The following is a 144,179-nucleotide window of genomic DNA, read 5'->3' as shown; positions in this document are numbered from 1 at the left end:
AGCTGCGGTGCTGAAGAGACAGGATGCATGCTCCACATATATATGTACATAATACAGAATTACTGAGCACACAATCAAGAGGCTGTGCATGAATTCTCCACAGAAGATGACGTATTTCGATATTCTTAATCTATTGGAAATGAATCACGCCTGCAAAATGGTTCCCTCATGGACAATAAGCTGTAACCTGTTGTAATGAAATTTCAAATTGTAAATGTTTTTAATGCCACCATAACCATTTAGTTGGCCTGTTGAGACATATTTCTGAAGTATGAAAACCATCAATTACTGTAGTGCACAAAAACCTCCACCGAATGTAGATCAGCATTTTTGTACCATTCAATGCACTTCAATTAAAGTCCCTGGCAAGTGCACTCAAAACATGTCGGACCTTTGACTGACTGTGCCTTAGTCACCCCCTCTGTGAAAATCCAGCCCGAAACCAATCAGTTGAGGGATTCAGTGACAAACCATCATCAGTTTGTAATGGTCACTGTAAGAATGGGGAAACTAATGGCAGAGATAATTCTTTAAATTGCAGATTAGGCGATTGTACAACGCTTTGCTACTGAGAGTGCTAATGCAGAGATCAGTGCAATTTTAAAAGCAAATTTGGTAAAGATTTGGAACAGAATAACATGCAAGGCTACAGGGAGAGAATTATTCAGTGAATTAATTTTTGATTAGAGTTAGTGGCAGCATGACGAATTGCATGACCTCCTTCTAAGGTGCAAACATCTACAGTTCTACATGAGAAAGAAATCATGAAACTCCTGGAAAGTCCACAGGTGTAGATGTGGCAGAGAGGGAAGTAGATGTGGAGGTGTAAACTGAAGATCAGTTATAATATTCATCTTCGCTTTCCTTTTATGTTCCTGTAATGTATGCAAACATTCTTCAAATTATAATGCATAATTAAAAAGTTTAATGGATCTTTGTATCTCAGCCATCCATATTTACTTTCCCTATTTACAACTGGATGTGCCATAGAAGCAAGAAAATGTTGGGGATGAAGTTGCAAGAGAAACCAGTTCTGATGAAGAGCCAAAGGACTCAAAACATTAACTCTGTTTTCTCACCTTACAGATACCAGACCTGCTGAGTTCCTGCATTATCTGTTCTTGTCCCTCTATTTCAGGCCCTGTCAGCATTTCTTCACATGCAATCTGTCAACTACTCCCTGAAGAACTGGAGAGCATTGGTTAGTCAGTCAGAGGGCACTGTATAGGGTTGTGCAGAGAGCTGAAGTGTGCAGAGGGGGCAGATGCCACTGGCTGAAAGATCAGGTGATTCAGGTCATGCGTGAAGAGTCAGTAAATTCATCAGGTTCACATTTCATGCAGACTAGGTGGTCGCCTAAAATAGATGTTAGGCACCTTTCTTTTTTAAAATTCATTTATCATAGATTATCATAGAATTTACAGTGCAGAAGGAGGCCATTCGGCCCATTGAGTCTGCACCGGCTCTTGGAAAGAGCACCCTACCAAAGGTCAACACCCCCACCCTATCCCCATAACCCCGTAACCCCACCCAACACTAAGGGCAATTTTGGATACTAAGGGCAATTTATCATGGCCAACCCACCTAACCTGCACATCTTTGGTCTGTGGGAGGAAACCGGAGCACCCGGAGGAAACCCACGCACACACGGGGAGGATGTGCAGACTCCACACAGACAGTGACCCAAGCCGGAATCGAACCTGGGACCCTGGAGCTGTGAAGCAATTGTGCTATCCACAATGCTACCGTGCTGCCCAAAATTTCTGGGATGTGGACATCGTTGGCTAGGCCAACATTTATTGTCCATTCATCCTCACATTTGAGAGGGCTGCCTTCCTGAACCACTGCAGTCCTTCTGTCGGAGCACACACTGTGCTATTAGGGAGCATGCTCCAGGATTTATTTTTATAAATTTAGAGTACCCAATTCATTTTTTCCAATTAAGGGGCAATTTAGCGTAGCCAATCCACCTAGCCTGCACATCTTTGGGTTGTGGGGGCGAAACCCACGCAAACACGGGGAGAATGTGCAAACTCCACACGGACAATGACCCAGAGCCAGGATCGAACCTGGGACCTCGGTGCCATGAGGCTGCAGGGCTAATCCATTGCGCCACCGTGCTGCCCCTGCTCCAGGATTTTGATCCAATGACAGTGAAGGAACAGCAATATATTTCTAAGTCAGAATGTTGAGTAACTTGGAAGAGAACCTCCAGGTGTTGGTGTTCCCATGTGTCTGCTGCCCTTGGCCTTCTAAATGGTAAGGTGCTGCCAATGGAGCCTTGGTGAGTTCCTATAGTGAATTTTATAGATCATGCACACTGCTACCATTGTTCGTCGGTGGTGGAGGGAGTAAATATTTGTGGATGGGGTGCCAATAAAGCGGGCTGCTTTGTTCTGGATGGTGTCAAAACTGCATTCATCCAGGCACACTCCTGACTTGTGCCTTGAGGATAGTGGACTGGCTTTGGGGAGTCAGGAGTTGAATTCCCCACCACAGGATTCCTAGCCTCTGATCCGCTCTTGTAGCCATAGTATTTATATGGCTTATCAAATTCAGTTTCTGATCAGGGCAGCACGGTGACGCAGTGGTTAGTGCTGCTGCCTCATGGCACCGAGGTCCCAGGTTCGATCCCGGCTCTGGGAGACTGTCCATGTGGAGTTTGCACGTTCTCCCCGTGTTTGCGTGGGTTTCGCCCCCACAATCCAAAGATGTGCAGGGCAGGTGGATTGGCCACGCTAAATTGCCCCTTAATTGGAAAAAATTAATTGGGTACTCCAAATTTTTTTTTTTTAAAGTTCAGTTTCTGATCAATGATAACCCCCATGATGTTGATAGTGTGATGAATGCAGGAATTTCAGATATATATTGTATTATATGTAGCTAGTGCAGTAATGGTTACAAATCTAGGTTAGGATGTGTATCTGACTGCTGCAGTCATGTTTATTTTTAAATCCTGGTTTGAAAGGCAGCTGGACTTTGGGCTACTGAGGTGCAATGAAAATATCATAAAAGTAAGATCATAACTAATTACAACCATATATATTGTTTACATTAATATAGCTACTGGAATTTTGTTTATAGAAAGAAGGCTACCTGGGAATAGATCATGGGCGGGATTCTCCGACCCTGTGTCGAATCACGCAACGCCGCTCCGACGCCGGTCCGCCGATTCTCCAGTGGCCATTGGCGCCGGTGGGGTTGGTGCGGCACCGGTCGGGGGCCGCTCAACACGGCCCCCCTGGCCCTTCTCCCCGCGCGATGGGCCGAGTGCCCTTCGAGTTAGGCCGAGTCCCACCGGTGCCGTCCTCGTATGGTCCTACCCGGCGTGACCTCGGAGTTCATGTTGCGGGGAGTGGCCTGGTGGGGGGAGGGGGTGTCCGACCCCAGGGGGACCTCCACGGTGGCCTGGCCCACAATCGAGGCCTACCGATCGGCGAGCGGGCTTAACCTGGTGGGGGCCTATGTTCCTCTGCACTGGGCCCCTGTAGGTCTCCGCCATGTTGCGTCGGGGCCGGCGCGGAGAACGCAATCCACGCGCATGCGCGAAGTCACGCCGGCTGTGGGGCGCATACGCGGACCCATGGCGCCCATCCTGACGCCCGTATCAGCAGCTGGAGCAGCGTGAGGCTTTCCAGTGGCATGCTGGCCCCCCCCATGCAGCGCAGGATTGCTGATCCTAGGGGCCTGTTGACGCTGTCGTAAAACACTCCGGCATTCACAACAGTGTCAACACTTAGCCCACGATCGGAGAATCCCGCCCCATGTGTTTAGTCTCAGTCAGATGGTCATAACTCAATTAGTGGAATAAAGATTATGTGGCTAATGAAAGGAGCCTGGGGCTGAAGTAGTCAAGTGTTGAGTTTAGTTTTAGATCTGTCTGTGAATAGACTAGCAGCTTATGAAAATGCTATGTTAAAGATTTGACAGTGAACAGAACTGTTCACAATCAAATCTTTAACTCATCATTTTCATTAGCCGCCAATCTATTTTGCCAAATGTTGGAAGTTAAACAAGAATCTACAAGCCGGTTCCTGAAGGATCTCTCTCTCCCGTAACAGCCTCCCCGAACAGGCGCCGGAATGTGGCAACTAAGGGCTTTTCACAGTAACTTCATTTGAAGCCTACTTGTGATAATAAGCGATTTTCATTTCATTTCATTTCTCTCTCTCTCTCAAAGCAATTTGTCCAGGACATATCTATATCGCAAATATTTCTGGGTTTGCTAACTATATTTGAAAGTGGGTTTTGACCTGAGACAGGTTTGTTTGATTGGAGATTATTTAAAAAGACAGCAGTTAAGTGTTTCATTTTACTGTTCAGCATTGTTTAACTCGTAAATGTAAGCTATTTTCTTGTATGATGTTAAAGTGAGTTTAATACTGTATTAGAATTAAAATTTGTTTTAATATACCATATCCCTATTTGTGCATGGTGTCAATCCTGGAGTGAAGTATCCTTTCCTCACAGTCTTACAAATTAAATTAAATATTCTATCCGGCATCCCAGCAACTGTTGGGGTCTGGTGAAATGAAATGAAAATGAAAATCGCTCATTGTCACAAGTAGGCTTCAAATTAAGTTACTGTGAAAAGCCCCTAGTCGCCACATTCCGGCGCCTGTTCGGGGAGGCTGGTACTGTAATTATCAGACCAGTGAATGCCATTGAATGTCAAGGGGTGCTAGTTAGATTCTCCCTTGTTGGAGACAGTAATTGCCTAGCACTTGTGTGGTGAAAATGTTCCTTGATATCACGCCTGGATATTGTCAAGGTCTTGCTGCATTTCTGCATGGACTATTTAGTATGTGAGGAGTCACGAATGATGCTGAACATTTTTGCAGTCGTCAACGAACATCTCCACTTCTGATATTATGATGGAAGCAAGGTAGCACAGTGGTTGGCACAGATGCTTCACAGCGCCAGGGACCTGGGTTTGATTCCCGGCTTGGGTCACTGTCTGTGCGGAGTCTGCACGTTCTCCCTGTGTCTGTAGAAGCTGTAGAAGATGGTTGGGCATTGGACACTACCCTGAGGAACTCCTGGAGTGATGTCTCAGAACTGAGATGATTGACCTCCAACCACCACAACCATCTTCCTTTGTGCCAGGTATTACTCCAACCAGCAAGCGTTTGCTCCTTGATTCCCATTGTCTCCAGTTTTGCTAGGGCTCCTTGATGCCATACTCAACCAAAAGCTGCCATGCTGTCAAATGCAGTCACTCTCACCTCACTGATCAGGTTTTTGCTCAGTGAGTGCTGCTTGACAGCATTATTGATTACCCTTTCCATCACTTTATTGATGATCGAGAGTTGACTGATGGGGTGGGAATTGGCCAAATTGGATATTTCCTGTTTCTTGTGCACAGGACACACCCGGGAAACTTTCCGCCTTGCCAGGTAAATGCCAGTGTTGTAGCTGCACTGGAACAATTTGATTAGAGACGCGACAAGTTCTGGAGTATTATTGGCGGGTTATTGTCAGGGCCCATAGCCTTTGCATTCGCTATGAGGAGAGATTGAATAAACTGGGATCGTTCTCCCTAGAAAGACAGAGGCTGAGGGGCGAACTGAAATAAATTTATAAAATTACGAGGGGTATAGATAGGGTGAACAGTTGGAGGCTTTTTCCCAGGGCAGAAATGACAACTACAAGTGGGCACAAGTTCAAGGTGAGGGGGGATAGGTTCAGTGGAGATATACGGGGCAAGTTTTTTACACAGTGAGTGGTGGTGGCCTCGAATGCACTGCCAAGTGAGGTGGTTGAGGCAGGTTAGGGGCTGGTTTAGCACAGGGCTAAATAGCTGGCTTTTAAAGCAGACCAAGGCAGGCCAGCAATGTGGGTTCAATTCCCATACCAGCCTCCCCGAACAGGCGCCGGACTGTGGCGACTAGGGGCTTTTCACGGTAACTTTATTTGAAGCCTACTTGTGACAATAAGCGATTTTCATTTCATTCATTTTCAGGTACGTTAGCGACCTTTAAGACTTACCTAGATAGACACATAAACAGATAAAACATAGAAGGATACAGGCGGTTGTTCGAGATAGGACACGTGGTCGGTGCAGGCTTGGGGGGCTGAAGAGCCTGTTCCTGGGCTGTACTATTCTGTGTTCTTTGTTCTGTCCAGTGCCTTCAGCTTCTGGCTCAAGATTGTTGTGAATGCTTCAGTCTTAACTTCTGCACTGCTGTGCTGGGCACCCCCATTATTGAAGATTGGGATATTTGTGGAGCCTCCTCATCCAGCAGTGAGTTATTTAATTGTCCATTGCCATTCATGACTGGATTTGAAAGGACTGCAGAGCTTAGATGTGATCGTTGGTTGTGGAATAGCTTTTTATGCAGGTTCCAATGACATGGTTAAAGACCCCTCTGGGTTTTTCGATAGATGGAATAGATGTGAGCTTGCCCCACTAAGAATTCTTTGGTGACCGCTGCAACTGTCAAGGAAAGGTGAGCTTTTTAAAAATAAAATTTTAACTTTGTGCCTCTAATCATGTTGACGTCCTGGGGTTTGTTTTGAGCCAATTCTCGGGCTTTCAGCTGGGATGTGTGCTTCCCTTGTGAGGCCAAGTACAGAATTTTGGCCCAGGGATAGTTCCAGCTAAATATGTGTTCCGGGGATAGGAAGATGTGGTTACAATCTCAACAGTGGGTGGGGAGACATTGGAGGGGAGGAGTGTTGTCCTTGGAGGTGAGGGGGCATGATAAGAGAGGGGCATGGGGTTAATCAGGATAGGGGCAGAGGGTTCCATCGGGACGGGACTGAGAGATTGATCGGGTGAGCTGCTGATTCAAGGATCTGGGATTGGATGGGAGGTTGAAGTCTTTGGTGGGGGCAGCGGGGAGTTAGAATCAGAGGCCTGGGGAGCTGGAGGTGGGAGACGAGGTTGGGATCGGAAGCCTGGGGAGTTGAATGCCTTGAGTTAGGGGCCTAAAATGGAGGTCTGTTGGGGGGGTGCAGAGGCCTGACGGGCAGCTGGTAGGCTGGGGGTTGGGGGCCTGTTCATGGGTAAACACACCTGATCACAAAGTTAGATTTAAAAGTTGGCCAAACCCTCACTCGGATGTCGCTGCTTAAGTTTAGGAACCCCAACCAACTAGAGTTAGGATTGGAAAGCTGCATGACAATGATGTCCACATTCTTCTTTTCACAGACCAACCTGCCCCCTTGGAGCGGGGGCTGCCCACCCACCTTCTGGATCCAAGCAAAAGTTGGATAGCAAGTGGCTTTGGGTCAGCAATCTGATTTTTAAGACTAACCTCACACCCAACCTAATCCTGCCTGATTTTTCAGATTAAATATCCCCCTGTCAACTCTGCTTCCCTGTCCACAGATTGTCCCTGACCTGCTGAGCATTTGCAGCACTTTCTTTATTTGCTGTTTGCAGATTAGCGGCTGAGTCCACAGTACAGCAGTGAGTATAATTCCAAAGTATTCCATTGTCAGTGAAGCACTTTGAGACATCCTGAGGTTGTGAAATGTCCAGTATAAATACAAGTCCTTTATTCCATTCATAATTTCATTTAAACTCACTGGGGTACATTGCAGTCAACTCTTTTCAATAGGCAGAAAGTAGTTGAAGCATGGCCAATTGTGCTGGCTGGCTTTTAGAAATATTTAGCTGAGAAAGCTGTCCTTGCCCTGGTCGCTGTTCCACTGTGACTAGTCTGAAAGAGAACCAACCTACAGTGGTGCTTCATTTCACCCTGTTGGTTTTTTGGATGTCAGTGAGGAGCAGGGCCAGTATAAATCTAGTAAGCTTTGCAAAATGCTGGTACTAAATATCCCTTTGTCATACATGGTTTATATTAACAGTAGAGTTGGAATCCCTATTAAAGTCCACCATCAATCCAACTAGGCCAGAGCCTCAGAAGGATAAGCATTTTGCTGAAGCTTGACATTTCCATTCTCTGCCTTGGCCTATTCAAACTAAATTAGGTGTCAAATGCAAGGCAATTATCCTACATAAAACTCATATGTACTGTGAACAGACAATGATAGACAGAACTCAGCTCAGCTTTGACCTTTAATGATGGGAAAACGGCTCCGTTTGCTTCTCCTGGGCCTTATCCGAGCTGAGTGCTGCTCAGTGAACATCTGCACCTGGCGCTCGTGCATCATTCAGCTTTTGACACACGCCCTCCAGTTACTTTTTAAAGATGTGATTCATACATTTTATTTTCAACAGAAATTCATTTCTGATCCTTTTCATTATTTAAATACCCACATTGTTCTCAGCAACAACTGATAGATGGAAGAATGCCTGCCAGACAGCTCCAGCCTTCAATTGCAGGGGCTGATGACAAAATAATTCACTGGCAACAACTCATCCTGGTGATTTCTGCAGCAGGGATTTAATGCCCACTGATCTTGGCTTAGAATTGGCGGAGAGAGGGATCTTTGAATACAGTTCCCAGCCAATAAAATAATTTCAGCTTAAAGTTGCTCCTGTCGCTTCAACGTAAGCTACAGTAACTTCAATATTTATGAGTTCAGCAAGATAAAGGAATAAGATTAGAATATTCCTGGATAGAAATGATAAAATTAAATGTATAATTGAAAACGGAAAATGGATGAAATTGTTTTTCAATAAAAATGGCCCATTGATAAAGTCAAATATGAGCCATTTCAATAAAATGAGCACGAGAGTCAATTTCATTCTTCAGAAGCAATTATTAAAATACTATTTTTTGGGATATGAGCTTAATTTATAAAAATGCTTCAAAGTGCTTTACTTTTGCTTCACAATCGATTTCTTCAAAGTGATTTCTATTCATTATAACCAGGAAGATCGCACAATAGAGAACGGAATGAATAATTAGCCATTCTAATTTGGTGGCACCAAGGTTGAGGTGTGTTGGGAAGTAGGCTGGAGGAATTCCCTCCTCTCTCTTTAAACAGTGTAACATATGGGTTGGAGAATTATTTTATTGGCGTCGTGCTCTGGCTCAGAGCTTTGTTCTGATGAGAGTGTGGATTGGGAATTGAGAAGTTGTGCCCATAGGGTGTAAATCATGGTTTGTATGACTCTCGTCCCAGTAAAATGATGAGCGGAAAATTGTGTGCACTCTGAATCAGGGATGCACACCTCCATGCCATATTACCCAAAATGTTCTTCGATCGGAAGAAAGATGCATCAGATTTTTAAAAATATATTCATTCACTGTCTCCATGGACATTTATTGTCCATCCTTAATTGTCCTTAAGGAGGTGGTGGTGAAACCATTCTTGAACTGCTGCTGTCCATGAGTTATAGGTACACCCACATTGCTGTTAGGGATGGGGTTCCAGGTTTTGGGCCAAGGAACAGTGAAGGAATGGCGATACATTTCCAAGTCAGGGTGCTGTGTGGCATGGTGGGGAACATGCAGGTGGTGGTGTTCCCATGTACCTGCTACCCTTGCATTCTAGGTGGTAGTGGTCATGGGTTTAGAAAGAGTTACTGCAATATACCTTGTAGATGATACACATTGCTGCCATTGTGCATCAATGGTGGAGGGAGTGAATGTTGAAAGTAACAGATGGGGTATCAATCGAGTAGACTGCTATGTCCTGTTTGGGCTGAGCTTCTTGAGTGTTATTGGAGCTATACTCATCCAGGAAAGTGGGGAGCATTTCATCACCCTCCTGACTTGTGCCTTGGAGATGCTGGACCCCTCATATGCATACTTCGTAATCAAGTGAGTACTATGGTGCTGCAGATACATTGGGTCACTGGGCAAGCTGATCCCCTTAGAAAGACGACCATGGAACACTTATGGAGTGGTGCGCTCCTAATCCCTTGCTTTATGTTAAAGTGGACATTTACAAGTCACTCTCATTGCCCAACCAAACCGCAAAGCCTTGAGTTGTGTATGGTGCTGAACATTGCACATTCACCAGTGAACGTATCAACCTCTGACATTATGATGTAAGGAAGGTCATTGATGAAGCAGCTGAAGGTGGTTGGGCCAAGACACTCGGCTGAGGAACTTCTACAGTGATGCCCTCAGAGTGACAACAACAAAAACCATCTTCCTTTGTGCTCGGTATGACTCCAACCAATGGAGAATTTCTTCAGGATTGCGGTTGACTTCAGTTTTGCTCGTTGATGCCATATTTAATCAACTGCTATCTTGACGTCAAGGGCAATCACTCTCACCTCAGCTGAAAGGTCCTGGCAGAATCCAAACTAAGCGTCAGTGAGTGGGTTATTGCTGACTAATTGCCACTTGATTTAACTGTCGGCGACATCTTCCATCATTTTGCTGTTCATTGAAAGTTGACTGATGGGACATTAATTAGTTGGACTGGATTTGTCCTGCTTTTTGTGGACATGAAATACCTGGGCAATTTTCCACTTTTACACCAGTTGTACTGGAACAGCTTGGCTAGGCACATAGCCAGTTCTGCAGCATCAGTCTTCAGTACTATGATAATAATGATGTCAGGACTCATAACCTGTTTCAGTATCCAGTGCCTTCAGCCATTTCTTTATATAGAATAGTTTGAATTGTGGGAAGTCTGGAAACTGTGATACTGGGAACTCAGGAGGACGCAGGATGAATCATCCTCTTGGCACTTCTAGCTCAAGTTGGTTGAAAATGTTTCAGCCTTCTTCTTAAGATTGATGCGCTGGGATCCTCCATCATTGGGGATGGGGATATTTGTGGAGCCTTCTCCTCCAGTGAGTTGTTTAATTGTCCACCACTATTCATTACTGGACGGGACAGTAGCTTAGATCTGATCCATTAGTGCTCAGCTCAATCCATAGGATGCTGCTTCCGCTGTTTGGCAAGCAAGTGGTCTTGTGTTGGAGTTTCACCAGGTTGATGCCTCATTTTTAGGTGTGCCTTATATGCCCTTCTGCACTCTTAATTGAACTAGGTTGATCCCCGGCTTGATGGTAATGGTAAAATGGGTGACACGCCGAACCATGAGATTATAGATTGTGGTTGAGTATAATTCTGCTGCTGATGATGGCCCACAGCACCTCATGTTGAATCTGTTCAAAATCTACCCCATTTACCATGATGGAGGGTTTCCTCAATGACTAGCAAATGTGAACAAGGACAGTGCGGTGCTCATTCTTACCAATTCTATCAGGGACATATGCACCTGCAATAGGTATGTTAGTGAAGGCGAGGTCAAGAAGCTTTCTCCTCTTGTTGGATCTCTCACCACAGACCTAGTCTAGCAATTATATCCTTTAGGACTCAGCCAGCCTGGTCAGTAGTGGTGCTACTGAACCACTTTTTGTGAGGAACATGCACCCCCGCCCTCACCCACCCAGAGTATATTATGTGCACTGGCCCTCAGTGCTTCTTCCAATTGGTGTTCAACGTGGATGAGTATTAATTCATCAGCTGATGGGAACAGTCATCAGCAGAAGTTTCCTTGCCCATGTTTGAACTGATTCCATGAGACTTCATGAGTTCGAAGTGAATGTTGAGTACTCCCAGGACAACTCCCTCCCAACCACTGTGCTGCCACCTCTAGTAGGTCTGTTCTGCCAGTGGGGCAGGACAAACATAGGGATGATGATGGTGGTACCTGGGGCATTCTCTGTAAGGTATGATTCCATAATTTAGTCTATGTCAGGCTGTTGTTTGAGTAGTCTGTAGGAGAGCTCTCCCATGTTTTGAACTAGCCCCCAGATGTTAGTCAGGAGGACATTGCAGAGTCGACAGGGCTGGGTATTCCATTGTTTTTTCCATTCCCTAGGTCAACGTTGGGTGCTCTGGCAGGTTTCATTTCTTTTAGACTTTAATACAACATTTCAGAGGGCTTCTAATAACAATACTAATAATAATTTTATTATTGGCACAAGTAGGCTTACATTAACACTGCAATGTTACGGGGCTGAGGTGGAGATGGTTAGCAGTTTCAAATTCCTATGGGTGCACATCTCCAAAACTCTGTCCTGGTCCGCCCACGTCGACGCTACCACCAAGAAAGCACAATTATTCTTCCTCAGGAAACTAAGGAAATTTGGCATGTCCACATTAACCCTCACCAACTTTTACAGATGCACCACAGAAAGCATCCTATCTGGCTGCATCAGAGCCTGGTATGGCAACTGCTCGGCCCAGGACCGCAAGAAACTTCAGAGAGCTTCAGAGAGTCGTGAACACCGCCCAGTCCATCACACGAACCTGCCTCCCAATCATTGACTCCCTCTACACCTCCCGCTGCCTTGGGAACGCGGGCAGCATAATCAAAGATCCCTCCCACCTGGCTTACTCACTCTTCCAACTTCTTCCATCGGGCAGGAGATACAGAAGTCTGAGAACACGCGCGAACAGACTCAAAAACAGCATTTCCCCCGCTGTTACCAGACTCCTAAATGACCCTCTTATGGACTGACCTCATTAACACTAGACTCTGTATGCTTCATCCGATGCTGGTGCTTATGTAGTTATATTGTATACCTTGTGTTGCCCTATTATGTCTTTTCTTTTCTTCCCATGTACTTAATGATCTGTTGAGCTGCTCGCAGAAAAACACTTTTCACTGTACCTTGGTACACGTGACAAATAAATCCAATCCAATGAAGTTACTGTGAAAATCCCTTAGTTGCCACACTCCAGTGCCTGTTCGGGTACACTGAGGGAGAATTCAGAATGTCCAATTCACCTAACAGCACTTCTTTCGGGACTAGTGAGAGGAAATTGGAGCACCGGGAGGAAACCCACGCAGACACGGGGAGAATGTGCAGACCCTGCAAACAGTGACCCAAGCTGGGAATTGAACCTGGGACCCTGGCACTGTGAAGCAACAGTGCTAACCACTGTGCTACCATGCCGCATTTTATGTAGGCCAGACAAGGGAAGGGTGGTAGATTTTCCTTCTTCCTTTCAGTAACATTTTTCATTTGTTGGCAGCTTTAGGATCCAGTAGATGGCAATAGCCGCACAAACCAAATCCCAAATGGGAAACTTGACAAACATATCACAACTTATTTTCTTTCTATTCTGACCACAAAAGGATAGGTTTACTGAATTCAGGAGTGACAAATCCAACAATACTTTTGGGACTATAAGCATTAAATCAAAGGATTTATTTACAAAATAAAAGAAAACTTAAACACAGAAAATGTAATTTACACTGTGTGATGTCACAAGGGGCCAGGGACTGGAGAAATAGTATTTCTGATACTTGATCCTTCACTTTCTCGATCACATCCATTCCTCACTCAACATGGCCACCAAGTACAGAGAGGCCTTACACAAAATGGTGACTGGCAATCCCAGAAGGAACTGGAAACCTTCAACCAGAGGTTTGTCCATACCAATCCTGGAGATGAGATTCAGCTTAGATAGACCAAATAAGTAGATTACTGCACAATAATAAAGCCTTTAGGTGGAAGTGAGGAGGATGTTGGATTCCTGTGTGAATTACTTGCTGTGTGCTTTGTGGAGTACAACCAGTGCTGGATAGCATACCCACTTTGGAACCTGACTACAGACTGTAGGAGAAACAGTCATGCCTCAGTAACTTGAGCCCTTTCTTCATTTATGCAACTATTAACGTGACTACATTCCTTCACATGTGTTATTAAATAAATTGCTTCTGGTTGTTTATATTGTACTTCTAAACCCCACCGACATTGTCGGCCGACCTCTTGCGACATCACAACAGTTAAAATTAATCTTACAAAACTCCCCAAAAAGGCTCCATACTTGGTAAACACACCTTTGAGCAACAATCCATTGCAGATTTTTATCTATAAAATTCCAGTAATATTACCCGCCAAGGCAAAGTGAGTGTCACATTAGTGAAGTATGGCACACAATTTCTTTCTCCTCTCTTCCACTCTGCTTTGGAAATTCAAAACTGCAGATACTAGAATGCTTTTTCCATCTTCAGAACTTTTCTGGCTTAACTGGATGACTGATTTAAACTGCTTTCTGAAAAATGGACACCCATCTTGCTGGGCTGGAAGGATGTTTCAGCTATTTCCCCAGCACAGACTGGCACCCTAGGAGGTCTTGCATGACTACTCCTAATTCAGCCCTCAATATCTCTCCTTAAGTATATTTTTGTCTTTCATGTCTGATTCAATTGTCCTGAACACCACTTTGAAACTTAACTTTTCCAGAATATAAAAATCTTTCATGTTTTCCCTATTGCCTCCAATAATTCAATAATCCAATAATTGTGGGTCAAATAAAATGTAATAACCTTACCTTGTTTGTTTATAAAACCTTTGTTTTAGCTTCCTTTGAAATTATGCAACTGAAAATAACATCTATTCCTTATCCCCTAGTACAAATCTCTACTCACTGATTGCTTACATGTAGAAAGTTCAACTTGGCCATTTTTACGTCAAATGCATGCTCCAGTTAAATTAAATCGTGTTCACACACAGACACACACACAGATGCACAAGACTGCTTAATAGAATAGTACCATCTCTCACAACAGTAGGATGCGGGTGTTGTCATGGGAATATCACTTTTAGAAATGTTTGTCTTCTCAAGTGGCTGCAGTGATGTCAGTGTGTAGGTGGAGCTGGGCTCTAGCTCTGCTTTTTACTTTTGTTTTGAGCCGGAAGCTGTTTTGTAGCTGAACTTTCATTTCATTTTCAGTTGGAGAGCTGCATTCAAACCAAGCAGGTGTATTTTGGGTGTCTCTCTCTCTCTCTCTCTCTATAAAGAATGTCTCCAGTTCACTTGATGATTTCAAAGTAATACCTGTTTCTGTAAGGAATGCAACCTATTGTCTTTGTTAAAAAGGGTTTTGACTTATGGATGTTGTCAGGAAAGTTTCTAAGAGTTACCTATAGAGTATTGTACCTTTGAGGGGAGTATCAGTGTTGGTAGTTAATAAGATGTTTACTGTGTGTTTAAAAAATATTAACTGGATTCATAGAATAAACATTGATTTTGTTTAAAAATACTTTAGATCTCTGTTGCATCACACCTGTAAAGTGGGCCCTTCTGCTCCCCATAACCAAAATCTATTCAAAGTTGTGGGTCAGGTGAACTCCATGATATACTTTGGTGTTCCCTAACCCTGGCCCATAATAGTATAATTGACAATATAAACATTTTATTACCTATACCTAATTGTCCTTTAATTGCGTGACTTGCTTGGCCATTCAGGAGGGCAGTTAAGAGTCAACCATATTGCTGTGGGTGTGTTGCTACATGTAGACCAAGCTGGGTAAGGCTGAACCATTTTCTTACCTAAATGACGTTAGTGAACCAGATGTTTATTATGACAATCAATGCTAGTTTTATTGTCACCATTAATGTGACTAGCTTTAAATTTCAAACTTTTTTTTATTCAATGAATTTACATTACAGCAGCTCATGGTGGGATTTAAACCCATATCCCGTTAGCTTTGGCCTTTACATTACTAGTCCAGTGACAGGACCACAGCAGCCCCCGTCCTCCCAGTCTTGTAAAGTTGACCCTGATGTCCAATTGAACTAAGGCAGTAAAAAGCAATGAAGTGTACAAATACAGAGAAAGTGATGGGCCTCAACAATCTACAAGCTGTAGTGTTAGAGATTCACAGTTCAGAGATAGCCACCAATCCAGACGCAATGGGTGGAATCTTACCAGAATTTGGCAAATTGTCAGGCTCGCACAGAAAACTGGTGTGGAACTCTCCAGTTCCACAGACCAGGGGCTGGATTCTCCACCGGCGGGAGAATCCATTTTGCCGGCAGCCTGGGGACTTCCAAAAGGCGTGGAGCTGCCCCACAATGGGAAACCCCGTTGACCAGCTGGCGAAACGGAGCATTCCACCGGCGTGCTGAACCCGAATTCTGGCGCGGTGGGACAGAGAATTCAGCCCCATTTCTTCATGGAATTTTGAACCTCTTTGCTGAAAGAATGTGAGTGGGCATGGTTTACGCCATCACTCTGGTGGGGAAGGGCCTCTTAGAGCCAGGAGCCGGCTTCAAACAGATTGGGGCGCCATCTTTAAAGGGCGCCCAATCAGCACTGCAGTCTAATGTCCCACAGCCCACATCGCGGAGGTCTTAGGGGCTCTCTTCCCCACCCCCCCACATTTATTACCAGCTAACAGCTACCCCCCCACCCCTAACCTTCATCGCTGGCAAACATACACTCTCACCCAACATTCATTGCCGCCACCACCACCCTCCCCCGACATTCATCACTGGCAAAACCACCCCCCTCCTCCTCGACAATCAACATCAGTACCACTCCCCTCTCTGCTATATTCATAGCAAGCAAAACATCTCCCCAACATTCATTGCTGGCATCCCCTCTCCTTTCTCAGTGTCCACTCTCTTCCTGCATGCCAACCACACATATCCGCACACCCTTCCCACTAGGGTCCACCCTGGCACTGCCCCTGACACAGGTTGGCACTGCCAGCCTGTGCAGATGTATTGTGGGGGATGTCCCTCTAATCACAAGAGGGCAATACATACCTTTGCACCATCGGAGGGATCCCCTCAACTGCCTCACGCCTGGCCCAACCCGTTCTAAATCTTATTGATGTGTCGTCACAATGTGAATATTTAGTGAGTGGGTATCATTTGGCAGGCGGTCCGCTTCGTACATGAAAATGTATTAAAATGAGGTTCGCACCCTTTTGCGTGCTTGAATCTCATGTCGTTGTTGGTGAGGGGGCGAGGAAAATCGGAAAACGCAATCGCTCCAGCGAGAATTTGGTTTCCCGACTCACATGAGATTTTCCGTCCTTGCTGCCGATCCTGCGGGCTTCCACCGAGTATTCCAATCCAGCTGTTACATCCGCTTGATAATACGGAATATCGACTTCCGGTGGCGGCTCTGAGGGAGTAAGTCGCGCATTTGGTGGCTCTCGCTCCGGTCGGACTTTTAGACCTTTCCCCCCGACTTTTTCGAACTTCTGAGCGCTGGAGGGGAAAACAACAGCACTGTAGATCTGGATCCGTACAGAGTTGTATGGACTTAAGGAGTAAAAGGGAGCGAAAACAGGTGACGAAGAGGCTGAACAAAGGTGGTGTGGAAGTTCAAGTGGGAGGAAAGATGGCCGACGAACGGACCACGGGAAAGGACGGTCCAGGCAGCGCTGGACAACATGCTGAAGGTCATGAAGGAGAGCTTTGCAGCACTGAAGCGGGACAATTTGGAACTGCTTCAGAAAGCGGTGGAGCGACTGGACCAAAGGCTGGACGCCCAGGATAAGAAGGTCCAGGCATTGGAGAAGACAGTGGAAGAGCAGGCGGATTTCCAAACGGTAGCGGACGTGGAAATTAGAAAGTCGAAGAAGCAACAGTCAAGGCTGATGGACAGGCTGGAGGACCTGGAAAATAGGTCTCGCCGGCAGAATCAGAGAATCATTGGGCTCCCGGAGGGGGTCGAGGGAGTGGATGCTACGGCGTATGTGGCAGACATGCTGCAGAAGCTGGTGGGGGATGATTTCTTCCCGCGTCCGTTGGAGCTGGACAGGGCACACAGAGTGCAGGCGAGGCAGCCGTGGGGGGGGGGGGGGGGGGCAATGGTGGTCAGGTTCCATAGGTTTGTGGACAAGGAGCGGGTCCTACAGTGGGCCAAGAACACGAAGAGCTGCTTATGGAACAACAGTGTCCTGCGCATCTATCAGGATCTGAGCCAGGAGGTGACCAGAAGGAGGGCAGCCTACAGACAAATTGAAGAGGTCCTGTTTAAAAGAAGGTCAAGTTCAGGCTACTTTTTCCGGAGCGGCTTTGGGTCACATACCGGGAACAGCAACATTATTTTGACGACCCGGAGGAAGCGATGGACTTCACTAAGGGGCATGGACTGGTGCCGAACTGAGGACCCATGGACTCAAGTTAGAGTGTTTCAGGGAATGTTTGCATTTGTTTGTGGATTGCCCTTCATGTTAGCGATGTCGTTCGGCATGTTCTTTTACTTAAAATTTGGGGTGTTCTTGTGTATGTTTTTGCCTGTTTGAAAGTTTTAAAGTTAAAGCCAAAGTCATAGTTAAAGGATAAATTATTGGGTGCTGGGGGGCTGTACGGGTTCTTTTTGCTATTTTTCTGGTAATGTTGGGAGGGGGGGTGGGTGGTAGCGCCCACCTCATTGCACAGTTTGAATTGTTCTATTGCGGGGGCGAGTGTGGTAGTATGTATTGGGGGTCATGTGGGACTGGAAGCCCTAATGTCATTGGCTGACAGATCCCGGGTCCTGGTTGGCCGTTGACCTCTAGCTCCGCCCTTAAGGTGGAGTATAAGAAGCCGGAGTCCTCCCCCGCAGGCCATTCTACTATCGAGCTGCGGGGGAACAGATACGCTTCATAAAGCCTCATCGACTTCACTCTATTCGTCTCACGGAGTCTTTGTGCGCTACAATTTATTAAGCGTTCCTAAAAAGGACTATGGAGCTCAGGATGATTCCGGAATGCCTGAGGATCAGCCCCCACGCAGTGAACGCGGCAGCAGCCTTCAAGCACTGGCAGACTTGCTTCGAGGCCTACCTCAGAACGGCCACCGGCCGGGTCACAGAAGACCAAAAACTACAGGTCCTGCACTCGAGGGTGAGCACGGAGATCTTCTCCCTCATCGAAGACTCGGAGGATTTCCAGACGGCGTTCACAGCACTGAAAAGTCTCTATGTCCGCCCAGTTAACCAAATCTACGCTCGCTACCAGCTCACGACGAGACGGCAAGGTCCCGGAGAATCGATGGGCGAATTCTACGCCGCGCTGCTGATTTTGGGACGAGCCTGCAGCTGCCCTTCGGTGAACGCAAATGAACACACGGACATGTTAATGCGCGATGCTTTTGTGGCAGGTATGAATTCCTCCCAAATCCGCCAAAGACTTCTAGAAAGAGAGTCGCTAGGACTCTCAGAGGCCCGGGCCCTAGCAGCCTCCCTAGACGTGGCCGCGCGTAATACCCGCGCCTACGGCCCCGACCGCGCGGCAGCCCATTGGGCTCCGTACGTACCCGTCGCGACAAACCCACCCCCCCCCGGACACCCCACAGGCTTGCGCGGTTCAGACGCCAAGTCGCACCAGGGGCGCCCGCTGCTATTTCTGCGGCCAGGTGAAACACCCCCGGCAGCGCTGCCCGGCCCGCGCAGCAATCTGCAAGAGCTGCGGGAAAAAGGGCCATTTCGCGGTTGTGTGCCGGTCCCGCGAGGTCGCCGCTGTCCTGGGAGAACAGGGAGCCCTGCAAGCCATTTACACTCCCCACCCGCTGGCGCAGCCGCTCTGGGTCCCGACCACCGCGGTCCCGGGAGAACAGGGAGCCCTGCACGCCGCGTACGCTCCCCAACCCCCCCCCCCCCCCCGCACCCCATGTATGACCCGCCGGCGCTACCACTTTGGGTCCCGACCACCACTCCCCACAGAGAAGAGGGAGTTCTGGCCGTCTCTAACGCCCCCCTAACCCCCCCCCCCGCGCTCCACGTCTGACCCGCCGGCGCTACCAACTTGGGTCCCGACCACCGCTGTCCCCGGAGAGGAAGGAGCCCCGCGCGGTCCTAACGCTCCCCAACCCCCCCAGCGCCCCATGTGCGATCTGCAGACGCCGCCATTTTGGGTCCCGGCCACTACGAGGGGAGGAAGGGCGCCGCCATCTTGGACCACCCCAAACCTCTACGACGCGTGGGGGCGGCCATTTTGTCCACCCCCGCCGCCATCTTGTGACCCCCCAGCCACGTGCGATGTATGGGGGCGGCCATTTTGTTCATCCCTGACGGCAACAACGGACCCCACTCCACTACTACAAGCACGTCTCGCTTCAATTACGCTCGATCAAGCTCGGCCCCGGACACTGCAGACGACGACCACAACGGTGCTAATAAACGGCCACGAGACATCATGCCTAGTCGACTCCGGGAGCACGGAGAGCTTTATCCACCCCGACACGGTAAGACGCTGTTCCTTGACCACCTACCCCAGCGCACAAAAGATTTCCCTAGCTGCAGGATCCCACTCCGTACAGATCCAAGGATTCTGCATAGTTACCCTAACGGTGCAGGGGAGGGAGTTCAAAAACTACAAACTAAACGTCCTTCCCCAACTCTGCGCCCCCACCTTACTGGGATTAGATTTCCAATGCAATCTACAGAGCCTTACGTTCAAATTCGGCGGCCCAATACCCCCACTCACTATCTGCGGCCTCGCAACCCTCAAGGTGCAACCCCCGTCCTTGTTTGCGAACCTCACCCCGGATTGCAAACCCGTCGCCACTAGGAGCAGACAGTACAGCGCCCAGGACCGGACCTTCATTCGGTCCGAAGTCCAGCGGCTACTAAAGGAGGGCATAATCCAGGCCAGCAATAGTCCCTGGAGAGCGCAGGTGGTAGTAGTGAAGACAGGGGAGAAACAAAGGATGGTCATAGACTATAGCCAGACCATCAATAGGTACACACAACTAGACGCGTACCCTCTCCCCCGCATATCCGACATGGTCAATCGGATTGCCCAATATAAAGTCTTCTCCACCGTGGACCTCAAGTCCGCCTACCATCAGCTCCCCATCCGCCCAAGTGACCGCAAGTGCACAGCCTTCGAGGCAGACGGGCGATTATACCATTTCCTAAGGGTCCCATTTGGCGTCACAAACGGGGTCTCGGTCTTCCAACGGGAGATGGACCGAATGGTTGATCAACATGGGTTGCGGGCCACGTTCCCGTATCTCGACAATGTAACCATCTGCGGCCACGGCCAGCAGGACCACGACGCCAACCTCCAAAAATTCCTCCAGACCGGCAAAGCCTTGAACCTCACGTACAACGAGGACAAATGCGTTTTTAGCACCAATCGGCTAGCCATTCTGGGCTACGTAGTGCGCAATGGGATAATAGGCCCCGACCCCGAACGTATGCGCCCCCTCATGGAATTTCCTCTCCCGCACTGCCCTGAAACGCTGCCTGGGGTTCTTTTCATACTACGCCCAGTGGGTCCCCCAGTACGCAGACAAGGCCCGCCCCCTAATACAGACCACGACCTTCCCTCTGTCGACAGAGGCTTGCCAGGCCTTCAGCCGCATCAAAGCGGATATCGTAAAGGCCACGATGCGCGCCATCGACGAGTCCCTCCCCTTCCAGGTCGAGAGCGACGCCTCCGACGTAGCTCTAGCGGCCACCCTTAACCAAGCGGGCAGACCCGTGGCCATTTTCTCCCGGACCCTCCACGCCTCAGAAATCCGCCACTCCTCATTGGAAAAGGAAGCCCAAGCCATAGTGGAAGCTGTGCGACATTGGAGGCATTACCTGGCCGGCAGGAGATTCACTCTCCTCACTGACCAACGGTCGGTAGCCTTCATGTTCGATAATGCACTGCGGGGCAAAATCAAAAACGACAAGATCTTAAGGTGGAGGATCGAGCTCTCCACCTTCAACCACGAGATTTTGTATCGTCCCGGAAAGCTGAACGAGCCATCCGATGCCCTATCCCGCGGCACATGTGCCAACGCACAAATTAACCGCCTCCAAACCCTCCACGAGGACCTCTGCCACCCGGGGGTCACTCGGTTTTCCCACTTCATCAAGTCCCGCAACCTACCATACTCTTTAGAGGAGGTCCGTACAGTCACAAGGGACTGCCACATCTGCGCGGAATGCAAACCGCATTTTTTCAGGCCGGATGGTGCGCACCTAATTAAGGCTTCCCGCCCCTTTGAACGCCTTAGTCTGGATTTCAAAGGGCCCCTCCCCTCCACCGACCGCAACACATATTTTCTTAATGTGGTGGACGAATACTCCCGCTTCCCATTCGCCATTCCCTGCTCTGACATGACCGCGGCCACAGTCATTAAAGCCCTGAACACCATCTTCACACTGTTCGGTTGCCCCGCATACGTCCACGGCGACAGGGGGTTCTCTTTCATGAGTGACGAGCTGCGCCAGTTCCTGCTCAGTAAGGGCATAGCCTCAAGCAGGACGACCAGCTACAACCCCCGGGGGAACTGGCAAGTAGAGAGGGAGAACGGCACGGTCTGGAAGACCGTCCTACTGGCCATACGGTCCAGGGACCTCCCAGTTTCACGGTGGCAGGAGGTCCTCCCGGACGCTCTCCACTCCATCCGGTCGTTATTATGTACGAGCACTAATCAAACGCCTCATGAGCGTCTCCTTGTCTTCCCTAGGAGGTCCTCCTCTGGAACGTCGCTGCCGACCTGGCTGGCGGCCCCAGGACCCATCTTGCTCCGAAAGCATGTGCGGGCACATAAGGCGGACCCGTTGGTCGAAAGGGTTCACCTCCTCCACGCGAACCCGCAGTACGCTTACGTGGAGTACCCCGACGGCCGACAGGACACGGTCTCCCTGCGGGATCTGGCGCCCGCCGGCAACACACACCCCCCCCGACACCATTCACCCAACCCCCCCCTTCCTGCCACCGCTGCACCCCGCTACCGCCCCCTTCCCAGGAGGACCGGTTCCCCTCCCCTCAGGCCCGACCAAGAATAAAGCCCAAGCTGAAACCGTAAGGCTCCCGGAGACGACAACACCGGTACAAGCACCACCACCACCACCGGGGCCGAGGCGATCAACACGGACGACCAGACCGCCCGACCGACTCGTGGCGTCGATCTAAATCAAAATATGGACTTTTCACAAGAACATTTTGCTTTTCTCCCTATACCCTCTGTAAATAGTTGAAACAGGACAAAATTGTACAATACTGTATTACCATGTGAATGTTTTTTTTCCTCCCAGGATCAGCCCTGTAAACCCTTACCACCATACGAAGCATCACCCCGCCGGGTTCATTTTTGACAAGGGGTGAATGTGGTAGTATATATTGGGGGTCATGTGGGACTGGAAGCCCTAATGTCATTGGCTGACAGATCCCGGGTCCTGGTTGGCCGTTGACCTCTAGCTCCGCCCTTAAGGCGGAGTATAAGAAGCCTGAGTCCTCCCCTGCAGGCCATTCTACTATCGAGCTGCGGGGGAACAGACACGCTTAATAAAGCCTCATCGACTTCACTCTATTCGTCTCACGGAGTCTTTGTGCGCTACAGCGAGCTTTGTTCTTTGTTTGTTTTCTCCCTGTTTCGGTCCCAGAGCGATTGCTCGAATAGGGCTGTTCTGGGGAAGTGGTATTGATGGGCGGGGGGAGGGAGCGGGGGAACAATAGGTGGGAGACATGGTGACACCGCAGTTGAGAGTCACCAGGCTAACTGCTTTGAGCTAGTCAACGGGAGCGCGGTGGGGGGGGTGTATACAGCCAGTATATGGCAGGGGCTAGGTTACAAGGGGTTGTTGCTGGGGGGGGGGGGGGGGTGAAGATGATCTGCTGACAAGAGAGGGAACTGAACCAGGTAACAGGGGAGAGGTCGGGGGTGGTAGCTGCCAAGAGACGGACCAGAGGAGGCGCGGCACATGGGCAGGGGGTAGGCCCAAGAAGGGGGATGGCTGATCAACGCAGTTGGAGGGGGGGGGACAGGGTGTCCTCCAACCAGGCTGATCACCTGGAATGTTCGAGGGTTAAACGGGCCGGTCAAGAGGGCACGTGTGTTTGCGCACTTACGGGCTCTGAAGGCGGATGTAATGTTGATGCAGGAGACACATTTGAGAGTGGCGGACCAGATTAGATTACGGAAGGGCTGGGTTAGCCAGGTCTTCCATTCGGGGCTTGACGCTAAGACCAGAGAGGTCGCGATCATGATTAACAAATGGATTCAATTTGAGGCGGACAGCACAGTTGCGGATGGGGGTGGTAGATTTCTCATGGTCTGGGGTAAGCTTGAGGGGGTGAGGGTGGTCCTAGTGAATGTTTACGCTCCAAACTGGGATGATGTAGATTTCATCAAAAGGCTGCTGGGGAAAATCCCCGGTTTGGATTCGCCCAAGCTGATTCTGGTTGGGGACTTTAATACAGTTCTTGATCCCGACCTGGATCGGTCGTGCTCCAGAACGGGCAGGGTCCCGGCAATGGCAAGGGAACTGAGGGGGTTCATGGAACAAATTGGGGGGGGTGGGTAGACCCCTGGAAATCATTCAGCCGACGGGGGAGGAGTTCTCGTTCGATTCACATGTTCACAAGGTTTATTCTCGTATTGACTTCTTTATTATGAGTAGGGACTTTTTGGAAGGGGTGAGGGATACAGAATACTCGGCGATCACTATTTCGGACCATGCTCCACATTGTGTCGACCTGCAAGTCTGCAAAGAAAGTTACCAGCGCCTACAATGTAGGTTAGGGGTGGGGTTGTTGGCAGATGAGGGTGTGTGTGAGAGAGTGGGGAAATGCATGCAGAACTACCTGCAGGTCAACGGTACAGGGGAAGTCTCAGCAGCGGTGCTCTGGGAGGCGCTGAAGGCGGTGGTGAGAGGGGAACTGACCTCAATCCGAGCCCATAGAGACAGAACGGACAGGGCGGAGATGGACAGACTGGTTCAGGAGATGATACGGATGGACAGGGAATATGCGGAGTCCCCGAGGGCAGAGCTACTTAGGGAATGACGGAGACTGCAGGCGGAGCTGGGGGCGCTATCCACTGGGAAGGCCGTAGAGCAGGTCAGAAAGGCAAGGGGCACGGTGTATGAGTATGGGGAGAAAGCCAGCAGAATGCTCCCTCAACTTAAGAAGAGGGAGGCGGCCAGGGAAATAGGGACGGTAGTGGACTGGGCAGGGAACCGGGTTGGAGATCCAGCTGGATTGAAGAGGGTATTGAGGGACTTTTACAGCAAGATGTATGCCTCAGAACCCCCCATGGGGCCAGAGGGGATGCAGCGCTTCTTAGATGGGCTGACCTTCCCAAAGGTGGGCAGGGGGTTGGTAGAGGGGCTGGGGGCCTCGATTAGGGCTGAAGAAGTAATGGGGGGCCTGAAGGCCATGCAGTCGGGTAAAGCCCTGGGGCCGGACGGGTATCCACTGGAGTTCTACAACAAGTTCTCGGGGATAGTGGGACCGGTGCTGGTTAGGGTGTTTAACGAGGCGAGGGACAATGGGGTGGTACCCCCGACAATGTCGCAAGCCACCATCTCGCTGATATTAAAACGGGATAAAGATCCGGAAGCCTGTGGGTCCTATAGGCCAATTTCCTTGATTAATGTTGACGCTAAACTACTGGCCAAGATCCTGGTGCCCAGAATCGAAGACTGTGTACCGGACGTGATTGTGGAGAACCAAACGGGGTTTGTAAAGAGCAGGCAGCTGGTAGCCAACCTAAGTAGGCTACTCAATGTAATTATGATGCCCCCGGAGGGCAGAGAGGTGGAGGTAATGGTGGCAATGGATAACGAAAAGGCTTTTGACCGGGTGGAGTGGGACTATTTATGGGAGTTGCTGGGACGGTTTGGGTTTGGGGAAGGCTTTGTGACTGGGTTAGACTGCTATATCAGGCCCCAGAGGCTAGTGTAAGGACGAACAGGACGACATCTGAGTATTTTCGACTATACCGTGGGACAAGACATGGGTGCCCCCTCTCTCCATTGCTGTTTGCGTTGGCCATAGAACCGCTGGCAATTGCTCTGAGAGCGGCAAGGGGATGGAAGGGAATGGTCAGGAGGGGGGTAGAATACAAGGTCTCGCTCTACGCGGATGACCTGCTTTTGTACGTGTCGGATCCAGTGGCAGGGATGGACGGGATTATGGAAATCCTAGGGGAATTTGGCCGGTTTTCGGGGTACAAGTTGAACATGGCAAAGAGCGAGATGTTTGTGGTGCAGGCGAGGGGTCAGGAGAATAGGCTGAGGGAGCTACCGTTTAGGCTGGTTGGGGAAAGTTTTAGGTATTTAGGGATACAAGTGGCGCGGGACTGGGGCAGGATGCATAAGTTGAACTTTTCTAGGCTGGTGGAACAAATGAGGAGCAAGTTCCGGAGATGGGATGCGCTCCCGCTGTCACGAGCGGGAAGAGTACAGACGGTGAATATGATGACCCTCCCGAGATTCCTGTTTATTTTTCTGTGTCTCCCTATTTTCATTCCGCGGTCCTTTATTAAAAGGATCAATAAAATCATCCTGGGATTTGTTTGGGCAGGGAAGTCCCCGTGGGTAAAGAGGGGGATGCTGGAGCGGAACCGTAGAGAGGGGGACTGGCGTTGCCGAACCTCAGCAACTACTACTGGGTGGTTAACATAGCCATGATAAGGAAATGGATGGTGGGTACGGGGTCGGTTTGGGAGTGGGTGGAGGCTGCTTCGTGCAGGGGCACCAGCTTGGCAGCCCTGGTCACGGCTCCTCTGCTGCTCCCGCCGACCAGGTACTCCACCAGGCCTATAGTGGTGGCGGCTCTGCGGATTTGGGGCCAATGGAGGAAGCATGCGGGGGAAGTGGGAGCGTCGGTCTGGTCCCCAATATGTGACAACCACCGATTTGGCCCGGGGAAGGTGGACGGCGGGTTTCGAGCGTGGCGGAGGGCGGGGGGTGGGAAGGATGGGCGACTTGTTCCTGGAAGGGAGCTTCACGAGCTTGAGGGCGCTGGCAAGGGGAAATTACTTTCGGTACTTGCAGGTGCGGGATTTCGTACGTAGACAGATCCCGTCCTTTCCACACCTTCCACCAAGGGGGATCCAAGACAGAGTAGTTTCCAGGGGAGAGGTAGGAGAGGGGAGAGTCGCGGATATTTATAAGGAGCTTATGGGAGCGGAGTACACAGGGACCGAAGAACTGAAACTCAAGTGGGAGGAGGAGCTTGGTGGGGAGCTGGCGGGAGGCGTATGGGCAGACGCTCTGAGGAGGGTAAATGCAACATGTGCCAGGCTCGGCCTGATTCAGTTCAAGGTAGTTCACCGGGCACACATGATGGTGGCCCGGATGAGTAAATTCTTTGGGCTGGAGGACAAGTGTGCTAGATGTGCAGGAGGACCAGCGAACCATGCCCACATGTTCTGGGCGTGCCCAAAACTCAGGGGGTACTGGCAGGGATTTGCGGACGTCATGTCCCGGGTACTGAAAACAAGGGTGGCGATGAGTCCAGTGGTTGCGATTTTTGGGGTGTCGGAGGATCCGGGAGTCCAGGAGGGGATAGAGGCCGACGTTGTGGACTTTGTTTCCCTGATATCCCGGCGACGCATACTGTTGGCCTGGAGGGACTCAAAGCCCCCAATGACCGAAGTATGGCTGTCGGACATGGCAAGTTTTCTCGGCTTGGAAAAAAATCAAGTTCGCCTTACGAAGATCACTATCGCGGTTCGCCCAGAGATGGCAACCATTCATCGACTTCTTCGCGGGGAACTAATCGTCAGCGAGGGAGGGTGGGTAGAATAGTGTAGAGTAGGGGGGAAGAATAGGCGGGTCTATTTGCGAGAGAGGAACTGTTATTGCACTATGTTTTTGTAATTGATATTTGCACATTAATATATATTGTTACTGTTTGCAATGCCAAAAATACCTCAATAAAATTGTTTGTTAAAAAAAAGATAATACGGAATATCACCTGGTAGATGCTGTTCTCAAAAAGCAAGTTTGCCCTGACCAATGACTACCAAATCCAATTTAAGTAATATTGACTGATAACAGGGTAACTCTCCTGCACTTCTTCAAAGTGTGCAGGAGAGTTACCCTGGTATCTGTCAATATTACTGCAATAACACATTATCTGGTCATTATCGCATTGCTGTTTGTGGAAGCTTGCTGTGCACAATTTGGCTGATATGATTTCTACATCACAACAGTGACTGCACTTCAAAGGTAAATCTTTTTTGCATTCTAAGTGATAAGATTTTATCGTTGCCCAACATTTTTCAATACTGCCCCTGACGCTATTTATTGTGAATTATGTGCCTAAACAGAAATTACTGGAAAACACCACTGAATTTTCTTGTCAGTTCAAAGAATTTCAGATGGACAGTTTTACAGATGTCCAATTTTGAGCATTGCGCTTCCGGAAGAACGCCAAAGCCTTGGAGAACTTGGAAAGAATATTTATGTTGAATGATATCAGGAATGAAGGGCTGCATTTATGTAGAGAGACGAGAGAGGCTGGGATTGTTCTATTTCGAACAAAGAATTTTGAACAGAATTTAATGGGAGCAAAAGGCTTAAGGGGGTGTTCAAAGTTAGGGATGTGATAGAATAAAAAAGAATAAATGATTTCCACTGGTCTATTCAGATTCAGATTTAAGGCAATCTGCAAAAAACCAGAGAGGAGGTAAGAAGGTTTATTTTACACTGAAAATTATTAAGATCGAGGGTGCAATCCCTGTTGAGACCTGTAACTTATAAATATCATTTGAATTCCCAGATCAATTTTAAGGAATTATACAATGAGATTTCAAGTTTTAAAACATTCACTGTAGTAAACAAACTCAAATCAACATTGACTAAACAATACAAAACCCATTGTTTATGTTTGGCTGAGAGCCTAGAGAAGCTATTAGAATACTGGGACAGTTGCTCGCATGGGAAACATTTTTTGATTTGCAGCTCTCTCTGTCTGATCTATGTGGTCAATTTCATAATGTTTGTTGACACAAATTAAGTATTTTAAAGGGTTTGTTGTTTTTGAAACTTCAGAGGGCCTGGATGATTAACGCTTTTATTAGCTTGGTCCAGGCCTTTTTTGTCAAGCAGAGGAGAAAGTTATCATGGGATTACATTTTGTTTACAAAGCAAGCATACACACAAAATGGTATTCATTGGTTCTGTCTCATTTAGGGCAGCACGGTAGCATAGTAGTTAGCACAATGGCTTCACAGCGCCAGGGTCCCAGGTTCGATTCCCAGCTTGGGTCACTGTCTGTGCGGAGTCTGCACATTCTCCCCATGTCTGCATGGGTTTTCTCCAGGTGCTCCGGTTTCCTCCCACAATCCAAAGATATGCAGGGGTAAGTGGATTGGCAATGCTAAATTGCCCTTAGTGTCCAACAATGGTAAGGTAAGGTCGGGTTACGGAGATAGGCTGGAAGTGTGGGGATAGGGTGGAGGTGTGGGCTTGGGTGGGGTGCTTTTTCCAAGGGCCGGTGCAGACTCGATGGGCCGAATGGCCTCCTTCTGCACTGTAAATTCTGTGTAAAAGGTGCACAATGGTCAATGGGCATGTGTTCCAGAGAGCCCTTTCACAAAGACATTTCACACACACATACACATTCGCAAGCATAAAGTATAAACATCATGTTTAGTTGCAGAAACGTTCTAACATACATTATTGGGCACTGATTGTGTCAAAGGTGACCTGTGCCATTGTATCCATCTCGTTTGCTTATTTTGTTTTCTTTCAATTCCTTCAGTTAAAGGGCAAAAGAGGAACTGAGATTTGTGCACCACGGAGTGTTGCTGTTGATGAGCAATGTGAGGGGTGAGGGCGGGATCGTCTCTGTGCGTTGTTTTCACTGGATTAGATCACCTGGCAGCCCCTGTGGCTGCCTCTGTACTTCTTCCCAGGTCGGCTGGCCCTACTCCAACTTGCATCGGCCCCCAGCAAAGCACAATCCCACCTTTGTGGGCCATTTCTCCTGAGGTGGGAGACCCGAGGCTGGAATTTTCCCAACTCCCCCATCCACCTTGAGAATGCAACTCCAGGCCTCTATATATGTTCAATGTACCTGAGACAGTAACTCTGCAATAGGAAAAAATATCTGCCTCAATATTCCTACATTCCTATTGTTACGACCCCCTGGGCTGATGCGCTGTCAATTTCAGCCCCACCTAACCAGAGTCGCAACACAATTGAATGAATAATTCTTGGAAAAATACCCCAAATCTTTGGCCCTTGGCTGCCCAATATCTAACTCAATAAACTACATTTTTCAAGTGATTAAAACAGCAAGACTAAGGATGTAAGGATGGAAATTCTGAACAGTTCAACATTTTCCAATTGATTTTGTTCTAGTTGGATCTTAACAGTGTACCCTCTGGAGAAGGGTAGAATCGCTGACAGAAACTTCTGGATATTTGTATTTAACTGCACAAGCGTAGATTCATGAATTTTCTATCCATTTCATAAGAGTCATGACATCGACCGCGACAATAACTATGCAAAAGTTGAGCCCATGGTTCCACACGATGTGTGAACCTTACATTCGTCTATCGAGCAGCAGCAGTCAGAAATGAATTCTTAGAGAGTGCACCAGGGCAGCAAACAGTGCTAGCCTCCGATTGCAACATCAGTCTTGAAGGTTACATTTGCATAATACCTACTGTTGAGCATTTAACTGATAGGGAACGACTGCAGTTCAGATAGATGTATATGTACCAATGCCTTCAGTGCTGGGGGAAAACTTATGAATAAAATGCATTGCACAGCCTGACAGATTTATGCCTTTTTTTTAAAATGTCTCGGTTATTTATTGTGTGCATTGTAATTCATCAGATTTTACAGTAGATTTTAGGCCAGTCTATAATGTAATGGCAGGCATTAGAGGTGCATTTACTGCAGGTTGTAAAGTATCAAAGCAAATGATCTAAATCTGATTTCAAATTGTAAAAGTGAATTGTACTAGAGCATGATACGAAAGCACTGGAAGATTACTTTGGAAAGAATGTGCTGAGAAAATAAAATTCTGGAAGTAAAATCCAGTTGAAGCAGTATCTGAGAGACAAAATAAAAATAATTTCCCCTTCATCATGTAACTCTTTCCTGTTGAAACTGTAACTGGTCTCTCTTTTTCAGATCCAGACTGCCTGTCTCTGCATTGAATTGCTTTTTGTTCGCATTCCCTATTTGCTGATCTGCACTGTTGTCAATCATAGACTAAATGTTTAGGGATGGGAGGGAATATACTTAACTGTACTTTCATGGATTTCAAATTCTGCATTTGAGGAGGTAGTCTAAATCGGCATATCCCTAGCGAAATTAGAAGTTAATCAGTACATGTATCCCCTTGGTTCCTGCCCATGGAGAGAATCCAGTTTATCAAGATCGAGAAATCAGCACAACGTTTGTTGTCAAACTATACAAGGTGCTTATGTTTTAAAATGTCTCTTTTAATTCAAGGTAAATAGAATTTTCTGAATAGGGGGAATTTCATCATGCTAACTCTTCCCAAATACAGCCCCATGTGATCTTATTGTCATTGAGGAAAGAAACCCAAACAGAAACCAATTAAAAATCAAGTGACAGGTTTTTACACCTCAACAAAAGTGAGAGCTGCTTTTTGGAGATTGAGACACAGAGGGCGGAGAAGAAGCAGTCGTTGCTGTGAAGAGCAGGTCAAACTTTTTAAAGTTCTGGGGCGAAATTCTCCGAAAACGGCGCGATGTCCGCCGACTGGCGCCCAAAACGGCGCCAATCAGACGGGCATCGCGCCGTCCCAAAGGTGTGGAATGCTCCGCATCTTTGGGGGCTGAGCCCCAACATTGAGGGTCTAGGCCGACGCCGGAGGAATTTCCGCCCTGCCAGCTGGCGGAAACGGCCTTTGTTGCCCCACCAGCTGGCGCAGAAATGACATCTCCGGGCGGCGCATGCGCGGGAGCATCAGCGGCCGCTGACAGTTTCCCACGCATGCGCAGTGGAGGGAGTCTCTTCCACCTCCGCCATGGTGGAGACCGTGGCGGAGGCGGAAGGGAAAGAGTGCCCCCACGGCACAGGCCCGCCCGCGGATCGGTGGGCCCCGATCGCGGGCCAGGCCCCCATGGGGGCACCCCCCGGGGCCAGATCGCCCCGCGCCCCCCCCAGGACCCCAGAGCCCGCACGCGCCGCCTTGTCCCGCCGGTAAGGTAGGTGATTTAATTTACGCCGGCGGGACAGGCAATTTATCGGCGGGACTTCGGCCCATCCTGGGCCGGAGATTTGAGCGGGGGGGCAACCGGCGGGGCGGGATTCACGGCAGCCCCCGGCGATTCTCCGACCCGGCGGGGGGTCGGAGAATGTCGCCCCAGAAGTGAGTAGAATGCGTGTAAAAGTGGTTTCCTGGTGGGATGTTATGTTTTAGGGAACAATGAGTCGCCGAGATTGGCCTTGCCAGTTTTGGAATACACAGACTGAGTGGAACGATTTCCAAAGGTCATCAGAAAATTCTATCTGGCAGAGAGAAGTGAATCTGTTGGAAGCTGAGGAGTATATCTTGTAATACTGCACATTCTTCCAGAGTGTGGTGCTCAGGAAAAAGTGTTTAAAAAGCATCTAGACTGAGTTAGTTATTTAACGGAAAGTACTTTGGGCTTGATTCTCCGTTCCTGAAGCTAAGTGCCGATGCCGAGGATCCGTGGAGTTTCATGGCAGAAAAATCAGCGCCACACTTGCACCGATTCTGTACCGATGAGGGGCTAGCACCGGCGCTACGTGGAACACCATCAAAACCCATGGAAAATGGTACAGGAATCGTCTGGTCCGTGATGGACACTCGCAGGGCTGACAAGCTGCAGCCGCGCTTAAACAATAAACCCCTCACACATACACTGATCGCAGCCGAAAAGATGGGACAGATTGTGCTGGAGTGCCCATACAGCTGATGGGTCGGCTGGGGCCAGAGGGCACCCGGGGTGCACGGGGGGGGGGAGGTCACCTATACGACCCAGGGCACCAGGTTTATAGCGAGCTGTCAGCAGCATGCGCAGCCGCATGGCTGCCTTGCCAGCTGCGGTAATGGTGTTGCATACCCATCCACCCCGATCCCACAGCCCACTCCTGGCCAGCCCCCACTTCTCCCCCCCCACCCTGGCAGAAGCCCCGCGGCACAAGTGTCCAAGACACGACTATCGGCGAAATATGGCGGTGTTGGACACTGTCCGTACGCCCTTTCTGTCAGCAGCCACCATGCCAGGTTCATGATTTGTGAGAGCACAAGTGGAACTCGGTCCATCAGAGGTGGAGCATCACGGGTGGGCCCACTAATAAGCTGCGAATGGTGTTTCAACTACGCGCAGCGTACGTCGCATTGATGCCGTTTTCGAGCAGGCGGAGCGTCGTGATTCAGCGACAACCCGGTGCATGCCACGATTTCAGCATCGGGGGCTATTCTCTGCCCAATCGCACGCCCCGATTCCGGCGTCGGCCAACGAAAAATCCCACCCCTTGTCTTTAGTTTTGTGTATCCTTCTTTTCTTAGTCTCATTATTATTCTCATTAATGCGTTAATAGGCTGGAATTCTCCCAACCTTCTCATGGTTGGTTTGGTGGTGGCGGAGATCGAAAATATAGCAAGAGACAAAAGGTGAGAAATGCGACAGTGTACATTTACATTGGAGTTCCCACAATGGCAGGTTAATGGCGGGTTGGTCTTCCCTTTGGTTGGTGGTGAAATGCCATTTGCATTCATTTGCATCTCATGGTGCTCATTAAAACAACTGCACCCCAGTATCCCATGAGGACTTCCAACCTTGCATCATGCCAGAGCTAAATCTCGGTGTCAAATCCGATTGCTAAACAATGGCATGCACAAGACAATCCTCAGTTCGCAATGAACTTCAAGGTGGATCTAACAAAGCCTTCTACCATAGTGCTGCACTGTTACTGATGTGCTCTCCAACACCCTGCTTCTTGCAAGCTGGTCTTCATTGTCTCAGTATCTCCTTTCCCCAGTGTCTATCTGGACAGCACTGTGCTGTGGAACTCAAGAAGCCACACAAAACAAGGGTCCTAGGTTCAATGGGAGCGTAATACGATGTGAGACTGGGGTGGGGCGGGGAGTGAAGCGGTGGTAGGCCGATGAATACAAGGCTGGCAATGTGGAAGGTGGGCTGTGCAAGGAGTGGTTGGGGAGGACGAAGGCTCACAGTGTTAGGCAGAGGGGCAAGGGGTGGATGAAAAACCTATAACCCGACAAGGCTGCATGAAAAGTTCACAAACCAGGGGCGAGATTCTCCGACCTCCCGCCGGGTCGGAGAATCGCCGGGGGCTGGCGTGAATCCCGCCCCCGCCGGTTGCCGAATTCTCCACCACCGGAGATTCGGCGGGGGCGGGAATCGCGCCGGTTGGCGGGCCCCCCCCGCGATTCTCCGGCCCGGATGGGCCGAAGTCCCGCCGCTAAAATGCCTGTCCCGCCGGCGTAGATTAAACCACCTATCTTACCGGCGGGACAAGGCGGCGCGGGCGGGCTCCGGGGTCCTGGGGGGGCGCGGGGCGATCTGGCCCCGGGGGGTGCCCCCACGGTGGCCTGGCCCGCGATCGGGGTCCACCGATCCGCGGGCAGGCCTGTGCCGTGGGGGCACTCTTTCCCTTCCACCTTCGCCACGGTCTCCACCATGGCGGAGGCGGAAGAGACTCCCTCCACTGCGCATGCGTGGGAATGCCGTCAGCGGCCGCTGACGCTCCCGCGCATGCGCTGCCCGGAGATGTCATTTCTGCGCCAGCTGGCGGGGCACCAAAGGCTTTTTCCGCCAGCTGGCGGGGCGGATATCCATCCGGCGCGGGCCTAGCCCCTTAAGGTTGGGGCTCAGCCCCCAAAGATGCGGAGCATTCCGCACCTTTGGGGCGGCGCGATGCCCGACTGATTTGCGCCATTTTGGGCGCCAGTCGGCGGACATCGCGCCGTTTCCGGAGAATTTTGCCCAAGGTGTCCAAAGGATGCCTCATCATTTACTGGCCGGCAATGGATAAAGACTCCAGCGGCGATGGGTAGAGGTCAAAGTGGGATATGGGTGCCTCGCAAGTGATGGGTTAATGGGGAAGGTGGTTGAATCGAGGAATAGACTTCGTCTTGAGGCTGCCAGCCTTCTACCTGTCATCCTGCACAGTTTGGGGAAGTCAGGTGGGCTGGAGAGAGTGATATGAGTCTGCTGAAATGGTGTTAATATGGCGCTGGGACCTTCAAAACCATCAGCTGCGGGCAGGGGGACAAATTAGGTGCCAGCCTGCCAGGAGAGTCAGAGCGGAACTAGCCTGTACAAAATTAATGAGGTTCCAAGTGCAGAATCTGGCACAGGGTCACGCCATTCTGGTTGATCGGAGAGGTGCTGCCTGAACTTCCTGCCACCGCACTTAGTCTCAAAATGGGAGAATTCTGGCCATAGAATGTATATACACAGCACAAGGGGCAAAATTCTCCGTAATAGGCGCGATGTCCGCCGACCGGCGCCAGAAACGGCGCAAATCAGTCCGGCATCGTGCCGCCCAAAAGATGCGGACCGCATCTTGAGGGGCCGAGCCCTAACCTTGAGGGACTAGGCCCGCACCGGACTGATTTCCGCCCCGCCAGATAGCGGGAAAGGCCTTTGGTGCCCCGCCAGCTGGCGCAGAAATGACATTGCTGGGCGGCGTATTCGCGGGAGCGGCGGCGGCCGCTCACGGTATCCCCGCGCATGTGCAGTGGAGGGGGTCTCTTCCGCCTCCGCCATGGTGGAGACCGTGGCGAAGGCAGAAGGAAAAGAGTGCCCCCACGGCACAGGCCTGGCCCGCGGATCGGTGGGCCCCGATCGCGGGCCAGGCCACCGTGTGGGCACCCCCCGGGGCCAGATCGCCCCTCCAGGACCCCGGAGCCCGCCCGCACCGCCTTGTCCCGCCGGTAAGAGAGGTGGTTTGATCCACGCCGGCGGGACAGGCATTCCAGCAGCGGGACTTCGGCCCACCCGGCCCGGAGAATCGCCGGGGGGGGGCCGCCAACCGGCGCGGCGCGATTCCCGCCCCCACCAAATCTCCGGTGCTGGAGAATTCGGCAACCGACGGGGGCGGGATTCACGCCAGCCCCCGGCGATTCTCCGACCCGGCGGGGGGTCGGAGAATCCCGCCCTAGATACTACTCCAAAGAACTACAAGACCTCTCCTGATATTAAGTCTCGGATGATGATAGGCTGAAGAGAACCAAGATTTTCCTCCTGGATATGTAATCTTATACGATAGTCAAAAAGAATGGAAAATGCAAGTCCAGAAAATTACTTTAAATTAATTTACAGGAATGGTGGGGGAAGCAGAAATTCAAATTAGTTGAACATCATTTGTACCCAAGCCAGGTAATTCCTTTTGACACAGACTGACCAACATGTGGATTGAGTTATGGAGGCAACATTCCTAGATAATTTAAGAACAATTAGATGTTGAAATGGCGGAGTTTAAGATCATTTTACATGAATGGATTAAAGTGAGCTGAATGGCCTTCCTCATCAATAATGGTTTTCGTTATTTTTTTATAAATTTAGAGTACCCAATTCACTTTTTTTTCCCAATTAAGGAGCAATTTAGTGTGGCCAATCTGCCTACCCTGGCCCAGAATCACTGACCTTGTGAAGTTTGCACATTTTCCCTGTGTCTGCGTGGGTCTCACCCCACAGCTCAAAAAGATGTGCAGGGTAGGTGAATTGGCAATGCTAAATTGCCCTTTAATTGGAAAAAAATAATAGAGTACTCTAAATTTAAAAACAAATCACATCATTCCTTTTATATTGCAAATTATGTATATTCTTTGAAAATCTCCCAAAATAAATGCTTGCAAACAAGATTTGTCGACAGTCAATAAAAAAATTAGTTTCTTCTTGTGGGAGAATCTGGAACTGTTTCCAAATAAGGGACCATCCATTTAAGACAGAGGAGGAGAATATTTTCCTCTCAGAGAGCTGTGAGTCTTTGGAATTCTCTACCTCAAAAGGCATGGGATGCAGAGTCTTTAAGTACGTTTGAGGTAGAGGTAGGTAGATTCCTTCCTGATTAACAAGGGGTGAAAGGTTTTCAGGGGTAGGTGGGAATGTGGAGTTGACTTTATAATCAGATTAGTCACGATCTTAGTGAATAACGTAGCAGGCTCGAGGGGCCGAGTGGCCTACTCCTGCTCTTAATTTGTATGTTTGTGTGGTCATATTATCCATATCTCTCGCTGACCTCTGATTGTTCTCTTTGTGCTTTAGAACTGATGGTTAAAGTAAGAAAACCAAAATTCTTTAGAATCCTACTTCTTGCAGCATCTTGCAGTCTTGCGTTTGCAATGTCTTAAACAAGAGCAATTTTTCCTCTGACAGTGAAAGGTATTCAGGAAGCATTGAGAATATGATGAGTAGGCAGGTAATGTAGCATATGTAGGAATGTACTTCAAGACAAAAATGTACTTCAGTGACTCAGATATGTTTAAACTGCTCATACGTTTTTTAAAAATGTTGCTTTTTCTTCTTGCAGCCTGTAAAACATTTAACTACCTGGTTTGCAGCACCCTACCAAGCATCTAACTATTTAATTTGAATATAGTTTAGTTTCTTATCGTTTCCCGCAGACACACTCCCAGTTAGCTGTTATGCTGCAAGCCCTTATACTCGTTTGTATTTTATGCACTCCTGTTTCCTATTATCCTGTATATAAAACACTACTATCAATTTACCATCTTACAGGCAATACACCACTGAGTATCTATTATTCTGTAACACACCTCCATCAGTCTGCTATCTTGCATGTAGACACTCCCTACTCTAGATGCAGTGTATCCCCAACTATCGGTTGATCTATCGGTAACATATTGCTCACTTTCTGCCCTTCTGTGTGTAGCACCATCTTGCCTATCCATTTTGCAGCACATGCTTCTAGCTATACTGTAGGTATACTGTCCGCATGTAACGTACACCCAGCTATCTCTTATCCTGTGTGTAACACGCATCACACTATCAGTTATTGTGTATTAACACATCCCCTAGCTATCAGTTATTCTGTATGTAACACATTCCCTAGCTGTCTGTTATTGTGTACTTAATCCATTCCTTTGACAGTACTTACTCTTGGAATTATATTGTCCTTTAGCTTGTTCTTTAAACACCATTCAGTGCTGAGTCCAGGAAAGAAATATATTGTAAGGAACAATTTATGAGATTTTCAAGAGCCTGAAGCTGAGTGAAGTAAATGGAAAATGTCACATGATATAGGTCGAAGCTTGTTTGCAACAGATGGAGGCCACGGAAAAAAATCCAAAATAAATATTCTTTGTTCAGATTTGGAACCAAGTTCACTTTTTATTTAACAGGGGGATGAAAAAGATTTTCAGCACAATTTTGAGACCAAATCAGGTGGGTTTTGGTTAGGTCGAATGCTCAAATTTTTCAAATTTCCAACACAATATCAAGCCACCCATTATTAAAATTTTAACCTCAGGTGGAGCAGGTGGAAAGGTAACCGACCCACTCTCAGGAGGAGGGTTGCTCTGCTGAATATTTTAACCAGGTTGTGTATCTCGCATGTTACATCTCTTCTGGGTTTAACCCTGAGTGGACTGCCCTGGAAACCCAGCAGCTAAAAGGAGGTAAGGAGCACCGTGTGGGGGTGCCTTTCTGGCCAGATGGGGCAGGAGTGTTTCCTTCCCTGTGATCAGAAGCTTTGCCCCTGTGGCTACAGACCGCACCCCTCTTAAACATCGGGCACTTCCCTGTGATTACCGCCCTCACCATTGTGGTATTCTTTGTGTTGCTTATTTAGGATGGTTGGCTTAGTGTTCCACAAAGACCACAGTATAGCTTTTACTTAAACAAAGCTAAGATTTTATTTCCACTACTAAACTGGGTTTCGATGCTTAGTCCTTTAGTATACAGAATTGATCAATAACTACACTCATCTACTGCTAATCACACTCCTGGTATAAACTATAATCTAACCTTCTCACACTAACTGCTCTTATGACCTTCGCTAGCCGTCTCCTGCATACACTCCTCCCCAAAAGTCGAGCATCAATGCTTTAGATAGTTGTATCTGCAGCTCCCTCTAGTGGCTACTCTTTGCACTACATTAACCCTTGCAATGCTGATAGTTATGATAATACCACAGCCCCCCACTCCATGACTGCCTGAATGCACCTTGAGCAGCATCTCACCATCCTGCATTTCTATTTAAAATGATCTTATTTTCTCCAACATGCATGGGTTCTAATAATCTCTCATGGAGCTGACAACAGAAGCAGTTTCGATGAGGAACTATAATAAGATGGAGCTCGCTGTATATTTGAATAGAGAGGCACCTGAAGATTGAAAAATTCCAAATCATTCATTAAATATGTATTAAAACACTGGAAAGTAACACACAAGCACAAAGTAATTTATTTTCTTTCTCAATTTTCTCTCCTTTTCTTTTGAAAAAAACTACTAGGAGTCGCTTCCATAGGAGCGAGTCGCTCTCTATTATCTCATCCATGGAGCCACTCTTAATGAGCAAGGTCAGTTACTTTGCGGCAGCAAACTACACAGCTGTGCAAAGGATGAGGGCATCACAAGCTGGCCTTAATTACCTCCTGAGGGGAAGAATTTCTCTGTCTACTATATATGGGCATGACTGAAAAATGTAATGAAAATCGCTTATTGTCGGGTTCAAATGAAGTTACTGTGAAAAGCCCCTAGTCACCACATTCCGGCGCCTGTTCGGGGAGGCTGGTATGGGAATTGAACCATGCTGCTGGCCTGCTTTGGTCTGCTTTAAAAGCCAGTGATTTAGCCCAGTGTGTTAAACCAGCCCTGTTACTGTGCTCGATTACTGTGCTCGTAATCTGGGGTAGCAGCATTGGCTTAGCGGTAAGGCTGTGAATGGTAGGGTCCTGGATTAATACTGTCTGAAAGCAAAAGGTACCTCAACTAAGACACGTCTCTTGCCCCATCGTCACTCCCTTGGCATTGCACCAAGTCGATTTTGTCATGTAAATCTCTCCAGTCTTGTGGTCTTCCACTCGATCACAAAACCTTCCCTGTTTTCTTTTACCCATGCTTCTCTTCAATTACTTGCTTGAAACCTACTACATTTGTAACTTTTCTCCATTCTGAGGAAAGGGCACAGACCTAAAACCTGGGGCGACATGGTGGCACAGTGATTAGAACTGCTGTCTCTCAGCTCCAGGGTCTCAGGTTCAATTCCGGCCTCAGGTGGCTGTCTGCGTGCAGTTTGCACCTTCTCCCCATGTCTGCGTGGGTTTCCTTTGGGGGCTGTGGTTTCCTCCCACAGTCCAAAAATGTGCAGGTTGGGTGGATTGGCCATGCACAATTTCCCCTTAGTGTCCAAAAGGTTATGTTGGGTTGTGGGGAGAGGGTGGAGGCGTGGGCTTAAGTAGCGTGCTCTTTCCAAGAGCCAGTGCAGAATCGATGGGCCGAATGGCCTCATTCTGCACTGTAAATTCTATGATATACTCCTTACACACACACGACTGTATGGCAAAATTCAGCTCCAACTCCATCTACAAGTTTGCTGATGACATGACCGTAGTGAGTTGGATCTCAAACAATGATGAATCAAAGAACAAGAGGGAGAATGAAAACTTAGTGGCACGGTGCAACAACAACAATCTCTCCCTCAATGTCAGCAAAACTAAGGAGCTGGTCATTGACTTCAGGAAGCAAAGCATTGTACACACCCCGTCTGTGTCAATGGTGCCGAGGTGGAGATGGTTGATAACTTCAAAATCCGAGGTGTAAATTACACCAAGAATCTGACCTGGTCCACCCACGTTGACACTACTGCCAAGAAAGCACAACAACGCATATATTTCCTCAGGAAATTAAGGAAATTCAGCATTTCCACAATGACTCTTACCAATTCTTATAGATGCACCATAGAAAGTTTCCTATCTGACTGCATCATAGCCTGGTATGGCAACTGCTTGGCCCAAGAATGTAAGAAACTACAGAGTGTTGTGAACCCAGCCCAGTCCATCATACAAACCTGCCTCCCATCCATTGACTCTGTCTACACCTCCCGCTGCTTTGGGAAAGCGGGCAGAATAATCAAAGATCCCTACCACCTGGCTTACTCACTCTTCCAACTTCTTCCATCAGGTAGAAGATACAAAAGTTTGAGATCACTCACTAACAAATTCAGAAACAGCTTCTTGCCCATTGTTACCAGACTCCTGAATGGCCCTCTTATGGACTGAACTGATCTCTCCACACATCGTCTCTACAGCTGTAGGACGATGACTCCGGATGCCTCACCTGGGGCGAAATTCTCCGTTATCGGCGCAAAGTCCGCCGATCGGCGCAAAAAAAACGGCGCAAATCCGACTTGCGTCACGTCGGAAAAATGGGTCAAAAGTCTCCGGCTCGAAATGGGCTAGCAGCCGACGTGATGGGATCCGCGCTTGCGCACGTGGTTCACGCCGTGCAGCGTAATACACGCCGCACGGCGTGACGGCTCATAAGGCCGCGCTGCTCCCCCCACCCGACCGGAACACCCGACCGGAACACCCGACTGGATGGCTTGCCACCGCTCAGCCCCGAGGTGCCAGTCACGGGATGTGGAGGCGCTCCTGGACGCAGAGGAGGGACGCCCTGTATCCCGGGCACGGCCGCAGAGTTGCCCCACGCCACAGCCGGCGTCTGTGGAGGGAGGTGGCAGAGGCCATCACCGCTGCGACCCTGACACCACGGACAGGCACCCAGTGCCACAAGAAGGTGAACGACCTCGTCAGAGCAGGCAGGGTGAGCCTCCCCCATATCCCCCCTCCCCCCTATCCCCCCTCCCCCTAACCCCCTCCCCCATATCCCCCCTCCCCCATATCCCCCCTCCCCCATATCCCCCCTCCCCATATCCCCCCTCCCCCATATCCCCCCTCCCCCATTTCCCCCCTCTCCCATATCCCCCTCCCCATATAACCCATATCCCCCCTCCCCCATATCCCCCCTCCCCCATAACACCCCCTCTCCATATCCCCCCTCCCCATATCCCCCCTCCCCATATCCCCCCTCCCCCATATACACCCCTCCCCCATATCCCCCATATCCCCCCCTCCCCATATCCACCCCTCCCCCATATCCCCATATCCCCCTCCCCATATCCCCCCTCCCCCATATCCCCCCTCCCCCATATCCCCCCTCCCCATATCCCCCCTCCCCCAAATTCCCCCTCCCCATATCCCCCATATCCCCCTCCCCCATATCCCCCCTCCCCCATATCCCCCCTCCCCATATCCCCCCTCCCCCATATCCCCCCTCCCCCATATCCCCCTCCCCCATATCCCCAAGTGAATCCAGCCCTAACCTTAACCTCTGCAATGCACGCGCAACCGATGGCGTGCATTCATATACCTGCCTAACACTGCTGCCTTTTACCCCTGCCACCACCCCCACCCACCCCCCCCACCACAGGAGAAGCGCGCACACAACAATAGGAAGCATGTGAGGACTGGAGGAGGCCCCGCTGATGAGAGGCCACTGACCGAACACGAGGAAAGGGCCCTGGAACTGGCTGGCGGACCTGACGACCGGGAAGTTGCTGATGCAGAGGTCGGGGGCGTACTAGCAAGTGAGCCACCGACAGCCCGTCCCATAACCCCCCTCCCCATATCCCCCCTCCCCCATATCACCTGATCACTGCCTGCGTGTCTAACCATGCATGCTTCATTGTGTATCGCAGGAGCAAACGTCGAGGCACCCATCCCCGCAGATGCAGACCGCCCGCATGATGCCCCTCGGAGGCCACGGGAGACGGAGAGACCCGGACCCTCCGGCATGCGACGCCCGCAGGATGCCCCTCTGAGGCCACGGGAGATGGAGAGACCCGGACCCTCCGGCATGCGACGCCCGCAGGATGCCCCTCGCACACCACGGGAGACGGAGAGACCCGGACCCTCCGGCATGCGACGCCCGCAGGATGCCCCTCGCACACCACGTGAGACGGAGAGACCCGGACCCTCCGGCATGCGACGCCCGCAGGATGCCCCTCGCACACCACGGGAGACGGAGAGACACGGACCCTCCGGCATGCGATGCCCACAGGATGCCCCTCGCACACCACGGGAGACTGAGAGACCTGGAGCAACAGGGAGACGACACCCCCGTCACGTGCTGGAGCAACGAGGCAGGCGTGTGCCACCCAGCGACGAGGGGGGCAGCCACAGGCCCCCGTCACATCCGAGCCAGGACACCACTACCCGGGACACCACTACCCAAGACACCACTACCCAGGTCACCACTACCCGGGACAGCACTACCCAGGACACCCCTACCCGGGACAGCACTACCCAGGAAGACGAAATACCGGACAGTGACTCAGAGTGGATGGGTGGAGACGAACGCCCACCCCAAAGTGCCATGGACTCAGAGTGGGACGAAGAGCACGACACAACGCCACTGCTGTCACCAACACCCTCCACCATCGCAGAAACACTCACCTCGGTTGGGCACTTTAGTGATGAGGCGTCTGGTACACTCACTGGTGCGCACAACACAGCCGTCCCAGTACAGCAGGTGGAGGTAGGAGCAGCAGAGGGGCCGGGCGGTCGGAGGGCAGCCCAGCCCAAGCGAACATCTGCCGCCCAGATGGATCCCGGGTTCCTGGAGTTTCCACACCCACACATAGATCCGATACAACCACCGACCCGGAGACGAGCGAAGAGGGTAACGGCCGGCTTGCGGCGGCTGCAGTTGCAGGTGGAGGAGTCCACCCGCGTCCAGGAGCTGGGAGTGGTGCCGGTCATGCGTGCCACCCAGGCTGACACCGCACGGGTGGCGTCCGCGGTGGAGGCAATGGGTGCGACGGTGTCAGACATGGGGAACGGTTTGCGAGGCCTGGGGCCTTCCGTGCAGGCGGGGTCTGTGGCCAGGACATGGCTGCCCTCTCACAGGAGACCATGAGCCAGTGCCTGCGCCAGATGGCAGAGGCGCTCAACATCATAGCCCAGTCTCAGCAGGCCATGGCCCAGTCTCAGCAGGCCATGGCCCAGTCTCAGCAGGCCATGGCCCAGTCTCTGCAGGCCATGGCCCAGTCTCTGCAGGCCATCGCTGAGGGCATCGGCGCCAGTGGCCATGTGCGAGCCGGCATCGCACTGTCACAGACAGGGTTTGCCAACCCCCTGGGCTCCATGGCTGCAAACCTGCAGACCCCTGTCGATACCAGCACGGGCCTCCAGGACTGGCAGCGCCAGATGTCGGGGGGCATCGGATGGCCAGTCCGTTCGCATCCCCCACCCATGTAGAGGCCTGGGGGCCATCGGGCACCCCGAGGGAGGAGGAGGTGGTGTGGTCCATCCCGGCTCCCCCTGTAGGGGAGGTCCCGGAACACCGTGACACCTCGGACTCCCCCCCTTCCGTCCCAGGTGCATCGGGTGGGCAACGGGTAGGACAGGCTGGCAGCTCGCCATCCCAGTCGCCCGGGCCGCAGCCTTGCCCATCGAGGCCAGGACGCCCCAGGAAACGGCCGCCAAAGGGATCCAGTGTCAGAGGGCAGGAATCACAGGAGTCCACCTCCAGTTCTGCTGTACCATCTGGGGAACCACGTAGACATAGTCAAAGGGCCCGTAAGGCCAAACAATTAGACACTGAGTAAGTTGGCACGGGTGCAGGGCACAGATGGGTTTTAGAGGCTAGGGCACGTGCATGAACTCGTTAGGTTATTAAAGTCAATGTTACACCTACAGAAGCTGCCTTTGTGCTCTGTCCAAAGCATGCGGGGGTGTCATGTACGTTGGGCGCAAGTGTGTGTGTGAGGGGTGGTCTTACCTCAGCCCCAGGTGAGTCTGCCCCCTTCCCCCTGGGCCGCCATCAACATCCCCCCGGGCAGAGGACGAGACAGTGCGCTGCAGTGTCACAGCCGCATGCAGGGATGGTCCGGGTGGATGGTGGTACTGTGGCCATGGGTCAGACATAGTCCAACAATGTGGAGCCAGGAGCTCACCGCAGGGCGGGTTGTCATCATCCTCCATGGCCTGCAATAGACACGCGTCCACCCGCAACTGTGTGAGCCCGGCCCGTTGTGCCGCAGGTGGATCGGCAATGGGGGGGGGGTGGTGTGCATGCGGGTGGGGTGGGTGGGGTTGGGGACGGGAGTGAGGGTGCTGGGTGGGTGGATGGGTGGGGGGTGTGGGTGGTCGGCTGTTGCCATGGTGTGCGGTCTGTGGCCATACTACCCGATTCCCACGCTCATCTAGTCAGTGAAGCGGGCGTCTATCAGTCTGTCCCGTGCCCGCTGGGCCAGCCGGTAACGGTGGACAGCCACCCCCCTGTGTCTAGCCCGTCTGCCCTGACCATTGCCCCCATCCCCCTCATCTGCGGAGGACTGCGCCTCTTCCTGCTGCTCCTCCACTCCGCCCTCCTCTGCCTGCGGCACATCGCCCCTCTGCTGGGCTATGTTGTGCAGGATGCAGCACACCACAATGATGCGGCCGACCCTATCTGACCGATACTGGAGGGCGCCCCCAGAGAGGTCCAGGCACCTGAAACGCATCTTCAGCACGCCAAAGCACCTCTCTATCACTCCCCTTGTCGCTACATGGGCATCATTGTAGCGGTTCTCCGCCTCATTGCGTGGCCTCCGTACAGGCGTCATCAGCCACGATCGCAATGGGTAGCCCCTGTCGCCCAGCAACCAGCCCTCAGCCGGGGATGGCGTCCCCGTACATGCCGGGGATGGATGACCGCGACAACACGTATGAGTCGTGTACACTGCCTGGGTAATGGGCGCAGACTTGCAGGATCATCATGCGGTGGTCGCAGACCACCTGTATGTTCATCGAATAGGTCCCCTTCCGATTGGTGAACACGGCCCTGTTATCTGCAGGTGGCCGCACGGCAACGTGCATCCCATCGATCGCGCCCTGGACCATGGGGAACCTGGCCAAGGCAGAGAAGCCCACGGCCCGGGCATCTTGGCTGGCCCGGTTCACAGGGAAGCGGATGTAGCGGTGCGCCATGGCATATAGGGCATCTGTCACTTCCTGGATGCACCGATGCACCGATGTCTGCGATATGCCGGACAGGTCCCCACTCGGTGCCTGGAATGACCCCGTTGCATAAAAGTTCAGGGCAACCGTAACCTTGACGGACACGGGGAGAGGGTGTCCCCCGCCAGTGCCACGCGGTGACAGGTGTGCCAGCAGGTGGCAGATGTGTGCCACGGTTTCCCGCCTCATCCGGAGTCTCCTCCTGCATTCCCGGTCCGTGAGGTCCTGGTATGACTGCCGGGGACGGTACACACGGGGCGCCCTCGGGTGCCTCTGTTGTCGTGGGGCCGCGATGTCCTCCTCCCCCTCCTCATCCTGACGGTCAGGTGTCCCTCCAGCCTGGGCGGCCGCCGCCTGCCCCTCTGCGGCAGGCTGCGCCGCCTCTCTGGCATGCTCCTCCTCCTCATCCAGGGCAACATGGACATTAGCGACTGCCGCCACGGCGGCCAACATCGCTGGATGATCGGAAAACATGACGGCCTCGTGGGGGGGGGGGGGGGGGGAACGACGACATGTCATCATTGCCCATATCCCCTCCTTCCCCCCAGCCAGGTGGCATGGACCGCATGGGTCCAACTGCCAACTGTTGGAGGCTGGCACCTGGCCAGGTGGACCAACTCACTTGCCCCCCCATCCCCCTCCCCGGCACAGACCCCGCCAACCTCCTCCCCGGCACGGACCCCCCATCCCCCTCCCCGGCACGGACCCCCCCCATCCCTCTCCCCGGCACGGATCCCCCCAACCTCGTCCCCGGCACAGACCCCCCCATCCCCCTCCCCGGCACAGACCCCCCCCCCATCCCCCTCCCCGGCACGGACCCCCCCCAACCTCCTCCCCGGCACGGACCCCCCCCAACCTCCTCCCCGGCACAGACCCCCCATCCCCCTCCCCGGCACGGACCCCCCCCCATCCCCCTCCCCGGCACGGACCCCCCCAACCTCCTCCCCGGTACGGACACCCCCAACCTCCTTCCCGCCACGGATCCCCCATCCCCCTCCCCGGCACAGACCCCCCCCTTACCCCTCCCCGGCACGGGCCCCCCCATCCCCCTCCCCAGCACGGACCCCGCATCCCCATCCCCGGCACGACCCCCCCCCATCCCCCTCCCCGGCACGGACCCCCCCCAACCTCCTCCCCGGCACGGACCCCCCATGCCCCTCCCCAGTACGGAGATGCCCCCCCATCCCCCTCCCCGGCACGGACCCCCCCCAACATCCTCCCCGGCACGGACCCCAACCTCCTCCTCGGCACGGACCCCCCATCCTCCTCCCCGGCACGGACCCCCCTTCCGGCACTCCCCCGGAGCCCAGCCCACTCTAACCACCCCCCCCCCCCCGCCGCACACACACACACACAACCTGAGACACACCTCTCCCCACACATTCAGACTGCGGCCACGCCATCGCCTGCCCAGCGGCCAACCCCCCAGGCCGTCACTCACCTCCACGCTGGTCGACGTGAACGGTCATCACGTCGACGGGACTTCGGCCCATCCGGAAGGGAGAATATCGGCAGGCCGAAAATCGGCTGCCTTGCGCAGACCCGTGACATTCTCCGCGGCAGCGGCGACATTAACGCCCCGCCGACTTTTCTCCCTTCGGAGACTTCGGCAACCGGCGGGGGCGGGATTCACGGCGGGATTCTTCGACCCGCTGGGGGGTCGGAGAATGACGCCCCTGATGTCTATGTCTATATATTTACATTGTGCATTTATCGTATGTTTTTCGTGTATGGAGCGATCTGCCTGGACTGTACACAGAATAATACTTTTCATTGTACCTCAGTACACGTGACAATAAATCTAAATCTTAATCTACGTAAATCGATCGAGGAAGCGCTGGGCAGGTGAAACTTGATACGGTCATCGAGGATGTAAAGAAGCATGGCGAGGTGCTAGAGGGTGTGGAGAAGGCACTGACGAGGCAGGGTGAGCAACTTGCGTCATTGGAGGTCGGGATTGAGGTGTTGGCCGATGAGAATAAGAGATTGAAGGTCAAGGTCGATGATCTTGAAAGTCATTTGAGAAGGCAGAACCACCGAGTCGTGGGTTGCCGGAGTGAGTGGAGGGCCCAAATCCCACTGAATATCTGACGCAGATGTTTGGGAAGATTATGGGCGATGGTGACTTCGCTCCTCCTCCCCACCCCGAGCTTGACAGTGCCCATCGGCAGAAGCCTCAGCCAAATGAGCCACCACGAGCGATCATCATTAGGTTCCACAGCTTCCGGGAGAAGGGACCTAACGTGGGCCAAAGATCACCACGACTTGAAGTAGGGAGGGAACATTATGAGGATTTATCAGGATGTAGGGGATGAGCTGGTGAGGAAGTGGGTGGCCTTTAATAAGGCTAAGGCTGTTCTGTACAAGAAGTGTGTTCCGTACGGGTTGGTCTACCCGATCAGTTTGTGGGTCACATTTACTGTGAGGCACTGGATGAAACGGAAAATTTTGTTAATAAGCATGGACATGGCTCTAGTTGAATGTGTCATTTGAGATCTTTGATTCCTGTGGGTTGGGTGTAGGAATATCTTGTACATAGTTGTTGATATTTGTTAATAAAATTTGTTTTTCTATTGGTGGATTTGATGGAGGATTTTTTCTGATGTATTGGGCATGCGTGTTGCAGGGGGGAGCTGATGACTGGGAGATGTGCTGGGACGAGGTAGGGATCCCATTGGAAATTTCATTTGGTTGGGGAATATGAGGTGAGGCATAGTCTACCCTCGGGATGGGCAATGTCGTTGTATTTTTCTTTCTCCTGGAGGAGGACGGGGGAATGCCCCGCTAGGAATAAACCAGTCTAGCGAACAGGAGTGAGATGAGGGGAGTTGCTACAGCTGTTGAACCAGTTTGGGCAGGTTTGACGAGGTTGGGGATGTGGGATTGGGGGCATGGATTTTGGGTTTGATTTCAGTTTGTGTCTTTGGTTGGGATAGTGGGTGGGAGAATGTGGTTGGGGGGGGGGGGGGGAGTTAGTTTGCTGATGGTGGCTATAATTGTTTCTTTGTTTTGCTTTGAGGGTAGGGTTGGTGGCCATCTTGGGAGGACCTTTAGCCTGTTCCTCTCGAATATTTATTTAGTAGTCCCTTACGGTGGCGATGGCTGATTCCATGATGGGCAGGGAAGGGTGGAGACGGAAGACCCCAATTCGGTTGGTCACCTGAAATGTAAGGGGGTTGGGTGGCCCAGTGAAGAGGTCGAGAGTTTGTGCTCACCTAAGGAATCTGAGTGATGTGGTGTTTTTGCAGAAGACTTACTTACGAGTAAGGGGTCAGACCAGGCTGCGGAGGGGGTGGGTGGGATATGTGTTTCACTCGGGCTTTGATGGATGGGCCTAAGTTGTGGCAATTGTGGTTAATGAGCAGGTCCCCTTGTCGGTCACCACGATTGTGGCGGATCCTAATGGTAGATATGTGGTGGTCAGTGGGTCTCTGGCAGGCACACAAGAGATTTTCGTGAATGTCAATGCCCTCCAACTGGGATGATGAGGTTTCCATTAAGAATCTGCTGCCCTCCATCCTTGAGCAAGACACACACCAGCTGGTTCTGGGAGGGAACTTCAATTGTGTGCTGGAGCCTAAAATGGACCGGTCTAAGCCTCGATCTCTGGCTCTCTCAAGGGTGGCATAAGCACTTCGGGTTTTTGTGGAGCAGACGATGGAGGGGCGGACCATGGAAATTTCTACACCTAAGTGTTTTTGTTCTTTTCCCATTTGCGTGAGGTCTACTCCAGGATTGACTTTTTCATACTGCGTGGATCCCTGCTTCCGTGGGTTAAAAGGGCAGATGTGCAGGTTAGATAGATTGTCCGTACTAAATTGCCCCTCAGTGTATCCAAACGTGAGGCGGAGTTATGGAGATAGGTCGGGAGAGTGGACTTAGGGTACTGTTTCGGATGTTCGGTGCAGACTAAATGGGCTGAATGGCCTCCTTGTAGGTCAGAGCCCCCGGTGAGGGGGTCAGACATGACGGAATTCTTGAATGGGTTGCCCTTCCCAGTGGTGGAGAGACGGCGAGAGAAGGGAGGAATTGGATGTTCTGTTCATTTCTGAAGATTTGATGAGGGGCATTGGTCTGATGAAAACAGGCGAGGCTTCTGGCCCTGATGGGTTTCTCATTGAGTTTTATAAGACGTTTGCGAACAAGTTGGTGCCATTGATCGTAGATGTGTTCAATGGCTCTCGAGCTCAGGGATCGTTGCCTGATACACTTACACAGGGTTCCATCTCTCATTTTGAAAAAGGATAAGGATTTCACGGAATATGGTTCATATAGGCCCATCCCTCTATTGAACGTGGATGCCAAGCTATTGCTAAAGGCGTTGATGCTGTGATTGTAATGCTGTGTCCCGGAGGTAATTACAGAGGAATAGACAGGCTTTATGAAGGAACGGTCACTATTAGCTAATATATGGCGTACTCTGAACGTTGTCCTCTCCCCTTCTCAAGCCTTCGAACCAGAGGTGATCATATCTATGTATGCTGAGAAAGCATTCGACAGGGTGGAGTGGGTATACCTTTGTGAGGTACTTGGGAGATTTAGACTTGGGAGAAGTTTGTCTCATGGGTTCAGCTGTTGGATAAAGCCCCTACGGCCAGTGTATGCACTAATGCATCGAGTTCGAGATATTTTCCACTGGGTAGGGGTGCAAGCCAGGGGTATCCATTATCGCCGCTCCTGTTCATGCTAGCGATAGAACCTTTAGCTATATTACTGAGGTCTTTGGGTGAGTGGAGAGGGGTAGGGTCCAGATGACTATTCTGTCAAGGTTCTTGGGCGGGATTCTCCGACCACCCCGCTGGGTCGGAGAATCGCCGGGGACTGGCGTGAATCCCGCATCCGCCGGTTGCCGAATTCTCCGGCACTGGATATTCGGCGGGGGTGGGGATCGCGCCGCGCCGGTTGGCGCCCCCCCCCCCCCCCCCGGCGATTCTCCGGCCCGCGATGGGCCGAAGTCCCGCTGCTGGAATGCCTGTCCCGCCGGTGAGAATCAAACCACCTCTCTTACCGGCGTGTCAAGGCGGCACGGGCGGGCTCCGGGGTCCTGGGGGGGGAGGCACGGGGCAATCTGGCCCCGGGGGGTGCCCCCACGGTGGCCTGGCCCGCAATCGGGGCCCACCGATCCGCAGGCCGGCCTGTGCCGTGGGGACACTCTTTTCCTTCCGCCTTCGCCATGGTCTCCACTATGGCGGAGGCGGAAGAGACCCCCTCCACTGCGCATGCGCGGGGATGCCGTGAGCAGCCGCTGACGCTCCCGCGCATGCGCCGCATGGCAAAGTCATTTCCGCGCCAGCTGGCGGGGCACCAAAGGCCTTTCCCGCCAGCTGGCGGGGCGGAAATCAGTCCGGCGCGGGCCTAGCCCCTCAAGGTGAAGGCTCGGCCCCTCAAGATGCGGAGAATTCTGCACCTTTGGGGCGGCGCGATGCCGGACTGATTCGCGCCATTTTTGGCGCCGGTCGGCGGACATCACGCCAATTGTGGAGAATCCCGCCCCTTATTTCTGTTCCAATCCAATGCCTCCCTGTTTTCTTCACTGAGCCTTTTTTTGCCAAGATAAACAAGTTGGTGACCACTTTTATTTGGCAGGTAAGGCACCAAGAATTCGTAAGGTGGACCTTCAGAGGGGCCAGCAATCTGGGGGCTTCGCGCTACCCAATTTTCTTCTTTATTATTGGACAGCCAATGCTGAGAAAGTGTTGGGGTGGCTGGGGTGGTCAGATGGGGGGGCGCTGGAGGAGAGTTTGTGTAAGGGTTTGCCGCTTTACATATACATAGATACATAGAACATACAGTGCAGAAGGAGGCCATTCGGCCCATCGAGTTTGCACCAATCCACTTAAGCCCTCACTTCCACCCTATCCCCCATAACCCAATAACCCCTCCAACCCTTTTGGACACTAAGGGCAATTTATCATGGCCAATCCACCTAACCTGCACGTCTTTTGACTGTGGGAGGAAACAGGGGCACCCAGAGGAAACCCATGCAGACACGGGGAGAACGTGCAGACTCCGCACAGACAGTGACCCCGCGGGGAATCGAACCTGGGACCCTGGAGCTGTGAGGCAACTGTGCTAGCCACATGTGCTACCGTGCTGCCCAAAGCTGTTGGTTGCAGCATTGCTCCCGTTCTCCCCAGCGAGGTATTCCTCGAACCCGATGGTGATCTCTACTTTAAAGATATGGAGGCAGTTTAGGCAGCATTACAAGCTGAGCACCATGTCATTGCTGGCCCCACATGCAGCAACTATTTGTTTGTGCTGTCGGATTTGAATGCGACGTTTAAATCGTGGGAAGGAAAGGGCTTGGAGTGCTTTCGGAATCTGTTCATGGACGGACAGTTTGCCAGTTGGGAGGAGTTCTCAGCGACATTATAACTGTCAAGGGCACACTTATTCTGATATTATCAATTAAGTGAATTTATCTGTAAGGCTTGTCCTACATTCCCCGTACGCCGCAACCCTACCTGCTGGGGAGAATCCTATTCTTGCCGGGGTCTGTGGGGGAGCATTTCAACTAGTTATGGGCAGATCTTGTCAATGGGAGCTGCTCTGTTGGAGTGGGTGAGGGTGAAGTGGGTGGAGGAGCTGGGACCCATTCTGGATGAGGATGTGTGGAATGAAGCCCTTTGTAGGGTGAATACCATCTCCTCCTGCACACGGCTCTGACAATATACCGGCAACAGAACCGAAGACTTGTGTTCTGGAACTTGCTGCACCCCGAGCCAAGCTGTTCCAGTACAGGTACACCACTGGCTTCTACCAGCAATGTGGAAAACTAGCCAGGTGTGTCCTCTCCACAAGAAACAGAACAAATCCAACCCAGCCATTTACATCCCTATTAGTCTACTGCCCATCATCAGCAAAGTGATGGAAGGAGTCATCAACAGTGCTATCGAACGGCACTTACTCAGCAATAACCTGATCACGGATGTTCAGTTTGAGTTCCGCCAGGGTCACTCAGCTTCTGACCTCATTACAGCCTCTGTTCAAACATGGACAAAAAAACTGAATTCCAGAGGTAAGGTGAGAGTGACTGCCCTTGACATCAAGGCAGCATTTGACTGAGTATGGCATCAAGGAACTCTAGCTAAACTGGAGTCAATGGGAATCAGGGGGGGAACTCTCCTTTGGTTGGAGTCATACTTGGCACAAAGGAAGGTGGTTGTGGTGGTTGGCGCTCAATCATCTCAGCTCCAGGACATAATTCCAGGTGTTCCTTAAGGCAATGTCCAAAGCTCAACCATCTTCAGCTGTTTCATCAGTGACCTCCCATCAGAAAGTCAGAAGTGGGGATGTTTGCGGATGACTGCACAATGTTCAACACTGTTCACGACCCCTCAGACAATGAAGCAGTCCATGTCCAAATGCAGCAGGATCTGGACAATATCCAAGCTTGGGCTGACAAGTGGCAAGTTACATTTGCACCACACAAGTGCCAAGAAATGATCATCTCCGACAAGAGAGGATCTAACCACCACCTTTTGACATTCAACGGCATTACCATCGCTGAATTCCCCACAATCAACATCCTGGGGTTACCATTGATCAGAAACTGAAGTGGACGAGCCATATTAATACTGTGGCTACCAGAGCGGGTCAAAGGCTAGGAATCCATCGGCGAGTAACTCGCTTCCTGACACCCCAAAGCCTGTCCACCATCTGCAAGGCACAGGTCAGGAGTGTAACAGAATACTTTCAACTTGCCTGGATGAGTACAGCTCCAACAACACTCAAGAAGCTCGACACCATACAGGACAAAGCAACCCGCTTGATTGCTCCCCCTTCCACAAACATTCAAACCCTCCACCACTGACGAACAGTGGCAGCTGTGTGTACCATCTACAAGATGCACTGCAGTAACTCACCAAGGTTCTTCAGACAACACCTTCCAAACCCACAACCATCTAGAAGGACAACAGCAGCAGATAACTGTGAATCCCACCACCTGGAGGTCCCCCTCCAAGTCACTCACTCACCAGCATTCATTCACTTTCGCTGGGACAACATTCTGGAACTCCCTCCCTAACACCCTCCACAGTGGGCGTACATACACCTCAAGGACTGCAGCGGTTCAAGAAGGTAAACCACCACCACCTTCTGAAGGGCAACTCGGGATGGGCAGTAAATTCTGGCTGAACCAGCGACGCCCTCTTCTCGTAAATTAATTTGAAAAAAAGCTTAAGATGGTACATAAAGCTCACCTACCGAAGGGTCGGCCGAGTGGGTTATTTGAGGAAGTGGAGGGCGGGTGTGAGTGGTGCTCCCTTGAACCCACTAGCCACGGCCATATGTTCTGGTCGTGCCCAAGGATGTAAACTTCTTGGTCTCCTTCTTTGGCACCACACCAGGTGCCATTACGACTGGTCCATGTTTGTGTGGACCTATACTAAACAGCTCCAGGGCGAGGGCTCCCATGTGAGGCTGGCGAATTTCGGGCCCCAGGAGAAACCGGCAGATACATATTTAAATTGGACTAATGACTCCGTTAAACCTTGCAAGACATTTCAAGCATCGCGAATCTCACGAGATGCCTCTTGCGAGATTCAACGGCCCCGCCCCAACACCAAGTTGGGCGAGACAGGGCCATTGAATCGCACCCTGTAGATGGTGGTCATGCAAGGTTAGATGGTAGTGTTGTGTGGCATGTGTGGGAGATGACTGGCAGCAAGGATGTGAGGAGCTAAATGGGTAATGGGGTGGTCGGCATGGCTAATGTGGGCGAGTGAAATCTCCATGGAGGTGTGAGGGATTTTGGATTTGGATTCAGATTTGTTTATTGTCACATGTACTGGGGTACAGTGAAAAGTATTTTTCTGCATGCAGCTCAGAAATCTCATTCCATACGTGAAAAGAAAATACATAATAGGGCAAACATCAAATGCACAACGTAAATACATAGACACAGGCATCGGGTGAAGAAGACAAGAGTGCATTACTACTCGGTAGAAAAGATTTGTGAAGAGATCAGATCAGTCCATAAGAGACTCGTTTAGGAGTCTGGTAATAGCGGGGAAGAAGCTGTTTTTGAGCCTGTTTGTGCGTGTTTTCAGACTTTTGTATCTCCTGCCCGATGGAGGGAGTTGGAAGAGTGAGTAAGCCAGGTGGGAGGGGTCTTTGATTATGCTGTCCACTTTCCCCAGGCAGCAGAAGATGTAGACAGAGTCAATGGATGGGAGGCAGGTTCCTGTGATGGACTGGGAGGTGTTCACGACTCTCTGTAGTTTCTTCTGGTCTTGGGCCAGTGAGGATTCTTTGTGTGGTGCATTTGTAAAAGTTGGTAAGAGTCAATGTGGACATGCTTAATTTCTTTAGTTACCTGAGGAAGTATAGGTGTTGTTGTGCTTTCTTGGTCATAGCGTTGACGTGGGTGGACCAGGACAGATTGTTGATGATGTGCACACCTAGGAATTTGAAGCAGTCAACCATCTCCACCTTGGCCTTGTTGATGCAGACAGAGGTGTGTACAGTGCTTTGATTCCTGAAGTCAATGACCAGCTGTTTAGCTTTGCTGACATTGAGGGAGAGATTGTTGTCATTGCACCACTCCACTAGGTTCTCTATCTCCCTCCTGTATTCTGACTCAGCGTTGTTTGAGATCCGACCCACTACGGTCGTGTCGCCAGCAAACTTGTAGATGGAGTTGGAGCCAAATTTTGCCACGTAGTCGTGTGTATATAATGAGTATAGTGGGGTGAGGAGCTAAGTCCAAGGTTTTGGAGCTTTGATATGAGCTTGGCTGGGAGTATGTTTCTGAAGGTGGAGCTGTAGTCAATAAATAGGAGTCTGATGTAGGAGTCTTTGTTGTCGAGATGCTCCAGGGATGAGTGTAGGGCCAGGGAGATGGCGTCTGCTGTGGTCTGGTTGCAGCTGTATGCGAATTGCAGTGAATCTAGGCATTCAGGGAGTATGGAGTTGATGTGCCTCATGACTAACTTCTCGAAACATTTCATTACGATCGATGTCAAGGCCACCGGAGGTTAGTCATTGAGGCGCGTTGCCTGGTTCCTCTTTGACACCGCCATGATGGTGGTCTTCTTAATGCAGCTGGGTACCTCGGAACGGAGTAGGGAGAAGTTGAAGATGTCCGTGAATACATCTGCCAGCTGGTCCTCACAGGATCTGAGTGCACGACCAGGGACCCAGTCCGGACCCATCGCCTGCTGAGGGTTCATTTTCAAGAAGGCCAATCTGACTTTGGAAGCTGTGACGAGGGGTGTGGGTGTGTCCAGGGCTGCTGGGGCAGTCGACAGCGGTTTGATGGTTTCCTACTCAAACCGAGCATAGAATGCATTGTGTTCATCGCGGAGGAGTCAACTGCCTCCGGAAATTCTGCTTGGCTTCGCTTCGTAGCCCGTTATGTGGTTTAAGCCTTGCCACAACTGCCGAGAGTCTGTAACGCGAGTCTGTGACTCAAGCTTGGTCTGATAATGTCTCTTGGAATACCTGATGACTTTGTGGAGGTCATACCTGGATTTCTTGTATAGATCAGGTTCGCCTGACTTGAACGCCTCAGACTTGGCCTTCAGGAGGGAGTCAGTCTCCTGATTAAGCCATGATTTCCGGTTGGGGAGCGTACGTACTACGTTCTTTGGTCTGCAGTCGTCTATACATTTGCTGATAAAGTCTGTGACAGTGGCGGCATACTCGTTTAAGTTGGTCGCTGAGTTCTTCAATATGGACCAGTCCACTGACTCCAAGCAGTCACGTAGGAGCTTTTCTGTTGCCTCAGACCAGCACTGCACGACCGTCTTAATTGGATTCTCCTGCTTAAGTTTCTGCTTGTACACCGGAAGAATGCCGTCTTATGGTTCAATTTTCCGAAGTGCGGTCGAGGAATGGATTGGTAGGCGCCGTTGAGTTTTGTATAGCACTGGTCGAGAGTGTTGTCAACCCTTGCGGGAAAGATGTGTTGGGAGAATTTTGGCAGTACACTCTTGAGGTTGGCCTTGTTGACGTCCCCGGCCACGATGAACAAAGCCTCCGGCTGTTCTGTTTCTAAGTTGTGCTGCCGGACATGAGAGAAGGTAGGCTTACCCTGGCTTCATGACACTGCATTGTCCTCTTATGCAGTGAGCTGTCACTCACAAGCGTGACCATAGCCTCCCAGGCAGGGTTGATGACTTTGCTGACGGGGTGTCTGCCTGATCAAGGGTACAGTGTCCCCTTCCTCTCCTGGATCCCATCTCCCTCAGTGAAGCGTGGTGCAGTTTTTCTGGCAGCCATTACCTAATTGGATTGAAACAAGTGCTGGGGAGGGGGGCATTTAAATAGTGCGCCCCACTGATTGCAGCCATTAAATTGTGTCAGGATGAGTGAATCAGAGGCAGGCCACTAAGTGCGTGCCATGAAACTCATGAAAAAAAAATGTTGTTGACGAGGCTGAATGTACGGAGTCTTTTGCCAGCACAATTCTTGTGGTTTCCTCACCAGGACTGACACATTGAAAAAATATTAGAAAATTCCACCCATTATATAAACGTAGATTCTCTTTCTTTTTCTGAACTCCAATTAAGAAGTCATTGCAGTCGAGAAACATGCTGTGGAAGTGCTAATCAAAGGAATATTTACCTCCAATGAGGTAAATTTCTGTTTGCTCAATAGGTTACTGGAGAGTGCTGTTTTTTCTGAATTTGGTTGAATTTGTGGCAACTTGTTTAGATTTATTGTCACGTGTACCGAGGTACAGTGAAAAGTATTGTTCTGCGCACAATCCAGTCAGACCATACACTGCATGAAAATCATAGGACATACGATAAATACACAACCTTAAAGTCCAACAGGTTTGTTTGGCGTCACTAGCTTTCGGAGCGCAGTTCCTTCATCAGTGACTCCAAACAAACTCACCTGAGGAAGGAGCTGCGCTCCAAAAGCTAGTGACTCCAAACAAACCTGTTGGACTTTAACCTGGTGTTGTGAAAATTCTTGCTGTGTCCACCCCAGTCCAATGCCGGCATCTCCACATCATGTAAATACATAGACACCGGGTGAAGCCGATGGAGAAGATGTGTGGAGCGATCAGTTCAGTCCATTTGAGGGCCATTCAAGAGTCTGGTAACAGCAGATAAGAAGATGTTTTTGAATCTGTTAGTGCGGGTTATCGGACTTTTGTATCTTCTGCCTGATGGAAGAGGTTGGAAGAGAGAATAACCTGGGTGGGAGGGGTCTTTGATTATGCTGTCCACTTTCCCAAGGCTGCGGGAGGTGTAGACAGAGTCAATGGATGGGAGGCGGGCTCGCGTGGTGACTGGGCTGTGTTCGCGAAGGTATTTGCAAAGCTAATCTTGGAAAGTAACTTGTAAGAGGTATTGCAACCTGTACAAGAGTTTCCTTGCCAACAGGGTTGGAACATTTGTGTCCTATTCCGCAAACCATGGGACTGCAATATTAAGGACAAGGACAGTGGAAACAGCAGCAAAGAGGCCGGAATCAGGCTCCATAATCTATTGTAAAAGGGCAAATGGGGGAACAGAGGCCTTACACCACCATCATGAACCTTACCTTACCAGTGATCATTCTGGTTTTTAGTTCAGCGATCACTGAGCTCTGCCACCTGCTGAAAAGAAGGTTTGCAGCCCAAAACCAGGGTATCAAAACCAAAGACTGTTCGCAACCTTGGTATCAAATTTGACTAGAAGATGAACTTCAAATGACATAACCATCCATCAATAGACAACATAGTATTCCTGCCATCAGCTGCACCACATACTGCCAGCACCCAGGAGTAGAGCAGTGCAAATGACAAGAGCAGCGTCTGATGGCAGGGAATTGAAAGCAATGTCCCGTGCCGGCTGCACACCACGTTTGCAGATTGAGAACTAGAAGTCTGATTTCCCACTGGCGGAGTGAAACATTTCACAGGACTGCAAGGTTCCGGCCTGCAACCTGGTTAATGCACATCCGTGACATGCAGATTACAATCACAACATTCACCAGCAGGAAAGACGACCTGATGCCATGAAAATGCTGAGGAGAAGATTGCAACTCGTTTTCCTGCTGGCGGATTTTCGATTTTGGCCCTCACTCCGAATTTTCGGGTCCCACTCACCATGATTCCTATAGCCGGTGGCCTTGGAAAATTCCACACTCTGGGCGGGATTCTCTAATAATGGGGCTATGTCCCCACGCCGGCGTGAAAACTGGCGGCAATGACTCCGGCGTCAATGGCCCCCTAAAGTGAAGAATTCTCACTTTTCTAGGGGGCTAGGTTGCCGCCGGAGTCGTCGCCGCAGCTCCAGCTGACGGGGAATGGCCCGCGCGGGTCCACGCAAAGGCCGGCCTTTTTCCACGCATACGCGCTATGGCTGGCGTATTTCTGCGCATGCGCGGGGGTTCCCTTCTCCACGCCAGCCCACGGGCAATATAGCAGAGCCCTACAGGGGCCCGGCGCGGAGTAAAGTAGGCCCCCACGGAACCCGCCCGCCGATCGGTAGGTCCCGATCGCGGGCCAGGCCACCGTGCCCCCCCCACCCTGGGGTCGGATCCCCCCGCCCCCCCCCCCCCCCCCCACCCCGTACAGGACGGCCGCCGCACACTCACCTTCCAGGTCCCGCCGTGTGGGACCTGAGTAACCCACGCCGGCGGGACTTGGCCAAACTCGTCGCTCACTCGGCCCATCGGGGCCCGGAGAATCACCGGGGGGACCGCTGTCGTCGGCCCCCGACCGGCATGGCGGCGATCCCTCCGGCGCCCGAAGTACAGCACCGGAGAATGGGGAAGCCGGCGTCGGGGCTATGGGGTGCGATTCTCGTGCCCGCCAGAGATTCTCAGACCCAGCGTGGGGTCGGAGAATCCCGGTCTCTATCTTTCCCATTTCCTTTAAAATGCTCCTGAAATCCTTCCTCTCAGAATAAGCTTTTGGCCATTTTCCCAAATATTACCTTATATGGCTTTGGCTAATTTTACTTTAAAATGCTGCGGTGAAACAGCTTGGAGTGTTTTATTACAATAAAGACACTCTATAAAGAACAGTTCTTGCTATTGTCACTGCATATTAATCAGATACCAAACATCTCCGGGAGGTTTAATTGGCTTCAGTGTCCAAGAGCTTTTCTGTTTTTCTGGCTGCAATCTAACTGGGCCTGGAGGGAAACTATGTTGCTTTGCTTTTTACCCCCAAGAGATACATTTACCCCGTTATTGTGATATAAATGGTACAATCTAATGAGGTTTGACTTGGCATTTGGTGACATAATTGAACACAAATGTGGACAGCAGCTTCTGAGTACAGATCCACAATCACTAAAGTGGTCTGTTTCTACCTCCATAACATTGCCCAACCTCCATCCTCACCCATGCCTTTGTTATCCCTGGACTTGAAAAATTCCAACCCTCCATAACCTTGAGGTAATCCAAGATGCTGCTACCTGTGTCCTACCTGCGACCAAATTCATCAGCCCTGTGCAAGCTCATTAGCTTTGAGTTAAGTAAGGTCTCAATTTTAAAATCAAAGAACAACAAACAAAGAAATGTACAGCACAGGAACAGGCCCTTCGGCCCTCCAAGCCCGTGCCGACCATACTGCCCGACTAAACTACAATCTTCTACACTTCCTGGGTCCGTATCCTTCTATTCCCATCCTATTCATATATTTGTCAAGATGCCCCTTGAATGTCCCTATCGTCCCTGCTTCCACTATCTCCTCCGGTAGTGAGTTCCAGGCACCCACTACCCTGACAGCCATGTCTTCAGCTACCAAGATCATAAACTCTTAATTCCTGACCTAAACCTCCCTGCCTCTTTTCCTCCTTTAAGATGCTCTTTAAACCCTACTTCACTGACCAAGATTTTGGTCACCTCATTATGTGAGTCAGTGTAACAGGGGCTGTTTAGCACAGGGTTAAATCGCTGGCTTTGAAAGCAGGCCAAGGCAGGCCAGCAGCGCGGTTCGATTCCCGTAACAGCCTCCCCGAACAGGTGCCGGAATGTGGCGACTAGGGGCATTTCAAAGTAACTTCATTGAAGCCTACTTGTGACAATAAGCGATTTTCATTTCAAATGTTCTTTGATAACAGTCCAGTTTTGCTACGTAACAAGTTCTATATAAATCCATGCTGTTCTTGTTGGTTAGCATTATTAAAGGATTATGTTTTCTGCATTTGATTAATTATTCTTCGCCTTTCAGAGATGTGGTTAAATATTTCAGCAAAATTATAAATCCCCCCCTCCCAAAAAAAGGAATTTGTAATGTCGCCTGTAACTCATTTGTTTACGGATTTCAGACTGGCCATGTATTGTCAACTTCAATCTTGTCATTAGTTGTCTTTGATGTACCTGCCTCCAGACTGACTCAAAACATTGCTATCATGATATGCAGACATGCAGTTAATGATATACAGACAGACACAGACAGGCAGCTAATGAACACAGAGAACAGGACATGACCAATGAGCAGGCAGGACATTCAGGGGTGGTATCTCAATGTAAAAGGCATGAAGCACTCACACTCCGCCTCTTTCCACTGATGAACATCTACAGAGTGAGTCAGGGTGTATGTACAGTATCACACCTCCAGCATGTGGCTAAGAGCTAGTCTGGTTCAGTCAGACAGAGTAACCACACTTAGGTTAGCAGAGAGTTGAACTCACAGAGAACTGTGCTACTGGTTCAATAAATCAGATTGAACTAACTTCAAGGTCTGGAGTATCTTTTGGTTAAAGCTGCATCCAGTTGCAGCCTGTGTTATCCCAGAGTACATAAAAAAACAATTGCGACCTCCAATTAAAGTTTAGGTAGATGCAACTCTGTTCCTGGCCCTAAGGGACAAAACTATCTCCAGTTTATCATGAGAGTAATAGCATCTTAAGGCACAGAAAGAGGACACTTGACCCATCAAACCTGTGCAGACTGTGAATGATCTATTCAATTAGCCCCATTCTCCTGCTCCTTCACTTTCACCCTGCAAATATTTCCTTGGCAAGTATCTATTCTTGTCTGATATGACACACTAAAATGTTCAAAACACCTACAGATCTGATTGAAGATTGTGATGACCAATGGATTGCTGTTCGATTTATTTTTGTCCAAATCCATATCAGAGTTTGAATCAACCCTTTCCTTGCTTCAAAAGAGCAACTTTTTTGTGGACGATATGACCTCCTTCTGCACTGTAGGGATTCTATGATTCTACGGTATAGAATCCCTACAGTGCAGAAGGAAGCCATTCGGCCCACCAAGTCTGCACCAACCCTTTGAAAAAGCACTCTACCTCTGTCCACTCACCCATCCACCCGCCTTATCTGCATAACCATGGACAGTAAGGGGCAATTTATCATGGCCTTCCACCTAACCCACACATCTTTGGACCTTCTTAACAATAACATTCTGTGTCCTCAGAACGCTGGCCCTCCCGCCAAGAGTAATGGTTTTGTCGAATCAATTACATTCAGATTTGTGAAGACAACTGCTTTGGAACAAAGAAAATACCTCTTTCATGTAATCAGGAATTTTTTTTGAGACTCTTGTTGATGCAGGTTATTATGGTGGAATGGAAAGACTTTACTCTATATTTCACCAAACAATACATACCATAAAAGCGTTTGGTACTGACACAAGGAAATAACTGTCTATTGTGGAGCTTCCTGCTCGAAACCAAAATGGGACCTTACTTGCACCATTGTAACTTTACCGTTTTCATTTTGCACATCACAATCCTAAAGCATGACTGGGCACAACGCAGGGCAGAGTGGACGATCAGGAAAACCGCTCGAAAAGGCAAAATGTCAGGAAAGTGGGCCTACCAGAGGGAATCGAGGGTAGAAACCCCACGGCATGCGTGGCCGAGATGCTGGGCAACTTAGTGGGGAGGAAAACTTTCCCCAACTCACCAGAAATGGACAGAGCACACCGGTCGCTCTGCCCGAAGCCCAAGGCAGGGGATCACCCGAGGGCAACTAAACTCACCGGTACCAAGACAGGGAAACAATCCTGCGCTGGGCCAGGCAAAACAGAACCTGCAAATGGGAAGGACACTTCATTGGAGTTTACGAGGACATTGGGGCAGACCTAGCCAGGAGACGGGCCGAATTCAATAGAGTGAAAGCAGCTCTTCACAAGAACAAAGTGCGTTTTGGTATTCTGTACCCAGCGAAACTCTGGGTCACATACCAAGAAAGAGAATACTTCTTCACAGCCCCCGCCGAAGCAAACAGGTTTGTCGAGGAATACGAGCTGGAAAACCAACAGCTAGGATAGAATTACGGGGCCACTGGCAAGGAGCAATGTCACACAGACAGGGGGCGGGGGACGGGTGAGGCAATGCCAGGCCCCCCCGCCACAGCGAGCGCACCCTGAACAAAAAGCAAACCACTACCCGAGGGACCGCTTCAGGTGGGAGACCAGGCCCCAGCATGAGGGAACGAGAGTAGCGGGGAAGGGAGAGCAAGCGAGAGGAGTGCAGGGTAGCATGGGGGAAGAGCGGGCAGAAAACCGTAGAGGCCGGGCAGTGGAAAAGCGAGACAGTAACTCCCGAGAGGGGGGCCACCGTACTAGCAGGAAAGCTAGCGCCGGGGACATGCAACAAAGCAGGGACGCAGTGCGCCCCCAACAGGGGGAAGCGCCAGGCAGGGAGAGGGGTGACCACTCAACAGAGGAGGAAGAGCAAACAAGGATAGGAACAGGGGAAAGAGGGACAAAGGAGGGGAACACGGGAGAGGGGGGGCAAGGGAGGGACTGGGGGAGGGCGGGGCACAGGGAGGGAGGGACAAACAAGGCTAGAAAAGGAATAGCAATAGGGCTACAAAGTGCTACAACCAAGGGCTCAGAACAAGGAATCGCTGCAAGCATCCACCCAGTACGGTCTCTGGGCAAAGGGAGACGCCAGAGTGCAGGGGACTACCTGCGTGGTGGACACACAGTGGACGGCCATGTCGGGTGCCTCCTGGACAAAGAGAAACCCTGGAGCGCAGGGACCCGACCGCATGGAGAGAGCAGTGACAGCGGCCATCCTGGACGGCCCCCTAACAAAGGGAAACCCCGGAGGGCTGGGGCGCATCCACCAGCTAAGTATAGTTAATCCCACAGGAGCGAGGGGACAGAAGCCCTTTACCAGGATGGTCATCTGGAACATAAGGGGACTCAACGGCCCAGTGAAAAGATCCAGAGTCCTCACCCACCTAAGAAACGTGAAGACCGTTTCTTAGGTCCAAGAGACACTCCTGAGAGAGGAGGTAAGAAAGGGCTGGGTGGGACAAACCCATTCCTGCTATGGGACGAGGGCCAGGGAAGTGGCAATACTGATCAGCAAGAGGACGATGTTTAGGGCGGCAAAGACGGTTACGGACCCGGGGGAACGGTACATCATGGTCAGCGGGGCCCTGGATGGGGCACCGGTCATACTAGTTAACGTGTATGCGCCCAACTGGGACAACACGAGCTTCATCAAGAAGACCATGGCAGAAATCCCTGACACAGCGATGCACCGACTAATCATGGGGGGGGGGGGGGGGGGGGGGGGGGGGGGGGACTTTAACTGTGTACAGGATCCAACGACTGACAGATCAAATGCCAAAACAGGGTAAACCTCAAACATGATAAGGGAACTCGGTCACTTTATGGGACAGATGGGAGCGGTGGACCCCTGGAGGTTCACCCACCCAGGGGAGAAGGAGTTCTCCTTCTTCTCCCCAGTACACAACGTATACACCAGAATTGACTTCTTTGTGGTGGGGAAAACGGTGCTTCTGGGGATAGACAAAATAAAATACTCTGCAATTGTGATATCAGACCATGCTCCACACTACATGGAAGTGAGGCTGGAGATGGGCAGGGCCCAACGCCCCACATGGAGGTTGGACATTGCCCTACTAGCTGACAAGGCCTTCAACACTTTATTCAGTAGGTTTGTTCTGTTTCCAGAGCTTAACTAGATGTAATACAGTCAAGAGGTATGACCAGTGAAGCTAAGGTAAGCTTCACTACAGGGTGAAGGGTCACTAGCCAGTCTTTGGGACCCTTCATGGCTGTGAGACTTTCAGTTTAAAGGGGTCTGGTGGCTGGTTTGCAGGCATCACTTCCTGTGTCCTCCTTGCTGGGCTTGAGACAATAACACCGCTGAGGGATTGCCCTTCCAGAGTGGCAACTGCAAAATGGGTGGGAGCAGGTGAATCCACAGGGTCAGCGCAGCTGACTGATGGCAGGCTACATGGGTAGAGTAGGGGCTCTGACAAGGAGAGGTTCCCAACCTCATGAGGCCTGAAGACCTGAAGACCCTTACACAGCGGGGGAGGACGAGTGCAGTCAGAATGAACCCCCACACTCAGACTGCACTTTAAAGTCTGAGGGCATGGGCTGTCAAGAAGTTCAAAGCCAGGCTTTCAGGGATTAGTGTTTGGGTGGCTGGCGTTTCATGGTGGAAGACTCTTTGAATCTGCAGCCCATGACAGCTGAGGAAATGAGGGTGCTTTCTAGGATGAAATTGACTGCAAATTGTAGTCTTCACATGCACCAGCTGTGCCTTGACTGCCACAAGGGGAAACTAGTTGCCTAATCAGTTCCCTGAACCTTCACTGATGAGTCATTTGTGCCAATATAGTCAACATTGCATTGTATGAGTGTGTCACTGATGGGCAATTGTTAATTGTTTGGAAGCCTTTTAATTACATTTTTGTTTCATGTTTTCAGTCTCAATTGTTATTTTCACCCATAGAATCTCTATAGTGCAGAAAGAGGTCATTTGACTCATTGAGTCCATACTGACATTCCAAAAGAGAACCCAACCTCGGCCCACTCTCCCACCCTATCCCTGTCATCCCACCTAACCTGCACACATCTTTGGACACTGCATAGCCAATCCACCTAACCTGTGCATTTTTGGAATGTGGGAGGAAACTGGAAAACTGGGAGGAAACCCACACAGCCGTGGCGAGAACTTTCAAACTCCACACAGACAGTTACCCAAGGCCGGAATCAAACCCATGGCGTTGTGAGGCAGCAATGCTAACCACTGGATCTTCTATTCCTGGAACTATTCTTGTAAACCACTTCTGCACTCTCTCCAATGTTTTCACATCTTTCCGACAATGTGGTCCATCAGAATTGTACACAATACTCCAACTGAGGTCTATCCAGAGTCTTGTTTAAGTTCAGCATAACACCTTTGCTCTTGTATTCCATGCCCCTATTAATGAAGCCCAGAATACAACATGATTTATTAACTGCTCTCCACCTGTCCTCCACCTTCGATGATCTATGCACATATAACCCAGGTCCCTCTCCTCCTGCACCCTCTTAAGAACTTTGTGCCTGGAGTAGTGTGTGCAGTTTTGGTCTACCTATTTGAAAAAGGATATCATTGTGTGGGTAGCATTTCAGAGAAGGTTCACTCAGCTGATTCCAGGGATGAAGAGCTTATCTTATAAAGAAACGTTGAACAGGTTGGGCGTATTGGAGTTCAGAAGAATATGAGGTGAACTTATTGAAATACATAAGAAACGGAGTGGATTTAGCAGGATGGATTCTGGGTATATGTTTCTTCTTCTGAGGGAGACTAGAACTAGAGACAAAGTTGAAGAATAAGAGGTGCCCCTTTTAAGATGGAGATGAGGAGAACTTGTTTCTCTCAGAGGGAGTTATTATGTGGAATTATCTTCCCAATAACATAGTGAAAGATGGATCATTGAATTTATTCCAGGCAGATTTAAATATATTATTGAGGGTTATATTATCAAGGATTATGGGGGAGACAGGAAAGTGCAGTTGAGACCACAACCAGATCATTGAATGGTCGAGCAGGCTGGAAGGGCCGAATGGTGTACTCCTAAGCGATTATTATTATTATTCCTCCCAAAAGAAAAACATTTCTCTGGGCTATTTAATACCTCATTTCCATGAATAGGCAAATTGATCATTCTGGTTTCCACGCTGAACCACCTGGGTAAACTTGTATGGCTTCTTTATCTTCAAAATTGTCATGTCTTCATGTCAATATTTAGCAAGTACTTCAGTGTTTGTTTGTTATATTTTGCACACTAAACAAAATACAGCTAATGCTTTCCCGCTTTGGAAAGCCTGGAATTTCTGAGTTCATCCTCATTCGGTGTGTAAATATTCCAGTTGTCTTCACTTCCGTGCCCTGGTCAAGCTACCATAACGAACAGCACCTCTACTGCAACCTCAACTCAGGTCAGCTAATTCAATACAGGCTGGGAAATAAGACTATGGCTTTCCTAGTCAGTACAACTGCAGGCAAGCATTCAGGGGAACTGTGGGACAATCACATGTTGTCTATTTTAAACTTTTTCAACTTCATATTTACATTCAATTCCAGTGACCTCACACAGATCAAAGCTGGCAACTACCCGAGAAAGAGAGAAAAATATTAAATAAGGAAAATTTGCATACTTGAGGGATGATCCATTGGTGTAGTTACTGGAACAAACTGAACCTGTTTTATCATGAGCAAGATCAAGTGCAATAAGTTTCTATTTAATAAGACACGCAACACCAGGATAAGCATGGCAGCATAAACTTCAATACGGATTATCATCAGGTAGCAACATGGAACTCATTAAAGCTACATCAGTTTTTTTAAGTTTGTTTTGGAATCCATTTCAATTTCTTTATATAATATTCCCTTATCTAAGCTGTATCGATCATTGCATTTATCTGGATGAGCACCTTGGGACATTTCTGATCTGATGCTAAATATTGGCATGGGTTTAGCAGAGGCTTGGTTGAATGTATTTCTGCTGCATTGAGATTCGGTCTGCTATAATGCTAAACCTTAGTTCCAGTTATAAACATGACACGCATTCCCGAGAACAATTTTGATCCAATTGAACACTATTCATAGCTTTCTGAACAGCACTTCACATTAAAAACACATTTGCCCTGTTTATTTTACAGGAAGCACCCAGTACCAACCACAGCACAGTACACAACCAACCTCACCCCCAACACGCCCAAACACTCAGTGTTGGTGCCCACTCCTGAAGCACTGGAATCCAACTGAATGGCAGTTTAGAGGCACCGTCCTCACACAATTTATGCTAAATGGTGCAACCACCTGCAGAGAAGGATTAAAAAAAATGTTCCACATGTTTTCACAGGAAGATACAAATTGCAAGAGCAAACAAAGCCATCCATCTAACTCACCTTTCACCATCCTGGTACTCACATGATACAATTGTAAATACGTTATAAACTAATCAGAGAATCAAGCTCTATCAAAAGACAGACCGTGATGAAAACCCCAGAAAGAAATCAAGGGAACGAGAACAACCCATTTATCCTAATCTCTCCAAAAATAAAAAATGACGGGATATACTCAATCTGTTGTAAAATCAGAAGAAGTAGATGATATGATATTTTATCCCAATTCATCCAACTAATCTGCAAAGAACCACCATTCTGCCCATTACATCATCTGAGGAAATGTCCAACTTCGCTGCCTGCACGATGGCCTGGCAAAGGGGATAATCATTTACTGCATCACCTGCTCGATTGTGACCTCCACAAGGAAAGGTGATTTACTCTGGGTGATTACTATGCAGGCATTGAATTTGAAAATTACCCTCTTTCTTGCCTCCTCCACCCTCTCTTCTTCTCAACCTTTCGGCACCCTCGCCGTGCATAGATCAGGCTTCCATCTCTTTCTGTAGCTAATTATTTCCTGGAACAGACCACCAGTCTGTGGCCAGGGCTTTATAGCTTGAGGGGCATTACACCACATCAAGCTTACCTCCATTACTCTACGTTACCTTTAAAAATTGATTTTACAACACCCACAATGGTGTTAGGGTGGGGGTTCCAGGGTTCTGACCCAGCCACAGTGAAGAAATGGCGATGTATTTCCAAGTCAGGATGGTGAATGATTTGGAGGGGACCCTCCAGGTGATGGTGTTTCCAAATATCTGTTGCTCTTGTCCTTCCAGATGGTAGTGGTCATGGGTTTGGAAGGTGCTGCCTAAGGAATCTTGATGAGAACTATTAATCATCTTTTAGGCAATAATATTACATCTTTGTGTTCCTGTTTAGAGGAGGAGACTCCCTCACCAGGAGCACATATGAGAATTCCCAACCAGTTAAACTAATGGTCAGAAAATTGAGTACAGCACCATCCTAAACTGCTGTTGCATGTTTTGAACAACTGAGGTTGCCTGTTGATAGTACAAAGCCAACAATATGTATATTTATTTTGTCCTGCTCTAATTACTTTTGGTTACCCTATCTTATCCTTTGGCCAAGTATCAGCATGAGCTATTTGCAGCACTCAAGAGTCAGAAGTATGGGGTTCTGGCTTCATTTCTGGAACTTGACATTTCAGTTCTGTACTGATGGAGTGCTGCATCATGTGAGGAGCTGCCTTTTGGATGAGAAACTTTAAAAAAATCAGAACATTTATTTGGATGGAAGGTGTATTGGTGAACGAAAAGCAAGGGAGTTTTCCTAATATCCTGGCCAAAACCTAGACCTCAATAAGGACAACCATAAATGGGTCATTGCATTTTAGTGGGATATTGCTTTATATCTATTGTCTGCTAGACTTGCCTACAAAACATCAGTAATTACACTACAAAATTAAAGGATTGCCTGCCAAGCACTTTGGCACATCCTAAGGATGCGAAAGGGGTACATAAAATCAGCGTTATTTGTTGCCACTTCCTTATGATCGAAATTACAGAATAGAAAGAGGGCACTCAGTATATAGTGCCCATGGTTAAGCTTACTTTTCAGCTAAAGCTATCATGTCCTACACTCACCATCAAACTTGATATCATGTTGCGCATTTAGCTCTTCTGCGCTGTTCAAAATCCTCTGTTGTATTTGTGTTATTCTGAACAGAGTTCCTCTCTCAGGGGTTCAAATGTATACCCCCTCAAGCGGTTTCTGAATCGTATTTAACACCATGCTGAAGTTACACACCGTACAGCTTCAAACCAGAACTGTTTGAGAGACTGCCGCCTCCAGGATTTCACACATTTGTTTCTTTCAGGAGCCAGGTTGTGCCTTGACTCCAGATTTACACTTAAGCCTTAAAGTCATTGCAAAAAAAGAAAACACTTCACAGCAAAGTGAAAGTTGTAGCTTAAATCCAGGCTTTGCTCTCATGACTGAAATTGTCAGCTTTCTTCAGTCTTCTCTCATAACTCAGCCCTCCGACTCGAGAGGCCAGTGCAGTAACTTTTCTTAGATAGCGGGCAGCATTCTCCGGTCCCCCAGCCACGTGTTTCTCAGTGGAGCGCCGTTGATTGGCAGCGGGGTTCTATCTTCCTGCCACTTCCCAATGGGATTTCCCATTGAAGTCACCCCACGCCGCCGGGAAACCCACGGACGGAGTTGCGCTGCCAGAGAGAAAAGAGAATCCCAATGGCCGGAGAATTTCAGCCACCATATATGACACAATGGCACTAACCAATGGTGCCACAGAGATGGCTGTTGTTTTCATCGCCAGTTGTAAAATAAAATTTTGACTAAATTCATAAGCCACCCACCATTATCTTTAAACAACTGACTGCAGTACAACATCAAAAAAAAAGGAGAGAGAGAGAGAGAAGCCGGGATTTTCCACTCCTGTCCAAGGTGAGCAGGAATGGAAAGTATTATGAGAGCGTGGAAATTGAAACTACTTTTGTGATAGTGTTGTCAAGCCACCAGCAATGGGGCGCTTTTCCCACTACACATCGGACTGTCTTTTGCAGACATTTTAAGCTCATGTATACTCATTAAAAGGGGTCCTCCCACCCTGGATCAAAGGGCATATAGGCAAGCAATTAAGCCGATGTGTTTCACCTTCATTTCATCGAAATGTCAGGGTCAGGAAATCTGCATGAATTCCTGCCAATAAATTAGTAGCATAAAAGCATTGGAGGTTGCTGGGATCGGACCAAATCTATCAAATATCCTCATTGGCGAAGGAAACCAATGGGAATGGGACCACTATTGTGATTAATCCCTTTGCCTCCCAACTCACTGCCCTATGTGTCTCAGATACTCCCCGATCATGATTCATTGATTCCTACAGCTACCCTAAGCACTTACTCCTTCAACCAGGGATCTATTTAGAAGACTTGTCAGTTTAAGGATTACGAGTCACACACAATACATCAGTGCTAAGCAGAAGCATGTGGAAAAGGCACGGACATGAGACAAAATTAGCTAATAAACTGATTGCATTACCTTTTGAATTTTGTCCACTAAAAATGCATATGAAGGGAATCGTGTATGAAAGGAAGAAAATTATGCTAAACCTTTATTTTATGTCTCAGTTGGAATGGCCAATTCTGGGTACTACACTTTAGAGAGGATGTCACCCTTTCGAAAGGATGCAGAGGAAACATACTAGCGACTTCAGTTATATAGAGAGGCTAGTGGAGAATGGAAGCTTTTTTCCTTGAGCAGAGAAGATTAAGGGCAGATTCGTTCGAAGTATTAAAAGTCTTAGGCAGGTCTTTCTGCTATTTGGGCCAGTTATTAGTCCAAATTCAGTCAGCTCGGCACCAAAGATTGATGAATATCTTGTGAAAATTGTGTCCAGTGCAAATTGGCGTGGGAACATGTTGCCCCCAGTTTGAATGAATCACCCATCGCAACTTTCCATTAATTGATCTCACTTGTGGGCCTTCGAGGGAAGCTCTTAAAATTATTTTTTGTATTTTGTCTAAATTTTACTGAAGAACTGACGACTGTACACCAATGTAACGAGAGAATTGGTTCTATGTAGCTTTTTATTGAAAGGAGATGTTCCATTGCTCAAAATCACGTTCCTCACAAATGGTCAAATAAACACTCAGATTAAAAATGCTGATTTTTTTCAACTGTATTAATAAAACTCCGCAAGGTTCCCACTCTTAAACGTATCAAAGAATGATGCTAAAAAAAAAAATCAAAAAATTACCTTCCAAAATGCTACTTGATTGCGCTGGTTCATGGCATATTTTAAGTTTGGTGGCATGCAAATACATATCCCCTGAGGGGGTAAATAATGACACTTTTCAAATTAGTGCAATTTGTGTCGGGATCAGAAGCAGAAACTCCAGGTCTAAGAACAGTGTGGAATTGAGTAAATAAGGAGAAATTGTTTCCAGTAGATGGAGACTCAGTAATCAGAGGACAGAGATTTAAAAGTCATTGACAACAGAAACAGAGGATATATAAAGAGAAAATATGCAGCAAGGTTGTTATAATCTGAAAAACACTGCCTGAAAACAGATTCAATAATTCCTTTCAAAGAGTGAAATCGCTAACACTAGGGGCATTCAAATGGTCATTAGATAGACTGGACGATAAGGGAGTAGTGTAGATGGGCTTTAGAGTGGTTTCACCGGTCGGTGCAACATCGAGGGCCGAAGGGCCTGTACTGTGCTGTAATGTTCTATGTTCTATGTTAAAGTTGGTGGCATTTAGTATTGTCACTCAGCTGGTAACACAGAGATCCAGGGCAAGATTAGGGGACCTGGGTTCAAATCCCACCAGGGTAGATGGTGAAATTTAAATTCAATTAAAACAATCTGGGATTAAAAAGTCGATTGATGACCATAAAACTATTGTCCATTGTTGTAAAGACCCACCTTGGTTACCAATGTCCCAGGGTGGGATGATTGCACAATGGTTAGCATTGCTGCCTCACAGCACCAGGCACCCAAATTCAATTCCAGCCTCGGGTGATTGTCTGTATCTGTGTGGAGTTTGCACTTTCCTCCTCTGTCTGTGTGGGTTGCCTCCTGGTGCTCCAGTTTCCTCCCACAGTCTGAGATATACAGTCCAAGATATACAGGTTAGGTGGATTGGCCATGCTAAATAACCCTAGTGTCCAAAAATGTTAGGTGGAGTTACTGGGTTATGGGGATAAGCCGGGGCCCTGACGCTAGGTAGGGTGCACTTCCAGAGGGTCTGTGCAGACTTGATGGGCTGAATTGCCTCCTTCTGCCTGTAGGGATTCTATAATTACATTATATGATGAAGAATGGGATGAATATCTTAGGTGGAACAATGTGGAGGGCGAAACGGATTGAACACAGCAGTGGGAAAAACCTGATTGCTCTGTCCAGAGTTGGCACAAACACAAGTGGCTGTAAGCTTCCCTCTTGTGCTGTATCTTTCTAAAATTCCTGGTCCAAATTCCCTAATCTACTTTCAGATAGGACAAGGTGGCAACATAACAAAAGATGGGCATGCACCATTAGTTGCCAGTGATTGTGAGGGAAAGAAGCTTGAGATCACTTTCTCTGGTCCTTAATACACCCAGGCTCCCTGCCCAGGCACCATGCTAAATGCATCTTTCTGGCTGAACATGTGTTTTAAAAGTAAAATCCTCTTGCATCTATAACCTGCTCAGCGTCTGATTCTAGACTGGCATCCTCCTCCATGCTTTGCTCTGTTTGTTTTGCAAAGTTAGTAAGTTAAATTGCATTAAAAGTTATTATTTGATATATTTCAGAGCAGTAGGTAGCTGTGGAAATAATGATTATCTTGAAAACCCTGGGGAGACTGCATTATTCGGTGCCCCTGATCTGTGAAAGCCTGTGAAGCTTCAGTGCCCCTGTGCTGGGAAGGAGACAAATCAAGCGTAGTTCCTTGCATTAATTGATGGTTGTCTATTGGCATCTTTCAGTCGAGTGAGGTCAGGATCATACCTGACTGCAACGATGTATATCTTCAAATAGCCTGTTGCCATTCATTTCTGGACTGACACCTTACTGAAGAACTGGTGAGTGGACTCTCAACAGACCCGGTTGAGGGTTCATGCATTTGTCTTTCCGCTGGGCGATCTAAGGGCCATCAAGGCAGTCATTTAGGCAGGATATTGGCGGGCAGCTGCTGCCAAAGTAAATCTATGCCAGTGTGAGTCAACGTCTTCAAGGGAGGAGAGAAGAACAAAAAACTTGACATGCCGTTCCCTTAGCCACAGAACTTTGATCCACAGACAATATGGTCTCCAATTATTTCCTTACAGCTCAGCAGAGTAAATATATAGTCAGTCAGCTGCTAGGTTTCTCCCAGAGACAGCAGGTCATTATGCGAGATTAGTCATTTTGGTGGAAATATATTTCCTGTGCCCTACCCCTCCCAATCTCCCACACCCCATTCAAAGTTAATTTATGTTCACATTTGAGTGATTAACTGGGCCGCATGGCAAAGATTCACAAACAGCTGTACATATATGGGAATTCATAGAAATCCTGTTCCAGGATTTATCCTGATCCAAGTTTAATGGCCCTTGGCACTCTCACTTTTGCTTTCATTCATCAGGATCTCAAGGCTCTGACTCCTCCGGTTCTTTGATATTTCTATTCAGATGCAGTGTGAATGGATCACCCACCATAAGCAAATTACATCAATAAGCAAATGCTGGTGGTGACAGTGTTTGTAATTGAAAACAATGGGAGAATGACAACAACTGATGAAAAATAAAGGCACAGCCATGCAAAATAACGCAGGAAGATTGCTATGGATATTGTTACGACCTCAGTGCAAACCGTTAACGTTTAAAGAGATATTCAAAACCTCTGTTGTCTATGGAAAGAATGAAACCACAATATTCCACAGTTTAAACAAATGAATTTTATGACACAAGAGTCAAATAAAGCAAACAGAAATAACAAAACATTATCTTAGGTTATCAATTATACTTTGCAATCAACATGATCACAAACTGAAATCCCCGACAGAAGCTCCCCTTTTTCATGTTGATCTCCCCCAGAAAGTCTCTGGCTACTTATCAGACTCGTGAACGTTCCTTCATTTCCTGGGGCCAAACCACAGCTCTCATGAATTCATGTTAAATTCCTGCTATCCCCTGAGGTAATGAGCTTTCTTGGGTTCTTCCCATTAACACCCAGCTAAGCGACCTACCATTATAATTCCAAGAATTGTATGTTGAGGAATGGGCCAAATTCTCCCATGCCCCCCCCCCCCCCCCCCCCCCCCCCCCCACCGGCGAGATCAATTACAGGTGGGGTGGAGGAGGAGAATTTGGTGAGAGGGCCAAAAATCATTTTTTATGTCGGCATCAATATCCTGTGGGATCTTCCACTGGTGCCGCCATGGCAGAACAGGAATCCTGCTGGTGACCAGTGAGAAACTGATTTACATCCCACTAATCAGATGCAGTTGAAGGCCTGGCCGGAATCTTCCCCCTGCGCCCGACTTTCTGCTTCACCTGCGGGAAAACACGACAGTGCAGAGCCCATCTGGTACAAAGTGGTGTGCAGAAGTCAGGAGTTACCTGAAGAAGGCCTGGGGCTCCCTCCAGAGTTCAGGATGGAGGCTATTGGCGACCATGGACCCTGGAACACCACAACAGAGGGTGGGGGGAGGATCCAGCTTCAGCGTCATCGAAGAGGTCACTGGGCAGCACGGTAGCACAGTGGTTAGCACAGTTGTTACACAGCTCCAGGGTCCTAGGTTCGATTCCCGGCTTGGGTCACTGTCCGTGTGGAGTCTGCACATTCTCGCCGTGTCTGCGTGGGTTTCCTGGGTCCGTGGCCTTCACACTAGTATCCCGACTGGCAGGACCACATTAGAACCACACAGTCGGGACTTTGGCTGATTGGGAGTGGAGAATGGCTGGGTGGATTTCTAGCAATGGCAGCAGGTAGGCGATACTCTCCGAGTATGCCGTTTTTCAGGGACCGGAGAATCTGGGAACAGGCGCCGGTCCTGATTTTGTGCGCCTAAACGGATTCTCCGCTCCGGCTGTGATTTTGGCATTGGAGTGTGTAGAATCCAACCCACGATTTCCACCCTGCACTCAGGAGGCGGTACCACCTCATGACAGCTCTCTAGCCTCTACAGCACCAAGAGCTGCAGTGGACAGGGCTGGGACTACAACAAACCCACAGTGCCCCAGCCCGAGGAGTCCAGGACCAGGTCAGCTTTGGGGTAACGAGGGATGAGGAGGTTAGACCCAGGTGGTGAGGTGTTGGTGGGGATGTCAGGGGACCAGGAAAAACCTGCAGGGACCAGCTTTTTGGGGATGTTGTACCTGGTGTTAAAAGGAGGTTGCTGATGGCTGTACCATCTATTGCACCCTTGGCCTGAGGCATTAAGAGGGTTGCTTTCCGTTCTCTCCAGACAGCACCCCCCCCCGCCCCCGCCCAGCCCAGCCCCCCCACACAGTCAAAAAAAAAGTTATGTCTGCATTTATAACAGAGGACATTCAAAAGCTTTTTGCAGCGAACTATGTGTTTTAAAAAAATTATACTGTTATAATATTTTGTGATGAAGTAACAGAGAAGACTAATGAAGGGCCGCTGTGGATTTTAACAGTATAGATCCTAAGAAAGCATTTGACAAAATACCATCGAAAAGGTTCGTTAAAAAAATAGAGACTTTTGGAATAATATGGCCTGTGTCCAATTTGGTAAAAAGTTAGCTCTGTGACAGAAAACAGCAAGTTGTCAATGGTTACTTTTCAAAATGGAGGCTGGTAGACAGTAGTGTTCCCAAAGGTTAGTGCTGGGCCCGTTGTTTATTACCCTGCATATAACTGGCTTTGATATTGAAATATGGGATAAAATTTGCTAATGTTGCCAAACTTGTTGGACTGCCAAATAATGAGGTGATATCAACTTTCTAGAGCAGGGCATAAATAGAATAGCTGAATGGGCAGAGAGGAGATAATTGGCACTTAATACAGAGAAGTGTGAGGTGATGCATTTTAGCAGAAGGGATAGGAAGAGGCAACATAGACTTAATGGCACAACAAAAACATAGGGACCTGGAGATACATAGAACATACAGTGCAGAAGGAGGCTATTCGGCCCATCGACCACTTAAACCCTCACCTCCACTCTATCCCCCTAACCCAATAATCCCTCCTAACCTTTTTGGACACTAAGGGCAATTTAGCATGGCCAATCCACCTAACCTTTATGTCTTTGGACCATGGGAGGAAACTGGAGCACCCGGAGGAAACCCACGCAGACACGGGAAGAACGTGCAGACTCCGCACAGACAATGACCCAGCAGGGAATCGAACCTGGGACCCTGGCGCTGTGAAGCCACAGTACTAACCACTAGGCTACAGTGCTGCCCAAGTCAAGATGCTTGTGCATTGATCTTTGAGGGTGGCAAGGAGTGCTTTGGTTTCTGCCCACAGTCCAAAGATGTGCAGGTTAGGTGGATTGGCCATAATCAATGCACAGGGTTACGGGGGATAAGGCAGGGGAGTGGGCCTAGGTACAGTGCTCTTTTGGACGATCAGTGCAGATTCAATGGACCAAATGGCCCTTCTTCTGTGCTATGGGGACTCTATGGATTCTATGGAAATGTTGAGGCAATGGTCAGCAAATCACATGGAACCTTCTGCTGCATAGGCAGAGCACAGTAAGAAGTCTTACAACACCAGGTTAAAGTCAAACAGGTTTGTTTCACCTGAGGAAGGAGCAGTGCTCCGAAAGCTAATGATTTGAAACAAACCTGTTGGACTTCAACCTGGTGTCGTAGGACTTCTTACCGTGCTCACCCCAGTCCAATGCCGGCATCTCCACATCATGCACAAGCAGAGGTTTGAATACAAAAGCAGGGCGGTTATACTGAACCCATATAAAGCTCCAATTAGGCCCCAGCCAGTGCTAGTGACTACACTTCAGGAAAGATGTGAACGTCCTTGAGAAAATGCAGGGCAGATTTACCAGAATGTTTCAAGGGATGGGAGTTTTGGTTCAAAGGTTAGGTTGGTAAGGTAGGGGTTGTTCCCTTGCAGGAGAAAAGATTGAGGGGAGATTTGACAAAGATGTACAGGATTGTGACATGGTTAGACGAGATAGACAAAGAAAAAACTCTTCCTCTTAACTGATGGTACAAGGACTAAGGGGCTCAGATTTAAAATTTGGGACAAGAGATACAGGGAGGGTGTGATGAAGAACTTTCTACGCAATGAGTGGTAATGACCCGGAACCCGTTGCCCACAGGGATGTGGAAACAGTCGATGATTTCAAAAGGAAATTGGATGGGCACTTGAAGGAAATAGACTTACTGGGTTCCGGGGACCAAGCAGGGAAGTGGGACTGACTGACTGGCATGGTCTGTGGGTCGATAGCTTTTTCTAATCTGTAAATGATTCTGTGGGTGGATTCTTCACTCCCACTCAGGTGGGCAGAGTCGGGACATTTTCCAACTCTGCAAACCCGAATCAGGAAAAACATCCTCAAATGACAAGATATTCCATCTGGGGTGGGGGAGGGGGTTGCATGGGGTGAGGTGGAGGGGGGGGGTAGTTGGTGGAGGTGAAGGCTTGCCATCTGAGTCAGGCAGCTGCAGGAGTTGTCAAGTGCTGAGGTATGTCCTAACTCACCCAGTATTCACCATGGCCCCATGATCAGATGATTTGTTTGAAATTAATTGATGGGATGTGGGTGTCATTGGTTGGGCATTCATTGTCCATCTCTAATTGCTCTTGAGATGATAGTGGTGAGCTGCTTCTTGAACTGCTGGAGTCTACAAAATCAGATAAAAATAAATGAAATAAATCCTAAGTATTGATTACAGATTCACAATATTAGAAAAACTCTCTAATTGATAAAATCCCATTCAATAATATTCAAGTCCCTTCAAATGCCAAATCTCGCATAAAAACATTCCCACCAGTACTTATTCCCATATGAATAGAAATATTTCCTTCAAGCATTTATTCTCTTGCAAAAACAAACAATTGTATTCATAGTCACATATCTAATCGCTTGGACAGCTAATCCATTGGAGTTGTCAATCAAACTGTGAATTTACAACACCTCTCCCACCCACCCCTCCCACTGTAATAATGATATCTTGTGAAAGCAGTTATGCAATACTATTGCTACATCGATAGATCTCAGGCTTACGTCAACAACCAGTTATTGAAATTGGAAGCATTGTTTTTGTTCAACCGCTAGATTTTTTTACAAAATTTAAAGAGCAAGAGATTTAAATGACTTGACTGGAATGTGCAACGAGACTTGGGTGTCCTCATACACCAATCGCTTAAAGTAAGCATGCAGGTGCAGCAGGCTCTAAAGAAGGCAAATGGCATGTTGCCCTTCATAGCAAGAGGATTCAAGTACAGGAGCAGGGATGTCTTGCTGCAATTATACAGGACTTTGGTGAGGCCACACCTGGAATATTATGTGCAGTTTGGTTTCCTTATCTGAGGAAGAATGTTCTTGCTATAAAAAGAGTGCAGTAAATGTTTACCAGATTTATTTCTGGGATGACCAGACTGACATGTGAGGAGAGATTGAGTCAGTTTGGATTATATTTGCTGGAGTTAAAAACAATGAGGGGGGATCTCATAGAAACCGATAAAATTCTAACAGGACTAGACATGGGAGATGCAGGAAAGATGTTCCTGATGGTGGGTGTGTCCAGAACCAGGGGTCACAGTCTTGGGACTGAGATGAGGAAATATTTCTTCTCCAAGAGAGTTGTAAGCATGTGGAATTCACTCCCACAGGAAGCAGTTGAGGCCCAAACATATTTTCAAGAGGGAGTCAGATATAACGCTTGGAGCTAAAGGGATCAAAGGGCATGGGTGGAAAGAGTTGGATGATCAGCCACGATCACAGTGAATGGTGGAGCAGGCTCGAAGGGCCGAATAGCCTACGCATGCTCCTATTTTCTATGTTTCTGTGACAACTTTCCGGTTCTGCAAACATTATCCACATTTACTCAAATTAATGCCAACTCTTAATTAACCCAAAGGGGTGCCTACCCTTCTCTTAAAGGGGTACCTGGACTTCCCAAAGAACCCCGGGCGATTTTGACCATTTCTTCAAATGTCCAAAGCCCGCAAGTTGTGCTTTGGAAATCCCGATAATAAAGTGTTACTTTTAAATGCTGCTCATACTGTCTCTATAAACTACGGATGTGGGAAATACATCCCATTCCCATTCCACCACCCTCATGATAATAGTGGGCATTTTCAGGATTGGAACTTGCACATTCCCAGCTACAGTACCGTTTTTGGCTAAGGCGTAGAGCCTTTCTGACCCCTCAAATTCAGAATTTATTCTTTCATGGGATGTGCATGTGGGTGTCACTGGCAATGTTAGCATTTGTTGCCCATCCCTGATTGGACTTTGAGGGCAGCTAAGAGTCAACCACATTGTTGTGGATCTGGAGTCACCTGTAGGCCAGACCAGATAAGAATGACAGATTTCCTTCCCTAAAGGACATTAGTGAGCCAGATGTGTTTTTACAACCATCAGTGATGGCTGCATGGTCATGGTTATTAGGATTAGTCGTTAGAGATTTTAAAAAATTGATTAATTGAATTCAAATTCCACCAGCTATCTTGGTGGGATATGAACCTATGTTCTCGGAGCTTCGGGACTATTAGTCCAATGACATTATCACTTTGCCACTGTCTCCCCCACGTAGGCCACCTCATTTGTATTCAGCAAAATCCGACAAGCAGCAAAGAGGCAATAACCAGACAATTGTTTTTTTCCTAATATTGTCTGGGGATTGGCCAGACCACTGGCGAGAACTCCTCTTCGACACAGTGCCTGTTGATCTTCTCCCTCTGCCGGTGAAGCCAGAAGTAATTTATTATTCCCTTTTGACAAGAAATTTTATGGATAAATAAAAATTTGCCACAAAGGGGAGCTGCATTTTCAATGATGCCTTCAGATGGTTGGAGGTGGTTTGATATTGTCGCCAGCCATGAGTGCTGACACAGAGGTCACTCCAATTGGGCTGATCAACAGGACTGAAATGAAAATGAAAATCGCTTATTGTCACAAGTAGGCTTCAAATGAAGTTGACAAATAATGATGACATGGTTGTCAGAATAAAAGGCCTGGCCCAGCCTGATTCCTGAGAGCAATACAGAAGCATCCCAGCAACCATGACAAATGGCCCATCATCTGCAAGTGCACATCAGTGAATGAACTTCAACTCATCATGTGGCAGGTACCCAGTACCTGAAATGCAGCTAAAACCTGAAAGAAACATTTCATTTTCAGACTCACTCTAGACAGAGAGAGTCAGTGAGGAAATGGTTCTTGGGTCTACAGCCTCTGGGCAACGTTTTATGTGTGTGGATACTAGAAACCTTTGCCAAGCTTGAAAGGGGGAGTTTAAAATTCTCTATAAGTTAACATTTTGAAATTACTTCTCGCTGATTTTATTGGATTGCATAGACAAAACTAATATTACTATCCCCTGATTATTTAATTACCTGTTCTCCATTTGATGATCAATTAGGCGACCAAGACGGTGAACAGCCATTTCAGTCTCAGACAGTTGCCAGGGGAGGGATGGAGTTGGTGGTCAGGGAATGGAGTTTGTGGAGGGGACTGAAGACAATGGCTTTGATCTATCCAATAATTAGGCAGAGTGAACTTCTGCTCATTCAGTATTGGATGCCAGTTAAGCAGCCTGATATTTTCCAGTCAGTGGTAGGGTCAGAGGGGTGATAGTGATGTAGAGCTGGGTGTCATAGATCATAGAATTGACAATGAAGAAGGAGGCCATTCAGCCCATCGAGTCTGCACCGGCCCTTGGAAAGAGCACCCGACCCAAGCCCACACCATCACTCTATCCCCGTAACCCAGTAACACCACCCAGTCTTTTTTTGGACACTAAGGGCAATTTAGCATGGGCAATCTACAAAACCTGCACATCTTTGGACTGTGGGAGGAAACCGGAGCACCCGGAGGAAACCCACGCAGACACAGGGTGAACGTGCAGACTCCCAGACTCTGCACAGACAGTGACTCAAGCTGGGAATCGAACCTGGAGCTGTGAAACAACTGTGCTAACCACTATGCTACCGTGCTGCCCATGCTGTCACAAACTTATATGTAAAAATAAACACATTGTTTTTGTTCTAAAGTATTGGACGTAGTTTGTTAGGTCTTATTAAGGTATTTGTAGTCTTAGGTAGTTCAACAGTAAGTATTCATGAACGACTATGATGGCACAGTGGTAAGACCTGCTGCCTCACAGCGCCAGAGACCCAGGTTCGGTTCCATCCTTGGATGTCTGTCTGTGTGGAGTTTGCACTTTCTCCCTTTGTCTGGATGGGTTTCCTTTGGGTGCTCCGGTTTCCTCCCACAGTCCAAAGATGTGCAGGTTCAAGGGCAGCACGGTAGCACAGTGGGTAGCACTGTTGCTTCACAGCTCCAGTGTCCCAGGTTCCATTCCCAGCTTGGGTCACTGTCTGTGTGGGGTCTGCACGTTCTCCCCATGTCTGCGTGGGGTTCCTCAGGATGCTCCGGTTTCCTCCCACAAGCCCTGAAAGACGTGCTGTTAGGTAATTTGGACATTCTGAATTCTTCCTTTGTGTACCCGAATAGGCGCTGGAATGTGGTGACTAGGGGCTTTTCACAGTAACTTCAGTGCAATGTTAATGTAAGCCTTCTTGTGACAATAAAGATTATTATTAAAAGGTTAGGTGGATTGACTATGCTAAATTTTCCCTTAGTGTCCAGGGATGTACAGGTTAGTTGGGGTTATGGGGATAGGCTGGGGGAGTGGGCCAAGGTGCCCTTTCAGAGGATCGGTGCAGACTTGATGGGCCGAATGGCCTCCTTCTGTACTGTAAGAATTCTATGGATCTCTGGACGAGAAACAGCAGTACAGCTAAGAGTCTTTTTCTGTGCTGTTTCACTAACTTTATGATGATTCTAACTCAAGAATGGGGTTTACTTTGTGCATCTTAATGTGAATCGATACTGCAAACAAATTTCAGATAGCCTGACAATCTGCATGTCTTTCTCAAGGGTTATATCATCTGCTCCTTGAAGCATGTCTGAGAGTGCATCGTCCACAATTTCAGCAACTATTATATATCCAATCAGCTCACATCAGTTCAGGGTGGCACAGCGGCACAGTGGTTAGCACGGCTGTCTCACAATGCCAGGGACCCGAGTTCAATTCCAGCCTTGGGTGATTATCTGTGTGGAATTTGCACACGCTCCCTGTGTCTGCGTGGGTTTCCACTAGGTGCTCCGGTTTCCTCCCGCAGTTCAAAGATGTGCAGGTTAGGTGGATTGGCCATGATAAAATTGCCCTGTAGTGTCCAGGGATGTGCAGGTTAGAAGGGGTTGTGGTGATCGGGTGGGCCTAGGTTGGGTCCTCTTTCAGAGGGTTGGTGCAGAATCATAAGACCATACGACATAGGAGCAGTATTAGGCCACTCAGCCCATCGCGTCTGCTCCGCCATTCAATCATGGCTGATATTTTTCTCATCCCCATTCTCCTGCCTTCTCCCCATAACCCCTGATCCCCTTATTAATCAAGAACCTATCTATCTCTGTCTTAAAGACACTCAGTGATTTGGCCTCCACAGCCTTCTGTGGCAATGAGTTCCGCAGATTCACCACCCTCTGGCTGAAAAATTTCCTCCTCATCTCTGTTTTAAAGGATCGTCCCTTTATTCTGAGATTGTGCCCACTGCTTCTAGTTTTTCCTACAAGTGGAAACATCTTCTCCACGTCCACTCGATCTAGGCCTTGCGGTATCCTATAAGTTTCAAATTATCCCCCCTCATCCTTCTCAACTCCAATGAGTACAGACCCAGAGTCCTCAACCGTTCCTCATATGACAAGCTCTTCATTCCAGGGATTATTGTTGTGGACCTCCTCTGGACCCTTTCCAAGGCCAGCACATCCTTCCTGAGATATGGGGCCCAAAACTGCTCACAATTCTCACAATGGGGTCTGACCAGAGTCTTTTATAGCCTCAGAAATACATTCCTGCTCTTGTACTCTAGCCCTCTAGACATGAATGATTTGCCTTCCTAACTGCTGACTGAACCAGCAAGTTAATCGTAAGAGAATCATGAACAAGGACTCCCAAGTCCCTTTGTGCTTCTGGTTTCCTAAGCATTCCCCCATTTAGAAAATAGTCTTATCCTCCATTTTTTCTTCCAAAATGCATAACCTCACACTGTTCCATATTGCATTCCATCTGCCACTTCTTTGCCCACTCTCCTGGCCTGCCCAAGTCCATCTGCAGCCCACCTGCTTCCTCAATAGATCCCTCTACAGATCTTTGTATTATCTGCAAACTTAGCAACAGTGCCTTCAGTTCCTTCTTCCAGATTATTAATGTATATTGTGAAAAGTTGTGGTCCCAGCACCGACCCCTGAGGCACACCACTAGTCACCGGCTGCCATCCTGAAAAAGATCCCTTTATCTCCACTCTCTGCCAGTCAGCCAATTCTTGATCCATGCCAGGATTTTACCCTGAACACCATGGGCTCTTAACTTATTTAACAGTCTCCTATGCGGCACCTTGTCAAAGGCCTTCTGGAAATCTAAATAAATCACGTCCATTGGTTCTCCTTTGTCTAGCTACCTTGTTATTTCTTCAAAGACCTCTAACAGATTTGCCAGACATGACCTCCCCTTGACGAAGCTGTGCTGACTCAGTCCTATTTTATCATGCACTTCCAAGTACTCCGCGATTTCATCTTTAATAATGGACTCTAAAATCTTACCAATGAACGAAGTCAGGCTAACCGGCCTATAATTTCCCGTCTTCTGCCTCCCTCCTTTCTTAAACAGGGGTGTTACATTAGCCACTTTCCAGTCCTCTGGGACCCTTCCTGCCTTCAGTGATTCCTGAAAGATCACCACCAATGCCTCCACAATTTCCTCAGCTAACTCTTTTAGAACCCTGGGGTGTGATCCATCCGGTCCAGGTGATTTATCCACCTTCAGACCTTTCAGTTTACCCAGAACCTTCTCCTTAGTGATGGTCACTGCACTTACCTCTGCCCCCTGATTCTCCTGGAGCTCTGACATCCCACTGGTGCCTTTCACCGTGAAGTCTGATGCAAAGTAACTATTCAGTTCCTCTGCCAATTCTTTGTTTCCTATTATTACTTTTCCAGCTACATTTTCCAGTGATCCAATGTCTATTTTTGCTTCTCTCTTACCTTTTATATATTGAAAAAATGTCTTCTTCGCTTCCTTTATATTACTAGCTAGCTTGCACTCATATTTCATCTGTTCCCCCATTATTGCTTTTTTAGTTGTCCTCTGCTCACTTTTAAAGGCTTCCCAATCTTCTGGCTTCCCACTAATCCTCGCCACTGTGTATGCTTTATCTGTTGCTTTTAAGCTTCCCTCATCAGCCATGGATGCCTTGTCCTCCTCTTAGCCTCGATGGGCCGAATGGCATCTTTCTGCACTGCATTGATTCTATGATTCAGGTCATTGTATTCACAGCCTGGTTGCCTGGATAGACTGCTTTGAGTCTTCCCCGTTTTACTGCAATGTTCTTGTGTATTGAAAGGTTCGAATCACGGCTTTTGATGGAGTTTTAAAGCTTCATTATTAATTACTTCTTTGGGTCGAACTCGGGTCTACTGTTTTTTTGGACTGACAATTTTTGACCACTCAGGTTTTTAACTTTTTTAGGACTTGTTTTTGCTTTCGGACCGGGTCTCAGGGATATCATGTGAGGGTTTATCTCCATCCCTTATATTCCTTGAATGCCAAGTTCTGCACTTTCTTGGGATAGGGAGGGCTGCAGAGTCTTCATCCAGAAACTTTTTCTGAGTTTCCATGTCATTAATACCACAGACCAAGCGATCGTGGAGCATATCGGAGAAAACGTCTCCATACTCACTCACAAAGTCTCGCGATCTGCCGTTGCCTAGACACACACTCTGTGAAGGATTGTCCGGTGGACCTCTCCGCTGTATTAAACTGACATCTTTGAACGATTATTGATGGGGTTGGGTTAAAGTGTTGTGCCATAAGAGCCATGAGCTGATCGAATGTACTCATATCAGGCGCTGTCGGGTTATTGTTACCCCACCTCTAACGGGGGAGCTTGTACTTTGCATGAAGCACAGATAGGCAAATATTCCCACTTTGTAGGTCCAGTGCGGGAGATTACAATTTTAGCTCACCCCTCCTATGTCTGCTGACTCTGCACACTCTGGTATTGAAGCTGAACTTCTGCATGATTCAATGGAGTCTTCTGCTGCAGGGAGGTATTTAGGTTCTGCATTCAGCTTCCAAGCCTTTCGAGCTTTACTCTGGCAATCTCCTTCTACATGTTCGCTTCTTCAGTTTTCTTCAGGTCAGAACGTTGCTTCAATTTTTCCTTCCATTTTCCAGGATTTTTTTCTGCAGTTTCTGCAAGATTGGGAAACAACAGAGGTTTTGATTCTGATTCTTTCCCCACAGTGTTACTGCTGCAGAAAAAAACAGAAAGAAGTAAAACTATGATCATCACATTAGTTGTGAGGAGATGAAAATTTTCTTTATTCCTGCCAGTACCCTGATACATTGCTGCTCGCTGCCTCTTGCACTAATTTACAACCGTTTTTGGATAATTATCAGGAAATAGATTTGATAGGAAGAAATCTAAACTGTGCTTCATGGTAAAATCTTACTGAAAAGCATGAGCATCTATGGCCCACGAGAATGCATTTCAACCCATCAATCACTTATTTCCATAGTTCATACTAAATTTATCCTTTTGAGGACTCCCCACCCTCTTGAGCTCCTGAGGGAATCTGTGTTTAAATATCCCTGGTCAACAAAAGTAAACAAGAAAATCTGAGGATATTTATTCATCTGCACTCCAATTACTTACCCAAACAAGATGTGTTAGATTAGGGAAATTAATAAAAGTGTTAATTGGCTGAACAAACACCTTCAGAACTGTGTATCCAGCTGACCAAAACCCTAACTACCATTGTTGATTTGGATAGACTGACAATCAATTTTAGACACGTTAAAGTGTATCAAAGCTCCTTGTCCACGACCTTTTGCAGCCTAACAACCCTAAAAAGAATTCTTCCTTGCCAAATCCATTCTCTTCCTCAAATCAGATCCTAGCCACTCGTACTGTTACTGTGGAATGGGTAAATAAGATCTGCTTGAGAATTACAATTTATGCAGCCCAACAGTTTCATTCCAATAAAACACATCAAATTGACACTGGCATTCCATAAATTACCCAAGTGAGCAGGGGTGTAGCTTTGCCCATTTCCACATTCTCTTACAGAAATTTATACATTGTGCTACACCTGTAACTACAGCAGATGTGAATGCAGCCTGTTCAGTTCTATACGAACGAGATTCCTATGGCAGTGCCCATGAGGGGGCGGCACGGTGGCACATGGGTTAGCACTGCTCCCTCACAACGCCAGGGACCCGGGTTCGATTCCAACCTTGGGTGGCTGTCTGTGTGGAGTTTGCACGTTGCGTGTTTGCGGGAATTTCCTCCAGGTGCTCCGGTTTGCTCCCACAGTCCAAAGATGTGCAGGTTAGGTGAATAGGCCATGCTAAATTTCTTCTTAGGGTGGGGTCGCAAGGCCTGGGTAGGGTGATTTTTTTGAAGGGTCATCTCATGAGATCTTAGAAGGTGATTAACGTGCGCCTGGACACTGCCTCCATGTTCTGCACACCTATGTTTTCCTGCATGGCCACTAACCATGTCTGCGTGGTCATTCTGGCCGGCCTCCTCCTACTCTGAGAAAACAGGATAAGTGCCTTCAACTCCTGCAACATCACCACCAGAGTGGGGACTGTGAACCGTGGTGCAGCTCTTCCCAGTCTCTCTTCCGTTTTGGTCCTCCCTCTTGTGTGCCAGTCTCTTCAGCAGCCTCTCAAAGCTGGCAGTCCGTTAAGAGCCTCAGCGTTGCCACCCCCTCAGGTGATGCCGCTGCGAGCAAGCTCAGGACGTGAAAATGGTCATGATGACCGAAAGGTTGCTAAGATTCTGCCCTTGTCTCTTTGTACACTAGTTACAAAGAATCACTTTATAGCGTATTTGTCAGCCCTCTGTTTGTGCTACAAGAACATATTCCCACAAGGATTCTAGCTCCTTGTGTCATCTGAAAGATGTAATATAGTGGACTTTATGATGTAAATTACATGATAAAGTGTTCTGGAAACTGCTTTCACTGCACAAGCGACAGGTAGTTAAAGAGAGATGTTTCTGAATACGTATAGAAATTGTCATTTATTAGGAGAATATATCACGCTACAGTTGACCTTGTGAGTTTTGATTGGCTGATAGGTGAGGGAATGGTCTCTAATTATATGCAGGGGCTTCTGTCATTCCTGATATGTAGTTCCAGTAGCCTACAGGAACCTCTGAGTTAATTTTTTCAAAGCAATTTAATTCACTGTGACAGATGACTCCAAAAGGCAAATAACTGAAGTAACTTTTCATCTGCTGGACTCCCCCCTTAGGCAACCTTTCTCAAACTGTGACCTGCCATGCCGAAGAGCCGGGGTGTCTTTTGTTCGTTCCTTGATCTTCCTCGGCAATTGTTAATCGCAACCTTCAAAACCCTCGTGATACACATTACCTGCCTTCTGAAAATATTCCAACTTATTTCCATTGAGCCCTTCTTAAACAAAAATCTCTGAATGTCAGTATGATTTTTAAAGCCTTTGCTGGCTGGGTATCGTGTGTGTAACGTTGCTACTTAGGTAAAAGATAATCATGCCAGGGGAAGTATGCAGCAAGCTTGGCAAGGGGTTAACATGGGGTTGGCTTAAAATAGATTTGGTGGCCAGTGGGAAGCAAGCGGGGGGCGGGGGGCTTACCTTTCTCCTCGTATCAGCTGCATCTAGCATAGCATTGATGTTAACATCTCCTGAAATAATTGCTGCAATTCTCTTTCACAAAATAGCTTTCAGCATTTTAGTACATTCCCTCCAACCTCCCACAACACCAAAAAAAATGTGAGATTCCAATTTTTAGGCCTGCCAATGCCGTGTTTGCTTCTGTCTCTGGAAGGGCAAGTCACAAGCTTTTTCCTTTAACTGGTGTCTAATAAATGAACTGGCCCAGAGTCACACAGCACCCTGCAACCTTCCCAATTTCATCCATTTTAAGAATCAGCAAGCTTTGTGTTCCCTTCCGTCTCCTTCCAATGACTGCATGGGGTGGGGTGACATGCCCTGCATTCTCGGGGAAGAAGTCACACAGAGAAAGTGGAGAGACTTCTCATGGTGCTGATCATTATCCTAAGGAAAAGGGATGAAATCCTTTATGTTGCAGTGTTCTGATATTGCAGCTTGTCCACAGCTGCCTGACTGACTTGACAGACATTGCTGAGTCAGCCAGAAGGAGAATGTGGCATAAAGATTTGAGACAGTAATGACTTTTGTCTCCGTAGACGGTGTGCTCCGATGCTTCCGGCCCAGAGATAGGGATGCTACCACTGCACCACAATACCTCCACATTGTCCCAATATCCCTTAATTCCCTTAGTGCCCTAAAACCCATCGACCTCTGTCTTGAATATACTCAATGACTGAGCACTCATAGTCCACTAGGATAGAGAATTTCAAAGATTCACAACATGTTGAGTGAAGAAATGTCTCCTTACCTGAGTCCTAAATGGCCAACCCCTTATTCTGAGACTGCATGTGACCCCATGCTTTAGAGACTCCCCAGCCAAGGAATCATTTTCTCAGCATCAATCTCAACAATCCCCTCAAGAATGTTACTGACTGTCTGTTCATTCAGCTGATTCTGAGCATCCTCAGCTATACCCATTTTCAAAGCTGTTATCCTCCTCTTTCTTCACAGTCCAACTCTTACATTCATCGGGTACAACGCTCTACACTAGTGATTTTGAGAGATTTTTTTTAGTTTCATGCTGTTGCTTTTGGACTTCCAGACATTAGTTAAGTCACTAGTCAAGCCTCTTGCCATAACTAATTTAGCCTGGATTTTATTCTTGGGTGTTTGGTGTTCATCACCGAGCCAAGGAACTCACTAGAGGTACTCACAATATGGGGCTCACCAGAGCAAACAGCAGTTTTCTGGAGGGGGTTTGCACTACAGAACTCAAAAAGAATTGTAGTAATCTACAGATTGTTCTTATCAGTAACATGCTGAGGTCTATCTCGAGGTGGCATCATCAGAAGCAAGGGTGTGATTATATTTGTGAGGCATTGGAGGACCTCTTCCTTCACTGGTCTAACACACAAAACCAGTACTGAAAGGCAATGAGATACCCCTCATGTCTTTCATAGGGGCATAAATAATTGCCCTGCGAGTCCACCAGACCCACTCCCTACACCACTGGGCTAAAGCAAGACAGTTTCAACTGTGTTCTTGACAATTCTGGGGCAGATTGACCCAAATTCCACAAGGGTAACTTTCCCAAAAGGGAAACCACTGGCTAACCAAGTTCGGACTTGTTCCGACCAGGTCAACTCTGCTCACATTCTGTTTTAGACAACGGTGGGTCCAAAAGTGCTGATTTAAATCGGCAGCTGCCTTCGTGAATCGTGCAAGCGATACCCACCCCCATTCCCGTCCCCGCAGAAATTTCCGGGCACATTTTTCATTTCCACAACAATGGAGGGGCTCTCTCTAAGACATTGCAAAAATCCAGGCCGAAGCGTATGATTAATCAATGCAAAAGTAGATTCAAAAATGAAGATAAATCCCACTGTAGTTATTGTCTAAATGAGGGTTTAGTCAGCCGATATCCTCATTTAAAGCCGAGGCATGGCACAGTGGTGGGCACAGCTGCCTCACAGCGCCAGGGAGCTGGGTTCAATTCCGGCCTTGGGGATTGTGTGTGGAGTTTGCACATTCTCCCCGGGTCTGCGTGGGTTTCCTCCGGTGCTCTGGTTTCTTCCCACTATCCCAGATGTGCAGGTTAGGTGGGGTAACAGGGTCATGGGAATAGGGCAGAGTAGTGGGGCCTAGGTGGAGTGCTCTTTCAGAGGGTCGGTGCAGACTCAACGGGCCGAATGGCCTCCTGCTGCACTGTTGGGGTTCTATGGTAAGGTATGTGCTGCTGATATGCTTATTTAAAGGGTAAGTATATCGTGTTGCAGCAAAGTATCCATGTGTGATGAGGAATATTAATATATCTGCTGGTCAGGTATATCTTAAACTTCTTTAAAAGGATATTTTTGAAACAAGGACATTTCAAATGACTGCTAATTTGCACTTATGAAAAGCACATTCCTCAGCATGGAGTCACCAAGTCTGCAGAATCCTGAGACAGATAATGATATTCCCCTGGAAGTTTAAATGTCCCTTTCCACATTATAGGAGGGAATGGGCAATTCGGGGAGCAAATAGCTGAGACATTAATATGCTATCACCTCTGGCTGTCACAGTAGCTAACAGGATACAAGGAATTAATCGTCTGAGCTGTCGGAGGCCTGTATTGATTTGTTCAGCTTCTAGCAAGAGGTGAGAGAGAATCCCATTGCCAGAGGGGACAATGCCCGTGCAGTTTGGCAGCCACCCCCGTGACAGACAGCAGCCATCTTTACTGCCAAGTGTAGAACAGGATAACACAAGCTGCTAAAATCAGAGGAGAAATCTGCAGGATGGACAAGTAACATCATCTCCCCCTCCCTTCTGTTTTGAGGATCAGGACCACGGTTAGAAGCTAACATTGTTAAAACGAAAGGGTGCGAGAAGACGTCGGACGCGCCAACGCAGTCATGCACAACAAAGCATGCCCACCGACAATTAAATGGGCAAATAAGCCCATTAGCAATCTAATTGAATCAAATTTGCATTGCCCACGTGATTTAGTGCTTGTCACCTGGGGCAACATGGGCAGGATAAAAGGGGACACAAGCATTGGCTGTGTGACGTGCTCGGAGTCCAGGTGAGAGTTTGCTGCTGCCGGCTCACTGATGAGATTTCATAATGCTTTCCTGTCGTTTCTTCTGAAATATTTGCTTTGTTAGCTTTGCTTAGAGGAATCTTTTCTTTTGTCAACTCTGTTGGAGCATTTATGCCCATTTCAGCCTTCAGCGCATGGGACAGTGACACATGCATTTCACAAGGAGACACCAGTGGGAGGAGAGGCACATGGGGTGTGTCATAATATGCACCCATGCACATCATGAGGTAAAAAGCAGGCAGTGACAGACACCCAGGTGAGCCAATCAACATACAGAACAGAACACGACCAATCACCACACAGAACACCAGAGGGGGACTTCCAACTATAAAACACACGAGGCATCAGCACCCTGCCTCTTTCCACTGATGACAACTGTAGTGACAGTCAGGGTTTACAAATCATTCAACACCTTCTACACGTGGATCAGAGCTAGCCTGGTCTAGATAGTTAATGTTAGTTTACTTAGATTAGTAGAGGGTCAACCCACAGGCAGCTGTGTGCTTCGTTACTGAAGTTCAATAAATCTTATTGAACCAACGCCTACGTTTGGTGTATGTTTGACCATTTAACTGCATCGTTTTGCAGTCTGTGTTACCCCAGGGTGAATAACACAACATGATACCAGGCGTGGCTAGTACTGCTAAGTAATTTACCTTTGAAAATTCACTGACGACCAGCAACTGCCTTCCAGCGGCATGGAAAAGATCCAGACACCTCCACAGCTCCGGATCTCCGGGAATCTTGGTGCCAACTGGCGGGTCTTCAAGCAGAAATTCAGTCTATATCTTGAGGCCTCGGGCCTCGAAAATGCGTCTGATGCTCGAAACATCGTGCTGCTACTGTCGACTGCGGGGGACCAGGCCATCCAAATCTTCAATTCGCTCACTTTTGCCGACGGTGAGGACAAGACAAAGTTCCAGACCGTCTTAGCCAAATTCGACAGTCACTGTGAGGTCGAGACAAACGAAAGCTTTGAGCGTTATGTCTTCCAGCAGCGCCTTCAGGGTAAGGATGAGTCTTTCCAGTATTTTCTCACTCATCTTCGCATTCTAGAGCAATCCTGCAACTGCGGTGACACCGCTGACTCCCTCATCAAGGATCAGATCGTGTTTGGCATCCACTCCGATGCCCTATGGGAGCAGCAACTAAAAATAAAAAATATGACCCTGCCAGTGGTCATCGAGACGTGCAAAGTACACGAACAGGCAAAAAGTCACTATTCCCGCCTGAAGTCGGCAGAGCAGGACCAACTTGCCTCCCACAAGGCTGAGAGTGTACAGGCCATCGCCTGAATGCGGCGCTTGAGCATCGATGAAGGCGGCCATTTTGCGTGCTTTTCCAGGGGTCCCACACATGCACATCACGGTCGGGAGAACAAAGCGGCCGAAAATTACACTACGTAGGTTCGAGCGGCGGCTGACCGCACTGCGCATGTGCGGCGATACACCAAGCGTCACGACATCGATGTGATAACGTGCCCCAACTGCGGCACCGTCCATTCAAAGCGGCAATGCCCTGCAAGAGGCAGGCGATGTCTCAACTGCAAGAAGCTTGGCTATTATGTGGCTTTGTGCAGGTCTGCACCTCCGATAGGGGGCCAGCGATCCCAGTTCCAACGCAGATGCGTTCGAAGTGTGCAGCAAGGGCTGCTGGATTTGGAACCTGATCCATTCACAGATCCAGAGGACGACTGCCCGGAGTCCCCATATCGAGTGGGCATCATCACCATGCATGACAAGGCCTCCTCGCATTCAGCAACACACACACCCATCCTCAATGTGGATTATGCGGATGAGTGGCGTGCCACAGTACAAGTCAACGATTGTAGCATCCGGTTCAAGCTGGACATCGGTGCTTCGGCCAATCTAATATCCCGAGCAGATCTTGCTCATATCCAAAGGCAGCCAACAATTCCTCCGCCGGCCTGCCAGTTGCTCGACTACAATGGAAAGGCCATCACTGCGTTAGAGTCCTGTCACCTGCATGTATCCAACAAGGCCATCAAGGCCACTTTGCGGTTTGAGATCATCAAGCCCGGCAAGGCTTCTCTGCTTGGTGCCCATGCATGCAAGCTACTCCATCTCGTCCAGCGTGTACATGCCATGTCCTCTGCCAACAGCACTCTTCAGGCCGACATTGAGGAGCTACTATTGCAATATCCGGATGTGTTCAGTGGGATGGGTACACTGCCCTACCTCTATAAAATTCTGCTCAGGCCTGGTGCCACGCCTGTCATCCATGAGCCAAGCCGGGTGCCGGCGCCCCTAAAAGACCATCTAAAGGCGCAGCTGCAGGAGCTCCAAGATCAGGGAATAATACCCAAGGTGACGGAACCAACTGACTGAGTCAGCTCGATGGTCTGTGTCAAGAAGCCCTCTAGAGAACTGCACATTGGTATCGATCCCAAGGATCTGAACCACAACATTATGAGGAAACACTACCTGATCCCAAAGCGGGAGGAGCTGACGATGAGATGGCACATGCCAAATTCTTTACAAAGCTGGATGCATCGCGTGGCTTCTGGCAGATACAACTGGACGAGTCCAGCAGGAAGCTCTGCACGTTTAATACACCCTTCGGCAGATATTGCTACAACCGCATGCCGTTTCGTATTGTCTCGGCCTCCGAAATCTTTCAATGAGTAATGGAGCAAATGCTAGAGGGCATTGATGGTGTGCGGGTTTATGTTGAAGACGTCAACATATGGTCCACGACCCCGGAGGAACATATTTCTCGTCTGCAACAAGTCTTCAGGCGCATACATGCCAACGGCCTGAAATTAAATAAAACCAAATGCTCCTTTGGCATGTCGTCAATTAAGTTTCTGGGTGATCAGATCTCCCAGCAGGGCGTGCAACCAGACTCAGATAAATTCCAGGCCATCAACACAATGAAGACCCCAGAGGACAAGAAGGCGGTCCTCCGCTTCCTGGGGATGGTAGGTTTTTGGGGGGAGTTCATTCCCAACCTCGCGTCACACACCACGGCCCTCAGGCACCTGGTGAAGAAGTCCACCACTTTCCCACTTTCCAGTGGCTACTCGCTCATCAAGTAGAGTGGCCTGAGTTGAAAGCGAAGCTAACCACCGCTCCTGTTCTAGGTTTTTTTGACCCAGCAAGGGAGACTAAAATCTCCACAGACACCAGCCAGGACGGCATTGGGGCGGTGCTCCTCCAGAAGGACAACACCTCGTCCTGGGCCCCAATGGCCTACGTGTCAAGGGCCTTGACCCCCACTGAGCAACAAAATGCTTAAATTGAGAAAGAATGCCTGGGCCTTCTCACTGGCATCGTGAAATTCCACGATTATGTCTATGGTCTCCCGACCTTTACAGTAGAGACGGACCACAGACCCCTCGTGCATATTATACACAAGGACTTAAGTGACATGACACCCAGGCTCCAGCGCATTCTCCTTCGACTCCGCAGGTATGATTTTGAACTGGTTTACACACCTCGAAAGGAGCTAATCATCGCAGATGCCCTGTCGCGTACCATCGCCTCGCCATGTGAGCAGGTAGACTTCATACACGACATTGAGGCACAGGTGCAACTGTGTGCCTGCACCCTCCCGACATCCGACGAACGACTCGTCATCAATCGAGAAGAGACCGCCAAGGACCCTCTTCTGCAGCGGGTCATACATCACCTCGCGAATGGCTGGCAGAAAGGGCAATGCCCCAATACTATAATGTAAAGGATGACCTAACGGTTGTTGAGGAGATACTCCTGAAATTGGATCGCATTGTCATTCTGCACAGCCTCCAGAGCTTGGTGCTCACGCAGATACACGAGGGACACCTCGGTATTGAGAAGTGCAGGCACAGGGCCCGGCAAGCTGTCTATTGGCCCGGCATCAATGAGGATATATCAAGCATGGTCCTCAATTGCGCGACCTGCCAGCGCTTCCACCCTGCTTAGCCCAAAGAAATGGTCCAGCAGCACGAGATCGTGATCTCTCCGTGGTCTAAGGTCAGAGTTGACCTTTTTCACGCCAACGGGCGTGACTACGTCCTGATAATTGATTACTTCTCCAGTTACCCCGAGGTAGTGAAACTGTCTGACCTAACATCCAGGACTGCCGTAAAGGCCTGCAAGGAGGCATTTACCAGGCATGGAATCCCGCTCACGGTTATGAGCGACAACGGTCCCTGTTTCTATAGTCAAGAATGATCCAACTTCGCAAAGCCGTACCACTTCCAGCACATCACCTCGAGCTCGCATTACCCGCAATCTAATGGGAAGGTCGAAAAAGGAGTCCATATCGTGAAGCAGATGCTCTGTGAGGCTGCGGACTCAGCTTCGGACTTTAATCTTGGTCTTCTGGCGTACAGGGCAACCCCTCTGTCCAACGGTATGTCTCCGGCACAGCTCCTTATGAAGGAGGGCTGCGGACGGCTGTTACGGCCATTCATGTACCTGACCTGGATCACCTTCCAGTGCTGCAAAAGAACCCGGCAAAAGCTAACAGATGATGCTCATGCTACTGATCTGCCCGTGCTCGCTCCAAAGGATGCTGTTCACATCAAGTTGCCTGGTGGATATGTTATTCTCTAAGTCTGAATAAAGATTGTATACTTCCAGTTAACACAAATACTTTATTCAGTAGGTTCGTTCTGTTTCCAGAGCTTAACTAAATTTATTACAGTCAAGAGATATGACCAGTGCAGCTAAGGTAAGCTGCCTATGCTGAGCTGTCTCTGTCTGCTGCTGCTACTCACTAACCATGTGCTTCTGAAAGAGGCGGATCCTACCTTGGGCTGGACCCTTTATACCCATCTCTGATGCCCTCTAGTGATGCTGTGGCTGTTACATCTGTCTGCAGTCCCTGGTGTATGTGCAGATGTATGTACAGATGTACAGATCACTACAGTGGAGGCTGGTCAGCTCCAGCTGTTGTTGTTTGACAGGCTGCTCCCAGGTCGTTTGTGGTTCGCATGGCTGATGGATCTATTGTCCGGCGCAACAGAAGGGCACTACGCAAACTTGTCTGCCCACCACCGGCTCTCACGTTCCCAGATGTCGTTCTGCCTTATCCGGACACCTCGTTCCACGAGGCCACCAATCTGGCTGCATGCCAACCTGTCAAGACACCATCATCCCCGTCTCCACCTCTCAGGCGGTCCACAAGAATCCGACGACAGCCTCAACAACTGGACTTATAAATAGTTCCTTTGTATATATACTGTCATGTTTCTGCATGCTAGCCACCTCACATGTACATATCCATTCACTCACCACTTGCTGTATCTCGTTACTTTTGTAAATACGCGTATATGCTTTAAGCAGCCGACAAATTTTTTTTTTAATGCACATCATGAGGTAAAAGCAGGCAGTGACAGACACCCAGGTGAGCCAATCAACATACAGAACAGAACACGACCAATCACTAAACAGAACACCAGAGGGGAGCTTCCAATTATAAAACACACGAGGCATCAGCACTCCGCCTCTTTCCACTGGTGACAACTGTAGTGACAGTCAGGGTGTACAAATCATTCTACACCTTCTACACGTGGAACAGAGCTAGCCTGGTCTAGATAGTTAATGTTAGTTTACTTAGATTAGTAAAGAGTCAACCCACAGGCAGCTGTGTGCATCGTTACTGAAGTTCAATAAATCTTATTGAACCAACGCCTACGTTTGGTGTATGCTTGATCATTTAACTGCATCATGTTGCAGTCGGTGTTACCCCAGGGTGAATAAAACAACAGGGTGCAAGGGTGGAAGGGACCACAGAAGATGCCACTGCCCTGCTTCCAGAATTTACAGGCAGCAATCCAGCTACCTCATCATATCCAGTGCCACAGGAGGCTCTGCCTCTCAAGGGAAGCAGTGACATCAATAAGCCATGTGGCTCCTGAGATCACCTCCAACTGTATAGGTGAGCGTCCATTGCCAATGTGGCTCTTTAGGTCACAGAGTCTGTCAGAGTTTTACACCCAGATCTTTCCAGGGGTCAATGGTGAATCTGTGTTGAATGTCCCCGCCCAGTCAGCTGTGTCAAGCTGGCCACTGACGCTCCTTTCAGAATGGTCAGGACATTTATTTATTACCAGATGGACTAAGCCCTCCAGTCTGAGTGAGCTGGAATATTCACAGCTATTGCAGGGTTCTCTCACATCCAGGGTGCCATGGACTGCCATCATGTGGCCATCAAATTTCCAGTGGGTCAACCGGGTGCCTCTGTGAACAGGAAAGACGACCATTCTTCGAAGATGGCGCTTCGGAGCGAAGCAATTCTCTGCGAACTCTCCCCAACAGATCCACTTTTTACTTAACTCGTTCAAATCTTTTAAAATTTAATTCTAAGATTAACATTATTACTAACCTCTCTCTTTTATCTTTTCATCCGATGCCGGTGCTTATGTAGTTACATTGTACACCTTGTGTTGCCCTATTATGTATTTTCTTTTATTCCCTTTTCTTCCCATGAACTTAATGATCTGCTGAGCTGCTCCCAGAAAAATACTTTTCACTGTACCTCGGTACACATGACCAATCCAATCCATTCCATGAATGTGCAGATAGTATGCAGATTCTGCAAGACTGCGGAAGATACCCTGGAGCTCCCATGATGCATACATCCTGGGGCACTCCTGGGTGCCAAAGTTGTTCATGACACCAGCTCAGCTGGATGGTTGGTTGCTGAACGACAAAGGATATCCTTTGAAAAGGTGGCTCAAGATTTCACTCCAGCACCCAAGGACAGAGGCAGAAGAAAGGTGCAATAGGAGTCATGTCTCCACAAGGGCGGGGGTCATGTCTCCGCAAGGATGGTGGCCATGCCTCTGCTCGGGCGGTGTTTGAGAAGATCATTGGGCTGCTGAAGATGAGTTTTAGATGCCTGGACTAATCAGGAGGTGCACTGCAATACCCTCCAGAGCTGATGTCACTTATAGCTGTTGTATGTTGCACACTGCACAATCTGGCTCTGGCAAGGAGGGACACAGTAGAGAATGAGAATCGTGAGGCACCGATTGTTCCTAGTGATGGCACTGATGTGGAGCCCCAGGTGGCACAGGATTAGGACATGCATACAGATGTGAGGAATCTTCAGCGAACAGAGACACCCGTGAGGCTTTGATTCTGCACACCTTCAGCTCAGCTGCCAAGGCATGGCTATGATCTCATAGCAAGGACGGTGCCTCTTATATCATCACAATGACGAATCGCAGCCTCCGTAATAAAGTTTATAACCACTGCTATCTATCATAAGCCACCACCACTTGCAAATTCCCCTCTAGGACACCCACCATCCTTGTTTCGAAATATATTGCTGTCCCTTCACTTTCACTGGACCAAAATCCTGGAACACCCGTTCTAACAGCACAGCAGGTCTACCTACACCACATGGTCTGCAGTGGTTCAAGAAGGCAGCTCACCATCACCTTCTCAAAATGATTTTGGAATGGGTATCAAATGCTGGTCTAGCCAACACTGCCCACGTCCCGTTAATAATTGTTTAAAACAACTGCTGTGCCCTGCACCTAAGGAAAACGTAAAGGAAACCAGACAATTAAAACAAAATCATGGGGTGCAATTCAGCGGACTGAAATTAAAGTCCACTGAACAGCACGTTCAACGGGGTGTTTCTCGGTGGCTACAGCACCGAGAAACATCCTGCTATCCAATGGCAATTTGCCTTTTTTTGGCCTGGGGGAGATTCTCTCCAGTGAAATTGCACTTAGAGGGATTTCCTGCTTTGTCTGGCAGCCCCGATCTTGCCCCCACCCCCTCACCCCCGCAACCTTGGGGAGGCCCCCAGGAACCCCTCCTCATCGCCCCTCTATTAGGTAAGGCTCCCTGGGATGGACCCCTAGCAGTGCCAACCTGGCAACTGGGCACACTGGCAGTGCCAGGGCAGCAGTTCCAGGGTGCCCAGGTGGCACTGTCAGGCAGTGCAAAGGTGCCAAGGTGCCAGGGGGAGTGCCAGTGTGTCACCCTGCCCTGTTCCCAAGTACCTGGGGATCTCCAATGGCCTGGGAGACCCCCTCAGGTGCTGTTATGCCTGGTCCACGTTTGTGTGGACCCTGGCAAAGTCTTCCATTAGCAGCCGTTAGGTCCTGGGCAGCAGGTGAATCCGACGTCCTGGTACGTCCTAGCCGTCAGGTGGATTTCTTTTTCGGAGGGTCAGTTCAGACTCGATTTGGCTGAATGGTCTCCTTCTGCACTGTAGGGAGCCCATGAAATTGTAACGTATTCACCACTTTTGTTATGGACATGGCTGATGGTAAATGCCAAGTTGTTCAAATTCCAGACTGGTAATTTGAAATAACTACTCTCAACTCTGTTTGCAATTTGTATAGTATGAGGAGAGGTTTGAAATCCAGAAATTATGTCCCCGACTACTTGTGATGATTTTATAGAAAAGTGAATGTTTATTCAGAAATAGAAAAAACCCAAAGTAAAATAGAAATACACTTAGATAAGATAGTGGCTTCACACAGTACCAATATTTAAACCGTTCTGTTCAGGGAAATGAATAGGTTTCGTAAAAGTTAGAGTGAGAACACATGCTAGTCAAATGCTTATACTCAGTGACTCTTACACACCATCAAGGACCTGAGATCAGCAAGAACCGTCCAGCAAGGCCCTGGTTATTTACTGCTGGAATTGAGTCAGAGCAGATAGTTTATGATTACATAGATTACATAGAACATACAGTGCAGAAGGAGGCCATTCAGCCCATCGAGTCTGCACCGACCCACATTAATCCCTCACTTCCACCTTATCCCCGCAACCCAATAACCCCTCCCAACCCTTATGGACACTACGGGTAATTTAGCATGGCCAATCCACCTAACCTGCACGTCTTTGGACTGTGGGAGGAAACCGGAGCACCCGGAGGAAACCCACGCACACACGGGGAGAACGTGCAAACTCCGCACAGACAGTGACCCAGCGGGGAATCGAACCTGGGGCCCTGGCGCTGTGAAGCCACAGTGCTAATCACTTGTGCTACCGTGCTGCCCACATGGAAAGTCTCTGTCTAGGAGGAGATAACCCTGCTTTGGGTGAAAAATTTAACAACCGTATATGTCGACAAGATTGGAAATTAAGAGGGCAGCACGGTGGTATAGTGGGTAGCGCTGCTGCCCCATTGCGCCGAGGTCCCAGGTTCGATCCCGGCTCTGGGTCACTGTCCGCGTGGAGTTTGCATATTCTCATGTTTGCGTGGGTTTCGCCCCCACAACCCAAAGATGTGCAGGGGAGGTGGCTTTGCCACGCTAAATTGCCACTTTTTTGGAAAAAATGAATTGGGTACTCTAAATTAAAAAAAAAAGATTGGAAGTTATACAATATTCTGTATATGTGATTAACAGTGTAAAAAGTGGGGGAAAGGGAAGGGTAAAACTAAGGGAAGCGTAATGGTTAAGGGGAAGCAAAGCAGCGGGTTAGCGTGTGGGGAGGTGGGTGACGAATGTGATATAAAATAGTTACTTTAGAGATATTAGTTACTGTGATGTAGAGATAGGCCAGTCTCATTCTGGTGAGTTCACAGACAAAGGATTTCAGACTGCATGGCAAAGCAAGGAGGAGGTGTGTCCACCAAAGGAGGAGAAAAGGATGCTGGGTAATAGGGGCCAGAGGAAGGGATTGGAAGTGAGCCAATCAGAATGTCTGACTAGGTCAGGAGGGGTATAGGATGACCTATGGGAATCGTGTATGTGACACTTGATACCATTTGAATTGATTTGCAGAGATCCCTTTGTCTCTTTGTTCATTCGCTTTCCGGGGTGTAGGAGACTGGATGTGTCTTATGCCTCTGAGATGAATCAAGCTTGCAAGCCAAATAAAATAACTAATGCTGTACCTGCAAATCCATCTCGACTTTTATTGAGGCCAGACTGACGGGTAAAGAAATTTGGGATTTGACAATTGGTGCCGAAAACCCGAGATTTCTCAAGACGGTTCTGACCAACTGCGAAATCAGAATTAGACTGATTATGAACAGGAGGATGGGGAAAAAGGGCCCACAATGTACAGCTGGAAAATAACCGTGCATTGATTTTTCCCCTCTTCTTATCGTCTGATTAGTCTGGTCACTCGCGGTTGGTACGGAAAGATCGTCTCGACTAAATCAAAGGTCAGTCTGGGGATTAGAAATTTAATTGATGGGATTTCATATTGTTGATTCGGCTTGGGTTAGGTTTTGGGTTGATGGCTGATGTGACTTCAGTAGATGGAGGTTCAGTCAAGTATAAGTGTTTTTATGGCTGATGTGACTTCAGTAGATGGAGGTTCAGTTCAATAAGTGTTTTTAAATCTGAAGATGATTCAATTCTATGTGTGAGTGTTTTAAATCTATAGTTGATTAAGCTAAAAAAATTGTACCCTTGGACTGTAGTGGCGAAAAACGCAGTTCTGAGGACTAGTTGAGATTGTGGAGAATTGCTTGGATAAATTTCAAGACAAGAACATCCATACAGCTGGATGCTGCATATTGGTTGAAGCAGAAGTCTCTCAAAGGGTTAACAGCAGCAGCCAAAGTTAAAGACGACAGGCAGTGCTTCTCACTCAGGCCTTGAGATAACAGCAGCAGCCTGTAGTGTAATCGGATACCTTTCCTTTGAGTCAGTGAACTCCAGCAAAGTTACGTTTTGAATTAATTAAAGGAAACCAGTGGGTTTCTCCACCTCTTTGATAAAAGTTATTATTTTCGAAAGCAATTGATTGAAATTGCCAGAATCTTAAGTTTTACTTACTTGAAATAATGTTTATCTCATTTTATTTGTGAATTAATAGAAACTTAAAGAAGATCACTGACACCATTTTAAAAAGTGTAAATCTGGAGATGATAGTTGACTTTGCCAACATTTTTATGAATGTAAGAAAAACTTGTTAAAAGAAAAATTGTTAAGATAAAGAATTAATTAAGTTGTAAATGTTATACAAGTTTGTGTTAAGCAAATCATAAATTTAGTTCTGAGTTGAGATCAGAGCTAAGCTTGCAAGTTGCAGTAATTCAATTTGAATTTTCAAACATTTTTAAGTTTTAAAAGAACACTGCTAGAACCTTTGCAATCGTTTTGCCAAGAAAAAAAAATGCGCAAGTAGAGACAGGAAAGGCTCGGGTCAAACAAAAGATGAGCTACGTAGTTCAATGGCTGGCCTTGAATTGACAGAAAATGATTAATTCAATAATTTAAAAATGTCAGTAAAAGTTTTGACTGCACCTGTAGCATTGTCTGCACTAATTCCAGAACCACCAGAGTATAATAATTTATATCCAGTCACTGCTCCCCAGATTCCAATCATGCCAGTAACTCCAGTCCTTTTTGATTGATAGTGTGGGTCCCGATTTACCAACTTCACGATCAGTAGAGAAAGAGGAGCTCTGTTCCGCAAGCCCAGTTAGCTCTAGGACCAGATCTCGGACAGCGAGAGAAGGGATTGATCCTAACCAGAAACAATTAAGCATACCACTTGAATCCCTCCAAACCAAGGGGAAACCGCAAATTTCGAGAACAAAAGGAGCTGCAACAGATGATTTTGAAGAGAAAGAACTCCCTCTAGTGACAGGGAGGGACGTCGAAGTCTTGGAAGAACCAGAGGAAATAGCTAGAGTGCCCCCTGGTGAGACTTGGAGACAGTTGCCAATTAGGAAGATACCAATCACCTGAATTATGCTAGCCACGCCGCACTTCAGCAAGCCCATGCGTTAGACGACGATAGACAGACACAGATCTTGAATGCGTTGAATAGCACATTTCAAAAGCCCATAAATATTTCTGCTATCTTAGACCTAAAACCTAAGAAGACTGAAGAGCCAGAGGAATTTCTGGAGCGTTTTAATGAAATCTACCGTGGGCAGTCAGGCGACTTGCCATATCAAAATGGTCAGAATTCCCCTCAATATTGTGCTATGTTAATGCATTGCCTATCACCTTCTGTGGCTACTGCTGTGAAATGTAATAACATGAACTGGACAGAGAACGACCCTTCCCAGATGGCAAGGGCAGTCAGATTTTATTGAAAGGAGGGTGTGGCCAGGAAGGAGGCTCAGTTACAAAGGTTAAGACTGAGTATGTAATGAAAAAGGATGATCTGCGACCCCAACAAGCGGCAGAAATGGTAGTTTACCAGCAGGAGCCCCAAGGGGGCAGCACGGTAGCATTGTGGATAGCACAATTGCTTCACAGTTCCAGGGTCCCAGGTTCGATTCCGGCTTGGGTCACTGTCTGTGCGGAGTCTGCGCATCCTCCCAGTGTGTGCGTGGGTTTCCTCTGGGTGCTCCGGTTTCCTCCCACAGTCCAAAGATGTGCAGGTTAGGTGGATTGGCCATGATAAATCGCCCTTAGTGTCCAAAATTGCACTTAGGGTTGGGTGGGTTACTGGGTTATGGGGATGGGGTGGAGGTGTGGACCTTGGGTGGGGTGCTCTTTCCAAAAGCCGGTGCAGACTCGATGGGCCGAATGGCCTCCTTCTGCACTGTAAATTCTATGATATTGTGACTTTGGGTGGGTGGATCAGCGAGGGGGAGGATATCAAACCCACCCAAAGGGACCCTCAGCTCCTTTTTATGGCCCACCGTATGCACCAACAGCTTTACAACCGCCGCCCCCTCTGAGGGGCCATTGGTCTACTGGGAGAAGAGGACGGGGCAGATATAGAGGGAGCAATGCATGTTTTAATTGCGGCCGTGCAGATCACTGGCAACAGGAATGCCCCTTTAAAAGACAGGCAGCAGAAGGAGATTATCCGACCCAAAGGAGGGAGTACCCACCAAGGGGAGGGCAGACGAGATACACTGACTTCTCCCAGGCAAACCCTTTCCCAACACAGGATTGACTAGCTAATTTAGTCATAAGGACTCTCCAATCGGACAGGGAACCTATTATCTCTCTGCAGATAGGAGATTAACATCATTTATTTGTAATCGACACTGGAGCAGCCATGTCTTCTGTGCAATCAGAACTTTGACTACCATTATCCGACCACACGCAGCAATTGTCGGGGTTCCAAGGACAGGTGTGTGAGTATCCTATTTCTGAACCAGTGACAGTCACTTACGAGAATAAGTCTGCAGATCATCAGTTTGTAGTGACTACTGGATTGGACTGTAATTTGTTGGCCCGAGATTTACTGTGTATCTTCCAGCTACAGCTAGAGTACGGAGACGAAGGGGTAATGGTCCAATCATGGAGGATGAGACAACAGTGCTATATTTCTATCACTCCCAGTGGTAGACGTTAGACATTGAACATTCACTGCATCACGTTACCCTGGCCTATAACAGAACCGGACAAAACAGGGAGTTGGAGGACAAATACCGGCCATTAATTGGGACCGAATGGCTAGTCAAAGGTACAGCCACAGTCACGGGAAAAGAAGGTACAGCCGATTTTGTTACAATACCACCACATTTATGGCCACAGTCAGCTTCGGTAAGCCCTCATATTACACGTCAGGTCCACGACCAGTACCATGCCAAGGATCTGGGGCAAATGGTAAGGAGGGCAGTGGATCATTCGGATCCAACAGAGTACGCACTTCAAGTCATGCCGGACGGCACTGCCATAAAATATTTTGAGGTCCCTGAAACAATTAACACTCGACTGCAGCATCACCGGGGACATGATGTTTTGGAATATGTCAATCCACAGGTCTGGGCGAAATACCCATCACAAGTGGGAAAGACAAATGTTACACCTATAAAGGTAACGATTAAGGATCATGTAAAGCTACCTGCCATTCGGCAATGCCCCCTGAAATCCCAAACTGCTCCGTCTATAGACAAATTAATTCAAGAGCTGTTGCAACAGGGTATTTTGGTCCCTTTGCAATCAGAATGTAACACCCCCATACTTGCTGTGCCTAAACCAGCCAAACCAGACCAGTACCGATTAGTACAGGATTTATGTTCAATCAATGCCATCGCATAGCCGTTACATGCTCTCACCCTCCAACAGGATATTACGGTGTATAGCTCCCACTCGGTCATCGCACTACTGAGGCAACTGCAGACTCAGCATCTTACCGCAGCTCGTCAGAATAGGTATGAGGTATACATTTTGAACAATCCACGTCTGACATTTAAACACTGTACCACTATCAATCCAGCCTGTTTTCTTAGTGGTCCCCCTGTCCATAAAGACGCACCTGGCCACGACTGTTTAGCCTTGATTCAGGAAACTACCACAATAAGGGACGATTTGAGTGACATTTCGTCAGAACAACCTGACATGATTATGTGTGGTCAAATATCCCACCGGGGTTTAGTTAATGACTTACTGCAGGACCTCCTTATGCCCGCGCAGATTTCCGTTATTAAATGCGCTGCCCACACAAATGGTAAGACCCCAGTTGACGTTGGTAATGAACAAGCAGATTGTGCAGCGCGGACAGCCGCGCAAATTCAGCAAGTGATGGTGCCTAAAATGTTAAGTCAGACTAAACGATCTACTATAAATATGTCTGCTTCTGACAAGTCAATGCCAACCATCCAAGACGTCATAAGGTTACAGGAGGACGCTCCTGAGAGTGATAAACAAATGTGGAAACGGTTAGGTTGTACATATGATTCTGTTTCCTCTTTATGGACCACGCCAGCACATCAGACTTGTATGTCTGATGTACTGGCTTTATGGGTCATCGAATGTGTACACTTTGCAACTCATTGTGGGGCTCGGGGGACTAGTGATTTGTTGCTGGACACTTGGTGGCACCCTAAAATGCAGGGGTTGGCCCAGAGTATCAGTAATCGGTGTTTGATTTGTCAGCAATATAACACCGGAAAAGGTATCCCTTGTGGGATGGAGCAAACCCCGTTGCCCAGTGGTCCCTTTGAGACGCTCCAAATGGATTACATTGAGTTGGAAAGGTGTCAATGTTATAAATATGTTTTGGTCATTGTGGATGGGTTCAGCAGGTGGGTTGAGGCGTATCCGACTACCGATAATAAAGCTGCTACTGTGGTTAAAGTTCTGATGCGGGAAATCATTCCCCGGTACAGGAGACCAGCTCAGTTGAGTTCTGATAACGGGCCTCATTTTCTTGGACAGATTAACCTGCCTCCCTTCTCCAGTGCTATTTTACAGGTGTGGAGCATGATGGGGTGGCTACGCACCGTCTGTGTGATATTTGGCCTCACCTCGCTTGGAGTGTTATTGGCGATGGACATAGAAAAGGGGAATATTATCTATATTTGTAACCCCAACCAATCTACAAGGATACATCACCTATGCAAAGGTGATGTTCTTCGCTGCCCCCATATACGAAGACATGGTATCGACTCATGGAAGGTCGTCAAAGTTAAGGAGAATGCAGGAGTCATGAAGCAATTGCACCGGTCCCGGCGATGGGAAGGGAACATTATATGGACATTGCCTTGTTTTTGGAGTACATGTAAATTTGATTTTGGATGTGTTAAGATTGGTGCGATAAAGGTAACATCAGACCGTCAGGAGAGCGTAGGGAGAGATTGTGAGAGAGAGAGAGGGACGAGAGAGAGGACGGGGCGTGTGAGAAGGGAAGTACAGCTAGAACGTAGGTTATCAGGAGATACACTTAATTTAGTTAAACGCCAAACTGAGGAAAACCTGGGTAGTATGAATCACTTCTACCAGATTTACCACCGTTTGTATGGCCACGGACGGGTTGTCTGCTACCCGAACCCCACAGCGGTGTCTAGGTTATTTTCTGTTTCACCGCTTTGGGGCACTCCCCAAACGGTGGTTCATTGTCAGCGTTCCGAGCCACCGCCCGAGCAAGTCACTCTTCCTTACGATCCAGGTTCAGCACCACCGGCTATTTGCCTTCCCCTTCCTCGGGATAATTCCCATTCACAGTATGATAGGCTGCAACGGTGGAGGGCATATATACCTAGCCACTTCACTCCCAATAGGGATTCCCGGTCATACGAGAATTGTTTCAGCAGTGAAGGGTACGGCTGTTTGCTGGTAGAGGTGGAAACAAATATAACATGTCTGTTCCCCACCTGTACGGACAGGAGGTGCCATATCACCCAGGCGTCTGGCCAATGCATTTGTTACAACACCACTTGCGTTCCATTGAACGCCGGCCTCCAGCTCCTTTGTGGCTGGGGGAATGTCTCTCATATCACTGTTGGGACGAGGGCTTTCCGCATTGCTAGGCGGCCCGAATGGGCGTTTCGAAGCTAGATAAACTGGGCTACTGGGGGGTTCCTTGGCTGTCAGCAATAGGAATTATTTTATTTGTGGCCTTACCATCTTGGGAAATGAAACCTTGGGAGCCCTCGGGGCAATAACCAAGGAATTGTCTCAGCTACGGTTGTTTGCAATGCAGAACCGGTATGCTCTTGACTATCTTCTGGCCCGTGAGGGTGGGGTATGCGCCATAGTGCAGGGCAAGTGTATCATGGGAGTTCAGGACTTGACCGCTAACATCACTAAATTTATGGATCACATACGGGATCACCTGGACGGAATGCAGGATCCTGGCGCTTGGGGTAACTGGGGATTTGGAGATTGGAAGGACTGGTTGATAAATATGGTCATGTATTTAGTGATGGCTATCGGCTGCATCTTTGTGGGCCCAGCCATCCTTAAATGTGTGATGGGTAGAATGCGGGGTACACTGGAACAGATCAACGCCCCTAAAATCTTAGCTGTCAAAATCCATGAGGGTGCAGCAGATGAAGGAGGGCTACGCCAGGAATTGGAAATGCAGTGACAGATCTTTTTAGATGAGGGACCGTAGCTATGGATTGGATAGTTCGGTTATCATGGAATGATAAAAGGAGGGAATGAAGAATGTGATATAAAATAGATACTTTAGAGATATTAGTTACTGTAATGTAGAGATAGGCTAGTCTCACTCTGGTGAGTTCACAGAACAAAGAACAAAGAACAAAGAAATGTACAGCACAGGAACAGGCCCTTCGGCCCTCCAAGCCCGTGCCGACCATACTGCCCGACTAAACTACAATCTTCTACACTTCCTGGGTCCGTATCCTTCTATTCCCATCCTATTCATATATTTGTCAAGATGCCCCTTAAATGTCCCTATCGTCCCTGCCTCCACTACCTCCTCCGGTAGTGAGTTCCAGGCACCCACTACCCTCTGCGTAAAAAACTTGCCTCGTACATCTACTCTAAACTTTGCCCCTCTCACCTTAAACCTATGCCCCCTAGTAATTGACCCCTCTACCCTGGGGAAAAGCCTCTGACTATCCACTCTGTCTATGCCCCTCATAATTTTGTATACCTCTATCAGGTCGCCCCTCAACCTCCTTCGTTCCAGTGAGAACAAACCGAGTTTATTCAATCGCTCCTCATAGCTTATGCCCTCCATACCAGGCAACATTCTGGTAAATCTCTTCTGCACCCTCTCTAAAGCCTCCACATCCTTCTGGTAGTGTGGCGACCAGAATTGAACACTATACTCCAAGTGTGGCCTAACTAAGGTTCTATACAGCTGCAACATGACTTGCCAACAGACAAAGGATTTCAGACCGCATGGCAAAGCAAGGAGGAGGTGTGTCCACCAAAGGAGGAGAAAAGGATGCTGGGTAATAGGGGCCAGAGGAAGGGATTGGAAGTGAGCCAATCAGAATGTCTGACTAGGTCAGGAGGGGTATAGGATGACCTATGGGAATCGCGTATGTGAAACTTGATACCATTTGAATTGATTTGCAGAGATCCCTTTGTCTCTTTGTTCATTCGCTTTCCGGGGTGTAGGAGACTGGATGTGTCTTATGCCTCTGAGATGAATCAAGCTTGCAAGCCAAATAAAATAACTAATGCTGTACCTGCAAATCCATCTCGGCTTTTATTGAGGCCAGACTGACGGGTAAAGAAATTTGGGATTTGACATGGGTTGAACTACTTAGAAAATTATGAAATTGTTAAAAGGGAACAAGAACTCAGAAGATGTTATTAATGGAGGTGCTAGGATTAAAAAATAATGAGTGGTAGAGCCAAGTGTGCAGAGGATACTGAAATGTACGGAGGGATATAGATAGGTTAAGTGAGTGGGCAAGGGTCTAGCCGATGGAATACAATGTTGGTAAATGTGAGGTCATCCATTTTGGTAGGAATTACAGCAAAATGGGCTATTACTCAAATGGTAAAAATTTGCAGCATGCTGCTGTGCAGAGGGTCCTGGGTGTCCTTGTGTATCAATCACAAAATGTTGGTTTCCAGGTACAACAGGTAATTAAGAAGGCAAATAGAATTTTGTTCCTCATTGCGAGAGGGATGGAGTTTAAAAACAGGGAGGCTATGTTGCAGCTGTATAGGGTGATGGTGGGGTCACACCTATACAGGTGTACAGTTTTGGTCTCCTTACTTGAGAAAGGATGTACAGATACTGGGTGAGGGGGTGAAGTTATATAAACATAAAATTATGAAGGGAATAGAATCAAATATAATATAATAGAATAGAACAGAATAGATAACAAAGAAGCAGGGAGGTTGTTTCGACTGGCGGGTGAAACTATAACTAGGGGCATCGCCTCAAAATAAGTGGGAGCAGATTTAGGACTGTGTTGGGGAGGAACTTCTCCACCCAAAGTGTTGTGAACCTGTGGAATTCCCTGCCCAGTGAAGCAGTTGAGGCTATCTCGTTGAATGTTTTTAAGGCAAAGATGGATAGATTTTTGAACAGTAAAGGAATTAATGGTTATGGTGAGCAGGCAGGTAAGTGGAGCTGAGTCTAGAAAAAAGCAGCCATGATCTTATTGAATGGCGGAGCAGGCTAGAGAGGCCAGATGGCCTACCCTTGCTCCCAGTTCTTATGTTTTTATGTTCTTAGAGTGGAAATCTTTTACTTGGTGTGATGTGAGTTTAACTATCTTCAGGGATACCTCTCTCTAAACTGTTCCACAACACCTTATAGTTTATAAGATCTGTAAAAATTCAGCAACTTTTACCACACAGTGCCTTTCTGTCTGGTGGTGTGTGCTTCTGAGGTTAATCAGCAGTTTTCTTTTCAAATTTGTTTTCCTTCACACTGCTGCTGGGGTTTAACCAGCTTTTCCTGCTATTGGCTGAGATCTAAAACAGCTCCCTGCACAGGTTTCAGTATCCCCTTAAATGCGTGTTTTCCCTTTCATTTCTCCCTTAGCTTACTCAATTTCTTTAGAACTGCTCACTTCCATAATTAATTAACTTCATCTTTTTTTAGAATTTAAATGAAAAGTTGAGTCACTTTATCCACCTTCTATCTGACACCTTTCTTTTACACCTTACATGTCTTATCCTTTGAATCCGAATAGCGTATTCAGATCTATTCCTGTTCTAAACCCATTCTTATTAAAGTGCCTTAGGTAAACATTTGTTTTCGGTCTATCTCGGCTCATTAACATATCAAAAGCATAGTTGCCACTTAATCTGTCCCTGGCATTAACTATTTTACGAACAGTCTAAATAAATGACCAGAACATAAACAACAGAAAATATTACAATTTCATAGATTAATGACATGACTCAGACGTTTAGGAGTGGGCAGCACGGTAGCATGGTGGATAGCACAATTGCTTCACAGCTCTAGGGACCCAGGTTCGATACCCGGCTTGGTTCACTGTCTGTGCGGAGTCTGCACGTCCTCCCCGTGTGTGCGTGGGTTTCCTCCGGGTGCTCCGGTTTCCTCCCACAGTCCAAAGATGTGCAGGTTAGGTGGATTGGCCATGCTAAATTGCCCTTAGTGTTCAAAATTGCCCTTAGTGTTGGGTGGGGTTACTGGGGATAGGGTGGAGATGTGGGCTTGGGTAGGGAGCCATTTCAAAGAGCCGGTGCAGACTCGATGGGCCGAATGGCCTCCTTCTGCACTGTAAATTCTATGATTCTATGAGGAGAGAATGCAGAATAGGCTTGCTAAAATGATACCAGATATGAGAAACTAGCTTGAAAGAGAGATTTGAAAAACCGGGATTAATTTTCCTTACAACTGGAAGATTAGGGGAAATTCTAATGGAGACCGTCAAAATTATGAGGAGTTTTGAGAGGGCAAGCCATGAGAAAATGATTCCACTGGATAAGTAACCCCCGAAGTAATATATTTAAAATAGTTAGCAAAAGCACAAAAGGGGAAATGAACAGAAATACTTTCACATAACAGGTGCTTAAAATCTGGAATGTACTATCTGAAAAGGTGTTGGAAGCTTACTAAATAGGAACTTTCAAAAGGTAATTGGACATATATTTGACGATGACTAATTTGCAGATAAAAATCTGGGGTGTGACGCAGCACAGTGATGCAGTGGTTAGCACTTCTGCCTCACGGCGCCGAGGTCCTAGGTTCGATTCTGGCTCTGGGTCACTGTCCTTGTGGAGTTTGCACATTCTCTCCCATAACCCAAAGAAGAGCTGTGTAGGTGGATTGGCCAGGCTAAATTGCCCCTTAATTGGAAAAATTGATTGGATACTCTGAAATAATTTTTTTAAAATCTGGGGTGTGGGACTAAATAACCAGCACAGATCTGAGTTGTCCTTTTCTGCACTGGTACACTCGAGAATTTTCAGTGCAGAAGAGGATCATTCGGCCCATCGAGTCTGCACCATCTCTTGGAAGGAGCACCCTACCTAAGCCCACACCTCCACCCTATCCCCGTAACCCAGTGACCCCTCCTAACCTTTATGTACACTAAGGACAATTTTGCATGGCCAATCCACCTAACCTGCACATCTTTGGACTGTGGGGTAAACCAGAGCACCCGGAGGAAACCCACACAGACACGGGGAGAACGTGCAGACTCTGCATAGATACTCTGAATCGAACCTGGGAACCTGGACCTGTGAAGCAACTGTGCTAACCACTGTGCTACCATGCCTACCCAAATTGATTGTATCCTGAGAAGCCTCTTCATGTCTGGGGCTGGTCCCCAGCCGCGTGTTTCTCGGCAGTGCATCATTCACTGGCGGTGAGATTCTCTACTCCCGTCACTTATCAATGGGATTACCCATTGAATCCACCCCTCATCATTGGGAAACCCACGGACGGGGGTGCATTGCCGGCAGGAATAGAGAATCCCAAAGACTGGGACATTTTGGCCATGATTAGAACTGGGGATCCATATTAATGAGAAAACTGGTCTGAAATTAATTTCATTCATGATCCTCAACTGATCTCTGAGACATGTCCTTCAACCAACATTTCTGGGCTCCAATAGTGCACAGATCCGCAAAGAGAAAAAAAAACCCATCATTCTATAATGAAACTCTACTCATTGTTCTTCAGATATGATTAGCTAATTTAGAAAATTGGGTTTCTTTGGTTTAATTGTTTTCAATGTCTGTTGTGAAATTCCAAAGATATCAGGAAAAATACAAAGTCTGATCAGGCATGGAAAGTAGTTAATGGTTGGATGGCTGTTTGAGTAACCGTTACATCCCCAATGATTATTATCTAAATTGTACCCAAGAACCTAAGATATATCGTTGGCCTGACATCAGCTACTAATCCTACGAGGTCTACTTAGCGTGGATTGGCTTCATTAATGATGTATATTGTGATAGGTTATAACCCATGAACTGTACACAGGGGAATGACCCGGGCCACAGACTTTATGATTGTTTTAAGACCTTCTCAGAAAACTGCGATAGATAAATAAAAGCTATAATTCAGAATGATTGTGTTTGTCCTATTTAACTAACATTTAGAAATGAAGCTGGGAGGTTGGACAGAGGGGAAATGTTGTGATTTTGATCTTTAACTCATGAAGAGTTTTGACGCTGTGGAGTTAGCACTCTGTGAAAGTGTCTGTCACTGTTAAATAGCCCTGAAAACATTTTTCAGTTGTCTGCACAGCATAACAGGGTTTTAAGACCAAAGCACAACATCACTTTATCATTACTTCCTGATTTATCGCAAACTTTCTGCCGATGTTTTTGTAGCCTTGGGACTTCAGCCAGCTTTAGTCAATGGAAATAATACACCCCTCCTCAGGCTATGCAGTGGCATGTGATTTGCAGAAAGATTATCATTATAGTCTGTACATTTAATCAGATTTTTTAGTTCCCTGGAGCCATTGGCAACAGAAGTTCACAACGCAGAGACCATTCAGCCCATCATGTCCAAGCTAGCTCCTCGCTAAAATTTTCCAAAGCGAACTGGATGACTGACCCATTTCACAGAATCACAGAATTGTTACGGCACAAAAGGAGGTCATTTGGTCCACCAGCTCTCCATATGAGCATCAGCGTTTAGAGCCAATCCCCTGCCTTTTCCCCATAACACTGTTCAAGTAATCATCGGCTGTCCTCTTTAATGCCTCGATGGAACCCGCCTCCACCACACTTCCAGGCTGTGTACTCCAGACCCGAACCATTCACTGTGTGAAAAAAAAACTTCCCACGGCACGTTTGCTTCATATGAAAATCAGGTTAAATCTGTGCCCTCTCGTGCTTGATCCGTTTACAAGTGAGAATAGTTTCTCCCTATCTCCGCTGTCCAGCCCTCCCAACCATTTTGACATCTCTATCAAATCGCCTCTTCACCTTCTTGTCTCCAAGGAGAACAGTCCCAACCTCTCTGATCTATCCTCAGAACTGAAGTTTCTCATGCCTGGAACCACTCTTGTAAGCATCCTCATGTGCCTGTAATTATTTTCTACTTCAAATATTTCTCTCATTTACCCTTAAAAGTACAATGATCTCTGCCTCAACCACTTATTACAGCACAGTGGCTATGTTATTGCGTGAGTAATTACAAAACCTCGACTAATGATCTGGAGATATTAGTTCAAATCATTTAAATTCAGTTAATTCAGTAAATCAGGGAATTAAAAAATCTGGGTATCAGAAACAGTGACTGTGAAGCTATTGAATTTGAGGAATAACATCTGGGGCAAAATTCTCGCCAAACGGCGCGATGTCCGCCGACTGGCGCCCAAAACGACGCCAATCAGACGGGCATCGCACCATCCCAAAGGTGCGGAATGCTCCGCGTCTTTGGGGGCCGAGCCCCAACATTGAGGGGCTAGGCCGACGCCGGAGGAATTTCCACCCCGCCAGCTGGCGGAAACGGCCTTTGGTGCCCCGCCAGCTGGCGCGGAAATGACATGTCGGGGCGGCGCATGCGCGGGAGCGTCAGCGGCCGCTGAAAGTTTCCCGCGCATGCACAGTGGAGGGAGTCTCTTCCACCTCCGCCATGGTGGAGACCGTGGCGGAGGCGGAAGGGAAAGAGTGCCCCCACGGCACAGGCCCGCCCGCGGATCGGTGGGCCCCGATCGCGGGCCAGGCCACCATGGGGGCACCCCCCGGGGTCAGATCGCCCCGCGCCCCCCCCAGGACCCCGGAGCCCACCCACGCTGCCTTGTCCCGCCGGTAAATAGGTACTTAAATTTACGCCGACGGGACAGGCAATTTATCGGCGGGACTTCGGCCCATCCGGGCTGGAGAATCGAGCGGGGGGGCCCGCCAACCGGCGCGGCCCGATTCCCGCCCCCGCCCAATCTCCGGTGCCGGAGACTTTGGCAACCGGCGGGGGCGGGATTCACGGCAGCTCCCGGCGATTCTCCAACTCGGCAGGGGGTTGGAGAATGACGCCCCTGATGTCCCTAGTTGGTCCGCCCTGTATTTGACTGCAGGCCCACTCTGATGTGCCCTCTGAAGGCCCAGCAATTTCAAGCAGTTGTCATGAATCTGGCTGACCACCACCTTCTCAAGTGCAATTCGGGATGGGCAATAAATGCTGACCTTGCTAACAACACCCAGAGTTTTAAAAAAACATTGCAAGCTCAGAATCATTTGCTGTAGAAAGCAATTTTTTCTTCACCTTCTCAGTGTTTTAGCAATCATTTTAAATTGATAATGTTTCATCACTGCCCTCCCAGAGGAGTTAATTTTTCTCTATTCACTCTATTAAAACTTTTCCAAATTTTAAAAAGTTTTCCTCATAACCTTTCCAGCTCCAGTGAATGCCATGGAATAGCACATGCTCTGGGCTAGCGCCTAATTGGTTACCATGTATCCCTTAAAGTAACCTTTTGTCAATTTCCTTTCTTATGCACCAAGGAATTGTCTACCTTTTCCAGACAACTCACAAATTTCCTTAAATTCTGTTGCTTTCTCTTTCGCGTGGATTGAGATGTAACATTAATGAACTACTTTACTGTAAATCACAGTCAACGTTACCAATCGTCTATCATGATTGAAGGAAGAAGGCCCTATCTAGAGTCTGCTCTGATTAGCACTGTTTCTAGCTCTGGAAACACTCCCAGTGCTTGGCAGAACATTGTAGACACCCCCTCCAGCTGTGGCTTTATGCCTACACAGAACACTTCAGTTTTGGGTCTCCTGGGTGTTGAAGATTCAATGGAGCAGATTCAGTGGTAGAATTCTGTGATTGCATGACCCGAACCTAGCTGCTTTGACCCTCTACAGCCCCTCAAGGAGACACTTTGCAAACATCCTAGCGACATCAAGCTTATAATTCTCCTCCAAACTTCTACAAATCTGCAAAATCCATCTTCTGGGGAGCTCATGGTCAGAATTATGGCATATTAATGAAAAGAAATGCAGCCAATTGCATCGAGCAATGGTTTGGAGAAGAAAATATGTTCTGTAGGAGTGAAGGTAGGAACAGAAAGATACACCGAGTTGGAATAATACTGAAATTTCCTGATGACCCCAGTTTGGGGCAAGATTTGGTAAAGGTAAGGAGGACTGAGAAATAAGCGTATCGTAAGCACAAGCTGCTAGGAAACACAGTTCAATGGAGAGAAATTTGAATTCATACATTTTGTAAGTAAAAATGCACCTTATTTTGTACATCCCAATCATGGGCTGGATTCTCCGATCCTGCAGCTATGTCCACAGCATCTGTCTGGTCTTACAACCAGAAAGTCGACGCTGCCCCCGCACCGATCCTCCGGTGGGGGGCTAGCAGCCGTGCAGCATAAAGCTTTACCTGCGGATACAGCCACAGAATGGCCGGGTCCGTGGCTGCACATGCGAACGGCGAGGGCCTGCGTCGGCCGCGCACGGACCCGGCCGGCCAAGAACTGCCCCCCCCCTGTAACCAGCCTCACCACCCCTGGACCACCAATCCCCCCATTCCCTGCCGAAGCCCCCACTGCCAGCGGAAGGCTAGCCCACCCCCCCCCCCCACCCCCGCGACTGGGCTCAGTCGGCAGCCGCCACGCGAGGTGTGAGCATACGCGAGCGACGCCGTCTGGTCGTGGGGTGGGGCGGACTCTTCGAGTGCTCCGTTTTTGAGGGGGCGGAGTCTCCCAAAAACGGCACCGCCCCCAATTCCGCCATAAATGTGGAGTCTCCGGCCGAACGTGATTTCGGTGTCGGCGATCGAAGAATCCAGCCCCATGTCTTTCTTAGTTTTCTCTGGTCTAAGGAAAACAACCTCAACACCACCAGCCCTCTTTTCATAGCTGAAACGCTCCAGCCCAGGCTACATCCTGGTGAATCTCCTCTGTACCTCTTTACGAGGAAGGAATGGTAAGGTGAAGGAGACTTGGGTGACAAGAGAAGTGGAGCTTCTAGTCAAGAGGAAGAAGGAAGCTTACGTAAGGTTGAGGAAGGAAGGATCTGGCATGGCTCTAGAGGGTTCCAAGGTAGCCAGGAAGGAACTCAAAAATGGACTTAGGAGAGCTAGAAGGGGGCTTGAAAAAGCCCTGGTGGGAAGGATTAGGGAAAACCACAAGGCGTTCGACATTTATGTGAGAAATAAGAGGATGATCAGAGTGAGAGTAGGGCCGATCAGGGATAGTGGAGGGAACTTGTGCCTAGAGTCTGAAGTGGTGGGGGAGGCCCTAAATGAATATCTTGCTTCAGTATTCACGAGAGAGAGGGACCTTGTTGCTCATGAGAACAGTGTGAACTAGGTTAATAGACTCGAGCAGGTTGATATTAAGAAGGAGGATGTGCTGGAAAGTTTGAAAAACATCAGGATAGATAAGTCCCCTGCACCTGACAGGGTATACCCAAGGTTACTACGGGAAGCCAGGGAGGAGATTGCTGCGCCGTTGGCGAATATCTTTATGTCCTCACTCTCCAGTGGAGTAGCACTGGATGATTGGAGGGAGGTAAATGTTGTTCCCCTGTTCAAGAAAGGGAATAGGGAAATCCCTGGGAATTACAGACCAGTCAGTCTTACGTCTGTGGTGAGCAAAATATTGGAAAGGATTCTGAGAGGTAGGATTTATGATTATTTAGAAAAACATTGTTTGATTAAAGATAGTCAGCATGGTTTTGTGAGGGGCATGTCATGCCTCACAAGCCTCATTGAATTATTTGAGGATGTGACAAGACACATTGATGAAGGTCGGGCAGTGGATGTGCTGTATATGGATTTCAGTAAGGCATCTGATAAGGTTCCCCATGGTAAGCTGATTCAGAAATTTGGAGGGCATGGGATACAGGGAATTTTGCTGTCTGGATACAGAATTGGCTGGCCGAAAGAAGACAGCGAGTGGTAGTGGATGGAAAGTATTCCCCCTGGAGGTCGGTGACCAATGATGTCCCACAGGGATCTGTTCTGGGACCTCTGTTTTTTTGTGGTTTTTATAAATGACTTGGATGAGGAAGTGGAAGTGTGGGTTAGCAAGTTTGCCGGTGACATGAAGGTTGGTGGAGTTGTAGATAGTGTTGAGGGATGTTGCAGGTTACAACAGGACATTGACAGGATGCAGAGCTGGGCTGAGAAGTGGCAGATGGAGTTCAACCTAGATAAATGTGAAGTGATTCATTTTGGAAGGTCAAAATTAAATGCTGAATACAGGTTTAAAGGCAGGATTCTTGGAAGTGTGGAGGAACAGATGGATATTGGGGTCCACGTACTTAGATCACTCAAAGTTGTCACCCAGGTTGATAGGGTTGTTAAGAAGGCGTATGGTGTGTTGGCTTTCATTAACAGGGGGATTGAGTTTAAGAGCCGTGAGGTTTTGCTGCAGCTTTATAAAACCCTGGTTAGACCACACTTGGAATATTGTGTCTAGTTCTGGTCACCTCATTATAGGAAGGATGGGGATTCTTTGGAGAGGGTGCAGAGGAGATTTACCAGGATGCTGCCTGGACTGGGGGGCATGTCTTATGAAAAATGGTTGAAGGAGCTGGGGCTTTTCTTACTGGAGCGAAGAAGGCAGAGAGGTGACTTTATAGAGGTGTACAAGGGGATGAGAGGCGTGGATAGCAAGAGACTTTTCCCCAGGGCAGAAATGGCTGTCACGAGGGGACATAATTTTAAGGTGATTTGGAGGAAGGTATAGAGGAGATGTCACAGGTAGGTTCTTTACACAGAGAGTGGTGGGTGTGTGGAATGCACTGCCAGCAGATGTGGTGGAGTCAGAGTCATTAGGGACATTTAAGCGACTCTTGGACAGGCACATGGGCAGCAGTAAATTGAAGGGGTGTAGGATAGGTTAATCTTAGATTAGGATAAATGGTCGGCACAACATGGTGAGCCAAAGGGCCTGTACTGTGCTGTACTGTTCTATGTTCTATATTCTATGTTCTATGTACCCCCTCCAGTTCACCACCTTCCTATGGTGTGGTGACCAAAACTGCACACAGTATTCCAGCTGTGGCCTAACCTTGGTTATATGCAGCTCCATCATAACCTCCCTGCTCGTGTATTCTAACATTTAAAATCAAGCGAGTGAGCTCAAGACTAATTGGGCATGTTTTAAATTTGCAAAGTTTTAACTCCTTGCTCGACCCAAACCCACCCATTCTTTCTGTGGATCCATTTTGTAGTTAGCATCTTTAAGCAGAGAGCATACTTGGGGAGACCTTCAATGAGTGGAATGTCATTCTGTTGATGAAACATTAAACCAATGGCCTGTCTTGTCTTTTCTGCTGTCATGTATTCCTGATTGATTAATGGGGTGGGGGTGGGGGATGGCGAAAGGTTATCGGGGGTAGGCAGGAATGCGGGGTTGAAGTTACAAGCAGATCAGCCATGATCTTATTGAATGGTGGAGCAGGCCCAGGGGCCGGGTGGCCTAATCCTGCTCCTAATTCGTATGTACATGCATATGTTTGTATTAAATATTTCATGACAGACTTCCGGGTGCGGCGATGACCAGCTAGGTCGCACGTTTCGGCACCTCCCGTTTGAACGGACTTTTGGACTCTTATTGGGAGCCCCAACGGCAATTTTTGACGGCTAAACCCATTGTGCGGTGAAACAGAAGGGAATCCCCCGGATGTACATTGAGAAAGGAGATAATAGTGGCCGGATTGCAGAGGATCCTCTGGAGCAGCGGCAAGGAAGGGAAGCACGAAGCAAGATGGCGGCGGAGGGAGGCCATTTGGTATGGGGCCCGGAACAGCAAGAGTTCCTTCGGAGATGTGTTGAGGAGCTAAAGAAGGAGGTGCTGGCCCCGATGTTGCAGGCGATTGAGGGGCTAAAGGAGGCGCAGAAGACCCAAGAATTGGAGCTTCGTGGCGTGAAAGCAAAGGCTGCCGAAAATGAGGACGAAATACAGAGCCTGGTGGTGAAGACAGAGACACACGAGGCACTGCATAAGAGGTGTATGGAGAGGCTGGAAGCCCTGGAAAATAGCTCGAGGAGGAAGAACCTAAGAGTTTTGGGTCTTCCCGAAGGTGCAGAGGGAGCGGACGTCGGGGCATATGTGAGCACGATGCTTCATTCCTTAATGGGACCGGAGGCCCCGACGGGCCCCTTGGAAGTGGAGGGAGCATATCGAGTCCTTGCGAGAAAACCGAAGGCGGGAGAAATACCTCAAGCTATAGTGGTGAGGTTTCACCGCTATAAAGACAGGGAGATGGTCCTGAGATGGGCGAAAAGACACGGAGCTGCAGGTGGGAGAACGTGGTGATCCGCGTGTACCAGGATTAGAGTGCGGAGGTGGCGAGAAGGAGGGCGAGTTTCAATCGGGCCAAGGCGGTGCTCCATAGAAAGAAAGTTAAATTTGGTATGCTGCAGCCGGCGAGACTGTGGGTTACACATCAAGGGAAACACCACTACTTCGAGACGGCAGAAGAGGCGTGGACATTCATTGAAGAGGAGAAGCTGGACTAGGCTGGAGAGAGAAAGAACTTTTGTAATAAAGTAGTGGTGTGATTGCGTGGAGCTGGGAATCGGAAGGGGGGGGGGGGAAATTATCTCTTTCCCCTCGATGGGGGGGGTATGGTGAACTGTGAGCGCCGGTGGGGAAGGAGAGGGGGAAGGAGAGAGGGAGCTGCGCCATTAGAGGCGGGGCCGAGTGGGAAGCGCGGGCTTTGCTCCCGCTTGGTAATTGTGGCGGGAAAAGGGGGCGCAGGAAGGAGGGAGCCTTACACAATGGGAGGCTGAGGATAAACGGGGGAAGCCGAGGTCAGCCAGATTTTGCTGACTTCTGGAAGCAACATGGGGGGAGCAATCACGCTAGAGGGAGATCTAGCGGGGGGTGGGGGGGTAACTGGGTTGCTTCTGTTAAGGGGAAGGGGAGCTGCTACGGGATGGGATGGTCAGGACGGGAGGACACCGTTGGGGGGACAAATGGGTGCATGGGAACCGGGTGAGGAGCTGGTCTAAAAAAGGGGATGGCTAGTCAACGAGGGGTGGAGGGGGGGGTAAAGAGCCCCCCAACCCGGTTGATCACGTGGAACGTGAGAGGGCTGAATGGGCCGATTAAGAGGGCAAGGGTACTTGCGCACCTAAAGAAATTAAAGGCAGATGTGGTCATGCTGCAGGAGACGCATCTGAAACTGGCGGATCAGGTCAGATTACGAAAAGGATGGGTGGGACAGGTATTTCACTCGGGCTTGGATGCGAAAAATAGAGGGGTGGCAATATTAGTGGGGAAACGGGTATTGTTTGAGGCGTGGACCATAGTGGCGGACAGTGGGGGTAGATACGTGATGGTGAGTGGCAGATTGCAAGGTGAGGCGGTGGTTTTGGTGAACGTATATGCCCCGAACTGGGATGATGCCAACTTCATGAAGTGTATGCTGGGGCGTATCCCGGACCTGTAGGCGGGAAAGTTGGTAATGGGGGGAGACTTCAACACGGTGCTGGATCCAGGGCTGGACCGGTCCAGGTCTAGGACCGGGAGGAGGCCGGCAGCGGCCAAGGTGCTCAAGGACTACATAGAGCAGATGGGAGGAGTGGATCCCTGGAGATTTACTGGGCCTAGGAGCAAAGAGTTCTCCTTCTTCTCCCATGTCCACAAGGTGTATTCTCGGATAGACTTCTTTGTCCTGGGAAGGGCGCTGATCCCGAAGGTGGCCGGGACGGAGTACTCGGCTATAGCCATTTCGGACCATGCCCCACATTGGGTAGATCTGGAAGTAGGAGCGGAAAAGGAACAGCACCCACTGTGGAGATTAGATATGGGATTGTTGGCGGACGAGAGGGTGTGTGTAAGAGTAAGGAGATGTATCGAAAGGTATCTGGAGATTAATGACGATGGAGAGGTTCAGGGGGGAGTGGTCTGGGAAGCACTGAAGGCGGTGGTCAGAGGGGAACTGATTTCCATAAAGGCCCATAAGGGGAAACAAGAGAGCAAAGAGAGGGAGAGATTGTTGAGAGAAATTTTGAGGGTGGATAGGCAGTATGCAGTGGCCCCGGATGAAGGACTATACAGGGAAAGACGAAGGTTGCACACGGAATTTGATTTGTTGACCACGGGCAAGGCGGAGGCACAATGGAGGACGGCACAGGGAGTGCAGTATGAGTACGGAGAGAAGGCGAGCCGGTTACTGGCCCAACAACTGAGGAAGAGGGGGGTGGCGAGGGAGATTGGAGGGGTTAGGGACGAGGAGGGTGAGATGGAACGGGGAGCGGAGAGGGTGAACGAGGTGTTTAAGGCATTTTATGAGAGGCTGTATAAGGCTCAGCCCCCGGAAGGGAAGGAGGGAATGATGCACTTCCTAGACCAGTTGGAATTCCCGAAGGTTGAGGAGCAGGAGAGGACAGGACTGGGAGCACAAATTGAGGTGGAGGAGGTGGTAAAAGGGATTGGGAGCATGCAGGCAGGGAAGGCCCCGGGACCGGATGGGTTCCCGGTGGAATTTTATAGGAAATACGTGGACCTGCTGGCCCCGCTTCTGACGAGAACCTTTAACGAGGCCAAGGAAAGGGGGACGTTTCCCCCGACGATGTCGGAGGTGACGATATCGCTGCTCTTGAAAAGGGACAAAGACCCGCTGCAGTGCGGGTCTTACAGGCCTATCTCCCTCCTGAATGTAGATGGCAAGCTTCTGGCCAAGGTGATGGCGACGAGGATGGGGGATTGTGTCCCGGGGGTGGTTCACGAGGATCAAACGGGGTTTGTTAAGGGGAGACAATTGAACACTAACATACGGAGGCTGTTGGGTGTGACGATGATCCCCCGCCGGAGGGGGAGGCGGAGATAGTGGTGGCGATGGATGCAGAGAAAGCATTTGATAGAGTGGAGTGGGATTACCTGTGGGAAGTGTTGAGGAGATTTGGATTTGGAGAGGGGTTTATTGGATGGGTTCAGCTTCTATACAGGGCCCCGGTGGCAAGTGTGATTACAAATAGGCAGAGATCTGACCACTTCCGTCTATACAGAGGGACAAGACAGGGATGTCCTCGGTCCCCGTTACTGTTTGCATTGGCAATTGAGCCACTGGCAATAGCGCTGAGGGGCTCTAGGAAGTGGAGGGGAGTACTTAGGGGAGGAGAAGAGCACCGGGTGTCACTATACGCGGATGATTTGTTGTTGTATGTCGCGGACCCAGTGGAGGGGATGCCCGAGATAATACAGACACTCAGGGAGTTTGGTGAATTTTCAGGATATAAATTGAATATGGGGAAGAGTGAGCTGTTTGTGATGCACCCCGGGGAACAGGGCAGGGGAATAGATGATTTGCCGTTGAGTAGAGTAACAAGGGATTTTCGGTACCTCGGGATCCAGATGGCCAGGAACTGGGGAACATTGCATAAGCTTAATTTAGTAAGATTGGTGGAGCAGATGGAAGAGGAATTTAGGAGATGGGACATGGTGCCCCTGTCACTGGCGGGTAGGGTGCAGGCGGTTAAAATGGTGGTCCTTCCGTGGTTTCTTTTTGTGTTCCAGTGCCTCCCTGTGATGATTACAAAGGCCTTTTTCAAGAAAGTGGATAAGAGCGTTATGAGTTTTGTGTGGGCTGGGAAGACCCCAAGAATGAAGAGGGGGTTCCTGCAGCGTAGTAGGGATAGGGGGGACTGGCACTGCTGAGTTTAAGTGACTATTATTGGGCCGCCAACATATCAATGGTATGCAAGTGGATGGAGGAAGGGGAGGGAGCGGCGTGGAAAAGACTAGAGATGGCATCCTGTAGGGGAACCAGCCTAAAAGCATTAGCGACGGCGCCTTTACCGTTCTCCCCGAAGAAATACACCACAAGTCCAGTGGTGGTGGCAACACTGAAAATTTGGGGGCAGTGGAGACTGCATAAGGGAGTGACGGGTGCCTCGGTGAGGTCCCTGATAAGGAACAACCACAGGTTCGTCCCGGGGAAGACAGATGGGGGATTTAAAGCTTGGCAGAAAGCAGGGATTGTGAAATTGAACGATTTGTTCCTAGGCGGGACGTTTGCGAGTCTGGGAGCACTGACAGAAAAATATGGGTTGCCACCGGGGAATGCATTTCGATATATGCAACTGAGGGCTTTTGCGAGGCAACAGGTGAGGGAATTTCTGCGGCTCCCGGCGCAAGAGATTCAGGACAGAGTGATTTCGGGGGCATGGATGGGGGATGGTAGGGTGTCAGATATATACAGAGAAATGAGAGATGAGGGGGAGACGATGGTGGAGGAGCTGAAGGGAAAATGGGAAGAGGAGCTAGGGGAAGAGATTGAGGAGGGGCTGTGGGCAGATGCCTTAAGTAGGGTAAACTCTTCGTCCTCATGCGCCAGGCTCAGCCTGATACAATTCAAGGTTCTATATAGGGTGCACATGACTGGAGCAGGGTTAAGTAGATTTTTTGGAGTGGAGGATAGGTGCGGGAGATGTGCGGGAAGCCCAGCGAACCACACCCACATGTTTTGGTCATGCCCGGTACTGCATGGGTTCTGGGTGGGGGTGGCAAATGTGCTTTCAAGGGTGGTGGGGGTCCGGGTCGAGCCAGGCTGGGGGTTGGCGATATTTGGTGTTGCGGACGAGCCGGGAGTGCAGGAGGCGAGAGAGGCTGATGTTTTAGCCTTTGTGTCCCTAGTAGCCCGGCGAAGGATATTACTTATGTGGAAGAAGCTAAACCCCCAGGCGTGGAGGCCTGGATAAATGACATGGCGGGGTTTATAAAACTGGAGCGGATAAAATACGCACTAAGAGGTTCGGCTCAAGGGTTCACCAGGCGGTGGCAACCGTTCCTCGACTATCTCGCAGAACGATAAGGGAAATGGGAAAGGTAGCAGCAGCAACCCAGGGGGGAGGGGGGGGAGGGGAGGGGGGAGAGGAGGGCCCATCCGGGCCCTCAGGGGTTTTGTACAGGTGTTTGTATATGAGTTATTTATATTGGTTTTTGTGACTTTATTATTTTGGATATTGGCTAGTTTTTATTTTTGTTGCTGGCACTTGCCGTCTAATTAATATATTATTTATTCTTAAAAAAAAACGGTCATCATCATTATTTATATTGTTTTAAAGTTGCAAAAGGGGAAAATTTTGTACTGTCTTTGTTTGACCGAAAAATTTGAATAAAATATATTTTTTTAAAAATAAAATATTTCATGACATGACTCCGAGAAGAACAAGTCATTCTCAATGTGTTTGGGCTGATATTCCTAATTTCAACAACAATGTGTTCAAATTAATGTGCCCTCAAAACAACTCTTAATCAAAATGATTAATTGCATGAGAAATGCTTTTATGCTGTACGGCACTGTATACACATGTCTTTTTTCTCTTGGTATGTCACTGTCAATGTTGCTGGTGAGTGAATAGTAATAACATTGAATTTGATATCGTTGGTCTCCTATTTTGCACATTCCAAGCTCAAAGCAAACTTCAGGAATATCTTATTTCCCTCTTGTGCATTCTGCAGCTCTGTGGCCTGATTTCAACAACCCAGATCTTGGCTGCCTCACCACTTGTTCCTGCTGATATCTCACAGTAAGTGGGAAAAGCATACTAGACCCCATCCTCACCAACCTGCCTGCCACAGATGCATCTGTGCATGACAGTATTGGTCGGCGAGACCACCGCAAAGTGCTTGTGGAGACAAAGTCCTGTCTTCATATTGAGGATACCGTCCATCAGGTTGTGTGACGCTACCATGGTGCTAAATGGGATAGAGCTCAATGGGATAGATTTAGAACAGATGTATCAACTCAAGACTGGACATGCATCAGGCCATCAGCAGCAATAGAATTGTACTCAGCCACAATCTGTAATTTCATGGCCCGGCATACCCCCCATTCTACCATTACGACCAAGCTAGGGGATCAACCCTGGTTCAATGAAGAGTGCAGGCGGGCATGGCATCAGCAACACAAGGCATACCGAAAAATGTGGTGTCAGCCTGGTGAAGGTCCAACACAGAACTTCTTGCGTACCAAACAACATAAGCAGCAAGTGATAGACAGAGCTGAGAGATCCCACAACCAATGGATCAGATTTAAGCTCGGCAGTCCTGCCACAACCAGTCAATAATGATGGTGGACAATTAAACAACTCACTAGAGGGAGGAGGCTTCACAAATATCCCCATTCGCAATGATGGAGGAGCCCAGCACATCTGCACAACAGACAGGGCTGAAACATTCTCAACATTCTTCAGCCAGAAGTGCTGAGTGGGTGATCCATATCGGTCTCCTCCAGAGGTCCCCTGCATCACAGATATCAGTCTTCAGCCAATTCGGTTCATCCCAGGTGATATCAAGAAAAGGCTGAAGGCACTGGATATTGCCAAGGCTATGGCCCCTGACAGTATTCCGGCTATGGTAGTGAAGACTTGTGCTCCAGAGCTTGCTGATCCCTAACCAAGGTGTTCCAGTACAGCTATAACACTGGCATCTACCCAGCAATGTGGAAAATTGCCCAAATATGTCCTGTATGCAAAACGCAGGACAAATCCAACGCAGCCAATTACCGCCCTATCAGTCTACTCTCCAACATCAGCAAAGTGATGGGAGGAGTCATCAAGAGTGCTATCAAACTGCACTGACTCAGCAATAACCTGCTCACTGATGCTCAGTTTAGGCTTCACCAGGGTCCAGCAGCTCTTGACCTCATTACAGACTTGGTTCAAACATGGACAAAAGAGCTGAATGCCAGAGGTGAGAGTGACTGCCCTTGACATCAAGGCCGCATAAAATAAGTTTGGCATCAAGGAGTCCTGGCAAAACTGGAGTCAGTGGAAATCAGGGGTTATCTATCCACTGGTTGCAGTCATACCTGACAGAAAGGAAGATGGTTGTGGTGGTTGCATGTCAGTCATCTCAGTCCCAGGGCATCACTGCAGGAGTTCCTCGGGGTAGTGTCCTAGGCCCAACCACCTTCAGCTGCTTCATCAATGACCTTCCTTCCATCATAAGGTCAGATGTGGATGTTCACTGATGATTGCACAATGTTCAGCAGCATTCTTAGACACCGAAGCAGTCCACGTGCAAATACAGCAAGACCTGGCTGGACAATATCCTGGCTTGGGCTGATAAGTGGCTGGTTACATTCACATCACACAAATGCCAGGCAATGACCATCTCCAATAAGAGAGAATCAAACATCACCCCTTGACATTCAATGACATTTACCATCACTGAATCTCCAAATATCAAAATCTTGGGGGTTATCATTGACCATAAACTGATCTGGACTAGCCATATAAAGGCTGTGGCTATAAGAGCAGGTCAGAGGCTAGGAATCCTGTGGCGAATAACTCCCTTCCTGACCCACAAAACCTGTCCACTACCTCCAAGGCACAAGCCAGGAGTGTGATGGCATACTCTCTACTTACCTGGATGAGTGCATCTCCAAGAACACTCAAGAAGCTCAGCACCATCCAGGACAAAGAAGCCCGCTAGATTGGCACCCCTTCCACCAGCATTCACCTCCTCCACCACCAACGCACAGTGGCAGCAGTGTTTACCATCTACAAGATGCACTGCAAGAACTCACCAAGACTCCTTAGGCAGCACCTCCCAAACCCATGACCACTGACATCTAGAAGGACAAAGGCAACAGATACTTGGGAAAACCACCATCTGAAAGTTCCCCTTCAAGTCACTGAGCATCCTGATTTGGAAATATATTGCCGTTCCTTCACTGTCGCTTGGGTCAAAATCCTGGACGACCCTCCCTAATAGCATAGTGGGTGTATCTACACCACATGGACTGCAGCAGTTCAAGAAGGCAGTTCACCACCACCTTCTCAAGGGCAATTGGGGATGGGCAACAAATGCTGGCCTCGTCAGAGAAGCCCACATCTCGTAAAAAATGAATGAAAAAAACTGCAATACACTGCTTTCTGTTCAAAGTATTTAGTTCAACCCACCAAATCTCTGATTTACTCGCCCTTTTGTCCAATTCTGAGATAGCCTTTGTACATACACCTATATTGTTATCCCATAATATCCATGCATATTATAAACTATCATCCCTTTCTGTAAGTAGCCTCTTTAAATTCTGTCATTGTATCTCTTTCTCTTTTTGTCTTTGTCTGTCTTCTAAAGGGAGACTTCCAGCTCCAGCCTGATCAACCTTGAAGCATCTCACCCAAAACATGAAACTATTTTCTTCCTTCAGGCCCAATGTAGTTACAGCACTTTCTTCTGATATATTTGTGAATAACAGCGTTATGTCTGCTTACTTCTGTTTTATAGGCACTATTGATTATGACATGCAATTTTTCTTTCAATTCATTCTTGTGAACATTACTGATAAAAATGTATTGCTCAACCCAGATCACCTTGAGAAGCTGGCGATGAATGTTTCACTTTGATCCCTGCAGTCCATGTGGTGAAGGTACTCCCACATTCCTGTTAGGTTGGGAGTTTCAGGAGATTTCCAAGCATATGACATGACCCAGAGGCCTTAGCCAGCAACTGGGAATGAGTGTGCCTGGTAGAAAATTGTCTCTGATCGTTGTTGAAAGGTCTCTGCTGGAACATTTATTGCTCTTCTGTGTTCGCTTCCTCTCCCTTATCTGTGGCCACAAAACACTTCACCTCCAATGCATAATCAGTCCTAATCGCTCTGAGGCACTCACACAAATAGAAATATAGCCACTTAACCATACACAATGTATAACACATATTGATTTCCACATTACACTACTCAGCAGTAACAAGGGATTGATAGCAGTGTCAAAGTGTCAGCAGAAATTACGTCACACTTTCCTAGCATTTGTTCAATAAAAATAACACTAACAGCAGACATATCAATACCTATCAGGAGTAATGAATTAATAAATGTCACAAGAGAATGAGAATTTGGTTATTGCTCACTCTGGCTCCCTAAAAGCCCGGCTCATTATTCCACTCTGCGGACTGGTCAGATAACATAATTTAATCAATCAAATCTCACAAAGCTCAAATGAATTTCTTGGCCAGCAGCCAGTGTGGACTCTTCACTTGTCAATCAGTCACTTGACAGACTGCTCAGGCTTTCAATTTTTATAGCTCGTCACATAATATGAACTCACCAATTCTACCCACCCACATATGTTTCTTCTCCCCCTCCCCCATCCCCAACCCAGATTGAGATGTCTTCGCATAACAGCTTGCAGCCCTCACCCGTGTGCCTATTCATATAGAATTTACTATATGAATAAGCATATGGGATTCATACGGCAGAAGGAGGCCATTCGGCCCATCGTGTGTGCACCAGCCTTTGAAAAGAGCACCCCACCCAAGCCCCATACTGCCACCCTATCCCCTATATCCCAGTAACCCAGTAACCTCACCTAATCTTTTTGAACAGTAAGAACATAGAACATAGAACATTACAGAGCAATACAGGCCCTTCGACCCTCGATGTTGCGCCGACCTGTGAAACCACTCTAAAGCCCATCTACAATATTCCATTATCATCCATATGATTATCCAATGGCCATTTAAATGTCCTTAATGTTGGCGAGTCCACTACTGTTGCAGCAGGGCATTCCACGCCTTTACTACTCTCCGAGTAAAGAACCTACCTCTGACATCTGTCCTATATCTATCTACCCTCAATTTAAAGCTATGTCCCTCGTGTTAGCCATCCCCATCCGAGGAAAAAGGCTCTCACTGTCCACCCTATCTAATCCTCTGATCATCTTGTATGCCTCTATTAAGTCACCTCTTAACCTTCTTCTCTCTAATGAAAACAGCCTCAAGTCCCTCAGCCTTTCCTCATAAGATCTTCCCTCCATACTAGGGACCATCCTGGTAAATCTCCTCTGCACCCTTTCCAACGCTTCCAAATCCTTCCTATAATGCGGCGACCAGAACTGCACGCAATACTCCAAATGTGGCCGCACCAGAGTTTTGTACAGCTGCAACATGACCTCATGGCTCCGAAACTCAATCCCTCAACCAATAAAAGCTAACACACCCTATGCCTTCTTAACAACCCTCTCAACCTGGGTGGCAACTTTCAGGGATCTATGTACATGGACACCGAGATCTCTCTGCTCATCCACACTGCCAAGAACCTTACCATTAGCTCAGTACTCTGCCTTCCTGTTATTCCTTCCAAAATGAATCACCTCACACTTTTCTGCATTAAACTCCATTTGCCACTTCTCAGCCCAGCTCTGCAGCTATGTCCCTCTGTAACCTGCAACATCCTTCCGCATCTTTCCGTAAGGGCAATTTAGAATGGCTAATCCACCTAACCTGCACATCTTTGGACTATGGGAGGAAACCGGAGCACCCGGAGGAAACCCATGCACACACGAGGAGAACGTGCAGACTCCGCACCGACAGTGACCCAAGCTGGGAATCGAACAGGGGACTCTGGAGCTGTGAAGCAACTGTGCTAACCACTGTGCTACCATGCTGCCCTATTGTTTGTGTGTCCCCACAATAGGTAGGCAATAAGCCTAGATTTCCACTGCCTGTCATATGTTGAGGTGGTGTAAATCGGTCGGGTAGCCAGCAGAGTAGAATAGGCAGGAATACCATCCAGACGAGGCCAGATCCTAACTTCTGTGGGCGGGGGTTATGGTGTCAATTCGGAAGGCACTTTATTTAAATAGTCTGCTGGGGGGAGCAAGAGACTGTCTTCACGTCATTTCTAAAAGATGCCTTTGTAGAACAGACATCCAGCATTGCTCGGGGCACTTATGTACATTAGAGTTTAGTGTAGCATTTGCACTTAATTGAGTCTGTTGAATTATATAGCTTTTGAGTTTTATGCTAGATCCTTTTTTAGATTGCAGCGTTCCAGACAGCACCCATAACTGATGTCTTGTTCCTTATGTCTAAAAGAGTGCCATTACTTGCCTAAATAGCGAGGTAATTTGTAGAATTCTCAAAGGTGGAACAAAGGATCATTGCTTTATTTCAGCTCACTGCTTTTATCATATGTATTCACCTGATCTTCCATTATTTCAGAGCAAGATGAATACTTCACTAGATTCTGACTGAGACTTTAATTGCTAAGCACATTCATTCAACTTTAGCATAGTTATTAACTAGTTTCTCAAGTAGGGGAATAAAAAAACCACAAAGGGTCAGTTGCTGTACAAAACTATATAATACTTATTGGGCCTGAAAAATCACAGTGTCTTCAGGTATTTGTCAGCTGACCACTCCTTTAATACATTGGTGTGGATAAAGGATTGGATAGCAAACAGCAAGCACAGTATCCATAAAATCCATAGAATGCCGACAGTGCAGAAGGACGCCATTCGGCCCATCAAACCTGCATCAACCCTCCAAAATAGCATCCTACCTAGGCCCACCACCCAGAAATCCCATGGATTGATCAAGGCCAACTTAACTAACTTGCACATCTTTAGACATTAAGGGGCAATTTAGCATGGCTAATCCACCAAGCCTTTGGATTTTGAGAAGAAACTGGGGCACGCAGAGGAAACCCAGGCCTCGCGTAGCCCCATTTTCTACAATGGGGAGCTCTGCTCGCCGGAACTGCCCGTTGTAGCGAGAGATCGGGACGCCATTTTTAAATGGCATCCCAATGTCCCAGGCCCACAAATAGAATCCCGACTCCCCAGCCCAAACGCAACATGGGAGGGTCTCCAATGGCATTGCCACCTGGGCACCTTGGCAGTGCCAGGATGGCACCCAGGTGGCACTGCCAAGATACCCAGGTGGCACAAGCAGTGCCATGGCTCCACCCTATCCAAAAGTCATGCAGCTGGGGGCCTCTGGTCCCCTTGGAGATCCCCATGAGTGTGGTTCCATCTGGTCCCCATTTGTGGGGCCAAGTACCAAACGGCACACGGTCGAGGTCCCCGAGTCGAAGGGATTGAATCTCAAAGCTTCAGGTACCTCGGGAATCTGCACATAAGAGTAAGGCCTTGTTCTAATATGCAGATTTGCCAAAAAGTGATCCCGCCCATTGTGGCCGGGATTCTCCTTGCAACATCCCACGAGATTGCATTGCGGGGTCTCCCAGCTTTCACCGGCCACGCTGCACCACAGCGAGATGGTTTTCTGGCGCAGCGTGGCCGGTAGATCGCACCCAATGCCCAATGTCTCATTTAAAGGGAGCAGGAAGGTTTCTAAGGTAAGTGAATGGGATATGGAGGTGGGAATTTGGGCATCAGCGGGGGGCGGGGCAGATCCGAACTTGGTGGGCAGGGTTCTGGAAATGTGGGGGAGGGGTGCAATTTGGTCATGGGGGGTTGGGGTTTGCTCAAGCATTGGTGGGAGATTTGGACATGGGGAGATACAGTCATGGTGGGAATGGCGAGGTTCGGACATCCGGTAGATGCTAGTGTTATGGGTGAGGCATTTTCAGAACCCAAAAATGTATCATGGAGTTCAACCAACCTCTCCCTTTAATGGATTTGTTGCTTTTCCTTTCACACGGCTTTTTCCCTAGGTGTGGGATTACATTTATGGACACGTGGGTTTTTAAACACAAAACACTGTTTATTCCATGAACTTAACATCTTAAATAAACATTGGATCTCTTAACACCCCTTACTTCAAAGATAACTCAGAAAATATTGCAACAGTAAATAATTCTTTAAAATGGTTCCTTAAAAACTTCCAAGAGACTTAACACCATTAAACAAAATCACATCAGGTTAAAGGCTTCACTATTATAAGTTTAAATCACCCAAATGATCCAGAGATAGTCTTTCATGGCAGATATCCAGTTCACTGCAAAATACAGGCACACACCAGCTCTTTTCAAAACTGAAACTCAAAACCTGCAAAACTAAACTGCAAAATGGCTGACCTGACCTCAGCCCCACCCACTCTCTGACATCACTGTTTTCTTAAAGTTACATTGCTTAAACATCCATGTCTTAAAAGTACTCTCACCTGACATGACCTAAAGAGAGAGCTAAGAAGAGCCAGGAGGGGACATGAGAAGTCGTTGGCAGGTAGGATCAAGGTTAACCCTAAAGCTTTCTATAGATATGTCAGGAATAAAAGAATGACTAGGGTAAGAGTTGGGCCAGTCAAGGACAGTAGTGGGAAGTTGTGCGTGGAGTGCGAGGAGATAGGAGAGGCGCTAAATGAATATTTTTCATCAGTATTCACACAGGAAAAAGACAATGTTGTCGAGGAGAATACTGAGATGCAGGCTACTAGACTAGAAGGGCTTGAGGTTCATAAGGAGGAGGTGTTAGCAATTCTGGAAAGTGTGAAAATAGATAAGTCCCCTGGGCCGGATGGGATTTATCCTAGGATTCTCTGGGAAGCTAGGGAGGAGATTGCTGAGCCTTTGGTTTTGATCTTTAAGTCATCATTGTCTACACGAATAGTGCCAGAAGACTAGAGGATAGCAAATGTTGTCCCCTTGTTCAAGAAGGGGAGTAGAGACAACCCCGGTAATTATAGATCAGTGAGCCATACTTATGTTGTGGGCAAAGTCTTGGAAAGGTTTATAAGAGATAGGATATATAATCATCTGGAAAGGAATTATTTGATTAGAGATAGTCAACACGGTTTTGTGAAGGGTAGGTGGTGCCTCACAAACCTTATTGAGTTCTTTGAGAAGGTGACCAAGCAGGTGGATGAGGGTAAAGCAGTTGATGTGGTGTATATGGATTTCAGTAAAGCGTTTGATAAGGTTCCCCATGGTTGGCCATTGCAGAAAATACGGAGGCATGGGATTCAGGGTGATTTAGCAGTTTGGGTCAGAAATTGGCTAGCTGGAAGAAGACAAAGGGTGGTGGTTGATGGGAAGTGTTCAGACTGGAGTCTAGTTACTAGTGGTGTACCACAAAGATCTATTTTGAGGCCACTGCTGTTTGTCATTTTTATAATTGATCTGGAGGAGGGCGTAGAAGGATGGGTGAGTAAATTTGCAGATGACACTAAAGTCGGTGGAGTTGTGGACAGTGCGGAAGGATGTTACAAGTTACAGAGGGACATAGATAAGCTGCAGAGCTGGGCTGAGAGGTGGTAAATGGAGTTTAATGCAGAAAAGTGTGAGGTGATTCATTTTGGAAGGAATAACAGGAAGACAGAGTACTGAGCTAATGGTAAGATTCTTGGTAGTGGGGATGAGCAGAGAGATCTCGGTGTCCACGTACATAGATCCCTGAAAGTTGCCACCCTGGTTGAGAGGGTTGTTAAGAAGGCATACGGTGTGTTAGCTTTTATTGGTAGAGGGATTGAGTTTCGGAACCATGAGGTCATGTTGCAGCTGTACAAAACTCTGGTGCGGCCGCATTTGGAGTATTGCGTGCAGTTCTGGTTGCCGCATTATAGGAAGGATGTGGAAGCATTGGAAAGGGTGCAGAGAAGATTTACCAGAATGTTGCCTGGTATGGAGGGAAGATCTTATGAGGGAAGGCTGAGGGACTTGAGGCTGTTTTCATTAGAGAGAAGTAGGTTAAGAGGTGACTTAATTGAGGCATACAAGATGATCAGAGGATTAGATAGGGTGGACAGTGAGAGCCTTTTTCCTCGGATGGTGATGTCTAGCACGAGGGGACATAGCTTTAAATTGAGGGGAGATAGATATAGGACAGATGTCAGAGGTAGGTTCTTTACTCAGAGAGTAGTAAGCGTGGAATGCCATGCCTTCAACAGTAGTGGACTCGCCAACACTAAGCGCATTCAAATGGTCATTGGATAGACATATGGACGATAAGGGAATAGTGTAGATGGGCTTTAGAGTGGTTTCACAGGTCGACGCAACATTGAGGGCCGAAGGGCCTGTACTGCGCTGTAATGTTCTATGTTCTAATCCATCTATTTTGTGCATCATTTGGACTGTGGGAAGAATCCAAAGCATCTGAAGGAAACCCACGCAGGCACGGGAAGAGCATGGAAACACTACACAGCCTTCCACCCAAGGCCGGAAACAAACCCGTGTCCCCGGCACTTTGAGGCAGCAGTGCTATAAGGAGGAGGAAACATGCTAAGGGGAGGACGAGGCATCGATGGCAGACAAGGGAAGTCAAGGACAGCATAAAAGCAAAAGAAAAAGCATACAAAGAATTAGTGGGAAGCCAGAGGACTGGGAAGCATTTAAAAGTGAGCAGAGGACAACTAAAAAAGCAATAAGGGAGGAGAAGGTGAAATATGTGTAAGCTAGCTAGTACTATAAAAGAAGATGCGAAGAATGTTTTTCAATATATAAAAGGTAAGAGAGAGGCAAAAATAGACATTGGGCCACTGCAAAATGAGGCTGGAGAAGTAATAATAGAAACCAAATAAATGGCAGAGGAACTGAATAGTTACTTTGCATCAGTCTTCACGGTGGAAGACACCAGTGGGATGCAGAGCTCCAGGAGAAGCAGGGGGCAGAGGTGAGTGTAGTGGCCATCACTACGGAGAAGGTGCTGGGGAAACTGAAAGGTTTGAAGGTGAATAAATCACCTGGACTGGATGGAATACACCGCAGGGATCTGATCGAGATAGCTGAGGAGATTGTGGAGGCATTGGTGGTGATCTTTCAGGAATCACTGGAGGCAGGGAGTGTCCCAGACGACTGGAAAGTAACTGCTGTTTAAGAAGGGAAGGAGGCAGAAGATGGGAAATTATAGGCCGGTTAGCCTGACTTCGGTCTTTGGCAAGATTTTAGAGTCCATTATTAAAGATGAAATCGCGGAGTACTTGTAAGTGCATGGTAAAATAGGACTGAGTCAGCAGGCCTTTGTCAAGGGGAGGTCATGTCTGACAAATCTGTTAGAGTTCTTTGAAGTGGTAACAAGGAAATTAGACAAATGAGAACCAGTGGACGTGATTTATTTAGATTCCCAGAAGAATTTTGACAAGGTGCCGCATAGGAGACTGTTAATTAAGTTAAGAGCCCATGGTGTTAAGGGTAAGATCCTGGCATGGATAGAGAATTGGCTGACTGGCAGAAGGCAGAGATTGGCGATAAAGGGGTCTTTTTCACGATGGCAGCCGGTGACTAGTGATGTGCCCTAGGGGTCAGTGCAGGGACCACAACTTTTCACAATATACATTAACGATCTGGAAGAAGGAACTGAAGGCACTGTTGCTAAGTTTGCAGATGATGCAAAGATCTGTAGAGGGACAGGTAGTATTGAGGAAGCAGGCTGGCTGCAGAAGGACTTGCACAGGCAAGGAGAGTGGATCAGGAAGTGGCAGATGAAATACAATGTGGAAAAGTGTGAGGTTATGCACTTTGGAAGGAGGAATGGAAGCATAGACTATATTCTAAATAGGGGAATGCTTAGTAAAGCAGAAGCATAAAGGGACTTGGGAGTCCTTGTTCAAGATTCTCTTTCGGTTAACATGTAGGTTCAGTTGGCAGTTAGGAAGGCAAATTCAATGTTAGCATTCAAGTCGAGAGGGTGAGAATACAAGAGCAGGGATGTACTTCTGAGGCTGTATCAGGCACTGGTCAGACCCCATTTGGACTATTGTGAGCAGTTTTGGGCCCCGTATCTAAGGAAGGATGTGCTGGCCTTGGAAAAGGGTCCAAAGGAGGTTCACAAGAATGATCCCTGGAATGAAGAACTTGTCGTATGAGGAATGGTTGAGGAATCTGGGTCTTTACTCGTTGGAGTTTAAAAGGATGAGGGGCGATCTTATTGAAACTTACAGGATACTGCGAGGCCTGGATAGAGTGGATGTGGAGAGGATGTTTACATTGGTAGGGAAAACTAGAACCAGAGGACACCATCTCAGACTAAAGGGACGATCCTTTAAACCAGCGATGAGGAGGTGAGCCACTGGAACTCATTGCCGCAGAACTCATTGTGGAGGCCAAATCACTGGGTGTCTTTAAGACAGAGATGGATAGGTTCTTGATTAATAAGGGGATCAGGAGTTATGGGGAAAAGGCAGGAGAACGGGAATGAGAAAAATACCAGCCATGATTGAAGAGAGGAGCAGACTCGATGGGCCAAGTGGCCTCATTCTGCTCCTATGTCTTATGGTCTTATGGAGTGTGTGTGGGTAGCAGAGTGAGTGTGTGTGTGTGAAAGTGTGGTTGAGTGAGTGTGTGTGCGTGGCTGAGTGAGTGTGTGTGTGTGAAAGTGTGGCTGAGTGAGTGTGTGTGTGTGGCTGAGTGAGTGTGTGGGTGGTTGAGTGTGTGTGGGTTGCTAAGCGTGTGTATGTTTGCGGCTGGTAGCTAAGTGTGTGTGTGTGTGAGGGGAGGATGGCTGAATGTGTGTGTCGGTGGCTAAGTTAATAAATGGTTAATACATTTATTTTTTCTTTCACTCAAGAAAACTGTGTTTGATAGGCTTCTTATTGCCCATAGCTTTAATAATCAAATGCATTCTGATTAGGAAAAGACATATCCTTGTGAAAAATAAAGTTCAACCATTGTTGCAACCACCTGGAAGCCACCTGGCACTGGAAGGGTGCCCAGGTGGCACTGCCAGGCTGGCAGGGGCACATTTAAAATGGTTGGCTGGCAGTGTAAGATGCTGGAATATTGCCCGCGCCAGGGATCGTGTCCAGGAGTGCCCTGCCGGTACTGTGGTGGGGTGTGGCGGTGCTCAAGGAGCCCCAAACAGGTGAGTTGGGGCATTGGGGGGATCTGAGGGTCGCATCGGGGGTTTGAGAGATCACGCGCCCAGATCTCTTCCTGCACTGAGGAGCTCCCCACTGAGGGCCGTAATAAAAACAGAGTGCCATTCGATAGCGGGGATCGTTCCCAGCACTATAAGCACCAGGAACGACACCTCGATTCCCGCCCAGGAGAGACTCTATATTTTTTTAGTTAAATCCCACCCTTTAACTTTGCGAGGACTCCTTGATGCCACATTTGGACAAATGCTGACCTCGTTATTATTGTAATGAGGTCAGGAGCTGAGTAGCCCTTGTGGAGCTCAAACTGAGCATCAGTAAGCATGTCATTGCTGTCTACGTGACATTTGATAACACTGTCAAACACACCTCCCATCACTTTTCTGAGGATTCAGAGGAGGCTGAATGGGATGGAAATTGACTGGACTGGATTTGTCCTGCTTTTGTTCCACAGGTACATGGGCAACTTTCCACATTGTTGCACATATCACAATGTTGTAGCTGTACTGGTGCAACTTTCTAGGGGTGTGACAATTTCTGCAGGTCACGACTCCAGTCCTATCGCATGAATATTGTCAGGGCCAATAGCCTTTGCACTATCCAGTGCCTTCAGCGGTTTCTCGATGTCATGTGGAGTAATTTAAATTGGCTGAAGACTGACATCTATGATGCTGGGACACTCAGGAGGAGGCCGGGATGGATCATCCACTTGGAACTTTGGGCTGAAGGTTATTGTAATGTTTCACATTTGACTTTTGCTGTCACGTGCTGCCACCCCCCACCAATCACTGAAGATGGGGAAGTTAGTTAGTTGCTTGATTGTCCACCACCTTTCACGACTGAATATGGCAGAACTGCAAAGCTTAGATCTGATTCATTGGTTGTGGGATTGCTTCGCTCTGTCTCCATGGGCTCATCGCAATATTGCCTGTTTTACACCATCAACAAGAATAGCTTCATCTGCACCTGCCAATTGTCGGTACTGGCTATGCTACATAAGAGTCCAATGGTTGCTGTGTCTTTTTGAACTCTTAACAGTTAGAATTGGTGATATTGCAGGGTTGGACTGGGAAATGATAGAATTGGTCACTCCAGGAACTAAAAAGCAAAACCTAACAATTTAGCACAGAAGCAAAGCTCGATTGCTTTTACTAATATCAGGAATGTTCAATTTCTCGCCTCTAGTTGTGAAATTTTGCAGAAGTGTGAAACAACACCATTGAATATATGATTATGTGGGATTGTAACGATTTAAATTTTCTAAACAGGCTCCAGTGCATTAAACAGAAGAGACAGACAGAATACATTTAACATGTCCTCAAAAATATGTAATTGGGAAATTCTGCTCCTCGAGCTCTCCATGGCCAAGGGTTTCGGATTTCTCAGCGAAAGTGACATTCTGCATAGCAAACTTGATCAAACAACAAGATTAATCTGGCAGTGATGGGCAAGGTGACAACCAGACTTTCTAAAAGATCACGTTTTTGACTGGAAGCACTGTGAAAACAAAAGTATCTTTTATTTTCAATGCCACTGGGTTCAAGGTTTGAAGTATTATTTTAAAGCTGGACTGGGCAGTCTTTGGTTGTGTTTTACGGGAAACTAATAAAAGAAAACCATTAATGTTTGTTTTTCACGTCTACTGTTCAATTCAGATCCTAAAATGAATTCTCTTCATAAAAAGCTGGCTTGTGCACCTGGTGCTCTGCTGTATTGCGACAAGGTTTAGGTATTGCTTTGAGCGGGATATGCGCAGTCAAGTGTTGAAAAGGCTTTTTGGTGTTGGTTAGAGGGGAATTGAAAATTCTGCCTGGACTGGATAGCATGAATTAACAATCAAATTTCCAACAGCCATTTCAAAAGGATTTTGAAAGTTGTTTTTAAAAATCTCTTTGAATGATCCTGGTTTTCTCCTGCACCCCATTTAAAATAGAATCCCCACAGTGCAGAAGAAGGCAATTCGGCCCACCGGGTCTGCGCCAACCCTCCAAAAGAGTACCCTACCTATGCCTACTCCTCTGTCTCCAAGACCCCGCCTAATCTGGACACCAAGGGGCAATTTAGCATGGTCAATCCACCTAAACTGTACACCTTTGGACTTTGGGAGGAAACCGGGGCACCCGGAGGAAACCCATGCCGATAAGGGGAGAATGTGCAAACTCTACACAGGCAGCCAGCCAAGGCCGGAATTGAACCCGGGCCTTTGGTGCTGTGACGCAGCAGTGCTAGCCACTGTGCCACCATGCTGCCCCTCTCCGTCGCCTTTTACCAGTTTATTCATTCTCCTGCTGCAAGGGTAAGTTGCCCGGTACATCAGTGTTAATGAAAATTAACTGACCAGGCCTCTGTGGAGCGGTGCACATTGGCATTTCTTTTACCCACATCTCACCCTTTCCTGAGATCGGGCCACTGCTGGGTTTTGCTCTTTTTAGCATTGGCCAAGTGTAAACGAGAACCGACCATGGTGATTATAACAATCGAAGCCAGGGTGAGAATTGTTGCAAACATCTTTGAACTCCCCAAAAGGGTGAGTCATTTGGTAAATGCATTTCCCAGTGTAAGCCTGAGGAATACTGAAAAGGTTTTAAGTTCCTTTTTGCTCGCTGTTAATTTGGCTGATCTCAGCTGGATCGGTAATAAGTGCATTACAATTGACACTCATGGACTGTGGAAGAAAACTGAATTATTTAGGTTGCTGCTTCTGAATCCTGCTGGGAAGTGTTCGAGACTGATGGGCTAAGGACAAGGTTTCATCTGAACTAAGGTACGACTATCCTTGACTGAGCTCCCAAAATTAAACAATTTAATATGAAGAACTGCAATATAAATGCTAGGCTATACAAACAACACGAAGAAACAATAGTGGATAATTGAATAAAACCTGTGGAGGAATTTTGACCCCCCTCTCGCCGATGGGTTTTTCCGGTTACGCGGAATCCAATCAATTTTTGAATGTGTTATGGGCCAGGGTTAGAGAACCCCAAAGTGTATCATGGAGTTCACCTGACCCACAATTCTTAATAGATTCTGGTATGGGGAGCACTCGGCCCACTCTAGAGGTGTGGTACAGCAGAAATGGAAAAGTATTTTTAAAAACAAAACAATGTTTATTCTATGAACTCAAGTTAACATTTTTAAAACAAACAGTGAATATCTTAGCAACCATTAATTCAAAGATAACCCCCAAAGAATACAACACTAAGTAATCATTTAAGCTGTTATTTTAACATCCAAAATACTTAACAACCTTTAAACAGAAGCACATCAGGATTTACATTCAATACTGAAAACATTTAAATTTCTGAATTCACCAAATGATCAAGAGATAGTCCTTCATGGCAGAGAGAACAACAGTACACCTGCTTTGGCTGACATCAGCTGCAACACATTGCAAAACGAAACCAAAAAGACAGAGACACACCCAAGCTTTTCTCAAAGTGAAACTAAAAAGCAGAACCAGAGCTCGGCATCACCCACACTCTGACATCACTGCAGTAACATGAGCAGCTAACCATTTCTTAAAGTGACATTTTCATGACAAATGGCTCGCTGTATTTTCCAGCCACTGTAATAAGGCTGTAAAACTCTGTCCTTGGAATTCAGTGAATGAAGAACATTTTACACAGGCATAAAAGCAGATTCTGCCATGAGGACCAAATCCAACTGGTTCAGCAGATATGAAGATAAGAAGTTGTGAAGCAATAGTTATCCTCATATTATTACATGGATCTGAATATTGAAACATCAGAAAAGTCGATGAGTGAAAGGCATTAACCAAACAGATGAGTTAATTGAGAAGAATACTAGGAATATTCAGGATGCAAGAATAAAAACCTGAGCGGTTGAGGCAAACAACATCATTGAATTTAAGAGGAAAGTAGATAAGTGCACGAGGGAGAAAGGAATAGAAGGATATGTCAACGCCGTGAGATGAAGCAAATAGGAGGTTCAGGTTGGAGCATTAACACCAGTACAGGCTACTGGCCTCTTTCATTGTTCTAACCTCTGGGGCTGGTTTAGCACAGCGGGCTAAACAACTGGCTTGTAATGCAGAACAAGGCCAGCAGCGCGTGTTTAATTACTGGCCTCCTCGAACAGGTGCCGGAATGTAGCGACTAGGGGCTTTTCACAGTAACTTCATTGAAGCCTACTTGTGACAATACGTGATTATTATTATTTAATTCCATGTGGCAAAGGAATGTGGCACACCAAAGAAAAAAAAATGCTCATATGAAAATACTAAAAAGACAATCGTGATATCATGGGCATGTTTTAAGAATGGGAATGGTTAGAATATATTCCATGGCCCTGCATTCAGAGATACATTGATCAAGAAGCTGACGAAGACCGAGCATTGGATTGACAATATCAAGATTGACTTGTTTCGGGAAGGGATACTGATGCCTCAAGAGGCTGGTTGAGAACTGGCAACAATGAAGTGAATTAGCTTAGCCCCATCGTCGCTGCTTTGATGGTCGAAGGAAATTTAGTAGTATCACACAATCACCTGATCACACAAATACACAAATACCCCCCAAAAGACCATTTTGGATAATGCACTGGAGAATGCCCAAACCCCTGTGGAACCACATCCATGAGTATGTAAGTACCTTCAAGAGAGGAAGAAAAAATCTACACAGGGGAAGCTTTTCTGTGACACGGTCCTGTAATATCACACAATTGGGTACTTGGAAAGAGAAGAATGCAGCAAATAATATTACAGCAGAGATTAATACGGAAATAATCTGCTGTACTTGAAAATGCTCCGGCAAAGTATTGCAATTGTTGTGCGATTTGATATCAATGATCTAGACAATAATCAGGTATCATACCAGGTTAAGGATGTAATTTTCTGAGATTACTCATTATTAGTGCATAGAGATTTAGCAACAAAAGGTAAAGCTGTGGATTGCTCAATTGAAAATGCTGCAAAAGCAAAGACATCTGAACTACTGCCAGTATCCTCATGGATGAAACGATGAAACTATAATTGACATCAATGTTACAATGGAGAAAGAGTGGAAAAAGGAATGAAACTTTAAGATGTTAAATTGAGATAAGGGGGGACCCTCCACCCCTGTTTTCAGTGGACAGAAACACCAGTATGGGCAGAGAATCCAATGGGAGCCCACAAACGGCTTTTACACCAGCAGGATCTCCTGTTGACATTGTCCCCAGCCCCTGCCAATGATATAATGGGGACTCCGCTAAGAAAAGGTCGGGAATGCAATTAACATACATTTAAATATCATTAGTGTGCTTCCCTACTGTATTATCCCTCCATCCTCCATGTACGAATTTGTACCCCCCCCCCCCGCCCCCCCCACTCCCCTGTTGCGTGACATCACTTTGATACGGCTTACAACAGATCCAGACTAATGAGGACCTGGTAAACGGTCCCTGCTGCTGGGGCACTGGTAAGTGTAGGCACCCGGGGGAGAGGGTCATCCCCACCCATCAACACCCCAACAGAGACCCCCATGAGAGAGACCCCCACGAGATAGACCCCTAATTAGAGAGATCCTCACCAGAGACCCACCCCTCAATAAGAGAGACCCCTGTCTGGAAGCCTCCTGTAAAAAGACCCTTTTGAAATACCCAGCTGCGGAACTAACCAGTTGAAAATGAAATGAAATTAAAATCGCTCATTGTCACAAGTAGGCTTCGAATGAAGTTACTGTGAAAAGCCCCTAGTCGCCACATTCCGGCGCCTGTTCGGGGAGGCTGATACAGTTTAAGGGCTCTCTGCAGAGAAAAGGAGGAAGTGAAAGTACTTAACTGGTTAGTTTTACAGTTGGGTATTTCAAAGCCACTCAAGATGAAGGCAATGCAAACAACTGGGCATGGGTGGAACTGCCAATCACAGCTTAGTGCAAGCAATTTCACCGAGAAATGAATGAAAGGCTTGCAGATCAAAGATATGGGCCGGGATTCGCCCCTAACCAGCGGGGTGGGCTGTACCGGCGCCGAGGAGTGGAATGCACCACTCCGGTGTTGGGCCGCACCTTCAGGGGCTAGGCCGGCACCGGCGGAGTTGGCACCACACCAACCTTGGCGCTGTGCCAACCGGCGCCGAAGGGCCTCCGCCGGCCGGCATGAGCTGGCACATGCACGGGAGCGCCAGCATGTGCTGGCGTGATCCCAGCGCATGCGCAGGGGGTTTCTTCTCCGCTCCGGCCATGGCGGACCGTTACAGCGGCCGGCGTGGAGGGAAAGAGTGCCCCCATGGCACAGGCCCGCCGCAGATCGGTGGGCTCCGATCTCAGACCAGGCCACCGTGGGGGCCCCTCCCGGGGCCAGATCCCCCCCATGCTCCCCCGAGGACTCTGCAGGCCACCCGCAGAGCCATGTCCCGCCGGTAAGGACCTTGTTTGATTTACGCCCGCGGGACTGGACGAAAACGGGCGGCCACTAGGTGTCATAATATACACCAGTATATCATGGTGCAGACACACACTGATGGACACACAGTGGGACCAATCAACACACACAACATTCACCAGTTAGAGCACATGCACTATAAAGACAGGGGGCATCAGAGTTCCCGCTCATTCGAGTTGCAGCTAGCTAGGAGGACAGAGCTCACAGCCCGCAACACAGACATTCACCATGTGCTGAGTGCATCGACTGGTTAGGACAAGGTAAAGGTCTTTAGTTAAAGCTAGTATCGTGTAAACCCACAGTCGGAGTATTTAAACAGTTAATGATTCAATAAAATAGTGTTGCACTATTTCAAGTGTTGGTGACCTGGATGTGTTCCACGGATCCAGAACACCCAACACATCATGATACCAGGAATTGAGGGATATTAGCACTTCTTAGACCTACCTGTAAGTGATCTGCCTTCCGCCAGCATTCCGTCATCCTGCAACATGGACAACATCTGCCGGCCGTCGCAACTGCGCATCGCCGGCAACCTAGGGGCCAACTGGAAGATTTTCAAACAGCGCTTCCAGCTCTTCCTCGAAGCCACAGGCAGGAAGGGCGCCTCGGATACCAGGAAGATCGCTCTCCTCCTCTCCACGGCCGGAGACCATGCCATCCACATTTTCAATTCTCTCACCTTTGCGGATGATGAAGATAAAACAAAGTTCAAGACGGTCCTCCTCAAGTTTGACAGTCACTGCAGCGTAGAGGTGAATGAAAGTTTCGAGCGCTACGTGTTCCAGCAGCATTTGCAGGGTAAGGATGAACATTTCCAATCCTTTCTCACGCACCTCCGCATCCTTGCGCAGTCTTGCAGCTACGGGCCCACCTCCGACTCCATGATACGCGAGCAGATCGTTTTTGGCGTTCAGTCGGACCCCCTACGACAGCAGCTCCTCAAAGTAAAGCAGCTCACCCTAGCGACCGCCATTGAGACCTGTGTCTTACACGAAAACGCCACGAGTCGGTATTCCCACATCCAAGCGGCTGAAACGGCACGGCAAGGTCCCCACGAGGCAG

This window comes from Scyliorhinus torazame, chromosome 11 (genome assembly GCF_047496885.1).
Source record: "Scyliorhinus torazame isolate Kashiwa2021f chromosome 11, sScyTor2.1, whole genome shotgun sequence".
NCBI classification, from domain to species: Eukaryota; Metazoa; Chordata; class Chondrichthyes; order Carcharhiniformes; family Scyliorhinidae; genus Scyliorhinus; species Scyliorhinus torazame.
This window is presented reverse-complemented; position numbering follows the sequence as displayed.